At 39.6% G+C, this 144,179-nt stretch overlaps 1 protein-coding gene, 1 long non-coding RNA gene, 22 other non-coding genes and 1 pseudogene across 25 annotated transcripts; 6 read left to right on the forward strand and 19 right to left on the reverse strand.

Annotated features, from left to right (window-relative positions):
• Positions 1 to 45,022: 45,022 nt before the first annotated feature.
• Positions 45,023 to 52,891, reverse strand: LOC116259813 (phosphatidylinositol N-acetylglucosaminyltransferase subunit C-like; annotated as a pseudogene).
• Positions 46,980 to 47,055, reverse strand: LOC116261644 (small nucleolar RNA snoR118). The gene has a single exon (XR_004174350.1). It is a non-coding gene; the product is annotated as a small nucleolar RNA snoR118 (small nucleolar RNA).
• Positions 47,494 to 47,571, reverse strand: LOC116261637 (small nucleolar RNA snoR118). The gene has a single exon (XR_004174341.1). It is a non-coding gene; the product is annotated as a small nucleolar RNA snoR118 (small nucleolar RNA).
• On the reverse strand, positions 47,747 to 47,818 carry LOC116261618 (small nucleolar RNA R66). The gene has a single exon (XR_004174321.1). It is a non-coding gene; the product is annotated as a small nucleolar RNA R66 (small nucleolar RNA).
• LOC116261626 (small nucleolar RNA R66) lies at positions 48,439 to 48,509 on the reverse strand. The gene has a single exon (XR_004174330.1). It is a non-coding gene; the product is annotated as a small nucleolar RNA R66 (small nucleolar RNA).
• On the reverse strand, positions 48,830 to 48,908 carry LOC116261641 (small nucleolar RNA snoR118). Its single transcript, XR_004174346.1, has one exon. It is a non-coding gene; the product is annotated as a small nucleolar RNA snoR118 (small nucleolar RNA).
• Positions 49,108 to 49,178, reverse strand: LOC116261620 (small nucleolar RNA R66). The gene has a single exon (XR_004174323.1). It is a non-coding gene; the product is annotated as a small nucleolar RNA R66 (small nucleolar RNA).
• Positions 49,775 to 49,846, reverse strand: LOC116261623 (small nucleolar RNA R66). Its single transcript, XR_004174327.1, has one exon. It is a non-coding gene; the product is annotated as a small nucleolar RNA R66 (small nucleolar RNA).
• On the reverse strand, positions 50,095 to 50,172 carry LOC116261640 (small nucleolar RNA snoR118). The gene has a single exon (XR_004174345.1). It is a non-coding gene; the product is annotated as a small nucleolar RNA snoR118 (small nucleolar RNA).
• Positions 50,919 to 50,989, reverse strand: LOC116261622 (small nucleolar RNA R66). Its single transcript, XR_004174325.1, has one exon. It is a non-coding gene; the product is annotated as a small nucleolar RNA R66 (small nucleolar RNA).
• Positions 52,892 to 70,045: 17,154 nt separating the features above from the next.
• On the reverse strand, positions 70,046 to 70,116 carry LOC116261627 (small nucleolar RNA R66). Its single transcript, XR_004174331.1, has one exon. It is a non-coding gene; the product is annotated as a small nucleolar RNA R66 (small nucleolar RNA).
• Positions 70,117 to 70,217: 101 nt separating this feature from the next.
• LOC116261645 (small nucleolar RNA snoR118) lies at positions 70,218 to 70,293 on the reverse strand. Its single transcript, XR_004174351.1, has one exon. It is a non-coding gene; the product is annotated as a small nucleolar RNA snoR118 (small nucleolar RNA).
• Positions 70,294 to 70,715: 422 nt separating this feature from the next.
• Positions 70,716 to 70,793, reverse strand: LOC116261638 (small nucleolar RNA snoR118). The gene has a single exon (XR_004174343.1). It is a non-coding gene; the product is annotated as a small nucleolar RNA snoR118 (small nucleolar RNA).
• A 167-nt stretch (positions 70,794 to 70,960) lies between these two features.
• Positions 70,961 to 71,032, reverse strand: LOC116261619 (small nucleolar RNA R66). The gene has a single exon (XR_004174322.1). It is a non-coding gene; the product is annotated as a small nucleolar RNA R66 (small nucleolar RNA).
• Positions 71,033 to 71,652: 620 nt separating this feature from the next.
• Positions 71,653 to 71,723, reverse strand: LOC116261628 (small nucleolar RNA R66). The gene has a single exon (XR_004174332.1). It is a non-coding gene; the product is annotated as a small nucleolar RNA R66 (small nucleolar RNA).
• Positions 71,724 to 72,011: 288 nt separating this feature from the next.
• On the reverse strand, positions 72,012 to 72,090 carry LOC116261642 (small nucleolar RNA snoR118). The gene has a single exon (XR_004174347.1). It is a non-coding gene; the product is annotated as a small nucleolar RNA snoR118 (small nucleolar RNA).
• Positions 72,091 to 72,276: 186 nt separating this feature from the next.
• LOC116261621 (small nucleolar RNA R66) lies at positions 72,277 to 72,347 on the reverse strand. Its single transcript, XR_004174324.1, has one exon. It is a non-coding gene; the product is annotated as a small nucleolar RNA R66 (small nucleolar RNA).
• Positions 72,348 to 72,887: 540 nt separating this feature from the next.
• LOC116261624 (small nucleolar RNA R66) lies at positions 72,888 to 72,959 on the reverse strand. Its single transcript, XR_004174328.1, has one exon. It is a non-coding gene; the product is annotated as a small nucleolar RNA R66 (small nucleolar RNA).
• Positions 72,960 to 73,274: 315 nt separating this feature from the next.
• On the reverse strand, positions 73,275 to 73,352 carry LOC116261639 (small nucleolar RNA snoR118). The gene has a single exon (XR_004174344.1). It is a non-coding gene; the product is annotated as a small nucleolar RNA snoR118 (small nucleolar RNA).
• A 17,598-nt stretch (positions 73,353 to 90,950) lies between these two features.
• LOC116260827 (uncharacterized) lies at positions 90,951 to 104,312 on the forward strand. 2 transcript variants are annotated; one of them, XR_007574264.1, is made up of 5 exons: positions 90,951 to 91,149; positions 95,280 to 95,338; positions 95,487 to 95,566; positions 96,542 to 96,626; positions 104,024 to 104,312. It is a non-coding gene; the product is annotated as an uncharacterized LOC116260827 (long non-coding RNA). The 2 variants fall into 2 exon arrangements; XR_004174177.2 differs by having other exon boundaries at positions 95,280 to 95,325.
• On the forward strand, positions 94,707 to 94,777 carry LOC116261617 (small nucleolar RNA R66). The gene has a single exon (XR_004174319.1). It is a non-coding gene; the product is annotated as a small nucleolar RNA R66 (small nucleolar RNA).
• LOC116261643 (small nucleolar RNA snoR118) lies at positions 95,507 to 95,584 on the forward strand. The gene has a single exon (XR_004174349.1). It is a non-coding gene; the product is annotated as a small nucleolar RNA snoR118 (small nucleolar RNA).
• On the forward strand, positions 95,884 to 95,955 carry LOC116261625 (small nucleolar RNA R66). Its single transcript, XR_004174329.1, has one exon. It is a non-coding gene; the product is annotated as a small nucleolar RNA R66 (small nucleolar RNA).
• Positions 96,553 to 96,623, forward strand: LOC116261616 (small nucleolar RNA R66). Its single transcript, XR_004174318.1, has one exon. It is a non-coding gene; the product is annotated as a small nucleolar RNA R66 (small nucleolar RNA).
• A 19,279-nt stretch (positions 104,313 to 123,591) lies between the features above and the next one.
• Positions 123,592 to 128,635, forward strand: LOC116259780 (uncharacterized). Its single transcript, XM_050079479.1, has 5 exons — positions 123,592 to 123,754; positions 124,600 to 124,628; positions 128,081 to 128,149; positions 128,220 to 128,269; positions 128,351 to 128,635. Exons 1-5 carry the CDS (start codon positions 123,592 to 123,594, stop codon positions 128,460 to 128,462), a joined length of 423 nt encoding a protein of 140 aa, XP_049935436.1. The 3' UTR covers positions 128,463 to 128,635.
• The last annotated feature ends 15,544 nt before the right edge of the window (positions 128,636 to 144,179 follow it).

Here is a 144,179-nt window from a genome sequence, read left to right on the forward strand (position 1 = left end):
TTCAATACAAATCCTCTACCCAAATAGAGCTTTATTTTCTTTACCCCCACGTATATTTGGGTGCACATGCTTTGAACATAAACTTGGTCCCAATCGAGATAAACTAGCTGCTCAAGCAAGTAAATATGTGTTTGTGGGATACTCTAAAAATCAAAAGGGGTATCGATGCCCAGATCCTATATCTAATCGAGAGTTTGTCAGTGCCGATGTAACCTTTCTCGAGTTGTCTCCATTCTTTCCTGCAAGTCCTTCATATCCAAAGTCTGAGATGCCCTTTTCTGTTCCACTTCCAATTCCTCCAATTCCACTTGAGTCCCTTCTTTTTTCATCATCACCCACTTGTTCCATTCCACGGTTTAAAGATCCTTCTCTCACATATTCAAGAAGGAATCCATCATCTAATGACCCTACACCATCTTGCTCTCGGGAGGTAAGTAGTTTGGAATTACATGACATGCCTGAGTGTTCCCTTGATGCTCCTGTTCCTGATGAACTACCTATTGCACTGCATAAAGGGATTAGACAATGCACAATTCATCCTCTTTATAAGTTTGTTAGTACAGCTCATGTGGGAGATCATATGTGCAAATTTATTGATGCCTTGTCAGCTACATCTATTCCTATTTCACATGAACAAGATATGTTGGACTCTAAGTGGTACCAGGCTATGAAGGAGGAGATGGATTCTCTAATATCTCGTCACACTTGGGATCTTGTTGAACCTTCTTCTAGGACAAATATTGTTGGCTCGAAATAGGTTTTCACTATCAAGTACAACTCAGATGGTACAGTTGAGTGCTACAAGGCATAGTTGGTAGGAAAAGGGTACACATAGACATATAGTGTTGACTTCTTTAAAACTTTCTCTCCTATGGCACGTTTGGGCACGATACGACTCATTATATCTGTTGTAGTTCATTATGGTTGGAACATGTATCAACTCGATGTTAAAAATGTCTTTCTGTATGGGGATTTAATTGAAGTGGTTTATATGCAGCAACCACCCGGCTTTGAGAAACAGAGGGACTGTACCAAAGTTTGTTTGTTAAAGAAGGCTATATATGGTTTGAAACAGAGTCCTAGAGCATAGTTTCAGAAGTTGTGTGACATTGTGTCTAAGTTTGAGTTTCAAAGATCGCCTTTAAATCATTCATTGTTCATAAAAAGGACTTCAAGAGGTATAGTTGTTATGGTGATATATGCGGATGATATTATTTCAAATGGTGACAATGAACAAGAAATACAAGATACAAAGAAATATTTACAACAACATTTTGTTACTAAAGATCTTGGCTCTCTACGTTACTTCTTGGGGATAGAAGTGGCAAGAAGTAAAGAAGGTCTAGTCCTTTCTCAAAGAAAATATGTTCTTGATTTGCTACACGAAACAGGTATGACTGGAACTAAACCAGCACCTATTCCTATGAATTGTCGCACTCAATTATATGATGACAAATTTGAACCTGTTGATAGCAAATCATATCGGTCTCTCATTAGAAAACTACTATATGTAACAATTACTAGACCTGATATATCCTTTGCTGTGAAAAAAATTAAGCCAATTTACGGATAAGCCAAGAAAAGCCCATTGGGATGCAACTATGTTATTATTGAAATTTTTAAAAGGCTCTTCTGAAAAGGGTTTATTATTTAGAAGAAGCACCTCACTTTAGATAGAAGCTTATTCTGATGCAGATTATGCAGGCTCAATTGATGACAGAAAGTTCACTGCGGGATTTTGTATCTTTGTTGGTGGCAACTTAGTCTCTTGGAGAAGTAAAAAAACGAGTTGTTGTTGCTCGATCGAATGCAGAGTCAGAATATCAAGCCATGGCCCAAACAGCCACTGAAATCACGTGGGTGAGAGGCATGCTCGAAGGTCTTGGAATTCAGGTAGAATTGCCTATAAAAATGCAATGTGATAATAAAGCGGCTACTTATATAGCAAATAATCTGGTCTCCCACGAACGGACCAAGCATATTAAAGTTGATTGTCATTACAGTAGAGACATGGTCCAAGCAGGGATTATTTCTACTGAGTATGTTGCTTCCGAAGACCAACCTGCAGATATATTTATCAAAGCTCTTCTAATTTCCAATTTCGTGAAGTGTTGTAGCAAGCTGAGCATGATAGACATCTATGCTCCAGCTTGAGGGGGAGTGTTGAGGAAACGTGCTGCTTTGGTATTTAAAGTTTTATGTATTTTGGAATTTAATATTAGGTAGCTTTCTCAATTTTTAAAAGTTTATCGGACTCTTTATGTAAAGGGTTAAACATAACCCTAATCCTTATTTAGTCTAATACAAAAGGAGCAGTCGTGAGATTGATGACTGCTACCTATTCTCTCCTCCTTCCTCACGTTCTTCTCTTCTCCCTCTTCTCTACCTCTCTACACAACAGTTCGTTTAGCTATTTTTATCTAAATGGCTGTGGACAGGTCTGGAGTTGGAACTCTTGCAATTGTGGAGGCTATTGGGATTGGTGCAGCAATTGATTGTCTCTCCAGCATTGGCATGCAAAGAATCACAATGATGAGGTGGTCGGTGTGTCTTATTTATCTTGAAAGATGCTGCAAAAATATCTATGTATTCTTTTCTTTGCTGCATTTCTGTTAGACCTAGCCAATTATCATTATCCATCAGTCTATCCTGAACATTCACATCTATCTATCATGTTGGTTCAAAAACTATCGCGCTGATCTCTATTTTTTCAACATCACCAGCATACATCCAACTGATATTGCATCTTTGCTCAATCAGTAGGTATGTGAATGATCAATCTGAGATTTTCATATGTAAGACAAAATCTTTTGGTATCCACTCCTTGCATTGCTTGCTCATACGCATCATACATCATACATATCCTACCGGGTCTGGATACAAAACATTTGTAATCCGTGCTCAGTCTAGAATATGACACAAAGTTACTAATAAGGTGTTGAGTACATGACCTAACACCCTTTCTCAGGGCAATGGGAAGCTCCTCATTTTCAGTTTCTGTCTGAACAGTTTCTGTCTAAATGTCTTCCTCAACAGGTTTCTTTTGATCACGACTTGGGTCATCCAGGGAAGAAGTAGGATTGGGATTAGAAGTAGAATTTTCACCATCAGTCACCCTGTCTGTACGGACTCTTCACCTAGAGTAAACCTGCCCAAACAAACGATTACATTCCTCTTTCATCCCAGTGGAACACTCTTCATTCCTCTCATGTTCAAGCACCTCAATAGCCGGTGGACTATCTTCTCGCTCGTAATCCAAAAAATCTGTAAATTGAATTTCCTGACTCGGAGAATACTCTTCCCTTGACATAGACTTCTCCCCCTGAAGAGGATTCTCACAAAAGTAAGAGACATGTTCCAAGAAGGTGACATCCCTGGTAACATAAACTCGACCGATGGTAGGATCAAGATACTTATACCCCTTTTGAGTAGGAGAATATCCAACAAAAACACCTTTAATTGACCTCAGATCAAGTTTTTTAACATGAGGACTGTGATCATGAATAAAGCAAACACACCCAAAGACATGAGGTGGAAGGAGAAAGGGTGGACGACTCCCTGGAAGCATAGAGTGGGGAGTCTGCCCATTTAGCACATGACTATGCATACGATTGATCAGATATGCACTAGTGAGAACTACATCACCCCAATATTGTTTTGGAAGATTCCTTTGAAACAAGAAAGCCCTCGTGACATTGAGTAACTGATGATTTTTCCTCTCAGCTACTCCATTTTGTGGAGGGGTATAACTGCAGGACATCTCATGAACAATTCCCCTTTTTCGAAAGAAATCTTCAACAGCTTAACATACATACTCACGAGCATTATCAGACTGAAAGGTCTTAACAGAACTACCATACTGGGTCTCCACATGAAGAATGAAGGTCTCTATGACATGAAACACTTCACTACGATCTTTTAATAGATAAACAAAGGTACTCCTTGAGTAATCATCTATAAAGGTTATAAAATACTAAAAGCCACAATGAGTATTAATGCCCGAAGGCCCCCACACATCAGAATGAATCAAAGAAAAAACTTCATTAGCACGAGTATTCGAACAGGGTATGAAGCTTTAACATGTTTAGCAAGCTGACAAACATCACACGATAACATAATATTTCCAGACCAGAACATAAATCAGGAAATAACTGTTTCAAAATCCCAAAAGGAAGATGTCCAAGGCGTTCATGCCAATACAAAAATAACTGAAGACAATCTTTTGTCTTCTTATCTTTCCTGCTAATTGTTGTCATAAGGGTTGTGGCCATACGGATAGAAAGTCGATATAGGCCTTTAGACACTAAACCAATTTCAATATTCTTCCTTGTCACCAAGTCCTACAAAACACAACGATTTGCAGAAAATATAAGTTCACAATTCAACTCCTTTGTAATCTTGTTGACAGACAGAAGATTCAAGGGAAGATGAGGAACATGTAAGGCACCATGAACTAAAAAATTGTTTAACAAGGAAAGACTCCATTTTCCTGCCACAGAGGTAAAGGAACCATCAGCAATAGAAACACGTTCCTTTCCTGATAAGAGCTTATACTCATGGAAGAGCTTAGGATTGTCAGTCATGTGGTGGGTGGCACCATTGTCAACAATCCATTCTCCCATACAAGAATTACTTTTTTCTCTAGAAACCGCAAGAGCAAGGTTGACTTTTACATCACCTGCTGCTTCAACCTGACCAATATCAATCCGACTCAGATAAGCACGAAGATCACGAATTTGTTCAGCAGAGATATAAGCTTTCTCTCCACTAGAGTTGGCAACATTAGAAGTAGATTTTTTCCCACTGGATGGTTTCCCTCGACTATTCTTCTTTTTTGGATGGAGGTCCCAACAAAAATCCACAGTATGACCAGTCTTCTTGTAGTGAGTGCACTTGTGAGGAGTTCGGGCAGCTCCTACATGACCACGGCTAACAAGGGCAGACCTCTCATTGTACGAGATGTGATCTGCCTTTTTCCAGTAATAATAAGGCGTCGTTGCCCTTCAGCCTCTACCCGAGAGTAAACCTCTTCAATACTAGGTAGTCTGTCAGAATTAAGGATTTGACTCTGTATGCCTTCAAAGTCCTCATTCAACCCTACGAGAAATATAAATACCTTATTCTCCCATTCTTTAGTTAAATGACGCACCTGATCTTGGGGACAATCCCAAGTGTCATCAGAGTAGTAGTCAAGGTCCTCCCACTTAGATTTCAAGGCAGCATAGAAATCTGTGACAGAGTGTTCACCTTGCAATAGAGAATAGACATCCTTCATCACCTGATACACCGAAACAATTCTCTTCTTTTGGCCGTACATCTGCTCAAGTATAACCCACATATCCCTTGCAGTCCTCTTCCGAAGAATAAGGGGTTGAATCTCGGGTGACACATAGTTGACAATCCAAGTCTTAACTTGGTTGTCCTCAAGAAACCATGTGTCCCAAGCAACATTCGTCTCATTCGGTTCAATCTTCCTCCCGTTTATATATGCAATTCTGCCTCGACCTGCGATCCTCATGGTCATAGCAGTAGACCATTGCATGTAGTTTTCTTTGGTAAGACGAATAGTGGTGACCTGAACAGGTATATTTTCAGTTCTAACACCCCCAACCTCAGTCTGACCAGTGTTCACAGTGGAGGAGGATGATTCAGCCATGATCACGAATCAATATTGCAGAGAAAGAAACAATAGCCAAACAAGAACAACTGTGCGTCAAGCAGGGTAGTGGCAGGTGTCCCCCAGCACGGCCCAAAAGCACCAATAGTAGAAGAAAACAGGCTAGGCGATAACGGATGATGACACGGGCGGCGCTAGACGGGACGAGAGCAGCGGCAGAGCTGGCAGCGCTCAGACGACGACAGAAGCTTGACAATGACTGAGGACACGTGGACGATGGGCAATACAGGGTGGCAGCGGTGGAACAAGGACAGCGGTGGGATCTGGTCGACGGTAAATGTTGGGCGACGCTGGATATCGGAACAGTGTCGGACGATGAAGGACCAGCTCCGGATGATGAAGGGCGTCAAGCGATGGAAAGGTCAGGGCCGGAACTTCACGGCCGGCAAAAAATTTTACAAACTAGTCATGGACTCTGATAGCATGTAGAAATGGTAAAAGCAAATAGAAAGATGAACACACAGATGTAACGAGGAAAGCCCCTCAACTAGAGGAAAAAAAACCACGGGTGAGGAGGACTGGTGCCCACTAGCCGCCAGACACTCTCTCTCTTTAATTATCATTCACACACCAAAATTAGGGTTTACACAGCTTAAGTAGGGCCATAGTAGTAACACACTGGATCGGGTCTAGATACAGATCCGGATCCGGACCTGGATAGGTGACCCAAATACAACATATGTCAACAATGGCCACGCAAGTTATCCCTCCAAATGAGGTCATCCTTTCTCTAACAGTTGTTGGATTTTGTTTCCCAGTATGTTGTGGCCATTAGGTCTGGTCTCCAATGAGCCACTGCACATATTTCTGCATGAGAATGCAAGTGTCTGAGCAACCCTTTATTTTTACAATACCAAAGATGAGGTTGATGGGTTCTTGAAGAACGGTGGGATTCTTCACCTCTTTCCAATGAGAAAGCAACCATTCTGGTAAATTTCCAATCTTTCATCTTTTATGTTTTCATCCCTTCATTTTGCTGAAGCTGTAATGCATATTTTGAGCTACATGTCTGTCATTTTCATCAGTCAAGCATGATTCTCAGTTAAGAAATTTAGTAGGTGGAAAACAATGTGACTGGACGACACATTCTTTATGCGGAGTTTGGGATTTGCTTTTACCTGTATGGGATGCTTGTTCATTGTGCAGTGGACGGCGTCTCAGAGGAAAATGAGCTATTCATGTCCGACGCCTTATGGGTGTTGGAATTTAAGATCAGTGCTAGGGGCATATGGATGCCAGTTGGGATATGTCTTACAGAAGAATTCCATAGAATGTTTGATGATTATTTGATCTTTCGTGCTGTCTTGAAGCTGCATCAAGGAAATTGACAGGCCATGAATGTGGCTGTTTGGTTGAAAGATAGCAGCTTTGGTACCTTTCGTACACAATGGCATGCACATTTTCTCATCTATTGTTACAGTTGGTGATCAATTAATGTATTGAGCAGATGTTGTAGACATGACTTTTGGCCTTCTAATTGAACTTAGACAGGTATGGTTATAGTTGGGGAGTCGAATTCATATATAAAAATTTTTACAAACAAGTGTTTCTTGTATTATTGGTCATTGTAGACTAGTATTGGACACTCAACCTTGTGATTGGGAACTAACTCTTACATAAGTAAACATGTGAAATTAGAGTCGCACTTGAATTGGTTGCATGGGTTGGGTTTCATCTTGTTTTACAAATTATTTCACATCCCATGCCATTTGAATGGAATGCTGAAAAATATAAAGACCTCTTGGCTTTTGGTGCCTTGCAGTGGATTTTGTTTTTTACTTTTAGCATTGGAAAAGTAGAACACATTGGTGTTCCCAATTGAATTTGAAGTGACTTTTATCTTGAAAAATTTAAGGATTTTTTAAGGATTTCCTTATCTTCTGTTTTTATGTTTAGCCTCCAGTCCCAATGTTCTGAATTGAATGGTTAATTACAGAAGAATGTATACAGCGAGGAGGAAAATTCAGAAGGACAAGGGTGCTGATCCTTCTATGTTTGAGGAGACAGTTGCATGGGTTAAGAATTTGAGCTGTGTGGCTACTTTAAAGCATTAAGTTGAAGCAGTCTATTCATCAGCAGTAACAATTTCTCACCTTGCTGGCTTTTTTTGACCTTGAAAACACCAACCAGGAACTAAAAAGTGATCTGAAGGATCTGTTCGTCAACTCAGTTGTGTAAGGACTTCGTGTTCGTCTCTGCTTTATATGCTTGATGAAAGCCATTTTACAAAAGGGATTTAATGTTGCTTCCGCGTCTATGTGTGCTTTTTTTTTCTTTTTGGGTGGGGAAACGTCTAGCTGCACGATGAGAGATGTCCTTGTAATTATTGTTCCCAAGGAGTGGTGGACATCCGACAACTGTTATTTTCATTGTTATTGTTATTACTATTATTATTACTGTTTCATAGAGAAAGCTCAGGTTCAGCAGACAGAAGAGAGATGATGCGATAAAATTTGTTCTATATAACTGAGTTTAACGAGTTAACAAAATTTCTGTTCAAAACAAAGTTTTGTTCCACTTATTTGACCATATAACGAACAAAACCCACATTCTCTTTTTTATTCAAAAAGGGGAAGACAAAAACTGAAGATTTTGTGGATATTTAACAACTGTGTTTCCTTTCAGGCCCATTTAGAAAGAAACACAGTTGAAGATTTGACATGGTAGTGCCTATGTCAGACTACATCACTGTTCCCAGCTTCCCAATGAAATCTTTCAAGAACTTGGAAATTCTTCCAAATAACCTTTACTTGAGGCACTGGGGACATTACGGTTACTAGCAAAGGAAGACGATGAAAAGGTCTGATCTTACTAAGCTCTTTGTTGGAAACTTTTCATCTTCAATTGTTGAAAGTTGTAATGCTTGCTAATATTTTTGCTTGCTCACAATAACTTTCTTCGTGTTGCAGGAATTGATTTCTCAAACACATGCAATCCCATTAGCAGTAACACTCATGTCAAGTCCAGGGGAACAGCTTTCAGCAATGTCATTGTTGCTAGAGTTATCAAAGAACAATTTATCTTTATGTGAGAAAATTGACTTCAGGCCTGGTGCCATTCTGATTCAATGGTAGCTGAAAAAGAAAACCTGACCCTAAATAACTTGGTGAAGTGTCCAAAAAATATCAAGATCATGGCAAAAAATGGACTTTTGGAACCTCTTCTCAGCAACCTGATTGAAGGTATGCACTTGATATCTGCAGACTGCATTGCATCCTAATCACTTGACTGCACCTGTGTTTTCTCAACGACTCTACAGTATCATTTGCATATACACACAGGGATATGCAATCGCCAGAAGTGACTGAAACATGTATGTATGTATAATACACACACATATGTATATGTACTATATATAGGTATGCATGTATCATGTATCATGTACCATGTACTTCTGTGTCCTGTCAGCAGGAAGAAAAGTGTGAAGACCAAAAATTTGCCACATTTTCTGCCCAAAATTTTCTGCAGAACAGCCTACAAAAGTCAATCCTCTCCCTCAAAAGGTCACAACTACAGCACATCGCATCTGATTGAGTATGCTAGAAATAGGAGTTTTGGTTATCAAGAAAAGAACAGAAGTAGTAGGATACGTTCACAGTCATTACCAAGAATAGTGAAATAGATGGATCCTCTCTATGAAACATTCTTCTTCCCTTTGACAAAAAAGATCATGGAAGATCCAGTCACAAATGAGAGTAGCCAAACATATGAAAGAAAAGCCATTGAAGAGTGGTTCAGTAAATGTGATGAAAAAGGAGAAGGAGTTACATGTCCATCCATAGGGACAAAAATAACCAAGACAAGTCTAAGCACAAACCTAGCACTGACGACCACCACAGAACAATGGCAAGAAAAATCTGAACATCCATGTTTATTTTATATTCTTGGTCCAGAATAGGTTGGCCCATAAACACAGCATTCCATTTTATTTTTGCCAAGCATGATAACTTGACTATTGCTTTCATGTATCTCGTTCTTGCTGATTGAAGGAAGCACGCAGTAAGTTTGAAGTGGATGTGGAGCCTGAAGATGCCTTAGTGGTAGAACCAGTGGAAGGATTTCTCAACCAAGAAGGATATGCATCACTATCCTTCAAGAGAGCATTGGTGGTTTCACCAGCAAAAGCAAGGGTAATCTGCAAGGTGTGTTTTTATAGGGAAATTTCTGGAAGGAATACCAAGCATGCACTTTTGCCCTACTTCCATCGTAACCACTTCGTATATTTTAGTATTTTCAAGTTTCTAATGATTACGTGACTTTGACATCTATGAACTAATCTTTGCTTTTTGGATCACCCTTTAGAAGGCCTAGAAGCATACAGGTGGGATATAGCAGCTTGTTAGTGAAATCAATCAAATGGAATAAACTTGCCATTGTTAGGAATAGGTAAAATCTTGTGGACATTGAAGAAGCTGCTTTTCCTTGGGAAAACCTTGGAATGGCTTGAGACACGCACACACACACATTTCACACACATGCTCGCATATATATATATATATATATATATATATATATATATATATATATATATATATTCTGAGGTCTCTATTCATTAGGATCTACCAACCCTAGGGTGGGGGACTATCGTTGTGTAGACCGGAAAAAAGGGGATAGAAAAATTAAGCGAGAGAGAAAAAAAGGACTGAAAACCCAGGGCTGGTTGAACTTATTCTTTATACACACACACACCATATGTTGAACTTATTCTTCACACACACAATATACATGCATACAAATGTATGTATGTTCATGGGGATGGCTGGGGCAATTAGTGTTGCCTCCGACACATTTTGCTGGCCTGTTTGACAATAATCTGTGAAATAAATATGCCCTTACTGACAGTGCATGGGAAAGCGGTGCTTCCCGCACCGACACTGTGCCTGAAACCTTATGCCATGATACCAAATGTTTTGGCTTTCAAAATTCAGTTTGTAGCCCATGGCATTAAAAAAAGTACTTTTTTAATGACTGTTACTGTGTTTCATTAAATGAGAAGTGAAATATCTTCTTGCATCTGAAGATCTAGGCTTCAGACACTCGCCATGGATTTTCTCTTTGTTCATCACCTCTTTTATGGGATTCTATGCCATTTCAGTCCTGCTGTCCAGTAAATCTCTTATCCTGAATAATTTGCCTAAACTATAGATCTGGATGATCCATACATTGTTGTCAACTGTAAATGTAGGGAGCATTTTCTAGCAGTTTTTTTTCTTTTTTGGTGGTTCTAATTCACACAACACATGTGGCTAATGGTTAAAGATGGAAAGATAACAACTTGGATACATGATTTTTATTTAATGAAAAATTTCATGTGTTCTTTTAAAGATCATGAGCATAGATGCTTCTAAATAAACTTATCATCTAATTGAAATATCTGATCGTAGTTTCTAAATTGAAGGTGATGTTCTCAATCCTTTGGCACGTGAATACAAGTCAATTGGCACAGTGAAGAAAGAGGTTGCAGAGCTGCAGGAAGATCTTGCAGAAGCCCATAAGCAGGTTCAGTATACTTTATATCCACGTTTTAGTTTTTTGCTTTTATCTATCTTCAAATTTATTGAGCTTCAACCCAAACAGGTTCACATATCTGAAGCAAGAGTCTCAGCAGCTCTGGGCAAGCTAGCCTTCATGGAGGTGCTGATGAATGAGAGCGTAGTGCAAAAACAAAACATCCCAGAATCTGATAGGTTGTCACTCTCTCCAAGCACTTCATCTGCATCTAATGACATTGCCAGACCCCGGACTTGAAGAAGAAGTTTGAACATGTTAGGACCTGTACAAAAATATCATCCAAGATTAAAGAACTTCTGGTATCCTGTGGCTTTCTCAGATGACGTTAAAGATGACAATATGGTAAACAATGCATATATGTATGCATACACATATGTACATATGTACACATATAACATATATATACTATTTGTATTTGTAACATCTATATCCCATGTTACATATGTCGTATGTATATATATATATATATATATATATATATATATATATATATATATATAATATATATACTATACATACATTATTTGTTATATATATGTGTTATAGTATATAATATATTTTATGACATATAGTGTACACATACACATTGTACATATGCATATATATGTACATATATATATTTCTGCTAAAGGATATTGTGATATGATATGAAATCTTTATCAGGTGTCATACTCGCTATTTCTCTTTATCATCCAATGAAGCCAAGAGGTAGACCATGTTCTGCTTCTCTATTTAGTTAGTTGAATGTATAATTTGTTTGCTTTTCTTGCAGTCTGAAGCACAATCTTATCCTTATATAATAGAGTGCTTAAGGAGCTTGTTGAGCTTCGTGGTGGTGAGCTGGAAGTTACATACGCACTTTTTGGGTGGTTGAAGAATATACCACAAAGCTATTCTGTGATACTTTCTCAGAAAAATAAACTCTCTGGTAAGTTTGGCTGGTGTATAAATTACCATATATTCCAACTAAATGTGGAATGAGTTACCATCTTATATTGATGTTCTACTGTAAGAAGAGACTCTGTTTTAACTTTTAAGAAGTTTCCAGTATATAGGTTCACTTTTCGACTAGCATAGGCTCAATTTTGCATCTCTGCAGCATCCTTTCTCTTCTTCTTTTTTTTGCTTAATTATATAGTTGCCAAGACGACCTAGGCACACCATGTGCACCTGATTGCCTAGGCCCTGGGGTTTATAGGTGACCAATATATAATATCTCAATGTGCACAAACCTAAGGCTATGCATATAACATTCTTTCATCTCTTGAGAAGATCCTTCTCAAAGACCAAAAGGGGAGGGAAAATAAATTAGATAATTGGCACAATGTCGCTATCCTTATCTTGGAGCACTATAACATTGGGGCCTCTTTTAAAAATCGCATTTGGACTCAAGCCTTAATATTATCTTCAATGGCTGCAATTTCATTTTGGTGATCAGCCAATGGTGTTCGATGAAAAAATGTAAATGGGATGTTGTAGAAGGTAGGAGACAGGTATGAGGAATGACATGAAACAAAATACTACAGAAATTGATAGTGCTTAAGCGGTAAACAGGGAATTAATAATGGCTAAGTTGGTTCCATGGCAGGAAGCATGCACTCTTTTGCTTGTTGACTTAGCAATGGGATGGATGCAAGGAATACGGGCCCTTGTTGGAGGAGTGAGAGACGTGAGACTCATCAGTGAATAGATAGTTAATGTCACATTGTATATAACCCAAAGGGTTTCCGTATACTTGTTTCTGGCTTTCTTTTGAATAAAGGAAGTTCCCAACAACAGTTTCATTGTACGGTAGGCTAACTTTTGCCGAACATGATCAACGATCACAAATAAGTGTCCATGTGTTGTTCTTCGTGTATATATTTTTGTGGAATTGGTGAATTTTAGGTGGTCACTTAGTTTTGTTCCCTCAAAATGATGCAGGCGTACGGCTGGAATTTAAAGATGGTTCAGTTCAGGTGTATAGTGTGCAAGCTTTCATCCCATATGTACAAGCAGAAGAGCTTTTTGGTCAATCTTTGACGAATGAGAATTGTTTGTGGGACAACAGGTATGGCAAAATGGTTCTAGTCTTACTCATGATAAGTTTTGGTAGGTTTCAACAAGGAAACCCTTTCATGGTTGAATGCTCTTCACCTCTTGTGTGTGTGTGTGTGTATATATATGTATACATATATGTACATATACATTATATGTATGTACAATATATACATATATGACATACAATAATATAATGTTGTATGCATAACGTGCATATGTATATTTATACGTACAAATTTATGTAATATACATATATGATATATTATATATATGTATATATACATATGTATATATGTGCATACATATATCGTACATATCTGTACCATACACACACACACACACATATATATGCTCACAAACGCATATATATATACATAATATAGATCTGTATATATGCACATATATATGTTATATAGTTATACATATATACATAATGTAGGTATTATAAATGTTGTTACATTATAATATATATGTATACGTTATAATATATATTGTCGTAAATGATATTTGTATGAACAACTATTTTTTATATACATATGGACATAAATAACATATTACAATATATACATGTAACATTAATAACATATATATGTATATAACATATGTAACATATATGTATTTGTACATATATACATATTGTATACACATGCACACACAAACACACGTTTAACACACACACACACACACAAACACACATGTATAACATATGGTGCCGGTGCGGCACATCCCCAAAGATTTAGGTGTGGCAATGCGGTGAGAATATTTATTCGTTATTGTTAATTTATTATAATATATATATATATATATACGCGCACACACACACACACATATATAAGAATTAAGAAATTTAGAGTATACACTATAGTCTATACACTCTACACTACACAGTTTATGGATAAATTATATACAAATATTATATATTACATACTTATAGGTTATATTGTATTGTGTATATGAATGTAACATAATTAACATGCTTACAAAGTACAAACTTTAAACAAGTAAACAAAAAGCAATAAAACCATGATAGAACACAGAAATGAAAAAACATGTTAAACCATCCTTTTAATGTTAAAAATTTTTTAAATAAAAATATTGAAAAAGGACAAAAATAGGCTTGACGAGGTTTGACTGCTCCCAACTCGAGTCAAACGCGAGTCGGGTGCGTGTCCAAAATGGAAAAAAATGATCGGGTGTGGTCAGCCGCACTCGGCTCTTGTTGACTCAAGTCGGGTGCGAATCCGAGCCGCACCCACACCCGAGTCGTGTCAACACAGGTGTGATAGTCAAATTGTAGCGTCCAGATGACTTAGTTAAGGAGTAAAGTTCCTTCCTCCTGGTGATATACCATTTGATGTCAAGAACTCTGATAAAAGAGAAAATCATCAATTCTGTTTAAAATCATTTTAAAAGTGTTTTCTCACAAACGATATGCCTTCGCTTTATTCTTAGTACCTTCCCGAGTAGAAGGAGAGTTTCAAGTTTCTATTGCCAATCAATAGAAGAAGAAAACTAGAAAAAAAATCTTGGATATGCGTAGTAAGGAAAAATCCTATGAGGATCGGGGTTTGTGTAGTTGTTTCTCTGAGTCAGTAATCAAGAGTACTGGGTAAAAATATAGGTGATTTATGTCTTTTTGCGAAGGTGATGACTTATGAATCTTTGGTACATCGAAGACCCGTAAGGTGAAGTGGGTTGGAGATGTGACAAAGCTATACATAACCACCAAAACGGTGGAACTTCGTAGTAGCCTTTGGGGTGGCGAAAGTATTCCCTTAAATGTGAAGGTCAGCCTGAAAAAATCAAAGGTTAGTTGCGCATGGCATGGTTACACCGATTCATAGTTGAGAATGTATAAGAATATTGTAGCTGTTATGTTTTCTTCATTGAGCTTGCGATTTTGAACATGTATGTTAGATTGGCATGGCATGGTTACACCGATTTTTATTTTAGAATGCATATGAACGTTGTAGTTCTTAGGCCTTGGTATTTATTTTTTGTGTTCATTGGTCTACATTAGAATTGTTTGAAGATATTGCATATGCTTATTGACTATAGGTTTTAGAGGTAGTCAAGCGTTACTGAAAGGGTCGAACCTAGTTAGTTAGCTGTTTTTTTTTTTTTTGCAAACATATATTGTCATTGATTTGTTTATTCATTATTTGTCTTTGGTAGTTGACATTCCCTACATCATAAGCATTCAGTATTTTTGAAAGTCCTCTATTTCCGTTGAGTCAAACAACATTTAGTTTTGGTATCAACCCTTTACAGAGATTGGTTCTTTTAGCGATGATTAGCAAACCTGTAAAAACTGCAAAAAATCATTCTCTGTTTTAGAGTCAGAAGACTTCTAACTTTTAGAACTGGGATAAAATTGAGTTTGGGTTTGATTCTTGGTTTGAAGTTTCTTGTGTGAAAATGAGGCGACAAAATTTCATTTTTTTTTCAACTTTGAGTATTTTTTATAGATTATTGTTAAACATTTCCTGTTTCTATTTCTCACAAACCAAAATTTTGAAAGTGAGCTCAATTCTCATTTTGCTTTTTCAATTTTACTTTTTTTTGAATTTTTTAGTGAAATTTTCTAGTTATTATTATTATTTATTTACGGATCTGTATCCCTATCAATGCAAATACTCCAACCTACATAGTTTTAGACTTTTTTTTATTGGGGAGAAGGAAGCTATTTAGGACTTGACTTGTGATTTTGCACATATTTGTGTGTCATTCCTAGGAAAATTATCTTGTAAGGTTTTTGATTGCCTTACTTTTGTTCGAGCCCTTCCTCTCTTGGGTCTCCTCTAGAGTTGGAGCTGTTGGAGCTCAAACTTGTTCATGTCTACGAGAAGGAGTGGGCGGCCGAGCCACAAGGTCCTTGCTTGAGGAGCTCAAGGCGTCACTCTTCCTTGGAGTCCTTGGTGAGACCAAGGACAAGGATATGGCATGACCTCTAGGATGAGGATAAGGAGGGAGGCAGAACATGCATAGGTGCTTAGGGACTTGGCAGGGATTCAGCTTGGCTAGGTGGGCACTAAGGGAAAGGGGTGTGGAGGGTATGGGAGTGATTGAAGTCGGGGGTTATACTTGTGTGTGTGTGTGTGTGTGTGAGAGAGAGAGAGAGAGACAAGGGGCTTGAATCTCTCTTGTGCATGTCCATCGTCATTTTCTGTACAACCAATCGAGTTTCTCTAAGTCCAACATGGATCCATTTGGTTGTCCTTAAAAAGTTTCTGCTTTTTCTTGTGAAGAGCACATTTTAAATTTAATTTTCTTGATGTTTTGATTTGGTTTGAGATGCATGAAATTTTGGTTTTAAATTGAATTTTCTTCTTATTGCCTTCTTATCTGTAGTTTAGTATAGTGGGGACGTGGTTCAGAGTAGTGCTCATGGTTCAGAATGCCATGCTTGGTTTGAGTCTTAGTTAAAGTAGTTGCACATGTCATGGCTATACCCAGGTATATAAGGATGCATGTGAATATTGGAATTGTATAGTCATCTATAGTTTCTGCTACTCCTTCTACATCGGTATCTTCACTTTGTTTTGCTTCTCACTTCAAGCCTCTTCTTTATTGAAAAGGCTAGCCCCTTTCTCTCTTGAGTGCCTAGGAAACTTGAATATGCATTTTTGTTGGGGACACTCTACCTATCTTCATAATTGTTGACGGCAATGTTATTTGTATCATACGATACATATTGTATAGGTTAGGAAAACCTATACAGTACACTTATGGTGCATGATACGCTCGTGTATCATAAGCGTATCGCCCATATCATACGATACGGGCGCCGTATCGTACGAAATGGGTGATACACCCTCGTATCGTACGATACGTGGAAAAACACAAGATTCTTTAATTTTTAAAGTTTAAACATTCATCTCATGATCAATATACGTTTAATGGCTTGGACTTCTTGGTTTTTAATTGGGGATCCAGAACATATATTATGCAACTTGGAGTCCTTTAAATTTTTGAAAGGCGGTGACAATAAAGTTGTTCCTTTTAAGTCTTCCACAAAAAAGTTGTAATAACTACTTGAAGGAAGTTTTCTTCTACTGCAATACAATTTGGTTTTGTAGAAGGCTGTGGGGTGGTGACTATTTTATCTGAATTCTTTTTCAGCTTGATTTTCAACTTGGCTTTGTCATTCTATGTTTCCTTGAGATTGATTCTTTTTCCTTGCTTTGCATATTGTGCTGACAGTTGTTGAAATTCACGGGTGAAAAGGTCCCTTGGCAAATAATTGTGGAAAAAATTGGTTCAGTTCTGAAGTTTGTTGGTTTGACAAAAGTCTTTAACACCATTTTATGAAATTTGTAATTGTTATTTGCAAAAGTGGAAACAACTGTCCACATGGATCAAATGGATTTATGTAGAATGTTCTAAACTATTATAAAAAAGTAGTTATTGTGCCAACGAATGGACATCACCTGGGTTCCTTGATTTTGAGCAGCCTGAGATGACCCTTGTGAACCTTCCTTAATTTTACATTCATGACCAATAATAAATAAACTCCACTTGCAGAGGTTGTGCCTAAGTTTATGTAAAGCTTTATACATAATTAGCTTGTTAGTGGAATGACTAGTTTATATGGTGGTAATGGTTCAGAATAAACAGTGTCTAGGAAAAACAGTAAAAACTTCACCACAATTGCAATTACATTGAACATTCTAGTATTAGTGTATCTACCTCCCTCCTACAAAAATGATAAACAGAATAAAGGCAAACCATAAGTGGATTTCAGACTAAATCGTGAAATACCTTTCCGGAACGAAAATTATCAACAATACCATGACATTGACTTTAAGCCCGAGTGATAACCCACAAGAAAATCACACTTCCAAAAGGAAGTACACTCCAGTCTTCCAAATATTTGAGCCAACAATCTTGCTGTAATGATTCTATTAACAAATACTATACACTTTATATTGTCCTGCCTAATGAAAAGGAAACACAACCACATTAAATGAGAAACATAAAAACTACATAATCATATTATGATATGAAATTATCAACGAAATTTAAAAGACCAATTTAGCCATGACTTATAACCAACAAGAAAAATTTCACTTCCAAAAAGTACACATTAGTCTTCCCAGTATGTGAGCAAACAATCTCACTGTAATGATTTTATTAACAAATATTATACATTTGTTGCCTAATGAGGAGAAGACACAAACACGTCAAACGAAAAACATTAAAACTGCTAACCAATTATGATATGACATTAACAAAAAAATGTACCAGAATGGTCAGAGGAGAAAAATGAATTACTTTGTGCTTGCAAGAAGTTAACCAAAGCACTCTTAACATCATAATCATTATTGAATACATGAGGTGAATTACTCCTTACTAAACAGTGAATGACAGACATATAAGCACTTAAGAGGCTTGAAAGTTGAAAGTTTAAGAAACTAAATAAATTTCAATAACACATAATAATACAAGGAAGTGATTGATCTCAGGTCAGAATGCAAAATATCACAAATCAGTCTTGCAAGTACGAAGAAAAAAAAGATAATCCTTTTTGGAATTTGCTTAAATGCACACAATTACATGTTGAACAATAAGATACAGTAATGTCTATTAATGATATATTACTAGAACAATAATGTAAATGTATAATATACAATATATAATATTATGTATTATATGTTAAACGTATAATATATATGATACAGTTATTGCATGTATAATACTATAACATATATTGTCACACCCCAACCCTTTTGACCCTCAAAAGATTTTTTTTTTCTTAACATAAAACATTGAGGTGCGACGACACAACAATTCAAAATGAGATGAGCCAAGCAATTCAAAACAATGGGGCAAGCTTTCCATTATATAAGAATTTCAGTTCATGTGTACACATGACAAAAATGCCCCAAAATCACAACATTGATGCCTAACAAAAACAAGACATCAATAAAACCAAAACAAGTCGCACCGGCACTACAGTTGACCCAAAACCTCCCCAGTAGGATGTGAGTGAAACCATCTTATCAACCTGCTGCCCTGGGTCCGCCAAAACCTGAAAAATAAAAACAACTGAAGGCTTAGCCTTCGTAGTATGGTAACAAGCAAGAAAAATCCCTAAACCTCTAAGGTAAGGGCTCAGATATGAATTAATCATAAATAACATACAACTATGCATAACATATCATTCTCATTCTTATCATTTACATTAACTTTAGTGAATTGACAGTTCCTGTGGGTGCAAAACACAGGCACGTGCACACCGTGGGCGGCCTATAGCCGGGAGACAACCCCCGTGGTGGCCCGAATCGATATGGATCCATTCACGCTGCAACGGAAGAGCACTCTTCCCTGGATGTATGAATTCCAATGAGAGATACTCAGCCTTCCCTAGGACACCTAGTTTTGGGAAGGCGGGAGCCCAATGCTCCAAGCACAATACACAACAGTACCCTGTGGCCTTGCACCGCTTGTGCTTCAAACAGGCAAGACCAGTGGCGAAAGCGGGACATCCCCCAAACACATTGCCACAACCCACTGGCCTCTCATCTCTTATTCTTTCTTACTTAACATTATGAAAACACAATCACAAGATGACCAGTTAGCTCATGAGGTTGGTTCACTCCACGAGTGCACCCATACCTCCTAATGCCTCCACACGAGGGCTACACATATAATTAACATTCTCAGCTAGCCATCATAGCAATACGGGTACAACAACCCTTCAATTTCATTCATTTGTATCATGCCCAAGGCAATGCATACAAAACATTACAACATTCACATCACTTATCACATCAATCATATCTTTCAAAACTTAGCCAAACTACAAAGAGTAGTCTCAATCCGTGATTGACTCGTAGCTGTCCTATGCAGTTATCATTCTAGGATGCTTTCTAATGCACAGTTGAGGTCGAGGAGACACTCGACTCGATACCCCACCTCATCTATCCTAAGCAGTTATCAATTCTAGCATGCACATGCAATTGCGTAGTAATTTTCAAAACAAAAACTTATCACATAAACATTCAGTTCTCATGTATACAATCATTCAATCACATCATAGTCATAGGATCCAATGATCCTCAAAACACACATTCTAGTTGGCCCCAGGCCGGGATGTGCCTGGAATGCCACCATACCTGTCGCGCGTGGCCAAGATATCCAAAATGCCTCAAGCTTCAAACCTAGTCACTCAAGGTCTACTGGACGTGCCTGGTGTACCTGCAAACACAATCAAAAGGTAAGTTCTACACTCACTTCGCTTTACCATATATACAAATATGAAGCATAAGCATTGAGGCATGCCATCGCCTCAAGAGGGTGTCGACGGGTAGTATCGACCCGCAAGCCCCTCAAAAAGAGCTCTTCCCCAAATTACATCCTACTCACTAGCTCTTCCTCAACCAACAACGCAATATGCCCAACGACCAATGCAAGCGCCACGTGCCTACAAAAATGGCTCTAAATCTTCTTAACCCCTTCAAATCTCTACCATGTTTTCAAATAGCTTCGATGATCAACTAATCATGCTAAAAAGGTCATTATAAGCATGGATCATTGCCTCTTCAAAACAATTCTAGGCTTTCCCCGAAAAGCAAAGTCGCTAATATATTCTAAAATCATCAATTCTTAATTCTAGCATGCTCAATCAATAATTATACATGCTTCAATATAAAATATTCAACAATCTAGGCTCGATTAGACCTTGCTCACCCCAATCTTAGTGTCCAAACTGCTGCAATGTTCCCGGCAGCCACCTCAAATGTTCAAACAATCTCCAAATGGCAAAAATAGTGCAATGCCGCCACCACCAACACCGTCTAGTCGCTGTTATGAGGGGAAGAACATGTCCCCCAAGCTGAAATCCGATCAAACAGTGATAAAATCAGTGAGGAAGAGTGCTCGGTTAGGGAAAAGGGGAATAACAAATAGAAAATGGGGAGAGAGCTGGAGTAGAGAGCGTGTGGGCAAGGGGAGGCGCTGACAGAGGGAGGCGGACAGAAGAGAGAGAGCGAGAGAGATGAGAGGGACGAGAGTGTGCAGAGAGGGAGAGGTAGACAGAGAGGGCGAGAGAACATAGACAATGTTTGGTTGAGGGAGAGTGAGTGTGAGTGAGGGAGTGAGAGCTCGAGCAGAGGAGGGGAGGGAGAGAAACAACAAAAAAAAATGGAAGGGGAGAGGCTGCGCAGGAGGGAGGAGGAGAAGGAAGAGGAAGAAAGCAAAGAGGGTTCAAGAGGGCTTACCCGAGCCCCGCCGCCGCCGTCCTCCACCTCTGTCATTGCTGCCTGCTTCTCTGTCGCAAGGATCGATGAGAGAACGAAGAAGAGTGAGGTTCTGCGGAAGGCAAGGGAGAAGAGATGGAGAGGAGGAGAGAGCTAGCGTCGGGCTCCTCTTTCACGCCTGGAGTTCGGGTCCGGGTCTGGACCCACTCCAGCCCAACCTGACTTAACAAAAGACATATATACTATAATATATTATAGAATATACAGATACAACGTATAATGTACACATATTATACATGTAATATTATACCACATTTGGCAGAAAATGTGGCAAATTTTTTGGTCTTCATACTTTTCTTCTTGCTGGTAGGACACATAAGTACATGATACATGATACATGCATACCTACATATAGTACATATACATATGTGTGTGTATTATACATACATACATGTTTCAGTCACTTCTGGCAAATGCATATCCCTGTGTGTATATGCAAATGGCACTGTAGACTAGTTCAGAAAACGCAGGTGCAGTCAAGTGATTACGATGCAATGCAGTCTGTAGATATCAAGTGCATACCTTCAATGAGGTTGCTGAGAAGAGGTTCCAAAAGTCTATTTTCTGCCATGATCTTGCTATTTTTTGGACACTTCACCAAGTTGTTTAGGGTCATGTTTGCTTTTTCAGCTACCACTGAATCAGTAGTATTGCGTGTTATTGTAATCAAAAGTAGAATGGCACCAGGTCTGGAACCAGTTTTCTCACATAAAGATAAACAGTTCTTTGATAGCTCTAGCAACAATGACTGTGCTGCAAGCCATTCCCCCGGACTTGACATGAGTCTTGCTGCTAATCGGATTGCATGTGCTTGAGAAATCAATTCCAGCAACATGAAGAAAGTTATTGTGAGCAAGCAAAGATGTTAGCAAGCATTACAACTTTCAACAATTGAAGATGAAAAGTTACCAAAAGAGATGTTAGCAAGCATTCCAAATCTTATGGCATTATCTCTCTTCTCTCAGTTTGTTTTGGTCATATCTTGAGATTTTACTATGAGAAACAGAAGCATGGTTCAGATAATACATAACAACACTTTGAAAAAGTAATATAATGAGGAAGTTATTTTGTACAACAACCTTTTCAACTTCTACTTGAGCAGGAGTGCACGAACTGGTGGTGGAATCCATGTCTGCCCATTTTCAATGACGATTTTATTTCTCACCTGGCCTTGTGTCTCCTTAGAGAAGACTAGGGGTGAACACGAGCCGAGTCGAGCCCGAGTTCAGTCAGCTCGAACTCGGCTCGACTAAAGGAAACCTCGAGCTCGACTCGAGTAAGGCTCGACAAACTCATTTGATACTCACCATTACTTGTTGATCTTGAGCTCGACTCGATTAGGGCTCGACAAACTCTTTTGAGTAACTATATAGTCTATATTATGTCATCAGGGTAGGGATTCATTTTTTCCTTTCTTAATCTTCTACTTTTGCTAATCACGTTATGTTATGGACATGTTATATTCTTGAAGATGCTACTTTGTATCCTTTGCAAAGTGGAGCTCACCAGTCACCAGATAAAGTGGTGGGAAGAATAATGACATCATGCAGCCCCATATTTCTTTTCAAATTTCCAATGTAATTTCTATGTCAAGGAATACATAATCAAAATTGTTGAATATTGGAGGAAGAAAGGGACGTGAGAGAGAGAGAGGGAGAGAGAGATAGAGAGAAAACTTTCTTCTACCATTCACATAACCCTAATCTCTTTTAAAAGAGATTAGCCTGTTGACTACATATTTACAATTTCAGTCCACAAAAATATAAGAAAATAATAAGTAGACCCTTGTCTACTTTCTAATATTTCAGAAAGACTCAAATTGACTCTAGAAAACTTTAACACTCTCCCTCAAGCTGGAGCATAGATATCAATCATGCTTAGCTTGTTACATCCTCTCAAGAAATCTCCAATGGGAAGAGCCTTGGTAAACATATCAGCTGCTTGATCTTCAAAGGAAACGTGGATCGTGCTATTGACTCCTTCTTGGACCAAGTCTCGAAATAATGGCAATCCACTTCAATGTGTTTCATCCTCTCATGAAAGACATGGTTATTTGCAATGTAGGTAGTGACTATGTTATCACAATTCATCTTCATAGGAAGTTTCACTGAAATTCCTAATTCTATAAGCACTGATTTGACCCATGAGCCGTCGTTTGAGCCATAGCTCTATATTCAGACTCAGCACTTGATCTAGCAACCATATTCTGTTTCTTACTCCTCCAAGAAATAATATTCCCACCAATAAAGACACAAAAACCTGCAGTAGATCTTATATCATTTACTGACCCTGCATAATCAACGTCACTATATGCTTCTATGTCCACACATTCTCCCTTTTTTAACCATAACCCCTTTCCCGAGGCTGATTTCAAGTATTTTATCACCATTAAAGCAGCCTCCCAATGAACTTTTTGAGGTTTCTCCATGAATTGACTAAGCTTATTTACAGCAAAGCTGATGTTGGACGAGTGATGGTCAAATATAAAAGTTTTCCTATCAAAGGTCTATAAGAACGAGAGTCAAAAGTCTCTGATTCATCATCATGCATATGAATCCGAGGATTCATAGGAAGTGTAGCAGGTTTGGCTCCCAATAACCCTATTTCCTGCAGAAGATCAAGAAAATATTTCCTTTGACACATCACAACCTCTTTACTATTACGAGCCACTTCAATACCAAAGAAATATCGAAGTTGACCAAAATCTTTTGTGACAAAGTGTTTCTATAAGAACTCCTTTGTCTGAGCTATCTCTTGAGTATTTTCTCCAGTGAGGACAATATCATCAACATATACAATCAATATCACTATGCCAGAAGTCCCTCGCTTGATAAACAACAAGTAATCAAGCTGGCATCTTCGAAATCCACATTTAGAGACAACCTCACTTAGCTTATGGAACCATGCACGGGGACTTTGTTTAAGTCCATAAATACCCTTTTTGAGTTTCCATACCTTGGAACACTCCCCTGGTCATTCAAAACCAGGTGGTTATTGCATATAGATTGTTTCAGAGAGATCACCATATAAAAATGCATTTTTTACATCAAGCTGAAAGAGAGACCAATCCTGTTGAACTGTGAGAGATATAATTAAGAGAATAGTACTTAACCATGCCACAGGCGAGAACGTCTCAAAGAAGTCCACCCCATAAGTCTATGTATTGCCTTTAGCCAAAAGACAAGCTTCGAATCACTTTATAGACCCATCAGAATGATATTTAATGGTGAATACCCATTTGGAGCCAACAACATCACAATTCAACGGTAAGTCCACTAAGTCTCAAGTCTTTCCAGAAAGAAGAGCATCCATTTCTTCCTGCATAGCATGCTTCCATTGTGAATCTAATAAGGCTTGGTGGTGAGAGGTCGGAATAGTATGACTAGCCATAGCTCGATCAAACTGCACCAAACTTGTGCTCAAATGGTCCATAGAAACTAAGATAGAAATCGGATGCCTTGTGCACTGTCGCTGGCCCTTGCGAATAGCAATAGGTAGATCATCTGCAGAATAGTCATCATTTCTTTCTGAGACAGTCTTATCACTAGAACTTACCTCATGAGAAGACGTTGGTGGGCAGTTAGGAGGGGGACCTTGACGTCAGGTATAGAATATTGGAGGATCAAGAAAACGATCACCTGACAATAGTGGAGAGGAAGGGATCGACTCAAGTGATATTGAGGGAATAGGAAGAGGAACAGACATGGGAAGCTCAGACACAGTGGTACTTGGAGCGGAAAAATAAAGACGAGACTCAAAGAATGTAAAATTCGCACTCACAATGTCTTTCTTGATATAGGGATCAAAACATCGATAGTCTTTTTGATTGGCAGAATATTCAATGAACACACATTTGACAGCTTGGGCAGCAAGTTTGTTTTTGTTTGGGCCCAAGATGTGTGCAAAACAAGTGCATCCAAATACTTTAGGAGATATATGAAATAATGGTCGATCTGGATATAGTATTTGAATGGAGCTGCATTCTTGGATGGTAGACGAGGGCAATCTGTTGGTGAGATAACATCCGGTAAGAATAGCATCACCCCAAAAATAGGCAGGCATATGATTATGCAACATGAGGGTACAGGACACATTTAGAAGCTGTCGATGTTTGTGTTCAGCAACACCATTTTTTTGGGATGTGTGAGGACATGTACATTGTGGTTGGATCCCATGATTGACATAAAATTGAAGTAGAACTGAAGATTTAAATTCAAGAACATTATCAGTGCAAATATTTTTTTGACAACACCAAACTGAGTTTTTATTTCATTGACAAATTTCTAAAGAATATAGATGACTTCAAACCTGTCCTGTAACAAAAATACCCAACTAACTCTGGCAAAATCATCAACCAAAACAAAGTAATACCAGAAACGTGAACGACAAGAAACACGACTTGGACCCCCAAATATCAACATGTAGAAGATCAAAGGGACTTTGACTCGATGGACTTTGACTTGAAGGGAAACTACTACGTGTATGCTTGCCTAACTGGCATGCATCACATAAGAATGACTCTGACGCAGGAATATCTGGAAAAATACGACGAAGCTTGGACACAGACGGATGACCCAGTCTGAGATGCCACTGCAAAGGAGAAGGCTTTGACGTGAAAGAGGATGCAGCAACATCCATGTTGCAGCCGTGTCGTGAGATGTGGAGAGAGAGAGAGTAGCAGTCGTAAGGATTGGAGAAAGAAAACTTTATTGAATTACTAACCCTAATCCCCATTATAATGAGATTAGGGTAGAAAGGGGATTTACAGATTACATCAAACAGAAATAAAGGAAACGTTAAAGAGATCTTATAACTCTTTAATATTACAAAGAGCCACCTAGAAACATAAAATCTTCTAATTCAACACTCCCCCTCAAGCTGGAGCATACATATTAAACATGTTCGGCTTGTCACAACATCTAGAAAAATCACCAATAGGGAGAGCTTTGATGAAGATATCTGCAGCTTGGTCTTTTGAAGGAACATGAATAGTGGTATGGTTCCTCCTTGAACGAGATCCCAAATGTAATGGCAGTCCACTTCAATATGTTTAGTTCTGTCATAGAAAACTGGATTGTTTGCAATGTATGTGGCTGCTCGATTGTCATAGTACATCTTCATAGGAAGTGGAATCAATACACTTAGGCTAGATAGCATGGATCTAGCCCAAGTCAATTTTGCTGCAGTTTGAGCCATAGCTTTGTATTCAGATTCTGCACTAGACCTTGACACCACACCTTGTTTTTTGCTTCTCCACGATATAAGGTTGCCTCCCACAAATACACAGAATCTTGTGGTAGATTTCCTGTCTTCGACTGAGCCAGCATAGTCAACATCACTATAGGCTTCCACTTCCAAGGTCTTGCCTTTTGTGAACAAAAGGCCTTTGTCAGGAGACGATTTCAGATATTTGACCACCATCAAGACAACATCCCAATGAACTTTTTTAGGTTTTTCCATAAATTGACTTAGCTTCCCCACTGCAAAGCTAGTGCCTGGTCTTGTCATAGTAACATAGAGGAGTTTTCCAATAAGGGATCTATATGATCGAGAATCCACTAATTCTGCTTGGTCATCATGAAGATGTATGTGTGAATTCATCGGTAGATTAGCTGGTTTAGCTCCTAGCATCCCGGTGTCTTGCAATAAATCAAGAACATACTTCCGTTGAGAGAGAATGACACCATTTCTATTTTGAGCAACCCCGATTCCCAAGAAATACCATAGTGGACCAAGATCTTTCGTCACAAAGTGTTTTTGAAGAAACAACTTTGTATCAAAAATTTCTTGATCCGAGTCACCTATCAGTATAATATCATCAACATAAACCACTAGAACGATGATACCCTGGGAAGTTTTTTTGATAAACAGAGAATGATCAAGAGAAGATCTCGCAAAGCCACACTTTGAGACGACCTCAGAGAACTTATGAAACCACGCACGAGGACTCTACTTGAGTCTATAAATAGCTTTCTTCTGTTTGCACACTTTTCCACACTCCCCCTATCGTTCAAACCCTAGTGGTTGTTTCATACAGACAGTCTCATCGAGATCATCGTACAAAAAGGCGTTTTTGACATCAAGCTGATACATGTGCCAGTCATGGTGTACAACCACAGAAATAATAAGACGAATGGTTTCAATCGAGCAACCGGAGAGAATGTCTCAAAGAAATCCACTCTGTAGGTCTTTGTGTATCCCTTAGCAACCAACCAATCTTTGTATCATTTGACAAACCCACTAGAATTATATTTCACTATGAATACCCACTTAGAGCCAACAATGTCACAATCAGGAGAAGGATCAACAAGTTCCCAGGTGTCTCGCTGAACTAATGCATCCATCTTATCTTGCATAGCCTGTCTCCATTGGGTATCTAATAAAGCCTCCTGGTGACATGTAGGAACTGTATGAGCAGTAAGAGCTTGAATAGACTATTGCATACTTTTACCAACACTGTCAGTAGACACAAAATGAGATATATGGTGCAGAGTATATTGTTGCTTGCCTTTACGAAGAGTAATAAATAAGTCTTGAAAGGGATTAGACGGACTAAGGCTACTCACTTCATATGAACTTACTTACCTCCTGAGAAGCGCTTGGCGAAAGAACATGAGAGGGGTCCTGTCAACGGGTGTAGATCAACGAAGGATCACGAAACTTGGACACTATAGTTGAAGATTCTTTAGAAGGAGATTCAAAAGGAAATGACTCCAAAGGAATAGGAGGAATAGGTAGTGGGTCTGGCGACGGTGGCATCTCAGCAGAGATAGGAGAGGAGCTATAATAAGGTTTAAACTCAAAGAACGTGACATCTGCCCTGATATACTCCTTTTGAGTTAAGGGGTCAAAGCATTTGTAGCCTTTATGGTTTCTACAATAGTCTATAAAGATGCACTTAATGGCTTGGGCACCCAATTTATCACGTGTGGGTTCAAGTATGTGAACAAAGCATGTGCAACCAAATACTTTGGGAGTCATGGGAAACAAGGGTCGTTGCGGATGCACAAGTTTAATGGGAACCTTGTTGTCAATGGAAGAGGATGGTAAACGATTGGTCAAGTAACAGGTAGTGAGGATGGCATCTCCCCAAAAGTATGCAAGGTAAATTATTATGAAGCATTAGGGAATGAGCCACATTTAAAAGTTGGTGATGTTTGCGCTCAGCTACTCCATTTTCTTGGGAGGTATGGGGACAAGTAAACTGAGAAGAAATGCTATTATCAGAGTAAAACTTCATTAAGGTAGATGCCTTCAACTCAAGAGCGTCATCAGTGTGAATGCTTTTAACAAGAATACCAAATTGGGTCTTTATTTCAATAATAAGGTTTTTGAGAGTACGTACGACTTCAGACCTTTCTTTCAAAAGGATGACCCAAGTGACTCGAGAATAATCATCAACAATGACAAGGAAATAACGAAATCTTGACCTACTAACAACTTTGCTAGGACCCCACACATCAACATGAAGAAGATCAAATAGTCCACAACTAGACGGACTCAGACTCGAGGAATAACTGCTATGGGTGTGTTTGCCTAGTTGACAGGCTTCACACTGAAATGACTCTGGTACTGAAAGATGAGGAAGAAGGTGACAGAGCTTGGAGACAGATGGATGACCAAGTCTGAGATGCCACTAGGAGGAGGAGGACAATGAGGTGATCAATGATGCTGCAATACCCACTGGATTCGACAGAAAGTAGATGCCCTCTTTCTCATAGCCTCCACCAATCGTCTTCTCTGTTTGCAAGTCCTGAAATGAATATACACCAGAGTCAAATATAACACGACAATGTAAATCATTAATCCATTATTCAACCGATAACAGATTTGTAGGAAACTTATGAGCATATAACACATTAAGAATAGTCATAGACTGAGAGATCTTGATATCTCCATAACCCATAATAGGTGACCATCGACTATCTGCAAGTCTTACATGACATGTCTGAGATAATGAGTGCAGGACAGTAAATATAGAAGGTCTACTACAAAAGTGTCTCGATGCTCCTGAATTAATTGTCCAAGTAGTACTTGTATCATGTGGGATAGTATCAACAGACATAGCACTGTCTATCATGACTGTAGAGGCCGATGGCTGGATAGATCTGTGTGCCAAGAAGTCCTCATACTCTGACTCGTTGATGCTCACAGTCACTCTCTCAAGGTGAGAAGAAGATGAAGAAGACCCATCTACCACTGATGATGCTGCTTGGGCAGATCTAATAAGAGACTGTAAAGAGTTCTTTCGTAGCTTAGATGCAACATTTCTTCCTAGGAGCGGTGTTGCGGTAGGACGACCATGTTTATCCCAACATCTATCTTCTAAATGCCCTATTTTCACACAATAAGTGCACTGAAATCTCCCCCGACCTCCTCCTGACCCACGACCCATGCCTCTCCCCCTAAATGAACTACGTCCATGACCTCCTGAAGCTGCCAAGGCAGAGGCATGGATATCACTGGAGGGTGGAGAGAGGGTCACAGCAAGATGGCTGAGTCTGTTGTAGGCTTCAGCCAGGTCAGGGATCTCTACTCCAGTCAGTATCTGTGCCTTTGCTACTACATATTCAAAAGAGAGACCCTGTAGAAACTTCGCAACCATGGACTGTTCACCATGGGTCTTATGGCATGTCAGACAAGGAGGACGTAATGCTTTAAGTCATTCATAGATTGACTTGAGAGAAGTAAAATACTGAGCCAAACTTTGGTCGCCCTGTTGCAAATTAAGTAATTCTTGTTCAACCTGCAATATCTTGCTAACATTCTTGTCATTCGAGTAAGTTTGTTTCAGAAAATCCCACATGTATTTGGCAGAGGTATAGAATGCAATAGTAGAAGTAATATGTGATTGCACGCTATTCATGATCCAAGACATGACAATATTGTTATCTTCCTTTCATGAAATATATTTCCCACTCTTTTCCACAGACTCATTTTCTTCGATAACATGCTCCTTTCGATGTCCAATCACACACATCATAAACACACGAGACCAAATCTCGTAGTTGGATCCATCTATCTTTATAGTAGAATTATAGAAGAATAGATTTCCTCCGCTTTTAATCTCATGAGAAAAATCAATTTTATGATTTTTAGCCATCGCAATCAGACCACAAATGACCACCCACCACTAACAAGCGAGAATATGTATATATATCAATAAAGACTGCGACTGATCAGCAATAACATATGTCCAACACCACACAACAACGTTAGATGCAAAAACACTTTTCCCAAACAGCTTCTGAACACTCCATGATAACAGATTGTTGTCCAACTGTTGACAACAACCCTACAGCAGAAAACAACAACCTAACTGTAGAAACAGTAACAGGGAGAGAACGAGAAACGAACACAGATGTAACGTGAAAAACCCCTCAACTAGAGGAAAAAAACCACGGGTGAGGAGGACTGGTGCCCACTAGCAACCAGACACTCTCTCTCATAATCTTTCATTCATACCCAAAAAATTAGGGTTACAAAGATACAAGTAGAGTCTCAACAGGCCTAAACAGAAGCACACACTGGACCGGGTTCAGACCCAGACCCAAACATTGAAACACGTCAACACTCCCCCTCAAGTTGGGCATACAGATCAAACATGCCCAACTTGGATACATTTCTCTCAAATGAAGTTGAAGACAAGGCTTTGGTCAGGACATCAGCAGTTTGGTCTCTAGATCTCATATAAGAAAGTACAAGTTCTTTAGCATCAATTCTTTCTCGAATGAAATGCCGGTCAATCTCAACATGCTTTGTTCTGTCATGAAGCACAGGATTGTTGGCTAAGTTGATTGCTGACTTGTTATCACAATACATCTTCATTGGCTCTTCAACTTTTATACCAATATCAGTCAACAATACTTTCAGCCACAAAAGCTCAGAAATTCCCATAGCAACAGCTCTGTATTCTGCTTCAGTACTAGAACGAGAACAAACATCTTGCCTCTTACTGCTCCACACTATGAGATTCCCTCCCAAATAGATACAATAGCCAGAGGTGGACCTCCTAGTGTCAATACAGTCTGCCCAGTCTGCATATGAATAACCTTCAATCCCAAGAGCGTCTTGCTTAACATACAGAAGTCCTTTGCCTGGATTCCTCTTCAAGTATCATAAGATCCTGTCGACAGCCTTCAAGTGAGCATCCATGGGAGCATGCATGAACTGACTCATCACATTCACAGCGAAGGTAATATCAGGTCTAGTGAGAGTAAGATAAAGTAATTTTCCCACATGACATTGATATCTTCTCTTGGCCTCTTCGCACAAAGGCTCCCCATCTCTAAGACTTAGCTTATGGTCAGCATCTAGAAGAGTAGAAGCCGGTCTACACCCAAGTTTCCCGATCTCCTTTAACAAATCTAGGGTGTAGTTCCATTGATTTAGCACAAGGCTAGTACTAGACCTAGAAATTTCAATGCCAAAGAAATATGTTAGCTTACCAAGGTCCTTGAGATCAAACTCGATCGCCAATAGTTTCTTTAACTTACTTATTTCATCTTCATCATCACTTGTGACAATCATATCATCAAAATATACCAACAGAATAGTAACCTTTTGCTCATTCCTCTTCACAAAGAGTGTATGATCTCCATTCCCTTGATGATATCCATATTGTCTCATTACAAGTCTAAGTCGTTCAAACCATGCTCGAGGAGGTTGTTTGAGCCCATATAGAGCTTTCCTTAGCTTGCAACATTTTCCAGGTTCCTCATATCCTGGAGGCATACACATATATACTTCCTCTTTAAGGTCTCCAATGAGAAATGCGTTCTTGACATCAAGTCGGTACATCTTCCACTCCTTTATCACAGCTAAGGATATAATGACTCTGACAGTCTTCATCTTTGCAACGGGAGCAAAGGTCTCCAAGTAGTCGATTCCATATTTCTGACTGAACCCCTTGGCAACAAGTCGAGTTTTATATTTGTCTATATTCTCATCTGGCTTATACTTAATGGTATAAACCCACTTGGATCCTGCCAAATGAGCAACTTCAGGAATCTTTACCACAACCCATGTCTTGTTTTTGTTCAAGGCTTCCATCTCTTCTTAAATTGCATAAGTCCACTTTGGATCCCTCTGAGCCTCAGCAACATTCCTAGGAATCGCAGCCAAAGAAAGAAAAGATACAAAACATTTGTAGTCCTTGCTCAGTCTACAATATGAAACAAAGTTACCAACAGGATGTTGAGTACATAACCTGACACCCTTTCGCAGGGCGATGGGAAACTCTTCACTTGCAGCAACAGTCTGAATGTCTTCTTCAACTTGTTTCTCTTGAGCATGACTTGGATCATCCAGGGAAGGACTAACTGGATTGGGAGTAGAATTCTCATCACTTTTCACCTCATCTGTATAGACTCTTCGCCTAGAGTAAACTTGCTCAAAACGGTGACAATGTTCCTCCCCAGTCCCAGTAGAACCCCTTTCATCACTACATTCCTCCTCAGTCCCAGTAGAACCCTTTCATCAACTACTTGACTCTCCTCCCTCCTATAGTTCAGGAAATCTGTGAACTGAATATCTTGACTCAAAGAATACTCTTCCCTTGACAAAGACTTCTCCCCTTGAAGAGAATTCTCACCAAAATAGGAACCATGTTCAAGGAAAGTAACATCTTTGGTAACATAGGCACGACCAGTGAAAGGGTCTCGACACTTGTACCCTTTTTGAGTGGAAAAATAACCTAGAAATATGCCCTTAATAGACTTGGATCAAGCTTTTTAATATGGGGACTATGATTGTAAATAAAGCAGACACAACGAAAAACTCTAGGTGGAAGAGAGAGGTTCACGACTCCCCGGTAACATAGAATGAGGCGTCTGCCCATTCAACACCTGACTAGACAGACGGTTGATAAGATACGCACTGGTCAACACAACAACCCCCCAATACTTTTTTGGAACATGACGTTGAAAAAGAAGAGCCCGAGTCATATTCAATAACTGGCGATTCTTACGTTTAGCAACTCCATTTTAAGGAGGAGTATAACTACATGAAGTCTCATGAACAATTCCCTTTTTTCGAAAGAAGCTATCAACAGACTGACACGTATATTCATGAGCATTGTCAGACCGAAAGGTCTTAACAGATTCTCCATATTGAGTTTCCACATAAGTAATGAAAGTTTCTATGACAGTAGGAACTTCACTACGGTCTTTTAGCAAGTAAACAATGGTGTTTCGAGAACAATCATTTATAAAGGTGATAAAATACTGAAAACCATGACAAAAAGGAATTCCCGAAGGCCCCCACACATCAAAATGAATCATGGCAAACACCTCATTAGAACGATGGATAGATACAGGGTATGAAGCCCTAACATGTTTGGCCTGGTGACAGACATCACAAGACACCATAGTCATATCTAACCTGTAACGTAGATCAGGAAATAACGGTCTTAGAATTCCAAAAGGAAGGTTTCCAAGGCGCTCGTGTCAACATAGAATCGATTGAAGGGAGTCCTCTCTACTCTTCGTTGTTTTGCTGGCGGCTGTCATGAGGGCAGTGGTGGCACGCATAGGTAAATGATATAGCCCTTCAGAAAACAAACCAATCTCAATCTTCTTCCCTGTCACCAAGTCCTGCAGAACATAGTGATCAACAGAAAAAATAAGTTCACAATTCAATTCTTTTGTAATCTTGCTAACCGACAAGAGGTTCAAGGGAAGATGAGGAACATGTAGAGCATTGTGGACTAAGAACTTGTTCAAAAGTGAGAGACTCCCTTTTTCAGTCACAGAGATAGAGAAACCATCGGCAAGAGACACATGTTTCTTTCCTGGCGAAAGCTTATACCCATGAAAGACCTTAGGATCACCAGTCATTTGGTGAGTAGCACCACTATCAATCCACTCGCCCATACGAGAATCTACCATCATGAAAGCTCACTAAAATAACAATAAAGGCTGGAAGCGTGAAACAAATGGTGGCCAACTGCTAGAAGGAAGAAGACAGCCCCACACAGAGCAAAAAACGACTAACACGAGCGACGGCAGTAACAACAATCGCAACACGGAGGCGATGAAGGCAACACTAGACCACCACTGAAACTCATGACAGCAGAGGATGAGCAGCAACCGATGGCTAGAAATGCATAAACACGGGAGGGAGACCCGTCAAACGCAGAGCGAACAACACAGGGCGACGCAGACAATATCACCGGCGGCGCTGCGCAGATAGAACATGCAACTCTGGAGGAAACCGGTGACGCTGGTGGTGCAGAATGAGAGAGGCTACAAACGCTGGGGATGACAGCCAGATGACGCTGCTGATGATCCAAGGCGTGAGAGCACTGGGACCGTCGGGAGAAGTCCTCAAGCTCAACTCAGCTTCAGGCCTGTGGGAGAGGGCTTCACTTGAAAACTCATATAAAATCGTAGTCACCTCCAAAAATTCTGAAATTTGGACCACAGCAAGAGCACGAGCCAAGGAGTGGATGCTCCAAATTTGGGCTGAATCTGAGCAGTCTACACTCAGGTCGTTGAGCCTTGAAGTCGCAGGTTGCATGTCGCCTGCTTTAGGAAGACACCATCGATTTCTGCCAAATTTCATCTATCGCCTTCAGAAATGCCATTTGTGGTCTGATCGATGTCCAACTTGGTGGAGAGGACCTAGATGTTGGGAATCGAATGGCACTAGAATCATCAAAATCCAACTGTCCAATCGCCGGAAAAGTCACTAGAAACAGGGACTGGTCGGCGGTAAAGCAGAACAGTGTCTGATCAAACTTCTTTAGCTCGAATCTCACTCAATACTGCACTGATTGACACGATTCCACTTCCCTTCGATAGATCGGTTTGTTGGGAAGCGATAAGAATCAAAACCCCCAAAAGTTACAGCCGATTGAGCCCTCGATTGAAGCTTTGACAGAAACAGGCTTAGTGAGGCCTGTTAAAACTGAGTATACAGAATATGGCACGATCGTCTTCAAACGGCCCTCAACTTGGTTCTCCTTTGATCAAATCTGTTGGTAGGTCATCCACAAGTCAATAGTGAAGGTACTCGCACAACAAACTGGCAAGAGTCGACGGTGTCCACTAGAACTTCACGGCGGCTGACGATCACCACTCAAACGGTGATCCAATATGAGCACAAACAAGAAACTCAGAACCAGCCTGGCTCTGATACCATTAGAAACAGTAACAGCAAGATAACGAGAAACGAACATAGATGTAACATGGAAAACCCCTCAACTAGAGGGAAAAAACCACAGGTGAGGAGGACTCGTGCCCACTCGCAACGAGACACTCTCTCTCATAAACTTTCATTCATACCCAAAAAATTAGGGTTACAAAGATACAAGTAGAGTCTCAACAGGCCTAAACAGGAGCACACACTGGACCGGTCCAGACCCAGACCCGTACATTGAAAACGTCAACACTAACAATAGAGAGAAATCCCACGATAGACTGCTGTCCAACACTCCCACGGCAGATACAATCCAGCAACACAAATAGAAGACTGACAGCACCAACAATACAAATAGAAGACTGCTGTCCAACAACCCCACGACTGAGAAAACCCAGCAATCCAAGAGAAAATCCAGCAATCCAACACCAAAAAAAAATTCTCACTGCTTGCACTATCTTTAGCAACCAACAACTTATCTATTTATGCATCTAACGCTGTTGTACCATAGATTATTTGCCACTAATCGTGAATAGCGACAGAAAAAAAACATTCAACATGAACTGCCACAAACTCCCACCCAGCTGCGATAAAAAATATATATTTAGACACCCATAGCTGGAGTCTATTCACATAGATTTCATAGCGTGAATAGACTCCTCCACACAGTTCAGTTGCTGAAAGACAGTCAACTTGAACTAAACGTGTGTAGCAGGAGAAGGAGATGGAAGAGGTAGATGGAGAAGAAGACGGTGGAAGAGATAGCATGAGGAGGAGAAGCCGACGGCAGTTTCCTTCACGTCGCCACCCTGATTCATGCCCCAACCACTGTTTTCTTCACGTCGCCACCACTTTCTTCACGTCGCCAGTCACGATGGCTCTGATACCATGTTGCAGCCATGAGGTTTGGAGCCGTGTTGTGAGATGTGGAGAGAGAGAGTAGCAGTCGTAAGGATTGGAGAAAGAAAACTTTATTGAATCACTAGCCCTAATCTCCATTATAAAGAGATTAGGGTAGAAAGGAGATTTACATATTACATCAAACAGAAATAAAGGAAATATTAAAGAGATCCTATAACTCTTTAATATTACAAAGAGCCACCTAAAAACATAAAATCTTCTAATTCAACAATCTACAAGGACAGAGAGAAAATGGAGCCCCTCCCGTTTATGGCCGCCACCAATCATCTTCCCAGTTTGTAAGTCCTGAAAGAACATGAACCAGGACAAAAAATGACTCTACACTGTAAATCTCTAGCCAATTGCTTAACAGATAACAGGTTAACAAGAAATCAAGGAGCATATAGCACATGTATAATGGTCCCAAAAGGTGTGAGATAGATATCACCGCTGCCCAGAATAGGGGACAACTTGCCATCAGCCAACCTGACGTGTTGTGATGTAGTCAACCTGGTAAACGATAAAAACATCTGTGGTTGATTACAACAATGCCTAGATGCTCCTGAGTCAATCATCCATATCATACCTGGGTCACTGGTAGGGGCACCAACAGAGAGAACCGTGTCTATAGTAGCTATACTACTTGAGGCAGGAGTAGATCTCTTAGCAAGAACCAGATCATATTCTTCCTTGCTTAAGTTGAGATAATACGATGGAGGTATAGGAGAACAGGTTGGAGAATCGACCATAGCTGTACTGACTTTTGGGCTGGTCGGGTCGGATCAGGGTCCAAACCCGAACCCGAGCTCCATGCGAAGAGGAGCCCGACACCCCTTCTCTTGTCTTTCCCTTTTCTCCCTCGTTTGCTTCAACGTCTCCCTCTTTTTCACTGTCTCGTCCCGTTGGGTGCATGGGTTGCACTAAGCCCGAGAAGAAGAAGGTGAAGGATTGAGCAGCGGCAACAGAGGTTAACGGTGGTGGCGGCAGCATCGCACAGGTAAGAAACGCCGGTCCTTCCCTGTCTTTTCTTTCTCCTTCTTTTCCCTCACCCTTCATCGCACCGTTCCCTGTCTCTCCCGTGTTGTTCCCTTTTTTTGCCCCCTCTCTCTGCACGCCCTCTACCTCTGCATTCTCTATTGCCCTCTCGTCTCTCTTGCTCTCTCTCTTCTGTTTGTCTCTCTCTGTTAGTGCCTCCCTCTACGCAGGCTCTCCCTCTATCCGCCTCCACTTTTTCCCCTTTTGTCTACTCTCTCTCTCTACCCAACCTTTCTCTCTGTCTACGCTCTTCAGCTCCCTCTCTGCCGGAGGCCCTATTCCATGGCAGACCTTCCTCTTAAATTATTTCTCGTTGATTTTCACTCATGCGTCTGACTATTGGATTGGATTGCAGTTTGGGGACGCGTTCCTTCCCTCATAACAGCGACTAGATGGTGTTGGAGGGGGTGGCATTGCATGATTTCTGTCATTTGAGGATCGTTTGAATGCTTGAGGTGGTTGTCGGTAACGCTACAACAGTTTGGACTCTTTAATTGGGGTGAGCAAGGCCTAATTGAGCCTATATTGTTGTGTATTTTCTGTTGGAGCACGTATAAAAAATTGTTTAAGGGTCAAAAGGTTGGGGTGTGACAGCTTTGGTATCAAAGCTATAGCAAAACCCCACTATGGATGTGAATTAAAGACTATCTGTGAAGCCGTGTTGCCCAGATACACGCTACTTGATTGAATTGTTATTGTAGTTTTGATTTTACGGTAAACTATACGTACAGAATGTGATTGATGTTTAAAGATTTTGTGTTGATGCACTTCTGTGATTTGACTTGAGAGATCAGTCATGGACATTGTTTGAGAATGAGGGTTTTTGTTTGTAAAGATGGAGTACCAATGTAGGGTTAAGAAACAAGCTGGGTCGGCTACAGAGGCACAAAGAGAGTTAAGTTCAGCCCATTCTGATGGGCATACCCCATTGGATGATAGTACATCAGGGCAATAGTACGCCCAGACTAGTGTGGATGCCCAAATCCTATCAGGATAGAGGAATGGATTGAAGAGGGTGAACGCATCTTTGAACTCTTTAAGATGCCAGAATGTGACAGAGTTAACTACAGTTCGTATTTTTGTTGAAAGGTGATGCCAAATGGTGGACGTGGAGACCCACCCATTTCATTTACCTGCACAGTTGGTAATTCGTAAGTTTTAGTAGGTTTGATGTCATTTTGGGCATGGATTGGCTATGCACGCATTATGCCAACATGGATTGTAGGAATAAGATACCATTGTGAACTAATGAGATGAAATCAGTGGATTTCCAAGTATGAAGAGCCAATCGCACTGATAAGATATTGGTGTCTGTACTAAAGGCTAAACGATGGTTAGAAAATGAGAATGTTGCATTCTTGGTCAATGTGTTGACCAATAAGACTGAGCCGGTGAGGTTACAGGATGTTGCCATTGTGAGTGAGTATCCCGATGTGTTCCTGAAAGAGCTATCGAGTTTGCCTCCAACATGAGAAGTTGAATTCAAGATAGAGTTGTTACCAGGGACAACTCCTATTTCTAAGGCACCATACTGTATGGCACCGGCAGAGTTGGAAGAACTAAAGTAGCAATTGCAGGAGCTCTTAGATAAGGGCTTCATCCGACCTAGTGTGCCACCTTGGGGAGCGCCCGTGTTATTTGTTAAGAAGAATGATGGAACGATGCGTTTGTGTATAGATTACCGCATGTTGAATCAAGTCACTATCAAGAATAAGTATCCACTTCCAAGAATTGAAGACTTATTTGATCAACTTAAGAATGCAAAGGTATTCTCCAAGATCGATCTGAGGACAGGGTATCATCAACTCTTGATAAGGGAGGAAGATGTTTCTAAGACTGCTTTTCGAATTAGATAGGGGCACTATGAATTCATGGTCATGCCTTTTGGGTTGGCCAATGCTCCCGCAACATTTATGGACCTCATGAATCGGGTTTTCCAAGACTACTTGGATCGATTTGTTATTGTTTTTGTTGATGATATTCTAGTGTACTAAGATAGTGAGGCAGAGCACAGAGATCACTTGAGGAGTGTGTTGAGTATTTTACGCAAGCATAAGTTATATGTCAAATACTCGAAATGTGAATTTTGGCTATTAAGGGTAAACTTCCTTGGTCATGTGATCTCGAATGATGGAATTTCTGTTAATCCGGCTAAGGTGTCGGCTGTACAAGACTGGAATGCGCCATGCAATGTATCTGAGGTTAGAAGCTTTTTAGGATTGGTAGAATATTATCGCAGGTTTATACAAGACTTTTCAAAAATAGCTACACTCATGACTAAGCTATTAAGAAAATGAGTGAAGTTTGTTTGGAATGAAGAGTGTGAAAAGAATTTCCAAACTTTGAAGGACAAGTTTACCACTGTCCTTATTTTGACGCTTCCGTCAGGTCATTCTGGATTTGTGGTGTACACCGATGCATCGGGAATCGGTTATGGTTGTGTATTGATGCAACATGGCCAAGTAGTGGCTTATGCATGAAGACAGTTGAAGGCACATGAGAAACATTATCCCACTCATGATTTGGAGTTGAGAGCGGTTGTGTTCACATTGAAGATGTAGAGACACTATCTCTATGGTGCAATTTTTGATGTGTTTACAGACCACAAGTCATTGAAGTACATATTCTCCCAAAAGGATCTCAACTTGAGCAAAGAGGATGGATTGAATATTTAAAGGATTATGATTTCACAATATCATATCATCCAGGCAAGGCGAAGGTGGTGGTTGACGCTCTAAGCAGACAGGCTAAAGCAACGAGTGTAGTATATTGACTCGTTCTTGGACATTGTTGCAATATGTGATAGCATGGCAGCCTTACCTTTGTGGCGAGAGCAAAGCAACAATGATGGCCTTGATACGACATCTTTTTTTGGAAGATCTTATATTAAAGCAAAAGGAATATCCTGATTTGCTAAGAACATAGAAGAAAGCAAGAAGACAACTTCTACTTGGTATCAAGATGAAGATGGTTCATCGCTGTTTCAACCAAGATTGTGGGTCCCTAGAGATGAAGCGGTGAAGTATCAGTTGTTTGATAAAGCTCACAAATCCAAATTTGCTATATACCTTGGCAGTACAAAGAGGTTTCGGGATATGAAAAGAAATTTTTGGTGGCTTGGAATAAAGTGTGAAATTAGTAGAATTTTCATATAATAACAGTTACCACTCTAGTATTGGGATGACACCTTTTGAGACCTTGTATGGAAGGCCATGCAGATCGCCAGCTTGTTGGACCGAATTGGGTAATGGCAAGATCGAGAACCCTTTAGTATTGCAACACTACACCGACCAAGTGCAATTGATAAGAAAAAAGTTGTTGACTGCTCAGAGTAAACATAAAAGCTATCTCGACGTTCGATGTAGAGAATTGGCTTTTGAGGTTTGTGGTCATGTGTTTTTTAGGATTTTACCTACTAAAGGCGTTTTTCGATTTGGTATTAAGGGAAAGTTAAGCCCGAGGTCCATTGGACCTTTTGAAATATTAGAAAGGATCGGAGAGGTGGCTTACAAATTGGCACTACCACCTAACTTGAGTCATGTTCATGATGTTTTCCATGTTTCCATGCTTCAAAAGTATGTATCAGAACCTACGCATGTGATTGACTTTCAAGGTATTCAAGTGCAAGATGACTTGACAGTGGAAGTAAAAAAAAAAAAAACCTGTTAGAGTTGTGGATCAAAAAGAGCAAATGCTTCACACTAAGAGGATTCCTTTAGTGAGAGTGGAATGACACCACCATGGGTTGAAGGAGAGCACATGGGAACTCGAGGAAGATATGTGAAAAAAGTATCTACGCATGTTTTTGCATTGAGGTATGATCTAAATTTCGAGGACAAAATTTTATTTAAGGAGGGTAGGATGTAACGTTACTAACTTTTGGGCTGGTCGGGTCGGATCAGGGTCCAAACCCGGACCCGAGCTCCATGTGAAGAGGAGTCTGACGCCCCTTCTCTCGTCTTTCCCTTTTCTCCCTCAGCTGCTTCAACGTCTCTCTCTTTTTCACTGTCTCGTCCCGTTGGGTTGCATAGAGCACAGAGAAGAAGAAGGCGGAGGATTGAGCAGCAGCAACAGAGGTTAGCGGTGGCGGCGGCGGCGGCGCACAGGTAAGAAACGCCAATCATTCCTTGTCTTTTCTTTCTCCTTCTTCTCCCTCGCCCTTCATCGCACTGTTCCCTGTCTCTCCCATGTTGTTCCCCTTTTTCCACCCCCTCTCTCTGCACGCCCTCTACCTATGCATTCTCTCTTGCCCTCTCGTCTCTCTCGTTCTTTCTCTTCTGTCTGTCTCTCTCTATCAGTGCCTCCCTCTACACACGCTCTCCCTGCTAGAGCTCTCCCTCTATCCGCCTCCTCTTTTCCCCATTTTGTCTACTCTCTCTCTCTGTCCCTCTGCCCGACCTTTCTCTTTGTCTATGCTCTTCAGCTCCCTCTCTGCCGGAGGCCCTATTCTATGGCAGACTTTTCTCTTGCATTATTTCTCGCTGATTTTCACTCGTGCGTGTGACTGTTGGATTGGATTGCAGTTTGGGGACGCGTTCCTCCCCTCATAACAGCGACTAGATGGCGTTGGTGGGGGCGGCATTGCATGATTTCTGTCATTTAAGGATCGTTTGAACGCTTGAGGTGGCTGTCGGGAACACTATGACAGTTTGGACTCTTTACTTGGGGTTAGCAAGGCCTAATCTAGCCTATATTGTTGTGTATTTTCTGTTGGAGCACGTATAAATATTGTTTGAGCATGGTAGAATTAAGTATTGGTGATTTTAGGATGCATGTTAGCGACTTTGCTTTTTTGGAAAAAGTTTAGGATTATGTTGGAAAAGCGATGTCTATAATGATTTTTTAAGCTTGAGGTGTTGATTTTCAAAGCAATAGGGAAGCATGGTAGAGATTGTGATCTTGTGGAGAATATTTAGAACCATCTTAGTGAGCACGTGGTGCATGCTTTTGTGAACAGGTGTATTTTGGCGTTATTTGGGGAAATAATACATAAGTTGGATGTAACTATTGGGTTGACGTCTCGACTAAAGAAAGCAAATGAGAAATGTGTTAGTGATGGATTGATCGAAACATTGAGTTTTGATATTTGGTGGCAACGTCAAGAAGTTGGGAAGATGCCTATTGGAGGGCCTTGTGGTTCGACACTACCCGTCGACACCCTCTTGAGGCGATGACATGCCTCACCGGTTATATTTTCTACTTTTATACATTGTAAAACGAAACAAGTAGAGAACTTACCATTTGATTATGTTTGCAGGTACACTGGGCACGTCAAGTAGGCCTTGAGCAACGTGGGTTAGAGTTCGAGGTGTTTAATGGATGCACGATAGGTATGGCGGCATTCCAGGCAAATCCCTGCCTGGGGCCAATGTGTGAATATGTGTTCCTAGGATTGTAGGATCTTAGGATTGTGATGTGATTGAATGATTGTTTTGTGAGTGAATGTATGTATGCATGCAAATGATTTGATATATGATAAGATTTGTTTTGAAAAGCTATTAGAAGCTTGTTTTGAAAATGTTCCGCATTGCATGTGCATACTAGAAATTGATAACTGCTTAGGACAGATAAGGTGGGGTATCGAGTCGAGTGTTTCATCGACCCCAATCGTGCATTAAAAAGGAAAGATTTGATTGAGTAGAACCTGGTATATGGTAGATGAATCCAAACCAGTGTTAAATTATCTAAGTCAGATGATTGTACTACTCATGTTTCAACTTTGCTACCTTTTTATTATTGTTTACATTTCTACAATCATCACCACCTTTTGAGTGAGATGAATATTTCATCTCATTGTCCAAAGCAATGGCCGAAATCCACCCCTTGTCCTCACCTCCAGGGTCCAGAGGGTTGTGTTAATGACTGGTGTCGGATCCATATGCACCTCAACTAAAAGTGCATTGTTGCTTACCTTATTAGCATAAATATATAGCACCCAAAAAATTGAACTAAAAACCCAATGTTTCACTAGTGTTAGCTTGACCAGCTATACTACACCTCTTGGAGTGTTATTGCCATCAATTATTATCTTTATAATTGCTGCCATTGTAGACCCACTTCAAGATCATGTCTGTTTATCTCAAATCAGGGGCTAGCGAAGATTTTTTCATGAGAGGTGGCGAATTATACTTTCAAAATTTTAACCAGATCTGAAAAATATTTTTTCAAAATTTTTATGTAGGACAACTGAAATTCTTAAAAAATTTTAAGATGGGGTGCCACATCAAGGTGAAGATGCAATCTCTCAACAAATACCAAAGCAGTATAAGGCTGATGTGGTTTCAACGTTTCAAAATTGTGTACAGTAAAGTTTTAACTTTTTCAACACTATATACAGTAAAGTGTGTCCCATAAGACCACATAAGTCCAAAAAAAGTCTTGGATCTTGAAATTTTTTAGTGGACCCTAAAAGTGCGAAAAAAAGGTGGTTTGGCATCTATCAAACCACCACCCATAAGATCACTGAAGAACGTGCACGTTTGTTTACACTCATTCTTCACAGAAATGGTGTGAAGAAATGGTTGGACTATGAAGGATAAGCATGTTCATACTTTTATCTTCCTTTACTAAGGAGCAACAGTTCCAAACATGGGTTTGCCATCTTCTTACGACAGAACAAGGAAAACATCTTCCAGAATGAGTTGTTGCTGCAGCAGTGGTGCTTACCCCTTTGATTTAAGAAATGGTTGATTTAAGAAGGGATGAAACATCATTGTCGATTTAACCAGACCACCTTACGATTTTACATTTTATATTTTTTCTAATAGTTTTTTTCTTTATGATGTCGACTGCTTGCTATGACTGTAAAGATAAAAGACAAGAAAAAAAGAGATGTGAATTCCTGGAAATTGTCATTAAAATTGAGCTTATAAGACTTCTTTTTTTTTTTAAGAAATTACCTTTCACATTAAAACTAACTTCGATAGTTATAAACGAAGCGTGTTCTTTGAATTATAAGCTGTTGTTTATAATTTCACCAATGTCAGACTCCAATTGGAATTGAGTACAGGATTATCACCTCCAGCTTTAGCCTTTAGGCAAAATTGCAGACACGCTTTAAAGAAAATTGCTTGATGCGATTTTTTCAGATTATAGAAAGAGGAAACTGCATGACAATCAAACGAGGCTGTTTGAGGTCACCTTGCCTTAGGTTATTCGGCTCTGGGCAGACAGTATGAAACTGTTCGTTTTCTTTTGGGCGCCATACTACCAGCGAACTCTGCCTAAAAGCTTTTCGCCCACCTGTACCAGAATTTCTAAAATATGTTCAAGAAATATAAGAAAGCAATTTTTTAGTTATCATCTATTATTAAATATGGGTGTTTACATACGTCTTATATTGTTCTCCTTTAATATCTAATTCTCCACACAACTAAGAGCTGATAATTAAACTCACCATCTAGTAAATCAAGAAAGCCAGACTAAAGTATAGCAAACCGAGATAAGCTGGCATAATAGATAAAAAAACTCATTTCACTAGAGATTACTCGGTTATGTCAAAACAAAGTTTAGCTTCATCCCAAGGACCATTTATCTCAAATTTGTATTCCTGTATCCTGATAAGCCAGTAAGGACATACAACAGTAATGAACAATAATAGGGCTAGAAATAGAGCAAACAAGGAATGGTGAAGGGGAAAAAGAATGGCCAAAGTTGCACAGGTCAAGAGGAGAGAAAAACACAAGTGCACTTTGGTGGAGTACTTGATGCAGTACATCACTAGTGGAGAAAAAAAAAAAAGATCTGTAAAGAAAAAAGCATGATGGAGAACACATGATACCTTGAAGGAAGGCGGGAAGCAATAAGAACAGACGCCACAATGGACGCATTCAGGGAGATATTGCTGGTTAGTGTTGGATTCTTCAAGGCCCCAGGTGGTCTGATGGTTGAGCCAGAATAATCATGCAGAAAGAGATGAATAACAAGCAGGAAAACTGTTAGTGCCCAAATGGAGTCTGAACTGATGGATCTTGTGAGGGTGCAATAAAGTGGGGCTAGTACATACAAGCCACTAATGAAGTAAGCAATGTTAAGGAGGTAATGAAGAAGAAGGGAAATAGAAAGTTTCGTTTCCGTTAAGACAAGCACCAGGAAGCCCATCCCAAGGAGAACAGCATTAACCAGGTGGAGTGCCCTTCCATCTATTCTGGCCAGCAATGTGTATGTCCAGACACAGACCACGAGAACTACAACACAAAGATACTGAGAGATGGAAACTGAGTCCAGCATCACTTTAAGCAAGTCTCTCTTTACAACATTGGCATTCATAACCATATCTTCAAGAAAGGATTCGTCTGTATAATAGTCCGCATACCCAGGTTGCATGCCACCATATGCCACTTTCTTCCATTCAGCTCGAGCTTGTGTATTCAAAGTTTTGTTCTCCATCAATTAAGCTACCAACAATAGTTAAAGCAACCAAGGGTACACTGGATAGATACACTTTGGGCCAAGAAGTAACCCTGAAGACTGCATCTAGGTCTTATGAGCAGCAGCACACCATCAAGATTCCAGTTCTATAACGTAAAAATTGGCAGCCCCCATATAGTCCTTATCCACATGGCCTGCCATAAATGAACATTAGGGAACAAAATTAATAAAAAGAAGTGCACACACACACTCTCGCAGTCTGTAAGACTTAAAAGTATTCTTAAAGTAAACCTTAGTTTCTCCATGCACACATACCATAAACCATAAAAGACTACCATTTCCCAACCTAGTCGTACAAGTAAATATAACATCCAATAATTTGCTTATAGATGCAAGTGTGCTCATAGGCAGAGACTGATATAAGAAAAGGACAAGAGGTGCATATCTATTTGCAAAGACCATAGTATTTAACAATACTACAGACATCTAGGGCTCCATATGGGAAGTTCGAGCTCGAACTCGACGCATTCAAACCATTTTAACTCGTTGAAGTGTTAACTCATTTAACATGAATGAGTGTAAGCATGAACTCGTTAACTGTGTAAGTGTAAACTAGTTTAGAAAGTGTAACTTGTGAAAATTTGTTTTTACTCTAAAAGTTAAAACCAATAATTTGGTGAACCGGTTTTGGCAATATTATATAGATTACCAGTTTGCGAGTCGAGTCGAGTATAAATGAGTCGAAACATGAACTCGACTGGTTTATCATTTCGAATATCGTTGTAAGCTCGAATTTGACACGTTTAATAAGCCGAGTTGTTTCAAGCGAGTTCGAGTCGAGTCAAAGTTGGCTCGGCTAGTTGTGCAGCCCTACAAACATGTAATAACCCTTCAGGTTTCTATTATATTCCTTTTGCAGATAACAGATATCCAGAAACAACGCTCTTAACTTAAGAAAAAATTTCAAAAGATGGATTTACAAGTCAGCAAAACATGCACTCCATTCTTATAAATTAAGCAAAACAAGAAGGCATGGTAGATAGTTCAAGTCAGACAATGCTTTCCAGGCAGATGCACTTCCATCAAAACAGTTCTCAGAGCCCAGTGCATTTCATCATTCGACCATCCCAAGCTCCATATTTGTGAAAAAGTCAAAACAACTTGTTTTCCAAGGGACACAATATGCAGTTGCCAATATATATATATATATATATATATATATATATATATGTTAAGACTAAAAACCTTGACATAGGATGTCGCACCACTCAAATAAAGAAGCTACCTTACAATATTTTTTCTGGGAACTTCTCTCAGAAAAAGCATTGACTTAGAAAATCAATTTCCCAAATGACAAGAGTTGCTGACATTATGGCTTATTTAACGTTAAGCATGGGAGAGGTACAATGACACTTTGGGCAAGGAAAAAAAGGATTGCGTCAACAAAAGTATGCAGATATACATGACTTCATAGAACATATTCGCAGTTAAACCAATCTCCATCACATAGAAAGAAGGTCAGCAATCTCGTCTAACAAAGAGAAACGATATAGCTCATATAAGTCAGACAATGCTTTCTAGGCAAATGCATTTCCATCAACAAAAACTGCTCAGAGCCCAGTGCATTTCATCATCCAACCCCATGAGTCATGGTCTCAAGATTCACAAACAACATAAACACAGAGGCCACACAGGCATAAAGATAGAGTGATAGAGAGAAGAAACTGACAAAGGGTGTAAAGGAACTTTAAAAAAAAAAAAAAAAAAGGACAAAAACCACATATCTAAAAGCGAAGATTACTTGATCTACTAGGTCCTCAGTGAGACTGCTTATAATTTTCAACAATGATAAATCAGGTCTCAAAGATTACATGCCATCATCGAACCTTAAAATAATTGTGAAACGAAAAGAAGGAATAAAAGTATAAAACACAAATAAAATTAAGAAAAAGATAAGAGAGGTAGTTCATGATAGAAAAATATTTTCAGTTGAATGTCGCCATCATCGAACCTTAAAATAATTGTGAACGAAAAGAAGCAATAAAAGTATAAAACACAAATAAAATTAAGAAAAAGATAAGAGAGGTAGTTCATGATAGAAAAATATTTTCAGTTGAATGTCGCAGTACGTTATTCACTATACCTTTGGCAAAGAAGGCAGAGTGACTCAACAAATACCTGCCATTGGATATCAGCCCTTTCACCCAAAGCATGGGATGGATTACTCTAAAACCATCAAAATGTGGCACAAGAGACCCATTAAAGAGCTTATAAAAGAGAGAGAGAGAGAGACAGAGGGCACCAGCCAAAAAACCAACAAAAAATAGCCCAAAGGCCAGTGCATCAACTCAACCCCAAAGTCCATAGCTATTGACAACATAATAAGCAAATGAGGAATTGAAAAGAATGAAGCCAATGTACACAAGATTCACCTGATGGACATTAACATAGCTTAAAAATCTTCCAACCATATATCTTTTAGGAGATAAGTGCCAGTTCTAATTTGTCCTCAGAAAAATGCTTGGGATGTTCATAAAATGAAAATCAGGCCACAAAGATTACTTGCCATCAGCAGACCCTCAACACCCTCCAACCACCCAAAAAAACACACATTATCAAGAATTTTCTTTTGCATTGTATGCAGTAACTTATTCACTATACCCATGACAAACAAAGCAGAGTGACTCCACAATATCCAACATCTAGAACTGAGATTGGTAACCTGAAAAGCTAAACCACCAGAAAATGGTGGAACAGGTCACCGAATAGCTTAGAGAGAGAGAGAGATCAAGGGACCAACCGGTGGATAGGTACACCAATGGCTACAACACTCTACTAGCCACTGCCAATTACCGGTTAGACAGAGACAGGGAGATGGAGCAGGGTTAGCTCCTATAAGTCAGACAATGCTTTCAGGGCAAATGCATTTCCATCAACAAAAAAATGCTCAGAGCCCAGTGCATTTCATCATCCAACACCACAACAAACTAGATGCATTCACAATTAAAAAAAACACACACACACAGAGGACACATTGAGAGGACACATTGACAGACGTGCAGGCATGTAGATTCAGTGATAGAAAGAGAAGGCATGGAAAAGATGTTAACAAGTTTAAAAAAAATGAAAACAGTTCCATAAAAGTGAAGTCATGAAGATTATGTGGTTTACTCGGTCCTCAACGAGACTGCTTATAATTTTCATCAATGATAATCAGGTCTCAAAGATTAGATGCCATCATCGAACCTTGAAATAACTGTTAAGCGAAAGAAAGTATAAGGCCAACATAAAATTAAGCAAAGGAAAAGAGAGAGAGAGAGAGAGAGGGTTTTCAAAGACTTTGCTGGAAAAGAGAATGTTATGATTATTCTGTTGAATGTTGCAGCACGTTATTCACTATACCTTTGACAAACAAGGCAGAATGACTCAACAAATACCTGCCAATGGATCCCAGCCCTTGCACCCAAAGTTCAAGATGGGTTACTCGAAACCATCATAATGTGGCACAAGAGACCCATCGATTGTCTTATAAAAAAGAGAGAGAAGGATAGAGGGCCACCAGCCAAAAAACAAACAAAAAGTTACCCACAGCTCAATGGATCAACTTGACCCTAAACTCTTCTTAGTTCTCTCTAGCTCTACCAGTTCTCGAACCTTGGCCCAATCACTATACCATCATCAGGTTGTACCACAAGGCCAGGTAAGAAACATAACAAGTGAAGGAGGAACTCAAAACAAATGAAGCCTATTTACACAGGATCCTGAAGGGCACTAAAAGAGCTTAAAAGTTAAAAATCTTTGAAACATACATCTTGGAGGAAAGAAGTGCTGATTTTAATTGGTCCTCAGAATGATTGCTTGTAATATTCATCTAGAGAAAATCAGGTCTCAAAGATTATTAGCCATCATCGGACACTCAACACCCTCAGACCCCAAAAATATACACACATGATAAACAACGTAGAGTGACCCAATGAAATCCTGCATTTGTATCTATTCCCTTATAAGGGATATTGACATTAAAAACCACCAAAAAATGTGGAAGAAACCATTAAAGAGCTTTTAAAAAGAGGGTGCCTCTGGTACATCCACCGGACACCACCAATTGCTAGTAAGAGAAAAGGGGGGGAGAGACAGAGAGAGGATTGGGCTAGTTTCTGTAAGTCAGACAATGCTTTCTAGGCAAACACATTTCCATCAACAAAAACTGTTCAGCGCCCAGTGCATTTCATCATCCAACCCCATGACAAACTCAATGGCTGCAGAATTCACACACAAAGGCCACATGGGCAGACGTGATAGAGAAAGGGTATAAACAAAGGATATTATTAACGACTTTTCCAGAAAACAACTAAAACAAAAACTACATAGCAAAAAGCAAAGGTTACTTGATTCAGTCACTTGTCAGTGACAGCTTATAATTCTCACCAATGATAAATCAGGCCTCAAAGATTACATTCCATCATCGAACCTTAAAATAATTGTGAAACAAAAAGAAAGTATAAGGCCAAAAAATTAACAAAAATAAATGAGAGTGTGTGTATGTGTGTCTTCACAAGGCTTGGCTGGAAAATAGTAGCTCATGACAGAAAATACTTCTTCTGCTGAATGTCATAGTACGTTGTTCACTATATCTTTAACAAACAAGGCAGAGCAACTCAATATATACCTGCCATTGGACCTTGGACCTTGCACCCAAAGGTGGAGATGAGTTACCCAAAGACCATCATAATGTGTCATGAGAGACCCATCAAAGGGTTCATAAGAGAGACCGGGAACAAAACAAAAAAAAAAAAAAAGACCAAAGCCCAATCAACTCCACCCCAAACTGAACAGCTATCAAGAAGACAAGAACACAACAAGCAAAAGAAGAATTCAAAACAAATGAAGCCAATGTACAATAAGATATGCTTGAAGGGAGTTGAAAGAAATTAGAAATCTTCCAAGTGATACATCTTGGTGGAGAGAACGACTAATTCTAATTGGTCCTCACAAAGATTGCTGTAATTTTCATTAACAGAAAATCAGGTCTCAAAGATTACTTGCCATCATTGGACCCTCAACACCATCCAACCACCCCAAAAAACATAACTACATACATTTGGAAGATTTCTCTTTTGCGTTGAATTTAGCAACACATTATTCATTATGCCCATGGTAAACAAAGGACTCAACAAAATCCTGCATTTGTATCTAAGCCCTTATGAGAGATATTTAGATGGATAACTCTAAAACCATCAGAAATTGGTGTAAGAGACCATTCAAGAGCTTCTTAAGAGAGAGAGACTGCCAGAACGATAAATACATCTGACAACTCTGACTACCAGCTGCCACGAAGATATATACATACATATATATATATATATATATATATATATATATATATATAGAGAGAGAGAGAGAGAGAGAGAAAGAGACAAAATTCTCCTGTTGCAAAGGGAAAATTTTAAGGGGCTTTTGTTGGTGCCCCAAAGTTAGATCAAGATGATAACACCTGTTGAAAATAGAATAAAACAAAAATTCCAAGTTTCATTTTTCCAGAACAGCATGCACAAATTGAGCCAAATCAGTAGAAAATAAGCCAACACATGAAAAAAACGAAATAAACAAGATGTCAAGCATGAATACATTAGGAAGAAACAAAAAAACGAAAGATTTGTAAACTCACGTTGTTGTCGCCGATTCACAAGTTCATAAAATCAATTATGCTGTCACCGATTCGATGCTCACGGTAAGTCGCCAGAGGATGAAGGAGGGAGGGCAGCCGGAAAAATCAGATTCTCGCCTCAGGAGTCGTCGGAAGTCAGTTAAGGAGGTCGAGGGAGGTGCGCGGGGCTCCAAGCTCACACGTGAATGGGTTAAACCCTAAACCGCCTGCACTTCTGATCGATGGTTATTTGGTTTTTTTTTAACTAAATACAAAATTCAAAAGCATGGTATGCTACACTAGTGCAGCTTGCCTAGCATCATATATCGTAATACCACACTGGGTATGGCCTCGTGGATCTAAGAATATGCTGCCATGGAACCTTAAAAAGTGTTTAACTTTCTCCCACCGCAAACTTAAAAGTAAACATTCTACAAAATCGATGAGCTTGAGCCCTTAACCTACCATTTGGATCATAACTAACTACGCACCCTAGAGACCAGCATGCACGATCATCTGTCTCTCCAGGAAATTAATCATCAGTCTGCCGAACGTAGTCCATGTCACCTGCAGGGTGATCTCTCACCTTTTTTTACTTTATCAACATCCATTAAAATTCTACTGTATCTATCCCACCAAGTACTTCCAATCGGAAAGCATCGTCCTTATAGGAGATCCTACAAACAAATTGGAAGGATCCACACGCATGGAAACAAATAGTGTAGTAATTGTTCACCTTCAATTCTTGCTGCAACGGCTCCATCTAGAGACTATCCAAGAAAGGAATCTTCAACACATGATCTTAAATGATGGCAATGGACCAACTAAATCGTGAATGTGGTCAGGTTGCATTCTCGCAGTTGTCCACAATCTCTAGCACTTGGTTTTCCAATTCCAACTATCCCACGATATAAACGCCATAAACGAGCTCGGTGGTTCAGCCCAAAATAACATAAATACCACGACGTTCGATCGATTTAACATGGATAACTAAACAAACGAACGTCTCAGAAAGGTAGAGAGAGTTGAGGTATGAAAAGGGACGAACCATTCCGTCTTCGATGTTTTCGGGCGCTCCCGAGGTCGAACTCATCCTCGCCCTCTGCATCGCCTTGTACGCTTGATTCTTCCCCATCTCTACACACAGAGATAGAGAGAGAGAGATTGCTGCGAGGACACCACCTAAAAGGAACGACCCTCGGACGCAAACACAGAAGAGGGGAAACAAGGGAACGGAGGCACTCCTGCTGGGTTTCAAGACGGTCGATGAGCAGAAGACACGCCACGCGCGTGGCCGCGATCGGAAAAGGCGCCCCAGCATTATCATGTTTACAAAAATCCTCATAACATTTCAGGTATTTCAATCGATGGCATGCTTCTCATACACTTAGGACCCGCACTAGGATTAAGAAGGGGTTAGGCGAGACTAGTGAGGTTAGGACGAAACTCTTAAAAATTCTTGGGTCCAACGTCCCAACAAATGAGAACATGGGAAATTCAGAACCTAGAGCGTTAGCAGTGAGAGGTGAGGGTGGAATAGCAATGGCTCTAGGATAGGTTTTCGAGCAAGGAAGGCCGGACATGGAGAAACCAGGGGCTAGGAAACTAAATTCCTAGGATTTGGTCCAGTATAGGCCTAAGTTTAGTTCTTGAGTCGAGTCCAAAACCCAAGTCCTTAGAGTCGGGTTTGCGCGAGTCTAGGGAGGTCATCTAGTCGAGTTGAGCCTAGCTCGAGGAGGCAAGATGGGTGTGCTAAACAAGTGGTTTCCATCTTGAGCTCACATGGCTCAAGAGGAGTTTTTATTCTTGAGTTACACTTAGTGTTTGGTTTTCTCTATTCGATTTGATGACATATTCATTCATTCGCATAATTCCATTCATTACTTACCAAGTCGGGTTGTGACTTGGGATTATATCGTTTTTATTATGTTTATGCATTTCATTTTGAGTTTTGGGGCTGGATTCGTGTTTGGAATCCAGATTTGAATACACTTGTATAAATTGAATTGGATCAAGGGACTGAGTATGCAATTTTGGGAATTTGAGATCATTTGATTTTTGCCTTTCTCTCTCCTCACGTTTCTCCTCTCTTCACGTCAATCCCTCTCTCCCTTGTCTCTCTTCTCTCCTCAACTCTCCTAAGACCAGCGTGCTGGCCTCTCTCCCCCCTCTTGTCTCCCTCTCCTCTCTTCTTATTCCATCATCTCTCTCGTCATCCCCTCCTAGTCACATTTATCTCCAACGTTGAAGAAGAAGGAGCGGTGATTCCTCTAGGCGAGCCACGGCCCTATGGGGATTTTCAACACTTCGACTTCACCTCGGATCTGCACGCCTTGGGTGCAATTCCTCTGCCATATCAGAGGAGTTAGAGGCTCTAGATGCGCAAAGGAGGCTGCGGTTTCATCCCTAGTAGCGCAGCAACCCATCGTGAATCAAGAAAGAAAGGTTAGTTCGTTCCCGCTTTGGAATTGTCTAAGTAACGTGTTGGCTTAGTTTATGTTGGAATGTTGAGGGAGAAAAGAAGAAAGAAATTTAACGTGGTTCGGCCACTGGCCTACATCCACGAGAGAAGAAACTCTCACTCACTATTTTATTCTTTCATCAAATACATAAGCCTTATATAAGATATAAGGTATGGCCCTAACGTGTAAAGATAAACACGCTAACAGCTAATTTCCAGGATTGGATGACTCATCCATAACAGGGCAAGAAAAACGAGGAAGGAAAGTTAGATAAGGGAAATCAAGATAAGGCAAGATCGCCTTCAACAACTTGCTATAATTTTGGTAGACGTTGGTGAAGATATCCTTTCCTTTCAACACTCCCCCTCAAGTGGGGCGTAAAGAATCCAGCAGCCCCACTTGATTTTGATTTCATTAAACTGCTTGATCGTGAGTCCCTTGGTAAGACCATCAGCCAATTGATTGCAGCTCTTGACATAGGGGGTACATATATCTTTCTTTTGCACTTTTTCCCTTACATAATGGCAATCAATTTCCAAATGCTTTGTTCTTTCATGAAATACCGAATTTGCAGCAATGTGAATGGCAGCTTGATTGTCACAAAACATAGGAATAGGGTAATCAACCTTGAAGCCAAGTTCTTGAATGAAATTCTTTACCCAAATGAGTTCGCTAGCAGCAGTGGCCATAGATCTGTATTCAGCTTTTGCGCTTGACCTTGAAACAGTGTTTTGTTTCTTACTTTTCCATGAAACTAAACTGCCTCCAAGAAATACACAATAGCCTGTCATAGATTTTTTGTCCACTCCTCCTGCCCAGTCTGCGTCAGAATAGCCATTGATGTCAATGCTTCCATTTATTTTATACCACAATCCCTGACCGGCAGTTTTCTTTAGATATCTCAAAACTCGATCCACCATTTTAACGTGTCCGGGTTTCAGAGCATGCATATGTTGACTGATCAAACTTACAGCATATGTAATATCAGGTCTGGTCACTGTAAGATAAATAAGTTTTCCGACCAATCTTTGATACCTACTTACATCCTCAATGACTTCACTTTCAAGATCTTCTAGCTTGCAGTAAGGATCAATAGGAGTGTCAATAGGCTTGGACTCGAGTTTTCCAGTCTCCTTGAGCAGATCGAGGATATACTTGCGTTGAGACAGATAAATACCTTTCTTTGATCTAGAGATTTCAATGCCCAAGAAGTATTTAAGTCTTTCCAAATCTTTGATCTCAAAGGCTTTGTGAAGAAATTTTTTCGTTTTGAGCATGATATCTAAATCATTTCCAGTGATGATGATGTCATCAACATATATGAGAACAATTACCACACTTTCTCCAGTTCTCCTGACGAAGACAAAATTGTCTGTATGGCAGCGGGTAAAATGTTTAATTTCAAGAGCTTCACTCAATTTTTGATGCCATGCTCTGGGTGACTGTTTCAGCCCATAGATAGATTTTCTCAGTCGACAGACCAACCGAAAATTGTTTCTTTGAGGATGACCCGGAGGGAGTTGCATGAACACTTCTTCCCTTAGATCGCCTTGTAGGAAGGCATTTTTGACGTCGAGCTGAAATAAAGGCCAACCAAAGTTACAAGCCAAAGAAAGTAAAATTCGTATGGTATTCATTTTCGCTACTGGTGCGAAAGTTTCCTCATAGTCTAGCCCTTGAGTCTGTGTGTATCCCTTAGCGACTAGCCTGGCCTTGTGTCTCTCTATGGAACCATCACTGTCGTATTTGGTTTTGTATATCCACTTACAACCAACAACTCTCTTGTTCTCAGGTAAAATTGTAATATCCCAAGTGTGATTTTTCAGTAGAGCATTCAGTTCTTCATTCATCGCTTCAACCCAAATAGATTGTTGTTTTGCTTCTTGATAAGAGCTGGGGTCATGGTGGCTAGCGATAGAGCTTAAGAACGCAGCATGTCTCTTGGAAAGATGTTGGTAATGAAGATACTTATTCATAGGGTACTCACTTGCAGCAACCATTACATAATCATCAAGATACTTGGGGCGTTGTGTTGTTCTTCCAGATCTTCTAAACATGCTTTCTTCTTGATCTTGACTTAGTTCAGGTTGTGAGATGTCTTCCTCAAGGTGTTCAATAGGTTGAAGCTGCTGATCATCTGAATGACGAGTAGAAATCACAACATCAAATTCCTTGTAGTCATCTATACAAGGTTGAACGAGGTTGTGTGAAGCTTCCTCCCCCTGCCCAACATAACCAATAGGGTGAAAGAAGGGAGTTTGTTCATGAAACACCACATCACGAGAAATGGTCAGATGACTATTATTAACATCATAGCACTTGTACCCCTTTTTTGATGATGAGTAACCTAGAAAAACACACTTAGTTGCTCTAGGACTTAATTTGTCACCCTCCAAATTTTTTACTTATATTGTGCACCCAAAGACACGCATGTGAGAGATGTTTAATTTTCTTTGCACTAACACTTCAAGAGGTGCCTTACCATGTAGCCCCTTTGAGGGAGAGCGATTTATAATATAACACGCCGTAAGTACAACATCACTCCAAAAACGCTTTGGCATATTCATTTGAAACAGGAGAGATCTTGTTACCTCTAGAATGTGTCTGTTTTTCCGTTCGGAGACACCATTTTGCTGGGGCGTTTTAACACAAGAATACTGATGAATAATACCATGTTCCTTCTCAAAGATATCAAACTGGTGATTTTTAAATTATGTCCCATTGTCAGACCGAAAAACTTTAACATGTGCTCCAAACTGGGCTTCAATCATCTTGTAGAATTCCTTGAACTTGGAAAACACCCCATCTTTGGATTTTAATAAATAAATCCAAGTGAAACGGGAAAAATCATCAATGAATAACACATAATATTTGAAATTGGAATAAGAATCCACAGGCGCAGGGCCCCACACATCAGAGTGAATTAACTCAAAAGGAATACTAGACTTGCTTTCAGAGTGAGAAAAAGGTAATCTTGTCATTTTTGCCAGTTTGCATATCTCACAAAGATCGGAATCAAATTGCAGACTAGGAAATAAAATTTTTAAAGGTCTACTCGAAATATGTCCGAGGCGTTGGTGCCACATTGAGCCATCATCTTGCACCTTTGCCGAGAGAGCTTGCATTTTATCTTCTAAAATGTAGAGGCCACGGTCCATGTGACCTTCACCAATCTTCTTCTTCGTCACTATGTCCTGGAGTATCACATTAGAAGGTGAAAAAATGACTTCACAATTCAGGTCTCTAGTGATTTTGGAGACAGATAGTAAATTAGAGGACAGATCAGGTATGTATAGGACCTTGGAAGGGTCAGAGGAATCAAAGAACCGTAAATTTCCAATACTTTCAACATTTATGTGTGCCCCATTGGCTATAGTAACAGTAGTGCACTTTTGTGGAGGAGCAATATCATGTAAAACAGAGCTATTCATGGTCATATGTTCGCTGGCCCCTGAATCGACAATCCACCGGTTAGGGAGGAGCATACCTTTGTTTTCTGCTGCAGAGTTTAACTGGGCTGAAGCAGCAACAGCAGATTGAGTTCCTTTGACACTTTGAAGCAGTTCATTGATTTTTCCTAGAATTATAGGAAGATCCAGAGTGTCTGGTTTTTCATTTGTTGTGGCGACTTTGGCACTTGGCGTAGTGTCCTTATGTTTGTCACCCCACTTTCTGTCATTAGGTCTCCCATAAATATCCCAGCAACGGTCACAAGTGTGACCATCCTTTTTGCAGTAAGTACAAAATCGTTTGGTTCTGGTTCTGCCTTTAAGATCTTGAGTACTGAAGTTGTTTGCGATGAAGGTAGTCCTTTCGTTTTGTTCTGCTTCACTAGTTCCAGTCGAGGAATTCATCACAAGTTTTCTAGATTCATCACTTAAGAGAAGAGAACATACCGTAGATAGGGGCAAAGGAATAGGAGACATAAGAATCTGCTTCCTTGTCGATTCATACTCGGGTCCGAGACTGGCCAGAAGTTCAAATATTTTTTGCTGTTCACGGATCTTTTCTTTTGAGCTCAATCTTTCAGACATGGCCATAAGATAGTCCAACTCGTCCCATTTTCCCTGTAGTTCCCCCAAATGCTCGCTAAGAGATTGATTCTCCTTTTTTGTGTTGCGGATGCTTTGGGACAGGTGGAACATGCGAGGAAGTTGGTTTTTTTCGCCATATAGATCCTTGGCCTTCTTCCACATTTGAGACGCAGTTTCAGCAAAATAGAATCCTTGCACAATCTTGGGCTCCATGGAATTGAGGAGCCAAGACATGACAAGATGATTATTGGATCTCCATTCCTTGTAGGATGGGTCGTTCTCGTTGGGCTTGGGAAGATCATCGTTGACTTAGTCCAGCTTCGATTTGCCACTGAAGTAGAACATAGCCGACTTGGACCAAGCCAAGTAATTTGAGCCATTTAGCAAAACAGAGGTGATTCTGTTGCCCGGATTTGAGTGTTCCTGAACCACAATTTTCTCCATCATCTGGGCCATGGAGAAATGCCTGACAGCCAGGGAGAAGAAGAAACACACCTAATGCTCTGATACCATGTTGGAATGTTGAGGGAGAAAAGAAGAAAGAAATTTAACGTGGTTCGGCCACTGGCCTACATCCACGAGAGAAGAAACTCTCACTCACTATTTTATTCTTTCATCAAATACATAAGCCTTATATAAGATATCAGGTATGGCCCTAACGTGTAAAGATAAACACGCTAACAGCTAATTTCCAGGATTGGATGACTCATCCATAACAGGGCAAGAAAAACGAGGCAGGAAAGTTAGATAAGGGAAATCAAGATAAGGCAAGATCGCCTTCAACAACTTGCTATAATTTTGGTAGACGTTGGTGAAGATATCCTTTCCTTTCAACAGTTTAGTTTTGGATTTCTCGAGGGAGGGGTTGGAACTCTTGAGTCACAGCCAAGATTCCATCATCTTCCTTGTGTGGAAGTCACTTCTAAAATAGGTTTTACAAGTCTTAGAAGGATTCCAAAGGAGACGCGCTTGCCAACGTTGAAAGAAAGTTCAAATTTGGTCTGGTCAATCTTCTTCAAAGAAAAACACAGAAACTTGCTGGAGTTTTCACTGAAAAATCAGTGTTTCATCAATACGTTCCACGGTGAAATACCATCAAAGCCAACAAAGAAGCATAGGAGAAAAATCAGCGCGAGAAAAGAAGAAGAACGCTGGTCGTTTCGCGTAGAACGGCCAAGGCGTTTGCAAAATACAAGTCACCGAAAAATTCTGGTTTTCCGGCCACTTCTGCCATTTTTCCGGCTACATTTGGGTCTATTCCGACCACTACTCTCAAAGGTCAGACGTGTCCTCCGTTACAAGAAAAGGAGCTGAACATTTGGTGGGTAATTTTGTCAAAGAAAAAGAAGGAGGTGCACATGACGTGAAAAGAGAGAGATTCTAGGAGTGATCTACGGCCCTCCTACATTTTTGCCAAAAAGTGGTATGAGATCTATACCCCTTCCTTTCAATTAGTTCTCAACCATTCATCTTGATCACGAGGGGATTCACTTCACACGGGAACCAGTTCTTAGCCCTTAATAATCTCCTACATTTGCTCTAATTGATCCCAAGAAAGCCACCTAGTGTTGCGCCAACTTTTGATCCACATTTGGTGGAGATTGCTCAGAAAATTCAGGAACTATCAATCTTTCCTAACCCATAGATCCGTGCCATGTCCTATTCTTGAGCCTCACATGATTTAGGAACCACTCTTTTAGCTATTTCCCAGGCCATTAGTCAGTTTTTCCATCATTTGAGTCCCACGTCTCTAGTGTAAGCCCCTAGCTTCTCTCTATCTCATCGTTGGATGACCCAACCTGTCCTAAATCACCCAACCCCATATTCCTTGCATCTAATCATCTAAGCCTAACCATACCTCACGCCCTTGTCCTAAGCTCACGTGTTTCCAAACCTCACACACATAGAACTTAAACCCTCTTAACCCGTAGAAGCTGTCCAAGCCCACGCCTCTCCCCCAACTGTCCTTAACCAGCCACACATAGGGGAATACCATAGCTCGATGACCGAGCTCACATCTCTTGACCGTAGCTAGGGTCATTCCCCAGCTCTAGACCGAGCTGACCTTGACCAGTTCCAGCAACATCAAATCTTTTTGGCGTGCATCCTTGGGCTTCTTCACTTGTCGCCCAAGTGGATTGAGGTCTACACCACATTAGGCCTCCTTCGTGCGCTGCCACGCACTCAGCCAGGGGGGCTGAGCTAGGAGGCATCCCTTTGCCTCACTTGGAGCCGAGGACCCCTTCGGAAGCGGCTGAACCTTCCCTTGTTCCAGCTTGGTCTTCAGCATTGTTCGTGTGAAGGAAGGAGACGCTTGCAATTGAACCAACGTCGCCCTTGGCGTTGACATCGTCTTCCTTTGAGATGCTCCCATGGCAGCCGTCTTATTGATGTGACCATGGGCTAGCATTCTTCTAGAGCCACAGCATCCCTTTCATCTTCTGCACACATCAGAAAAGTGGTAGAATTCTGAAGTCTGAACGGCGAAGCGCAAGATCGCCTTGGAGAGGTACCGATTTTTCTATAAATCGGATTTGCTTAAGTTTGAATATTCTTATTTGCTTTCGTTAGATTTTCCAGATTTCTTGTAGTTTCCTAGAGGTCTTGTGCCTAAGATCCGGCTACAAGAGATCATTTGTGAGTGAGTCTAGTTTGCTTTACATCAATAATATTGGAGTCATTTTGCTTAGCATCACTTTGATTCTTCCTAGTGTCGTAAGTTCCCTCTACGAGGATCTTGGGGAGTAGGATTGACTCTAGGACTGGGCTGTCGCCTAAGCCGGAGTAAGATCCTACCAATTTGGTATCAGAGCCAACGTGGAGGTCTCCTATGCTTGCTTTCGTCGTTTGAAAACATATCATAGGGTCTAAGTTGTTAGATCTCTGAAATTTTCAGTTTTTGGGATAATCGGGTAGCTAGAGTAGTCGCTTGTTAGAGTTAGAATTTGCATGAGTTAAATTTCTGTTTTGCTTCAGTTTGAAGTATCTAGAATTAGATTTTAAGCTTGCTTTACATTTCTGTAATTTTCCAGAGCCTAGCATAATTAGGATTTCTTGTTTGTTGATTGATTGGTTTAGTCGAGTTGGGCATAACTTTGCTTATTGAAGCGTTCATTAGTGACTAGTCCAACTAGGTGATAGTTTGCCTTGATTTTCTTGCATCAAGTGAATTTTGGGATTACAACCTACGTCCCAATGACAAGGAAGGGCAAGCAACCCGCAGCCCAAGAGGTGGTCGAGCTAGAAGAAAGTGGCTCAAGTCATGAAGAGAAGTCCGTTCTAGAAACGGAGACCCACACTATTGGGCGCATGATTCAATTCGAAAGGGAGATGTATCAAATGCGCCAAGAGATGGGCGAATACAAGGCTAAATTGAACAAATTGGATGAGATCGATGAACTCAAGAACATGATCAAGTCCATCTCTCTTAACCTTGCATCCAATCAACGTGGATCGCAAGAGTCATCCCAAGAAGCCAGTAAAGGGAAGGGACTCCTAGCCGGAACCCCCAAGGTGGAATCTAGTGTACGTCCTCAATTCAGGGGAATGCCAGTCATGGATCCTAGATCCTATGAGGCCCAAGCTAGTAGGGTAGAGCCTGAAGAAGGGGAGCAACAACCTGCTCCCAGGGGATTCCCACAGGGATCATATTGAGGCCAACCACACTTTCAAGATGTGGCCCCTCGAACTAGAATGATCGATGAGGAATGGGAAGAATTCAGGGAGTTCCGCGAAAGGAGGAATCGTCAACCCGCGGTTCCTAGAGTGTCTTCAGTGAGGATAGAGTTTCCGAGATTCAATGGGAAAGAGGCTCAGGATTGGATCTTCCAAGTCGAGGAGTACTTCGCTTGTCAACTAATTCCAGAACCTGAGTGGATCCAGACGGCATCTCTACACTTTGAAGGAGAAGCGCGAAGATGGTGGAGATGGCAGAAGCATAACCAGCCCGTGTACGAGTGGGAACACTTCAAGGAAGTTCTGCAATACCGGTTTGGAGAGTCTATGTACATAGACTACGACATTGAATTGAAGAATCTGAAGCAGACTTCTACAATTCAAGATTATCAGGGCGAATTTGAGAACTTAGCTAGTATGGTGTCTTGGACTCCAAAGTCCCTCATTGCAGCCTTCATAGGTGGGTTAAAAGAAGAGATCCAAATCAGTATGAGGACTGAGAGGTACACTAGCTTAGGTGAGTGCTTTGCTAGGGCTAGGACCATCGAAGAGAAGAAGAAGAAGAAGAAGAAACTAGCTCTTAGGAGGATCACCAGATATCCTGAACCTGCTAGACCTCGTCCAATCCCACCTAGGACCCCTCAACAACAACCACCTTACAGAAGGGAAGAGACCAAACCCTTCAACCGTGATCATCTCCTGACTACATTCATCAGCAGAAAAGACCGTGAGGAGATGATTGCTAAGGGATTGTGCTTTTACTGCAAGGGAAAGTACGAGAGAGGACATAAGTGCAAGCAACTTCAACTTTTTGAAGTCAATGAGGATAGCTCAGATGAGGAAGAGGTACAACCAGAGGAGCATGAGGATCCATCCCCACAGGAACAAAGTGAAGACACAGAGGCAACAACCAATCTAGATAGTGTTTGTCATCTTCTAGCAAACCCAGATAAGCCTAATGCGATGAGAGTGTTAGGTAGGATAGGGAATAGGAGAGTCTTAGTTTTATTGGATTCAGGAGCCACACACAACTTTGTGAGTGATCAAGTGGCACAGGAAATCGAGTGTGAGAAGGAGATCCAACCTCCTCTCAAGGTCTTAGTAGCGAATGGGGCTAGTTTATCTTGCAACAGCAAGTGTAAGAATGTGGAACTTTTACTGCAGAGTCTCCCCTTCCAAGTAGATTTGTTAGTTGTTCCTTTAGGTAGCGTTGATGTAGTCTTAGGAGTTCAGTGGTTAGAAACATTGGGCGACATATCCTGGAACTTCGCTCACATGCTTATGAGCTTTCTTAAGGAGGGTGGTGAAGACAAGATCACCCTCAAGGCTGTCAATTCTACAATTGAACCTAAAGCAGCCATCAGAGCCCTGACTGTGCAACAACCCGCAATATAGCTAGTGTCAGTAGCCAAGGATATCACGCCCCAGGAGATAGAAGAAGAGATAGTTCCACCTCAAGTTCAGCTCGTGCTCGAAGGCTATGAGGACATATTCGAAGAGCCTAAAGGACTACCACCCCAGAGGTCTTATGACCATCGAATTGTCCTTACAAATGGAACGGAACCAGTCAACGTGAGGCCTTACAGGTATGGTTACACTCAGAAGGCCGAGATTGAGAAATTGGTAAAAGAAATGAAGGAATCAGGTATTATACGTTCCAGTTCGAGTCCTTTCTCTTCACCTGTACTACTCGTGAAGAAGAAAGACAACACTTGGAGGTTCTGTGTAGACTACGGAGCCTTAAACGAAGCGACTGTGAAGGACAGACATCCTATCCCAGTCATAGATGAGCTGCTGGATGAGTTGATAGGAGCTACAGTATTTTCAAAGCTGGATCTTAGAGCGGGTTATCACCAGATTAGGATGGCGGAAGATGACATCTCCAAGATGGCATTTCGGATGCATGATGGACATTACGAGTTTTTAGTTATGTCGTTTGGATTGACCAATGCACCTGCAACCTTCCAAAGGTGCATGAATGACATTTTTAGGCAGTATCTTTAGAGTTTTGTTTTAGTTTTCTTCGATGATATCTTAGTTTATAGCAAGACTGTTCTAGATCATGTAGAGCACCTTAGGATAGTCTTACAGGTTCTCAAGAAGCACACCTTGTTCGCAAATAGGTCGAAGTGCAGTTTTGGCCAGGCATCGATAGGCTATTTGGGGCATATCATGTTAGAAGATGGTGTGAGGGTGGATCTGGAGAAACTAATGGCGATGGAGCAGTGGCCTCAACCAAAAGACCCTCGAGGATTATGCGGATTTTTAGGGTTAACTGGTTATTATCGGAGGTTTATACAAGGATATGGCCTCATAGCTTCCCCACTCACACACATGTTGAAGAAAGGGGAGTTTAAACGGTCAGACAAGGCCAAGGAAGCCTTTGTAAAGCTTAAGGCCGCCATGATGAGCGCACCAGTCCTTACTTTACAAGACTTCTCCAAAGAATTTGTGGTGGAGACTGACGCCAGCGACATTGGCGTTGGTGCCGTACTGAGTCAGGAGGGACATCCTATAGCGTTCATGTCAAAAGCTCTAACGAGCAGAGCCAAACCGCTATCAACCTATGAGAAGGAGCTTTTGGCGATAGTCCTCGCAGTAGAAAAATGGAGACCCTACCTGATAGGAAGGAGATTCATCGTGAGGACTGATCATAGCAGCTTGAGGTACATGGTGAAGCAGCGTATCTCAACCCCAACACAGCAAAGATGGTTAGCCAAGTTGTTGGGATGCGACTTCACGATCGAGTATAAGAAATGAGTGAAAAATTCAGCTGCTGATTCGTTATCCAGGATGCCTGAGCATATTATGACCTTATCAGTGCTCGAGTCAGACATTTGGGGTCGAATTGTAGCGGAGCAGGACTCTGATGAAGAACTGAGCTCATTAAAGACCTCTCTCACACAGAACCCAGGGTCTATTCCTAGGTTTTCGTTGCTAAGCGACAAGTTATGTCGCAAAGGAAGAATCGTGGTGCCCAAGGAGTCGACATTAAAACGAGAACTTTTAAAGCACTTTCACGACTCCCCAAAAGCAGGCCATGAGGGAGTTGTGAAGACTCTTGGGCACATTAAAGTTCAATTTTGGTGGGAAGGGATGAAGGCAGATGTGAGACAATATGTAAAATCATGCAACATCTGTCAAAGGGAGAAGTACGAGGCGATGAAGCCTCCTGGGTTACTGAACCCCCTTCCAATTCCTGACAGACCATGGCATGATATATCGATGGATTTTATAGATGCAATGCCGAAAGCTGAAGGGAAGGAAGCAGTAATGGTGGTGGTGGATAGATTAACGAAGTATAGCCACTTTGTTCCCTTGCCAAAGCACTACCAAGGGCCACTGGTAGCCACTATGTTCCAGGACTACATCGGAAAGCTCCATGGGATGCCTCGATCAATTGTCTGTGATCGAGATTCAATCTTCATGAGCACCTTTTGGAAAGAGTATATGAGGATGGCAGGAACAAAGATCAACTCCAGTACAGCACACCATCCGCAAACAAATGGCCAAAGCGAGGTGGTCAACCGAACCTTAGAGACGTATCTAAGGTGTTATGCAGGGGAGAGACCCAACACTTGGGTCAGATATTTATCATGGGCTGAGTGGTCCTACAACACCAGCCTACACTCTGGGACTGGCATGACACCTTATGAAGCACTTTACGGGTGTCCACCTCCAGGAATTCCTTGCTATGAGGGCAACACAGCTAATGATGGCGAAGTGGACTGCAGTTTGTGCAACAGAGATGAAGTGCTGTCAGAATTGAAGCGTAATATCAAGAGAGCACAAGAGAGAATGAAGAAGGCGCATGACAAGGGCAGAAAAGACAGAGAATTTGAGGTGGAAGAATTAGTTTGGTTGAAGAGGTTGCCTATGAGGCAGAGGTCCTTACTGGGTCAACCATATTCGACGCTTCTACCAAGGTATTATTGCCCTTTTCGTGTGCTACAAAGGATGGGAAAGGCTGCGTATCGCTTGGCGTTACCACCAACTGCCAAGGTTCACCCAGTCTTCCACGTTTCAAGACTGAAGCCGCATCATGGACCAGCGCCAGAACAAGAATAACCTCTACCTGATTCGTCACCAAGACCTGTAAGAATTTTGAATCACAGGTGGGTCACTAGAGAGGGTAGTACTCGCCATGAAGTACTGGTTGAATGGGAAGGAAATGAGAGTGGCACTTCATGGGAAACATATGATCAGATCGTCTCTCAGTTTCCAGGAATACGAGCTTGGGGGCAAGCTCGATCTACGGAGGGTGGACTTGATACGAGCCCACTTAGGACCCGCACTAGGACTAAGCAGGGGTTAGGAGAGACTAGTGAGGTTAGGACGGAACTCTTAGAAATTCTTGGGTCCAACGTCCCAACAAATGAGAACATGGGAAATTTAGAACCTAGAGCGTTAGCAGTGAGAGGTGAGGGTGGAATAGCAACGGCTCTAGGATAGGTTTTCGAGCAAGGAAGGCCGGTACATGGAGAAACAAGGGCTAGGAAACTAAATTCCTAGGATTTGGTCCAGTATAGGCCTAAGTTTAGTTCTTGAGTCGAGTCCAAAACCTAAGTCCTTAGAGTCGGGTTTGCGCGAGTCTAGGGAGGTCATCTAGTCGAGTTGAGCCTAGCTCGAGGAGGCTAGATGGGTGTGCTAAGCAAGTGGTTTCCATCTTGAGCTCACATGGCTCAAGAGGAGTTTTTATTCATGAGTTACACTTAGTGTTTGGTTTTCTCTATTCGATTTGATGACATATTCATTCATTCGCATAATTCCATTCATTACTTACCTAGTCGGGTTGTGACTTGGGATTATATCGTTTTTATTATGTTTATGCATTTCATTTTGAGTTTTGGGGCTGGATTCATGTTTCGAATCCAGATTTGAATACACTTGTATAAATTGAATTGTATAAATTGAATTGGATCAAGGGATTGAGTATGCAATTTTGGGAATTTGAGATCATTTGATTTTTGCCTCTCTCTCTCCTCACGTTTCTCCTCTCTTCACGTCAATCCCTCTCTCCCTTGTCTCTCTTCTCTCCTCAACTCTCCTAAGACCAGCGTGCTGGCCTCTCTCCCCCCTCTTGTCTCCCTCTCCTCTCTTCTTCTTCCATCATCTCTCTCGTCATCCCCTCCTAGTCACATTTATCTCCAACGTTGAAGAAGAAGGAGCGGTGATTCCTCTAGGCGAGCCACGGCCCTAGGGGGATTTTCAACACTTCGACTTCACCTAGGATCTGCACGCCTTGGGTGCAATTCCTCTGCCATATCAGAGGAGTTAGAGGCTCTAGACGTGCAAAGGAGGCTGCGGTTTCATCCCTAGTAGCGCAGCAACCCATCGTGAATCAAGAAAGAAAGGTTAGTTCGTTCCCGTTTTGGAATTGTCTAAGTAACGTGTTGGCTTAGTTTAGTTTTGGATTTCTCGAGGGAGGGGTTGGAACTCTTGAGTCACAGCCAAGATGCCATCATCTTCCTTGCGTGGAAGTCACTTCTAAACTAGGTTTTACAAGTCTTAGAAGGATTCCAAAGGAGACGCGCTTGCCAACGTTGAAAGAAAGTTCAAATTTGGTCTGGTCGATTTTCTTCAAAGAAAAACACAGAAACTTGCTGGAGTTTTCACTGGAAAATCAGTATTTCATCAACACGTTCCACGGTGAAATACCATCAAAGCCAGCAAAGAAGCATAGGAGAAAAATCAGCGCGAGAAAAGAAGAAGAACGCCGGTGGTTTCGCGTAGAACGGCCAAGGCGTTTGCGAAATACAAGTCACCGAAAAATTCTGGTTTTCCAGCCACCTTTGCCATTTTTCCGACTACATTTGGGTCTATTCCGACCACTACTCTCAAAGGTCAGACGTGTCCTCCGTTGCAAGAAAAGGAGCTGAACATTTGGTGGGTAATTTCGTCAAAGAAAAAGAAGGAGGTGCACATGACGTGAAAAGAGAGATTCTAGGAGTGATCTACGGCCCTCCTACATTTTTTGCCAAAAAGTGGTATGAGATCTATACCCCTTCCTTTCAATTAGTTCTCAACCATTCATCTTGATCAAGAGGGGATTCACTTCACACGGGAACCAGTTCTTAGCCCTTAATAATCTCCTACACTTGCTCTAATTGATCCCAGGAAAGCCACCTAGTGTCGCGCCAACTTTTGATCCACATTTGGTGGAGATTGCTCAGAAAATTCAGGAACTATCAATCTTTCCTAACCCATAGATCCCTGCCACGTCCTATTCTTGAGCCTCACATGATTTAGGAACCACTCTTTTAGCTATTTCCCAGGCCATTAGTCAGTTTTTCCATCATTTGAGTCCCACGTCTCTAGTGTAAGCCCCTAGCTTCTCTCTATCTCATCGTTGGATGACCCAACCTGTCCTAAATCACCCAACCCCATATTCCTTGCATCTAATCATCTAAGCCTAACCATACCTCACGCCCTTGTCCTAAGCTCACGTGTTTCCAAACCTCACACACATAGAACTTAAACCCTCTTAACCCGTAGAAGCTGTCCAAGCCCACGCCTCTCCCCCAACAGTCCTTAACCAGCCACACATAGGGGAATACCATAGCTCGATGACCGAGCTCACATCTCTTGACCGTAGCTAGGGTCATTCCCCAGCTCTAGACCGAGCTGACCTTGACCAGTTCCAGCAACATCAAATCTTTTTGGCGTGCATCCTTGGGTTTCTTCACTTGTCGCCCAAGTGGATTGAGGTCTACACCACATTAGGCCTCCTTCGTGCGCTGCCACGCACTCAGCCAGGGGGGCTGAGCTAGGAGGCATCCCTTTGCCTCACTTGGAGCCGAGGACCCCTTCGGAAGTGGCTGAACCTTCCCTTGTTCCAGCTTGGTCTTCAGCATTGTTCGTGTGAAGGAAGGAGACGCTTGCAATTGAACCAACGTCGCCCTTGGCGTTGACGTCGTCTTCCTTTGAGATGCTCCCATGGCAGCCGTCTTATTGATGTGACCATGGGCTAGCATTCTTCTAGAGCCACAGCATCCCTTTCATCTTCTGCACACATCAGAAAAGTGGTAGAATTCTGAAGTCTGAACGGCGAAGCGCAAGATCGCCTTGGAGAGGTACCGATTTTTCTATAAATCGGATTTGCTTAAGTTTGAATATTCTTATTTGCTTTCGTTAGATTTTCCAGATTTCTTGTAGTTTCCTAGAGGTCTTGTGCCTAAGATCCGGCTACAAGAGATCATTTGTGAGTGAGTCTAGTTTGCTTTACATCAATAATATTGGAGTCATTTTGCTTAGCATCACTTTGATTCTTCCTAGTGTCGTAAGTTCCCTCTACGAGGATCTTGGGGAGTAGGATTGACTCTAGGACTGGGCTGTCGCCTAAGCCGGAGTAAGATCCTACCAGCTTCATACTTCAGATACGTCATTTCGAAGATTAATTGACAAAAAAAATGCTTTGACCACCCATAAGCTTTCAAAAGGACAACTTTTAAATATATATGTATATATATATAATATATATACATATATATTTTCAGTTGTATTGTTCATTTTGGAATCGCTTTCTTCATTAAAAAATAAATCCATCTTTGTCTATTTATATGTCGACTCTACACCTGACATATGTATCGGCCAACACTGACTTATGCTAGATATTATTTCAAAGAAGTAAAATATAAAATAAATTAACATCCTATTTGCCATAGAAATGGTCCTCCCAAATAAAAAAAATTGATATCTGATTGGGCTTAGATTGGATTCCGTATTAAATAATTATCTATTGAGGATCAGGTTCGTTCAAATTGCAGACACGCTTTACAGTTAAGAAAATTGCTTGATGCGAATTTTTCAGATTATAGAAAGAGGAAACTGCATGACAATCAAACGAGGCTGTTTGAGGTCACCTTGCCTTAGGTTATTCGGCTCTGCAGACAGTATTGTTGGTTTTCCCTTATTCACTATACCTTTGGCAAAGAAGGCAGAGTGACTCAACAAATACCTAATACCTGCTGCCATTGGATATCAGCCCTTTCACCCAAAGCATGGGATGGGTTACTCTAAAACCATCAAAATGTGGCACAAGAGACCCATTAAAGAGCTTATAAAAAAGAGAGAGAGAGAGACAGAGGGCACCAGCCAAAAAACCAACAAAAAATAGCCCAAAGGCCAGTGCATCAACTCAACCCCAAAGTCCATAGCTATTGACAACATAATAAGCAAATGAGGAATTGAAAAGAATGAAGCCAATGTACACAAGATTCACCTGATGGACATTAACATAGCTTAAAAATCTTCCAACCATATATCTTTTAGGAGATAAGTGCCAGTTCTAATTTGTCCTCAGAAAAATGCTTGGGATGTTCATAAAATGAAAATCAGGCCACAAAGATTACTTGCCATCAGCAGACCCTCAACACCCTCCAACCACCCAAAAAAACACACATTATCAAGAATTTTCTTTTGCATTGTATGCAGTAACTTATTCACTATACCCATGGTAGATAGTTCAAGTCAGACAATGCTTTCCAGGCAGATGCACTTCCATCAAAACAGTTCTCAGAGCCCAGTGCATTTCATCATTCGACCATCCCAAGCTCCATATTTGTGAAAAAGTCAAAACAACTTGTTTTCCAAGGGACACAATATGCAGTTGCCAATATATATATATATATATATGTTAAGACTAAAAACCTTGACATAGGATGTCGCACCACTCAAATAAAGAAGCTACCTTACAATATTTTTTCTGGGAACTTCTCTCAGAAAAAGCATTGACTTAGAAAATCAATTTCCCAAATGACAAGAGTTGCTGACATTATGGCTTATTTAACGTTAAGCATGGGAGAGGTACAATGACACTTTGGGCAAGGAAAAAAAGGATTGCGTCAACAAAAGTATGCAGATATACATGACTTCATAGAACATATTCGCAGTTAAACCAATCTCCATCACATAGAAAGAAGGTCAGCAATCTCGTCTAACAAAGAGAAACGATATAGCTCATATAAGTCAGACAATGCTTTCTAGGCAAATGCATTTCCATCAACAAAAACTGCTCAGAGCCCAGTGCATTTCATCATCCAACCCCATGAGTCATGGTCTCAAGATTCACAAACAACATAAACACAGAGGCCACACAGGCATAAAGATAGAGTGATAGAGAGAAGAAACTGACAAAGGGTGTAAAGGAACTTAAAAAAAAAAAGGACAAAAACCACATATCTAAAAGCGAAGATTACTTGATCTACTAGGTCCTCAGTGAGACTGCTTATAATTTTCAACAATGATAAATCAGGTCTCAAAGATTACATGCCATCATCGAACCTTAAAATAATTGTGAAACGAAAAGAAGGAATAAAAGTATAAAACACAAATAAAATTAAGAAAAAGATAAGAGAGGTAGTTCATGATAGAAAAATATTTTCAGTTGAATGTCGCCATCATCGAACCTTAAAATAATTGTGAACGAAAAGAAGCAATAAAAGTATAAAACACAAATAAAATTAAGAAAAAGATAAGAGAGGTAGTTCATGATAGAAAAATATTTTCAGTTGAATGTCGCAGTACGTTATTCACTATACCTTTGGCAAAGAAGGCAGAGTGACTCAACAAATACCTGCCATTGGATATCAGCCCTTTCACCCAAAGCATGGGATGGATTACTCTAAAACCATCAAAATGTGGCACAAGAGACCCATTAAAGAGCTTATAAAAGAGAGAGAGAGAGAGACAGAGGGCACCAGCCAAAAAACCAACAAAAAATAGCCCAAAGGCCAGTGCATCAACTCAACCCCAAAGTCCATAGCTATTGACAACATAATAAGCAAATGAGGAATTGAAAAGAATGAAGCCAATGTACACAAGATTCACCTGATGGACATTAACATAGCTTAAAAATCTTCCAACCATATATCTTTTAGGAGATAAGTGCCAGTTCTAATTTGTCCTCAGAAAAATGCTTGGGATGTTCATAAAATGAAAATCAGGCCACAAAGATTACTTGCCATCAGCAGACCCTCAACAACCTCCAACCACCCAAAAAAACACACATTAGCAAGAATTTTATTTTGCATTGTATGCAGTAACTTATTCACTATACCCTTGACAAACAAAGAAGAGTGACTCCACCTGAAAAGCTAAACCACCAGAAAATGGTGGAACAGGTCATCGAATAGCTTAGAGAGAGAGAGAGATCAAGGGACCAACCGGTGGATAGGTACACCAATGGCTACAACACTCTACTAGCCACTGCCAATTACCGGTTAGACAGAGACAGGGAGATGGAGCAGGGTTAGCTCCTATAAGTCAGACAATGCTTTCAGGGCAAATGCATTTCCATCAACAAAAAAATGCTCAGAGCCCAGTGCATTTCATCATCCAACACCACAACAAACTTGATGCATTCACAATTAAAAAAAACACACACACACAGAGGACACATTGACAGACGTGCAGGCATGTAGATTCAGTGATAGAAAGAGAAGGCATGGAAAAGATGTTAACAAGTTCAAAAAATATGAAAACAGTTCAATAAAAGTGAAGTTGTGAAGATTATGTGGTTTGCTCGGTCCTCAACGAGACTGCTTATAATTTTCATCAATGATAATCAGGTCTCAAAGATTAGATGCCATCATCGAACCTTGAAATAACTGTCGAGCGAAAGAAAGTATAAGGCCAACATAAAATTAAGCAAAGGAAAAGAGAGAGAGAGAGAGAGAGAGAGAGAGAGAGAGAGAGAGAGAGAGAGAGGGTTTTCAAAGACTTTGATGGAAAAGAGAATGTTATGATTATTCTGTTGAATGTTGCAGTACGTTATTCACTATACCTTTGACTAACAAGGCAGAGTGACTCAACAAATACCTGCCAATGGATCTCAGCCCTTGCACCCAAAGTTCAAGAGGGGTTACACGAAACCATCATAATGTGGCACAAGAGACCCATCGATTGGCTTATAAAAAAGAGAGAGAAGGATAGAGGGCCAGTTCTCGAACCTTGGACCTATCGTTATACCATCATCAGGTTGTACCACAAGGCCAGGTAAGAAACATAACAAGTGAAGGAGGAACTCAAAACAAATGAAGCCTATTTACACAGGATCCTGAAGGGCACTAAAAGAGCTTAAAAGTTAAAAATCTTTGAAACATATATCTTGGAGGAAAGAAGTGCTGGTTTTAATTGGTCCTCAGAATGATCGCTTGTATTATTCATCTAGAGAAAATCAGGTCTCAAAGATTATTAGCCATCATCGGACACTCAACAACCTCAGACTACCCAAAAATATACACACATACATTTGTAAGATTATTCACAATGCCCATGATAAACAACGTAGAGTGACCCAATGAAATCCTGAATTTGTATCTATTCCCTTATAAGGGATATTGACATTAAAAACCACCAAAAAATGTGGAAGAAACCATTAAAGAGCTTTTAAAAAGAGGGTGCCTCTGGTACATCCAACAGCTCCATCCACCGGACACCACCAAATGCCAGTAAGAGAAAAGGGGGGGGGGGGGGAGAGAGACATAGAGAGAGAGAGAGAGAGAGGATTGGGCTAGTTTCTGTAAGTCAGACAAAGCTTTCTAGGCAAACACATTTCCATCAACAAAAACTGTTCAGCGCCCAGTGCATTTCATCATCCAACCGCATGACAAACTCAATGGCTGCAGAATTCACACACAAAGGCCACATGGGCAGACGTGATAGAGAAAGGGTATAAACAAAGGATATTATTAACGACTTTTCCAGAAAACAACTAAAACAAAAACTACATAGCAAAAAGCAAAGGTTACTTGATTCAGTCACTTGTCAGTGACAGCTTATTATTCTCACCAATGATAAATCAGGCCTCAAAGATTACATGCCATCATCAAACCTTAAAATAATTGTGAAACAAAAAGAAAGTAAAATTAACAAAAATAAATGAGAGTGTGTGTATGTGTGTCTTCACAAGGCTTGGCTGGAAAATAGTAGCTCATGACAGAAAATACTTCTTCTGCTGAATGTCATAGTACGTTGCTCACTATATCTTTAACAAACAAGGCAGAGCAACTCAATATATACCTGCCATTGGACCTTGGACCTTGCACCCAAAGGTGGAGATGAGTTACCCAAAGACCATCATAATGTGTCATGAGGGACCCATCAAAGGGTTCATAAGAGAGAACGGGAACAAAAAAAAAAAAAAAAAAGACCAGCCCAATCAACTCCACCCCAAACTGAACAGCTATCAAGAAGACAAGAACACAACAAGCAAAAGAAGTGTTGACGGGTTTTGTTGTCCGGGTGTGGATCCTTACCCGATCCGGTTTGTCCTAATTAGGACTACTTATATCTCTGTAAACCCTAATCTTTGAGTTAATGAAGTTTCTAAGAGAGAGAGTGTCTGGCTGCTAGTGGGCGTCAGACCTCCTCACCCGTGGTTTTTCTTCCCTCGTGTTGAGGGTTTTTCACGTTACCTTGGTGTGCTTTCTACATGGTATCACAGCCGTGAAGTTCCGGCGTTATTGGTTGGTCATTCGTTTTGGTTCGTGTTGGAGGAGGACTCGGCCGACACTGTTCATCGCACGCACCAGGAGCCTCTCCCGTCACTGTTCATCATCGCCCGGCACTGTTCACCGCACGCACCAGGAGCCTCTCTCGTGCGTTGCACCTGACGCCTGTGCTGCGCTGTTGCACCTCACCCGACGCCTGCGTCCAATGACAACCCACCCAGCGTCGCTCTGCCTCTGCCTCCGTCAGGTTCCGTCCGACCTGGTTCCTTCCTTTTTTCTGGCGTTCCCCTCCTTGTTTTCTGGCGCCCGACGCACGAAGCCCCTGTTCCTGCCACTCTGTTTTTCGGCGACCTGCTCCCTCAGTTTCGTCCAGTGATCTGCTTCCACTGGATTCTCCCTGTCCGCTACTCCCTACCGCCGCCGTCGTTCTCTGCTACCGCCGTCAGTGATCTGTCTGTCGTTCTCTGCTGCCGCCATCAGTGCTCTTCCACCCGACGCTGCTGCTTCCGCTGCGTCCTGCCGCTCCTGTTGCTCACACTGCTTCTGCCGTTGATCCACCACACTCTACCCCGTGGCAGCCGCTTCGTGATCATGGCTGACTCGTCTTCCTCTTCAGTCAATACCAACCTACCTGATGTTGTGTCTGCGCGGACTGATCATGTACCAGTTCAAGTTACCACCATCCAACTTACCAAGGAGAACTATTCACGATGGTCTGCAGCAATTACTATGGGGATTGCAGGGCGAGGACGCATTGCCTATATGAATGGGAGAAAGGTTGAACCTGCCGCAGATAGTATGGCTTGGGATACATGGTTTCTTGAAGACAACCAGGTAAAAACCTGGATTGTTAATTTAGTGTCCCCTGATATCCAACCCCTCATTCTTCGCAAGAAGACTGCAAGGGATATGTGGATTATTTTGGAGCAGATGTATGGTCAAAAGAAACGAAAAGTTCGGGTGTATCAACTTATGAAGGATGTATATTCCCTGCGACAAGGTGCTCTCTCGGTTGCAGGCTTTTATGCAGCACTGAAATCAAAGTGGGAGGACCTTGACTATCATTCTGATATTACATGGAGGTGTCCTCATGACCAGATGCAGTATATGACCGATAAATGGGAGAACAGGGTATTCCTTTTCTTATCCGGACTGAATGATGAATTTGAAAATATAAGGAGTCAGATTCTTAACTCTAACGAATCATTTAGTATTGAAGATGTGTATTCCCGAGTTGAAGCTGAAGAACAGAGGAGGATGCTCTCTAGTGAATGAAAAGGGGGAGAACAGTCTGCCTATGTTAGTCGTGTCCCTGTGGGAACTCCTCGTTCTTCCCGAAAATGTACACATTGCAAAAAACTTGGTCATACTAGGGATTTTTGTTGGGACCTGTATTCAGAGAAAAATGATAGTAGGGGGAGGTCTTCTAGTGGGAAGAAGTCTGTATCGTCTGCAACAAGTCTGAGTGATGGAAAATGTTCTATTTCTACAGAACAGATTCGTGAGCTAAGAGCATATTTGAGCAAGATTGATGTTGGTCAGGCAGATGCACCAGATGAAGTGAAGATCAATCAGGCATTGGCTGTTTCAGGGGGAGAGGTACTTCTTCTATGGGTGAATGGATTGTTGACAGCGGTGCCACTCATCACATGACTGGCAACCCTAAGCTTTTCCATGACTACAAGCTATCCTCGGGAAGGGAACGTGTGTCCCTTGCCGATGGTTCCTTTACTTCTGTGGTAGGGAAAGGGAGTCTTTCCTTGTTAAATAATTTTTTAGTTCATGATGCCTTGCATGTTCCCCATCTTCCCTTAAATTTGTTATCTGTTAGTAAGATTACCAAGGAACTGAAGTGTGAGCTTATATTTTCTGAAAAACGTTGTGTTTTGTAGGACTTGGTGGCAGGGAAGAGGATTGGGATTGGTTTGGTGTCTGATGGGCTGTATCGGCTTCCTATACGCGTTGTCATAGCTCTTATGTCAGCAGTCAGCAGGACAGAGAAGAAGGAGGAAGAGTGTCGTCAGTTATTTTTGTTTTGGCATGAATGCCTTGGTCATCTCCCATTTGGGATTTTGAAACATTTGTTCCCTGAACTATGTTCTAGTTTATACATTTCCATGTTATCATGTGATGTGTGTCAGTTTGCGAAGCATGTTAGAGCTTCTTATCCAATTTCAAATAGTCGTTCTAATAAAGCTTTCTCCTTGGTTCATTCTGATGTGTGGGGGCCTTCGGGCATTCATTCTCGTGGTGGTTTTCAATACTTTATAACTTTTATAGATGATTATTCAAGGTGTACCTTTGTGTATTTGTTGAAAGATCGTAGTGAGGTGCCTCACATTATTGAAACCTTCATCCTCCTAGTGGAAAACCAGTATGGAAATTCTGTCAAGAGTTTTCGGTCTGATAATGCTCGTGAATATCTGTGTCTCACTGTTGAAGAATTCTTTCGAAAGAGGGGGATTGTTCATGAGACATCCTGTAGTTATACCCCCCCTCAAAATGGGGTTGCTGAAAGGAAAAATCGTCAGTTGCTCAATGTCACTCGAGCCATATTATTCCAAAGAAATCTCCCAAAATACTATTGGGGTGATGCAATCCTTACTAGTGTCTACTTGATTAATCGCATGCCTAATCATGTGCTAAAGGGTCGTACTCCCTACTCTATGCTTCCAGGGAGTAGTCAACCTTTTCACCTTGCTCCTCGAGTCTTTGGATGTGTGTGTTTCATACATAACCACAGCCCCAATGTGAAAAAACTTGATCCCAAATCTATTAAGGGCATCTTTCTTGGGTATTCTTCCACTCAAAAAGGTTATAAATGTCTAGATCCCACCACTGGTCGTCTTCACATTACCAAAGATGTCACATTCTTGGAACATGTCTCCTATTTTGGTGAGAATTCTCTTCAGGGGGAGAAGTTAATGTCTAAGGAAGAGTATTCTCCCACACAGGAAATTCAGTTTACAGACTTTATGGATTACAGGCATGAAGAGAATCCTGTTGCCAAGGTGCTTGGCAAAGATGAAGAGGTGACGACTACTGATGTACATGAACAGGAGAAGGAGGGAGAGCATCCTATGGTGACAGAACAAGAGGGTAATCGTATGTTTGGACAGGTGTATTCCAGGAGAAGAGCTTGTACTGACAAGGTGTTTGATGATGAGGAGGTTACACCGAATCCCAATCCTACTTCTTCCTTGGATGATCCAAGTCGTGTTCAGAAGCAAGATGTTGGAAGAGAAATTCAGACTGGAAAAAAAAAGGAGGATCTTCCTATTGCCTTGAGAAAGGGTGTCAGGTCATGTACCCAGCACCCTATTGGTAACTTCGTATCTTACTCTAGATTGAGCACTGACTATAAATGTTTTGTATCCTCCTTGGCTGTGGTTGTGATTCCCAGGAATGCTACAGAGGCTCAGGGTGACACTAGGAGGTCTCATGCAATGAAAGAAGAGATGGAAGCTTTAGACAGAAATCAGACATGAGAGGTGGTTGATATTCCTGAAGCAGCCCACTTGGTTGGGTCGAAGTGGGTCTATACTGTTAAGTATAAACCAGATGGGAACATTGAGAGGTACAAAGCACGATTGGTGGCCAAGGGGTTCAGTCAAAAATATGGGATCGACTACTTAGAGACGTTTGCTCCAGTTGCAAAGATGAAGACTGTTAGAGTTATTATTTCATTGGCGGTGTTGAAAGGTTGGGAGATGTGCCAACTTGATGTGAAAAATGCCTTTCTCAATGGATATCTCGAAGAGGAGGTGTACATGTGCATGCCACCAGGTTTTGAGAAGCCTGGGCTGAAACAGTCTCCCCGAGCATGGTTTGAACGGCTCAGACTTGTTATGAAGAAACATAGCTACAAACAAGGAAATGGAGATCATACCCTGTTTGTAAATAGAAGAGAGAGTAAAGTTACTCTACTATTGGTTTATGTTGATGATGTGATTGTTACAGATGATGATAAGGAAGAGATAGCAAGATTAAAGGGTTTACTATCTACTGAATTTGATCTAAAAGATCTTGGTAAGCTGAAGTATTTCTTGGGTATTGAAATTGCTAGATCAGGTACAACTCTTGTACTTAGTCAAAGGAAGTATACCCTGGATCTATTGAAGGAGACAGGAAAACTGGGGTGCAGACCAGCCTCTACTCCTATAGATGCAGGGCATAAACTTGGTAGCAAAGATGGAGAACTGTTGTGTGAAGAAGCTAAAGGGAGATATCAACGTTTAGTTGGCAAACTGATTTATCTCACTCTAACTAGACCTGATATCACATTTGCTGTAAATGTGATGAGCCAGTTCATGCATGCACCTATACAAATATGCACTTGAAGGCTGTAGATAGAATTCTGTGCTACTTGAAGAAGAATCCCGGAAAGGGACTTCTATATGTGCAACAAAGATCTCTTGAAGTTGAAGGGTATTCTGATGCAGACTGGGCAGGCTGTGTTGACACCAGAAAATCCACTTCAGGGTACTGCATCTACTTGAGAGGAAATTTAGTTGTTTGGAGAAGCAAGAGACAAGATGTGTGTTCCCGCTCGAGTGCAGAGGCTGAATATAGGGCTGTGGCTACTGGGGTATCAGAATTGTTATGGCTGAAGATCTTACTGGCAGATATTGGAATAGAGATTGAAGGGCCTATGAGGATGTATTGTGATAACAAGTCTGCAATTAACTTGGGTAACAACCCGGTTCTTCATGATCGAACAAAGCATGTGGAGATTGATCGTCACTTCATCAGAGAAAGAATTGATGCTGAGGAATTAACGCTACCATACATGAAGTCTGAAGAGCAAACTGCTGATATCCTAACCAAGGCCTTAAGTGTAACTCCATTTGAGAGAAATGTATCCAAGTTGGGCATGTTTGATATGTATGCCCAACTTGAGGAGGAGTGTTGACGGGTTTTGTTGTTTGGGTCTGGATCCTTACCCGATCCGGTTTGTCCTAATTAGGACTACTTATATCTTTGTAAACCCTAATCTTTGAGTTAATGAAGTTTCTAAGAGAGAGAGTGTCTGGCTGCTAGTGGGCGTCAGACATCCTCACCCGTGGTTTTTCTTCCCTCGTGTTGAGGGTTTTCCACGTTACCTTGGTGTGCTTTCTTCTACTCTCGTGCATGCTTTATTTCTACAAGAAGAAAAAACAAATGAAGCCAATGTACAATAAGAAGCCAATGCCATCATTGGACCCTCAAAACAAATGAAGCCAATGCCATCATTGGACCCTCAACACCATCCAACCACCCCAAAAAACATAACCACATACATTTGAAAGATTTCTCTTTTGCGTTGAATTTAGCAACACATTATTCATTATGCCCATGGTAAACAAAGGACTCAACAAAATCCTGCATTTGTATCTAAGCCCTTATGAGAGATATTTAGATGGATCACTCTAAAACCATCAGAAGTTGGTGTAAGAGACTATTCAAGAGCTTCTTAAGAGAGAGAGACTGCCAGAACGATAAATACATCTGACAACTCTGACTACCAGCTGCCACCAAGATATATACATACATAAATATATATATATATATATACATATATAAAGAAAGAGAGAGAGAGAGAGAGAAAGAGTCAAAATTCTCCTGTTGCAATGGGAAAATTTTAAGAGGCTTTTGTTGGTGCCCCAAAGTTATGAACAAGATGATAACACCAGTTGAAAATAGAATAAAACAAAAATTCCACGTTCCATTTTTCCAGAACAGCATGCACAAATTGAGGCAAATCAGTAGAAAATAAGCCAACACATGAAAAAAACGAAATAAACAAGATGTCGAGCATGAATACATTAGGAAGAACCAAAAAAACGGAAGATTTGTAAACTCACGTTGTTGTCACCAATTCACAAGTTCATAAAATCAATTATGCTGTCACCGATTTGATGCTCACGGTAAGTCGCCAGAGGATGAAGGAGGGAGGGCAGCCAGAAAAATCAGATTCTTGCCTCAGGAGTCGTCGGAAGTCAGTTAAGGAGGTCAGTTAAGGAGGTCGAGGGAGGTGCGCGGCGCTCCAAGCTCACAAGTTAATGGGTTAAACCCTAAACGTGTGAGCTTCAAACTTAAACGTTCAAGTTAAAAAAAAAAGGACAAAGTTGTCACCGGCGCACGCACGGACAAAACTCACCCGAGTCGGTGCCCGTAAAAACAGAACAAATCAAATCTAAACCAATTATTTATCAATACTCTAATAGTTCTTTATGATTTTTTTTTTATGCATGAAAATCATAGCAAAATGTAGGTACAAAAAAAAACATCAGTATCTTCAAAAGCATTCTTCAAGACATGATTTTTTTGAACTACAATTACGCACCCAACAACTGTATAACAAAAAGTATAAAATCACATGAATGAAGAGGAAACAGAGACCATGAAGAGAATGGATATAAATCAAGATAGAAAGATGGGGGAAAAGAAGAATAAGAATAAGACATTATAGCAGCAGATAGGATACATACATAAAATTCAACATCCAAAAGTGTATCATTTTTAAAAAAAAAACAAAGACAGGAAAATGCAGCCCTCCTATTCATCGAACAGCGTGCTACAATTGCTTGTAGGATGAAGAACGGTGATGAAAGCCATCCACTCCCCTCCTCCCCTATTTCCTCTGTGCAGGATGCCCGAGAGAAAAGGCAGATGGAGGCGATGGGGCAGAGAGAAAAGAGAAACGGAGGTTCTCGCCGTGTAACCGATAGGAGGAAAGAAAAAAAACGAAGGAGCAATGGCGTCGCTATAGGGGAGAGCGGAGGAAGCCGCAGTGGACAATTGAAGACGTCACGATGGAGGAGAGTGAAGCTTCCAGCATAAGAGAAGGAAGCAACTGAGGGATTTCAGAAGAGGAACGTCACACCAGCGGGCAAGAAGAGAAAGGTAGAAGCTTCAGAGATCTTATTCTGCGCGCATTATGCACTCGCGGACGAGGTTGGCAAACGGGCCAGACTCGGGCTGCAGGCCCGACCCAACTGTTCGGCCAGGCCTCGTAGGCCCCGTTTCTAAATATATGTTTTCAGTCGGTGGGAGGGCGTGTTATATGCACGTAATTGTACAACCAGCTGAATTCTATTACCCATACGTATATGTATTTTAATACTAAACATTATACATCAATAAATTATCATATATCTGTCATTACTTCATACTTTTGTCATATCACATCTTGTCATTATCTCATATTGTTATCATTATCATCTCTTGGCCGGTAAGAGGCGTGACACTATGCCAACAAAAAATCTCAAAAAAAAAAAAAGACAACATAAAACCAAAGAAGTGAAAAACAACAACAAATTGAAATCATACACTATGAGCCAAACCTTGGAATCATAGGTTCTGTTCCCGCCAAATTGTAACCATTTGACTGATTACTTTACAGAGATCTGTAAAAGAATATCACAAGTAAGCTTCAGAAAATACAAGCATTTCATAGTAAAAACACACAACAAACCTTGCCTTTCAAGTTCGATGTGAGACGAGGGAGCAGAGAAAAAATTTGAGGAACTCATGACCAAAATGCTAAGAGTTATCACCAGACTTAATCAATGAGTGGTACATTAAGCACCCAATCACGAACATCTCTAAAGTTCTAGTTTCAATTAGATCAGTCGTTTCTTAGGAACAAGGAACTCAAGCGTGGATTGGTCTTCTGCTAACAAGAACATGTACTAAGAAACGTGATCCTCTTTGCAAGGATTTTCGTCCTTCAATCCACATTTCAAGGTAGCAACTACTGCCTTTCACCGTACAAGAACATCCAAAGTTTAATTTCAATTATATAAAAAACCAAGGAACTCAACCGCGGACTGAATGAACTTCTAGACTCTTTTCTATTCAAAGGTTGAAAGCCTCAACGTAGTCCCACCTGAAGAAGGTAACCTTGTTATTTTGATAGGAGAGCGGTGACTCTACTTGTTTGCGCTAGATTGCCCGTGTCATCTCCGCATCGGGGAAGTTCAAGGCCGTAAGAATCGGATCCTAGCGGATTAGATCAGACCCGGAAAAAAAAGATCTGTAATTTTGTCCAACCGAAATGGAAATTTCAGCTTATCCCACAAATGACCTCACATTTAATCATATTTCCACATGTTCCTTAGATGGAGTTTACTTTCACAGTAGCTTGAGTCTCCACAACGTTGTTCCTTACAAGGATCACATACACTGAGATAAAGAGAGCAAATGAAAAAGACCATACTTGATTCAGGGTCTTCGACAGTTTGTAAATTTACCTCTTCCTACAACTCACCAAGTGGTTGGCATCTACAATCCAAGTTATTGCACGTATCAACAGAAAAGTTTACAAGTGAACATAAGGGAACGAGGCAAGATATCATCTCCAGCTTTTAGGTTGGCAAGGCCCCAAGAATATGCTACCAGATTGATGGTCTCCGTGGCATTTCTTGTGAATACAATTTCTTTAGGTTTTGAACCATTAATAGAAACTGATATTTTCTTCCTTGCAAACTCAAAAGCATCGGTGGCTTTTGCACTGAATTCATAGGAACTGACAAAGCACAAATTTATCAGCATAACATTGCTCAAAAGGAAACTTCTATTAGTGAACAATGATAGACAAACAAAACACAAAAGTAATAAATGGGGCTAATCCATAACCCTCCAGTCGTAATAAATGGGGCTAATCCATAACCCTCCAGTCGTAATAAATGGGCTAATCCATAACCCTCCAGCCAACCAATCAACGACTTGAGCATTGAACGAAGCATTGTGTCAAGTACATGAAAAAAAAGAATATCGGCAGAAATAAGTAGCAATAGTCTACTGTCCACTATGCAGAACTACATGCATCAATATGAATGAACTTAAAAGCAGAAAGCTGCTTCAGTTTGAGGAATACCATCAGAAATAAGTAGCAATAGTCTACTGTCCACTATGCAGAACTACATGCATCAATATGAATGAACTTAAAAGCCACAAAGCTGCTTAAGTTTGAGGGTCACAAATTTGTCCATAACGCACATAAAATATATCTGAATATAATTGAAAACAATAGAAAAATCGAAGAGCTTTGCAAGAAGTACAAACTCATGCATCTATTCCTGAGGATGCATGCAGTCACACTGATAATCATTTTGAAAAATCCAGAAAATTGACAACAGAGCTAGCATTGTAGGGCATGCAAAATCATATTGGGTTTCAAAGAGAGATCTACTAACTGCTCCATTGCGTCAGATGTTGTATTGCAGATTCTAGATTGCCAGAGTGGTGGTTGACCTGTCATGGTTGTCAGAGGGTAAAGGGATGACTCCTAGTGACCTGATCCACAAACACCACAAAATTATTGAACTCAATCCAAATCTCTTTCCATGGAAAGAGATGAAGACTCCACTTTAATTTCATGCTTCAATCAATGGTTTTCTGTCAACATATGCAGAACTTCAATAAATAATGATCCAATATGCTTATATAGATGCTTTATCAGCCTGATTATAAAAGGCACAGTTAGGGATGCGGCAGATATTCCAGGTTGTCGAGATCAGATGGAGACCCTGATTATATTATCGACATGGTCCACTATACCTGACATAGACAAGATAGCTCAACAGCATTAGCCAATGATTTCACTTGTAACATATTAATTATAGAAAATTATTAACATGAATGAGAGTACATGACATTAAGCACTTACATGGGTCGGACTGCTGCTGCCAGAAAGAATGAAAGAAGATAGGTGACACTGAGGTTCCAGGGTCTTTTCAAATACACAAATAATAAAACAATGAAATAATGCACAATACAAAATTATTGAAAAAAGATTAAATCAAACGATTTATCATGCACCCAATGAACTACCTTTTTTTTTCCCTTTCTTGATATACAGAAACATAGAATTATAGAACAAGGAATTTTCTATTCTTGCTTCCTTTGCAAACAGGGCAATAAAACTAATTAATTGAAGAGTGGATCATTGTGGATGTCCAACTGTGAACATGAATGTGAGTGAGCAAGCAATCAAGACAATGGAGGGAGGGAGAGAGAGAGAGAAGGGTAGGTATGGGGCGTTATGTTGGGATACCTTAAGTAATGAATATCGTGGTGAACATTTGAGTTGTAGCCCTCACATAATCACAGAGAACATCCGAAACAGCATATGGCTTTTGAGATGTAGCTGCGTTGTCTAAATACACCAAGTTGGAACCATTCACCTCATACAAAATTTATGTAGTCACTCTCCAATGCAAAACGAGAAACCAAGCCTCCACCAAGTAGAGGCCTCTTGGAAATAAAAGACAACCAGCAGACAATTTAGAATCATGTCCAGTAACATGTAAATTAAAATAAAGGGACCACCCAAGTGCTAGAGGAATAAAAAAAAAATTCAAGCCCTAGATTGATGACATAAAAATGCATGGATACAGACATGGGTGGAGCCATAAATTAGTAAGGTGGGGAAAAAGGGAAGGGGCATAAACCATTTCTAAATAAGTATTGAAACATTTAAGAATTCAAAGGGCTGAAGGCCTCGGCTGATCCTTTTATTACAGAACTCTAATACATAAAAGATATTAACTACAACTAGAATGAATCTAAAAATAAAGATGAAATAGATGACATTTATACAACTCACAAAAACAAGATTAGGTGAAGCCAAGGACATACAAACATGCAACTTCCATAGAACTTTTCAAAAATATCACCTGGTGCTTTTGAAAAGAAATACCTTAAGTTTGGGTTATGCAATTAAGATGGAATAATGAGTGAGCTTTAATTACTTGTCCCAAATGGTCTACCTCTTCGAAGACAAAAGGAAATGATGGATAATTCATCACGCTCAACATGGTTGGACTTAGGCCTGGGCGCCGGGCCGGGCCGCCGCTGGCTACCCGGTACCCGGCCCGGTTCGGGCCCGGGTCCGGGCCCTTGTTTTATCTTATCGGTCTTTCGCCTACTGTGCCCGGCCCGGCCCGACATCATAACGGGCCGGGTCCGGGTTAAGCTAACGGGCCCGTTGGGACCCGTTAGGCCCGTTAATTCGAGAATGGATTCAAGAGTTTCGATTTAAAATTTTTAGGAAATGCATTTAGGGATTTAGGGTTTTCGACAGGAGATTGCGCGTGCATTGAGTAAGCCTTGGCGCCACCACCGTCCTTCACCATCCACCTCTAGTCCACCACCGGCGCACCTCATGGCAGTCTTCACCTCCCGTTGCAGAAGGTAAGATCAACCCCAAATCCCATCCACTGCTTCAAATCGATTCAACTGATTCATTACAAATCTTTTATTTTTTTGTTGATTGACTCACCGTCGCTCTCCCCATCTTTCTCTGTTGTAAGATTAATGATGTTGGGTCATGGGAATGATGCATTTGCGGGTTGCAGGTTGGAAGGAAACTGGCGATCATAAGCGGAACTCGTGATCGTGACGGGAGGAGTGAGAGGGATCGGGCAGACCAGAACGGAGCTCATACACCATCCACGGCTTCCTCTATTCCCATTGCGACGTCACCGCGGCCATCGACCTCGCCCTCGCCCGCTTCGGCCGCCTCAACATCAAGGTCAACAACGAGGGCGTGAGCGGCACCGAGGATCGCCACGACATTCGGAAGGTCGACCTCGGCGGATTTCAGAGGGATTTCACCGTCAATGTGGACGGTGTCTTCTTGGGACAGTCGGCCCGGCCCGGTTAACAAAACGGGCCGGGTCGGGCTTCGGACGTAGTTGACGAGGCTCGGTACCCAGCCCGGCCCGGCCCGATAATAGTCGGGCCGGGTAGCGGGTCGACCTGATTCAAATCCGGACCCTTAACGACATTGACTAAACGGGTCGGGCCGGCCCGGCCCGGCCCGATGCCCAGGCCTAGTTGGACTAGGTTTGAGGGGTTTCATCTATTTCATGGAAGGACTAGCAATTTTGTAATGAAATGGGCAAACATTTTCAAGACCAAAGGGGGAGTGGTTAGTTCCTCCTATCCCTAGTTTGTAAGAAAAACAAGTTAAACTAGTTTCATCATAGGACTACCTTATGATCTTCCAAAGTGAGAACAAAAAGGTTTTTTTGGGAAGGGGGGGGGGATGAAAAAAACACTTTGAAAATGAGACTGGTTGAATCCATTGCTTACACATATAGATATAGTGTATGGAATATGTGGACTTTTCATAGACCATCTGATGAATGTGATTGATGGTTCATCAGGTGCCATGAGAAATTGCTTTGTCAAAATATAAGTTGTCATTCACTTTCTTGCAAAACTAACTTAACACCTTATGAATTATCAATCAAGTCTTTTAGGTGGCTCATAGACAACCTCTGTGCTCTTTGTAATTACTCTGTCCCCATATTTTGTGAACTGTACATAGCCATGTATATGGTGCACATTTTTGCATGGCCATGAATCCATGTAATGCATTCATTTACAGTTTTAACAACAACATGAAGACCTGATAAACACAAATGAACGTAGTTATCTTACTTGTAACTGTGCATTTCTTTGGAAAAAAAAAATCAGTTTGTCCTTTTTGGTTTTCCTTTTTCCTTTAATCTGAGTAGGTGACTTACCTAGGTTTCCCCTATGCCTTTTGCCTCCATTGGTAGAAATAGAATGATGCTACTGATGAGTATTGCATAGTGTTGATCAGTGATCACAATGTTATTCTTGACATGACACGTATTATGAGTTAATGTAGATCAGTCTTGTTCAATATTAGTAACTGACATAACTAGAAAGTTATTTTTGTTTCTTCGTGGTCAGATTAAATTTTATCTGTTGAATTACTTTCAGAAAAAAATGTCAAAGAAAGAAGGAAAATTGGTAAATACTGTTTATCTAGTTGGTCTTATGAACCTGAAATTTTCACTTTCTCGGTCTGTGGTATAGCTTTGAATGGTCATCTCTCCTGCCCCTTTTTTTTGTTATTCATGGGTAAATTGATTTTCTATTGTGGATCAAAATTGCAGCAATCTTAAGTAGGGTTGCACACGAGCCGAGTCGAGCTCGAGCTTGCCCAACTCGAGCTCGACTCGACTCAACGAGCTCGAGCTCGAACTTGAGTCGAGCTGCCTAACACAAGCTCGATTTTGACTCGATTAACAAAGTCGAGCTCGAGCTGGACTCGCTTAACTCGAGTGCACAACAGAAAAGCAAAACAACAACGAGCATCAGCGGCAAGAGAAGGCAAATGAAAAACATCTAGTGCAACTTAAATGAAGTAAAGGAATCAAAACGTACTGGATATGAAATGCAAAATGATCTCAAGAGTTATCCCTTTCTAAGATATCTGCCAAAATAAAAAGCAGAAAAATGATTAATAAGAGGATGAAGTCAAGGATTTGTTTTAAAGCACATGAGCATTAGCATACCATCGGGCATTAGGCAAAGGGCGGTGGTGGGCCGGTGGCGGTGGCAGAGAAGGAAAAGGAGGAGGAAATGCAGACGGTGAGGGCCGTGGGGCTGTCGTTCCCGTGCTTGTGCAGGCCATGTGAAGGTGAGCCTGTGAGGATGAGGTCAAGAGAGTTTAAGAGAGAGAGAGGCAAAGAAAGAGCACATGAAAAAGAGGGGAACATACCTGGTGCTCACACTGTCACACACCAAGAGTTGCCCATCTTTTGGGTCGTCTATGGACTGTCATGGGGAGCCTAAATGACAACGCAGGCGGCAGGCCGGACGGTGGAGCTGGTGGTTAGATGCCGAATGCCGAATGGTGGAGATGGTGTGCGGCAGACAGGCGGACTCGCGGAGAGGAGAGGACTGAGGTGTGAGGATAGTCGACGGAAGAGAGAGACTCTAAAGGGGAAAAGAAAAATAAGTATAACCGACCAATTTTTACCCTAAACCGGTGAACCGGTTTTGGTAAGTTGGTGTATCGGTTTTCAAGTTTTAACTGGTTTTATAAAGACGAGTCGAGTTCTTAAAACTCGAACTCGACTCATTTACTCATTCGAGTATCATTGTAAGCTCGAACTTGACTCGTTTATAAGCTTGTTGAGCTCGAGCCGAGTTTAATCGAACAAGTTCGAGTCGAGCCCGAGTTGGCTCGACTAGTTGTGCAGTCCTAATCTTAAGCCATTTTGAGATACACAAATGTGATTTTTCTAACCCTTTAGAATGATATACTTGTAAGAAAAATTACTGCAGTTAGGAGAGCTTGATAATTTGATTGTTTACCTAGTACAAGATCTGATTGTCCAACTGAAGTGCACACCTAAGAAGCAAACACAAAGAAACATATAGAGTTACCTGTTCACTTCTTGAGAACCATGGAAGCGAGATTCAATGTACTGGGAGAAGCTTAGCTTATCTAGCAATCACATGCAACTCTCTTTTTTCCACTGATTTCATGTCTACCTCTGTAGACAAAAGTTTTAACTTCAACTTAGTTTGTAGTTCTAGGGTGATTTAGCTGCGAGTTATGATTTGTCCAATCTAGTGATGTGACTCAATACCGTGTTAAGAATAATTTCATTATCAGTGGCTGAGGGACTGTTATAAAAAAAAATTGAGCCTTTTGTTGCTTGTCTATGCATGGGTGTTATGAATCATTATGCTCTCAGTGACTAAGGGGTGTTATCAAGAAATTGAGCTTTACCTTGCTTGTCTATGCATGGGAAATTTAAACAAATGATGTCCTTGCTTCTTCTTGCATGATTCTTATGACTTCTTCATAAAAGTCCTCATTTTGGTAGGGCCATTAAGCAACAACCTTTTGACTACATTGTGTTTACTTTTCAATTTGTAGGACCAATTTTCTTGTTCTTCATTTAGTTAAATTTCACATTTAACATACAATATGTCTTATTGGATTGCATTTGTCCATTGCGTTCTAGTGCCAACCGTTCGAGGTCACACGATTTTGTGGACCCCGTCTTAATGATAATGTGGAATCTTTTAGAGGCACTTCCAACTCCACAAATGTTTGTCCAATTCAGGCATGTCTAATTCAAAATTTCTATGAATATGTTCCGTCATCACTTGTTCCATGTTTCTATGCTACTCCCTTTAAAGTTGTACATCATTTTAAAAGCCCTAGCATCTCTATGTTTCTGCTTTCATGCTTTATAATTATCTCATGTCTGGCCTTGATTTGGATCTTGATGTCATGCTGGCATCAATACTTTTATAAAAGAGAAACTTTTCAGTTTTGCTTAAAAACATTTTGAAAGTGTTTTTTCATTGAGCATGAGATAATGATGAAGGTATGAGATAACAACGAAGGTATGATAATGATAAAAATATGAGATAATGACAAGATGTGATATGACGAAAGTATGAAATAATTACAGATATATGATAATTTATTAATTTATAATGTTTAGTATTAAAGTAAATATACATATTGGTAATGGAATTCTGCTGGTTGTATAATTACGTGCGTATAACACGCCCTCCCACCAACCGAAAACATATATCTAGAAACGGGGCCTACGAGGCCCGGCCGGGCAGTTGGGTCGGGCCTACAGCCTGAGTCCGGCCCGTTTGCCACCCTCGTCCGCGAGGGCATAATGCGCGCAAAATAAGATCTCTGAAGCTTCTACCTTTCTCTTGTTGCTCGCGGTGTGATGTTCCTCTTTTGAAATCCCTCAGTTGCTTCCTTTTCTTATGCTGGAAGCTTCACTCTCCTCCATCGTGACGTCTTCAGTTGTCCACCACGGCTTCCTCCGCTCTCCCCTACAGTGACGCCATTGCTCCTTCGTTTTTTTTTTCTTTCCCCCTATCGGTTACACGGCGAGAACCTCCATTTCTCTTTTCTCTCTGCCCCATCGCCTCCATCTGCCTTTTCTCTCGGGCATCCTGCACAGAGGAAAAAGGGGAGGAGGGGAGTGGATGGCCTTCATCACCGTTCTTCATCCTACAGGAAGCTGTAGCGCGCTGTTCGATGAATAGGAGGGCTGACTCTTGCTCCCTTAGCATTCTCACAACATTCTTTCTCGCGTCGATCAGCCATTTCAGGTGTGGATTTCTATCTTCATATTTCCTTTTTGTTTTGCCTTTTATTTATTTTTCTGCTGCATTTTCCTGTCTTTGTTTTTTTTTTAAAATGATATGATTTTGGATGTTGAATTTTATGTATGTATCATATCTGCTGATATAATGTCTTATTCTTATTCTTCTTTTCCCCCATCTTTCTATCTCGATTTATATCCATATTCTTCAAGTATTTGGTTTGATTTGGATGTAGTTTTATGAAGAAAATTTGCTTTGTCGGGATCGCTGTTGTAGTCTCTGTTTTTTCTCTTCATGGTCTATGTTTCCTCTTCATTCATGTGATTTTATACTTTTTGTTATACAGTTGTTGGGTGCGTAATTGTAGTTCAAAGAAACCATGTCTTGAAGAATGCTTTTGAAGATACTGATGTTTTTTTTTTGTACCAGCATTTTGCTATGATTGTCATGCATAAAAAAAAAATCATAAAGAACTATTAGAGTATTGATAAATAATTGGTTTAGATTTGATTTGTTTTGCTTTTACGGGCACTGACTCGGGTGAGTTTTGTCCGTGCTGCGCCGGTGACAACTTTGTCTTTTGAAGGGGCGTTTGTTAGGCTGGAAATCTACTATTCATCCAAAAAAATATTTCAAATTTTCAAAATTTTCGTGTGTAACAAACACGGAAAGAAATTTTCGACCCTTGAGGTTGATTCCAAAAATATTTTTTCGTATTTCACCTAGGCCCGTTTGATGGGGTGGAATTTATAACAAACAGGTTTTGAAAAAACGGAAATTTTTTTTTGTTTGATCAATTTCAGAAATTTATTTTTGAATTTTTTTTTCTAAAAATAAATTTCTCGCCATGAAAGGGCCCCTAGTGAAAATATATTTCCGGCCCGTTAGGGCACGCTCTTCTTCACTCGCCTCACGCAGGCCTCTTCACCTTGAGGGCTTCATCGTTTTGAAAGCTTCCTCGACCCTGTTCATCCGCATCTGTCGGTGGTGGAACCGCATCACAGCAGCAGCGTTGTCTTTCTCAACTGCAGCAGCGTTACCTCCAGGTACTGCTCTCTCTCTCTCTCTCTCTTTATATATATATATATCTATATATATATAAACAATGAGGTAAGACGCAGGAGGTGCTTCCTGCAAAAGCAAGGGAGGGGGTAAAGGAAAAGAGGGGAAGAAGATTACCAGAGAAGCTTATGGTTTGGGATAGAGAAGCGGAGTGATGGCCGAATCCTTTCCGTTCCATGCGTTTGAATGTGACGGTAGTTTGGTGAAACGAAAATGCCCACAGGGCAGGCGAGGGGATTTTTGTGCGTTGGCGTGTGGTGGAACGAAAATGCGCACAGTGAGCAGGGTGAGGGGAACTTTCGAGTGGCGGAGTGAGGCCATCTTCTGATTGCTTTTGAATTTGATTGGTTACTGTTTTTCTGTTTTGAATGATTGGCTTACAGACATCGGATATTATGCATCATTTTGCATGAAGGTGCTAACAGAAGCGAGTGTTTTTATTTTATTTTTTCTCTCTTTGAATGCTTCGATATCCAATACTTGGTTCGCAACTTAAAACCTGGAATTTGCATTTTTCTGGCTAAACCGAATGCAATTAAACTTCTGCTAGCAGGCTTGAAATCCAATTTCGTACTTTGTTTTTTAAAGTTCAGCCATCATTAACTTGCCCAAATTGCATTTTTTGGTAAAAAAAACCCTTCTTTAACCCGTTGCTGTGTCTCTGTTCTTACAGACCCTAGATTGGTGGTTAGGGTTGCAAAAAGATCCATCTTAACCAGGTCCATGTAGATGTGGACGAATCACAGTGTTCTTACAGCTTATGATATTGCTGTTATGAGCTAGTCAAAATTCCTCTTATGCAGTGTAATTTTGTACTTATGCATGTTTGATGCTTAAGCTTGTGATTGTGGAAGTTCTTTTTCCTTTTCAAACTATGCATGAATTATGCCACTGGGTTTATTCAGCTCCTACTTGTTTTATGTTAAAAAATAAAAAATTTATTAAGCTGTTGAAAACTTGAATAAAGTAGGAGCAAGAACTTCAAATTCTGACAATAATGCGGGTGTCATATTCTGTATCTTGCTGTTATAGCTACTCCTAACATTATGCATTAGAACACAGATGGCAAACAGAAAAAGCCTCACTTTTAATTCTTGGAGCTTTATAGCATCGCATTCTGGAAGCGAAAATCTTTATTACTTGGATCCACAACTTTTCTTGTTTACGCGGGGGTGTGGAAAAGGCATTTCAGCTCTTGAGACTCTAGAACACAGAAGGTTTTTAGAAGAAATTTTTTATAAGCAAATCCAATTCAGAGGATGCATTTGGCTGGTTAAGTATAGAGGCAGATGTTTGGTGTCAGGTGTATGTTCATGAATCAGAAAGGGAAAAGAAATGAATCTTTATAAGCAATAGTTATATCTGTCTTCCCTGCACAAGTTTCAGCCTAGTGCTGCTACTGTGAGCTGGCAATCTGGCATTAGAAGAGTTACTTATCTAGTGTTTCTATTTGATGTTTGTTTCTGGAAGGCAAGAATGATTTTGTGCATGGGTTTCATGATTTGATAACTCATAATTGAACTTGCACCTCATTTAGATTTCTTGTGCTGTGTATGGGATGTTTGTGGGAAACGAGAATAGCTTTATTCACGGTTTGATGACCTTGAATCATTTTTCTTTGGATATCTTCCTCTTGTACCAATTGAAAAGATCTCCAAGACATTCGAGGGGAAGAAGAAAAAGAAAGAATCAGGTGAAATGGAGGGCATCACCGAGATATCTGATTGATGATCATCGCTGGGTCTTGTCGGTGTTAAGAAGTGCTTTGGAGGGTTTAGGCTATCTTATGCCCAAGGTGCATGTGTATTTCTTAATCAGCGTGCTCTGTATAGTTTTTCTTGTTAGATCATGTTGAACTTGGTTCAAATGCTTGTGTACGTGGTTTCATGTTCCTCTATTGTAAATCTGGAAAAATGTTTCCTTATTATCAAACTAAGAAGAAATATATTTCTTTATCATCAAACTCAAAAATATATTTTTGGAAATTTATTTCTCAGTCATCACACACACATCAAAATGCGAATCGGAAAGATTTTTCCCATTCATTTTTTCCAGGAAATATATTTCCAGAAATATATTTTCAATTCCAGATTTCCAGGCCATTTAACTTGAACGTCTAAGTTTGAAGCTCACACATTTAGGGTTTAACTCGTTCACGTGTGAGCTTCGAGTGCCGCCCACCTCCCTCGACCTCCTTAACTGACGACTCCTCGGGCGAGAATCTGATTTTTTCCGACTGCCCTCCCTCCTTCATCCTCTGGCGACTTACCGTGAGCATCGAATCGGTGACAGCATAATTGATTTTATGAACTTGTGAATCGGCGACAACATCGTGAGTTTACAAATCTTTTGTTTTTTTGTTTCTTCCTAATGTATTCATGCTTGACATCTTGTTTATTTCGTTTTTTTCATGTGTTGGCTTATTTTCTATTGATTTGCCTCAATTTGTGCATGCTGTTCTGCTATTTTTCACTTTTTCATTATTGTTATTTTTTTGTTAAGAAATTTTATCTTATTTTACCTTTTTATGTCGTTAAGTTGTTATAATGTTATTTGTTAACTTATTTTAGTATTTTTGTGTAATCTGTTCTGTCCAAACCATGCCTTTCTGTTCTTAGTTATATATTAGTTCTTACTTATGTCTTACTTATATATTAGTTATCAGCTTTTTTGTTTGTGCTTGTACGAGTTTTATCTGGCAACCGTGCAGCTAAGAAAGTCATGTAAGATGTTTTTGAATTATATATTAGTTTCCTACATGTGCAGCTGTATCCTTTCCCCCAAAAGTTCCATAGCTAGATCCGCCTCTGATGCCTGATACCATTTGAAGAGCCCTAGTCATATTACTTATTACTGGATAATGTTTTTGAGTATTATCTATAGAGTATTATAGCTGCACCCATGCCGAAAATTTTTTGGGATTTGCCGCATCCCACACCCGCACTTGCAACCACACCGTTCCCTCAGGTGACATAGTTGTGGGATCAAGCAGTAACAAAAAATTCTAGAATTTCAATGCTTGTTTCATCAAACAGCTGAATTTTAATTCTTGGATGAAAATTCCAGGCTACCAAACACAACAGAAAAATGGAACATGGAATTTTTGTTTTATTCTATTTTCACTTGGTGTTATCATCTCGATCATAACTTTGGGGCACCAACAAAAGCCCCTTAAAATTTTCCCATTGCAACAGGAGAATTTTGACTCTCTCTCTCTCTCTCTATATATATATATATATATATATATATATATCTTGGTGGAAGCTGGTAATTAGAGTTGTCAGATGTATTTATCGTTCTGGCAGTCTCTCTCTCTCTCTCTTAAGAAGCTCTTGGATGATCTCTTACACCAATTTCTCATGGTTTTAGAGTTATCCATCTAAATATCTCTCATAAGGTTTTAGATACAAATGCATGATTTTGTTGAGTCCTTTGTTTACCATGGGCATAATGAATAATGTGTTGCTAAATTCAACGCAAAAGAGAAATCTTCCAAATGTATGTGGTTATGTTTCTTGGGGTGGTTGTATGGTGTTGAGTGTCCAATGATGGCAAGTAATCTTTGAGACCTGATTTTCTGTTGATGAAAATTACAACAATCTTTCTGAGGACCAATTAGAATTAGTCGTTCTCTCCACCAAGATGTATCACTTGGAAGATTTCTAATTTCTTTCAACTCCCTTCAAGCATATCTTATTGTACATTGGCTTCATTTGTTTTGAATTTTTCTTTTGCTTGTTGTGTTCTTGATAGCTATTCAGTTTGGGGTGGAGTTGATTGGGCTTTGGGCATTTTTTTTTTGTTTTGTTCGGAGTCTCTCTTATGAACCCTTTGATGGGTCTCTCATGACACATAATGATGGTCTTTGGGTAACTCATCTCCACCTTTGGGTGCAAGGTCCAAGGTCCAATGGCAGGTATATATTGAGTTGCTCTGCCTTGTTTGTTAAAGATATAGTGAAAAACGTACTATGACATTCAACAGAAGAAGTATTTTCTGTCATGAACTACTATTTTCCAGCCAAGCCTTGTGAAGACACACATACACACACTCTCATTTCTATTTGTTAATTTTATGGCCTTATACTTTCTTTTTGTTTCACCAATATTTTAAGGTTCGATGATGGCATGTAATCTTTGAGGCCTGATTTACATTGACAAGTGAGTGAATCAAGTAAGCTTTGCTTTTTGCTATGTAGTTTTTGTTTTAGTTGTTTTCTGGAAAAGTCGTTGATAATATCCTTTGTTTATACCCTTTCTCTATCCTCTGTATATATGCCTATCACGTCTGTCCATGTGGCCTTTGTGTGTGAATTCTGCAGCCATTGAGTTCGTCATGGGGTGGGATGATGAAATGCACTGGGCGCTGAACAATTTTTGTTGATGGAAATGTGTTTGCCTAGTAAGCATTGTCTGACTTACAAAAACTAGCCCAATCCTCTCTCTCTCTCTCTCTTTGTCTCCCTCCCCTCCCTTTCTCTTACCAGCAGTGTCCGATGGATGGAGCTGTTGGATGTACCAGGGCCACCCTCTTTTTAAAAGCTCTTTAATGGTTTCTTCCACATTTTCTGATGTGTGTTAATGTCAATATCCCTTATAAGGGAATAGATACAAATGCAGGATTTCATTGGGTCACTCTACGTTGTTTATCATGGGCATTGTGAATAATCTTGCAAATGTATGTGTGTATATTTTTCGGTGGTCTGAGGGTGTTGAGTGTCCGATGATGGCTAATAATCTTTGAGACCTGATTTTCTCTAGATGAATATTTCAAGCGATCATTCTGAGGACCAATTAAAACCAGCACTTCTTTCCTCCAAGATATATGTTTCAAAGATTTTTAACTTTTAAGCTCTTTTAGTGCCCTTTAGGATCCAGTGTAAATAGGCTTCATTTGTTTTGAGTTCCTCCTTCACTTGTTATGTTTCTTACCTGGCCTTGTGGTACAACCTGATGATGGTATAATGATGGGTCGAAGGTTCGAGAACTGGTAGAGCTAGCGAGAACTAAGAAGAGTTTAGGGTCAAGTTGATCCATTGAGCTGTGGGTAACTTTTTGTTTGTTTTTGGGTGGTGGCCCTCTATCCTTCTCTCTCTTTTTATAAGCCAATTGATGGGTCTCTGTGCCACATTATGATGGTTTCGAGTAACCCATCTTGAACTTTGGGTTCAAGGGCTGAGATCCATTGGCAGGTATTTGTTGAGTCACTCTGCCTTGTTTGTCAAAGGTATAGTGAATAACGTACTGCAACATTCAAGAGAATAATGATAACATTCTTTTTTCCATCAAAATCTTTGAAAACCCTCTCTCTCTCTCTCTCTTTTCCTTTGCTTAATTTTATGTTGTCCTTATACTTTCTTTTTCTTTTGCTTAACAGTTATTTCAAGGTTCGATGATGGCATGTAATCTTTGAGACCTGATTATCATTGATGAAAATTATAAGCAGTCTCACTGAGGACCGAGTAAACCACATAATCTTCACAACTTCACTTTTATGGAACTGTTTTCATTTTTTTTAAAGTTGTTAACATCTTTTCCATGCCTTCTCTTTCTATCATTGCATCTACATGCCTGCACGTCTGTCAATGTGAACTCTATGTGTGTGTTGAAATCACAAGTTCCTATCAGTACGAGTGAGATTTAAGTGATTCTTTTGATCACACATATTTAATTGAATGTGCTTAACTTGTTGTTACGTCGATATTGAACGATTTAGTGGACTGACATCACAAGTTTGTATGAAAATGAATGAGATTAAATCATTCATTTGATCCCTTGTAGTTAACCTAATGTGTTTCACATGTTATTGCATTCGTAATGAATGATTTAAATGATTCAAAACTCAAGTTCATATGAATACAAACGGGATCTATGCTTTAGTTTGATCCCTTGTAGTTAATGCAATGAGTTGAACTTGTTGTTACATATATAGTGAACAATTTAAGGGATTGAAATCACAGACTTGTATCCATACGAGTGTATTTTAAGTGATTTTGTCATTTAATAATGCATATTTAATTTATTGTGTTCAACTTGTTGTTACATTCATATCGAATGATTTAGTGAATTGAATTCATAAGTTTGTATAAAAATGAATGAGATTCAAGTCATTCATGTGATCTCTTATAGTTAATCTAATGTGTTTCACTTGTTATAATGTGCCACACCCCGACCTTTTGACACTCAAACATTTTTTTTTCTAACATCAAACATTGAGGTGTGACTACACAACAATTCAAAAAGAAATGAGCCAAGTAATTCAAAACAATGGGGCAAGCTTTCCATTATATAGTATTTCAGTTCAACTGTACATTTGACAAAAATGCTCCAAACTGTATAATTGATGCCTAACAAAAACAAGACATCAATAAAACCAAAATAAGACGTGCCGGCACTACAAAAACAAAACCCAAAACCTCTCCAGTAGGACGTGAGTGTAGCCATCCGCTTAGCCTGCTGCCCCGGGTCCGTCAAAACCTGAAAATGGAAACAATGGAAGGCTTAGCCTTCGCAGTATAGCAACAAGCCAGGGAAAAGTCCAAACCCTCTTAAGTAGGGCTCAATTATACAAGCAACATCAGAACAATCTATCATTATGTCGTGTCAGGACACGACATGCAGAAGCCACTCAATGGCTACAATAACATAATTTTAATCACATGCAAGGCATGCTCAAACATGTCACTTGCATTCATAAGCACAACAGTCACATGCACATCAATCCTGTACATTTCAATCACATACATTTCAGTTTCATTACTATCAGTGAATTTACAGTTCCTGTGGGTGCAAACACAGGCACGTGCACACCGCGGGCGGCCTACAGTCGAGAGACAATCCCCGTGGTGGCCCAGAACAGTATGGATCCATCTATCCGCTGCAGCGGTAGAGCACTCATCCATGGATGTGTGAATTCCAAGGAGAGATACTCAGCCTTCCCTATGACGCCTAGGTTGGGAAGACGGGAACCTACACTCCAAGCGCATCACACAACATTACCCTGGGGCCTTGCACCGCTTGCGCTCCGAACAGGCCAGACCAGTGGCGAAAGCGGGACAACTCCCAAACACATAGCCACATCTCACTGGCCTCTCATCTCTTATTCTTTCATTCTTATACTTATACTTGCACAAACACCATTAACTGGCTAGCTCATGGGGTTGGTTCACTTCACGAGTGAACCCACACCTCCAATTGCCTTCACACGAGTATTACACATACAACAATAGTTTTGGCTAGCCGTCATAACAAAATGGGTACAACTACCCTCTGTGCAATCATTTGCATCATTGCCCGCGGCAATGTGTATTTAATAAACACAACATTCACATTCATCATCATAACAATCACATCTTTGAAAACTTAGCCAAACCACAGAGAGTAGTCTCGATCTGTGGTGGGCTCGTAGTTGTCCTATGCAGTTATCATTGTAGGATGCTTTCTTATGCAAAATTGGGGTCGAGGAGACACTCGACTCGATACCTCGCCTCATTTGTCCTAAACAGTTATCAATTCTAGCATGCACATGCAAATGCGTAACATTTTCAAAACAATTACTATAAGCCTTTCAAAACAATTCATATCATGTCTCAATTCATGTACATGCATACACACATTCATTCACGGAACAATCAATCAATTCACATCACAAATCCGAGGATCTCATGATCCTAGGAACACACATTCACACACTTGGCCAGGTAGGGATTTGCCTGAAATGTCGCCATACCTGTGGCGCGTTCACAAGACTCTTCAAAATGCCTCGAGCTTTGAATCCGGTAGCTCAAGGTCGATGGGACGTGCCCGGTGTACCTGCAAACATACACAAGTGGTAAATGACTAAATTCTACATTAGTTTAGATTCACAATCAAAACAAATATAAAACAAAATCATTGAGGCACGCCATTGCCCAAAGAGGGTATCGACGGGTAGTGTCGACCCACAAAGCCCTCAAGAGGGTCTCTCCTCAGTCCTAGAGGTCACCACTAGAGGTTTAAGCTTCGCACCATCGATTTGAATCGATCACTAATCCATTTTTCTCTTGCTTCCTTAGTGAAGGTGTCTTCCCAACATGTACCCCTCTTCCTTCCCATACATACTACCTATGTCGACAAAGACGCTCCCAAGCGTTCACAAAGACGGCCCTACACTTCTCCACAACATCACAATCTTAACCATGCTTCTCTATTGCTTCACAAATTAACTCATCATGCTTAAATGATCATTATAGGCATGAATGAACAATTCTTCATCATAATCCTAAACTTTCCCCAAAAACAAAATCTCTAACATGCGTTCCAAATCATCAATTCTAAACTCTAACATGCTCAAACAATAATTATACATGCTCTACTATATAATATCCAATAATCTAAGCTCAAATAGGCCTTGCTCATCCCAATCTAAGCGTCCAAACTGCTGTGACGCCTCCAACAACCACCTCAAGCGTACAGTCGTCCCCAAATGACAGAAATCGTGCCAAGCCGCCACCACCAACACCACTTAAACGCTGATACGAGGGGGAGAACACGTTCCCCAACTGGAATCCTAACAAACAGTGATGAAATCCATGAGAAAGAGTGCTCGGTTGGGGAAAAATGGAGAAACAATTAGAAAATGGGGAGAAAGACCCAATTTGGGGACGTGAGGCAAGGGGAAGGTGCTGACCAAAGGGGCAGACAGAAGAAAGAACGAGGGGAGGAGGGTTCAGACATAAATGGGGAAGAAGGGCAATGAGAGGAGAGGACGGGAGAGAAGAGAGAGTCGGTGGGAGAGTGAGGAGAGGGACCGTGCGGGTGAGGGCTATCAAGAAGGGGAAAAGAGAGGGGCGAGGGAGAGGAAGAGAGAGCGTTCGGTGGAGAGGGCAAGAGAGCATGAGAGTGGCGGAGAAGGGAAACAAAGCATGAGAAAGAGAGAGAGTTTTACCCAAGCGACGCCGCCTCAGCCGCCGTCGTCGCCGCTCGCCGCCGGCACCACCTCCGTCTTCTTCTTCTTCTCTGCGGGGAGCACCCTAGCAGCCAGAGGGCAACGAAGGGGAAGAGCGAGAGGAGGAAGAGGGAGAACAGCCCTCGTCGGGCTCTTACGCGGGTAAGCTGCGGGTCCGGGTCTGGGTCCCGATCCAACCCGACTTGCTCAAACATAACGGGCGTTACATCCTACCCTCCAAAAAAAAAATTTCGTCCTCGAAATTTAAATCATACCTCAATGTGAGAATAAATGTGGGTATTTCTTCCGCATGTCCTCCTCAGGTTCTCATGTGCTCTCCTTCAATCCATGGTACTGTCATTCCACCTTTACCAAAGGAATTCTTTTCGTGCGAAACACTTGCTCTCTTTGATCCACAATTCTAATAGGCTTCTCTTCCATTGTCAAATCATCTTGCACATGAATACCTTGAAAATCAATCACATGTGTAGGATCTGGTACATACCTTTCGAAGCATGGAAACATGGAAAACGTCATGAACATGACTCAAGTCAGGTGGTAGTGCCAATCTGTATGCCACCTCTCCAATCTTCTCTAGTATCTCAAAAGGTCCTACGAACCTCAGGCTCAACTTTCCCTTCACACCAAAACGAAAAACACCTTTAGTAGGAGAGATCTTAAAAAACACATGATCACCAATATCAAAAGTCAATTCTCTACGACGAAAGTCGGCATAGCTTTTTTGTCTACTCTGAGCAGTCAACAACTTTTTCTTTATCAATTGCACTTGGTCGGTGTAGTGTTGCAAACACTAAAGGGTTCTCAATCTTACCATCACCCAATTCGGTCCAACAAGCTGGCGATCCACACGGCCTTCCATACAAAGCCTCAAAAGGTGCCATCCCAATACTAGAGTGGTAACTGTTATTATATGCAAATTTTGCCAGTTTCACATGTTTGTCCCATTTTCCTTTCCATTCTAAGACACAAACATAATGGGCGTTACATAATGTCTATAATGAATTATTTAAATGATTGAAATCACAAGTTTATATTGATACAAGTAGGACCAATGCATTTGTTTGATCCTTTGTATTTAATCCAATGAGTTTAACTTCTTCTTACATTTATGCATTAATCCAATCAGTTGAACTTCTTGTTACATCAATAATGAATGATCTAGGGTATTGAAATCACATGTTTGTATCAATAAAAGTGGAATTTAATTGACTCATTTGATCACACACACTTAATTGAATGTGCTCAATTTGTTGTTACATGCATATTGAACGATTTAGTGTTTTGAAATCACAAGTTTGTATGAAAATGAATAAGCAAGTCATTCATTTGATCCATTTAGTTAGTTAATATCATGTGTTTCACTTGTTATTACATTTATAATATAATGAATGATTTAAATGTTTGAAATCATAAGTTTATATGGATACAAATGGGATGCATTTGTTTGATCCCTTGTATTTAATACAATGAGTTTAACTTGTTGTCACATCTATAGTGAACGATCTAGGGTATTGAAATCACAAGTTCATATCAATTGGAGTATGATTTAAGAGATTCATTTGATCTCACATAGTTAATTGAATGTACTTAACTTATTGTTACATCCATATTGAATGATCTAGTGAATTGAAATCACAAGTTCGTATGAAAATGAGCGGGATCGAAGTCATTCTGTTGTTCCCTTGTAGTTAATCTATTGTGTTTCACTTGTTATTACATTTGTAATGAATGATTTAAATGATTGAAATCACAAGTTCATATGCATGCAAACGGGATCTACGCAGTAGTTAGATCTCTTATAGCTAATCCAATGATTTGAACTTGTGGTTACATCTATAGTGAACAATTTAAAGGATTGAAATCACACACTTGTATCTATACGAGTGGGATTTCAGTGATTCTTTGCTTTGATCATTTATTTGATCGTGCACATTTAATTGAATGTGTTTAACTTGTTGTTACATCCATATCGAATGATTTAGTAGATTCATATCACAAGTTTGTATGAAAATGAATGAGATTGAAGTCATTCATATGATCTCTTATAGTTAATCTAATGTGTTTCACTTGTTATAATGCCTATAATTTATTATTTAAATGATTAAAATCACAAGTTTATATGAATACAAATGGGATCAATGCATTTGTTTGATACCTTGTATTTAATCCAATGAGTTTAACTTCTTGCTACGTCTATAGTGAACGATTTAAGGGATGAAATCATAAGTTCCTATTAGTACGAGTGGGATTTAAGCGATTTTTTTGATCACACATATTTAATTAAATGTGCTTAACTTGTTGTTACATCGATATTGAACAATTTAGTGGATTGACGTCACAAGTTTGTATGAAAATGAATGAGATTGAGTCATTCATTTGATCCCTTGTAGTTAATCTAATGTGTTTCACATGTTATTGCATCGTAATGAATGATTTAAATGATTCAAAACCCAAGTTCATATGGATACAAACGAGATCTATGTTTTAGTTTGATCCTTTGTAGTTAATGTAATGAGTTGAACTTTTATGTTACATATATGATGAACAATTTAAGGGATTGAAATCACACACTTGTATCTATAGGAGTGTGTTTTAAGTGATTATGTCATTTAATCATGCATATTTAATTGATTGTGTTCAACTTGTTGTTACATTCATATCGAATGATTTAGTGAATTGAACTTACAAGTTTGTATAAAAATGAATGAGATTCAAGTCATTCATGTGATCGTTTATAGTTAATCTAATGTGTTTCACTTGTTATCATGTCTATAATGAATTATTTAAATGATTGAAATCACAAGTTTATATTGATACAAGTAGGACCAATGCATTTGTTTAATCCCTTGTATTTAATCCAATGAGTTTAACTTCTTCTTACATCTATGCATTAATCCAATCAGTTGAACTTCGTGTTACATCTATAATGAATGATCTAGGGTATTGAACTCCGAGGTTTGTATCAATAAAAGTGTGATTTAATTGACTTATTTGATCACACACACTTAATTGAATGTGCTTAATTTGTTGTTACATGCATATTGAACGATTTAGTGTTTTGAAATCACAAGTTTGTATGAAAATGAATGAGATTCAAGTCATTCATTTGATCCCTTTAGTTAGTTAATATCATGTGTTTCACTTGTTATTACATTTATAATGAATGATTTAACAAATTGCTTAAACTAGCTCAGATCATTCAAAAACCTAACCACGAGTCAGTAGTTGGGTGATCCAGCACCAGAATAAGAGGGAATCAGCCTTGAATCATTTGACTTGCTGGGTCCATTGACTCGGATCATACTCATCCGAGTCGCGCACAACATGATTTATGTGATGTTTTTTCAAAACCTTTTGGTTTATCATGGTAGATTTTTAGTGAACCAGTTCTTTCAAACAACCTATAGTAAAATGGAATAGTTTCTTTCTCTCACTCGTTGAAAGCTCAAGGCTTTAGTTTTTTTTCTCTCTCTAAGGGTTTCACCAAATGTGGAAGGCAGATGATGATAATTCGCTAACACTGACTGTCCTTTGGCGATTTGATTTGCCACCTTGAACTCTCATGTATCTCCCTCTCTCTCTGCCTCCTCTCTTCGGCCAGAACTCTCACTTCTCTTGTGTCTCCAGCAACCCCCATAATGGTGGCGATTGTTGGAACTTTCTCTCTCACTCTCTATTCCTGACCTAGTGTCGCATGGGATTTGGTCATTGGCATTAGGAATTGGGGTCTCTACCAACCCCCAACCTTTTCTTTCTTGTTCATGTTGGTATTAGCAATTGGAAGAAGCCTGCAAAGATAAACAATGAATTAAAAAACATGAATTGGTCCTACATAGATTGTTTGTGCCTCGTTTTGTTTTTGCAATGCATAGCCGATATATGCAACTAACCAATGGTTGTCCATTCGCAAAGGTTGCAGATTCATCACTGTGCTTCCTCAACTTCGACTAGAAAAGAGTGGAGTAAGGGAGGAGGCGGCATATGCATATTATTAGGATTTTGGATCTTTGTTACGATTTACTTTTCATCTTTGCATTTCAGGTGGTGCAAAAATGAAAACAAGGATATCTAGGCTTGATTAAATTTTCATATCGGAGATCTGTGTTGTATTTGTTAGTTGTTGGCAGAATTGGAGCTATGGATCAGGCTGTTGGATATCCAAATATATATATGTTATGTTGTTCTCATGGCTCTTTGTGAATGTGTTGTGTTATTAGCTAATAAAATACAAGCAAAATTAATTTCTTGATGCAATTACTTCAATTAGGATTCTTGGAGTTCCATTTCATTAAGATGTAGTAAAATGATTTTGTGGACAAAACTTTTTAGGAAAATAAATTTTATATATTTGAGAGAGATGAATGTAGGAAAAATGCTATAAAAATTGTCTACCTAACCCGACCGAGTTGTCAAGCCAACTCGTTGACTCATTGGCCTGGTCGCTTGATGTTGCGAGTCCGAGTCCCAGGTTGCCAGCTATGGCTAACCCGATAAGCAACACCATCACTAAAATTATGTCACGACCAACATCAAGACATACGTTAGAAGCTATATCGACGTGCATGAAAACCCCACCAGTAAAAATGTGCCTTATATGAAGGACTGACATTACTGATATGAATATCTCATATCAGTGAATTAAAACATAACCTAACGAGCAAGATACAATGTTAGTTAAAATCAAATGAATACGGATGACCATTCCAAGCCGTCAATAGAAGTTGTATTCATACTGACATACCCAAAATGCATTAATAAAACTATGTCCTATGCCATCGAAGGGAATGACCTACATTAATGACCTAAGCTTTCCATATTAGTGGATTAAACATATACTGACGGGCCGGCTGCAATGTCATTGATAATCAAATTAATACTGATGATGTTTCTAGCCATCAGTAAATGTGTACTGTTTACTGATGTCTCTATAAAGCAATTCATAAACACGAAGCATTTCTAACAACTTTATTCTACCGTCTGTAAAAATGGTCTTTATTGTCATCATCATACGATCTACGGTGATTTACTGATACATTTTCTTCTACCCATCAATCAAAGATGTAATTTTTGTAGTGAACTATCATGAATGTTGTCAACTTTATTGTTGAAGAAAATAACAGTGAGATTGAAGAGCGTCAATGATCTTCTTGATGGTGTGCCATAACCATTGATGCTAGACTTTTGAATGATGCTTCTTCCTATCCCTTGTCCACCAGATTCACCTCTTTCACTTGGTCTTAAGTTGATATAGATCTGCCCAAGTCCTCACTCCTTGCAGCATAACTCTTCCTATTTGAAGATTCTTGACAAGAAAACTGGTTGGAGTATATTCAAATGCACAATTGTTGTCTATAGTAAATTGTCCTACAAAAAGGGACAGAGCCATGTGGGGGCATGGGCCCTGGCCCCACCTCAAAAAAAATTAAAAAAATTTACATGTAAGTTTTAGAAAATTTCACTTATTCTACATAAAAAAATATTTGAAAATGATATGTAGACCCCAGTCAAAATTTTAAAACTTTAATTTGCGCCCCCCCTCTCATGAAATTTTATTGGCTCTGCCCCTGCTTGCTAAGAGCATTTTTTTTTTTTTTTGGGTGATGCTTGGGGCATGAAGAACTCAATTCAACTTTGTTCAAAACTGCCGGAATCAATGGCAATATTACCAACTTGAGAAATGGATATATTATTTCCATTACCGACTAGAATACCTTCACTTCCTTGATATGGTTGTTTGTCGGCTAGCTGGTTTCCATCCATAGTCATGTAGAGTCAGGATGCAAACCTCATTTTTTGGTTCTTCAAGAGTCACAGCAAAGAATGCTTGGGGAATATCCCAATATGATACTATGACCTTCGGGACCGCAGTATTGGCAAGTGATGGTTTCTTTTCCTTTCAATTGACCTTCATTATTTTGATTTTGGTCACCACTAGAGTTCTGTGACCAGCGGTTGTGTTATGTTGTCTCCCATGATTATAAGATCGACCACGTCGTCCTCACAATCCTCCTTTGGCACGGCCTCGATATGCAATGAAGGCTACTTAATTTGAGGGATTGGCAATTTTAGGCTTTAGGATTTGCACTCTTTTCTCTTGATTAATCAAGAGATCGTGCAAGGTGGTTAAAATGAGTTTTTCAATAGAATATGAGTCCAGATCTCTTGATATGGTCAACATACGGGAACGTATATCTTAACATGGTGACGCTACTTGAGGCAGGCCATTCAAGGTAATTTGAATGAGATCGGCATTTGACACCTTCTGATCTATGGCAACAGGAGTATTAGCCAAAGTCGTGATATGGTCAAAATGCGAGCGCATATCTGCAGATTCCTTCTTTATTATGAAGTTTAACTCTCAGCGCATATCTGCAGTTTCAGCAAAATCATTCTTATGGGAGGGTGAGAACCATACGATCTTTCAAGATCCATCCAGGCTTCTGATGCCATTTGAACACTGAAGAATTTGCCCAAGAACTTGCTTGGTTACGTTTGCCATGATCCAACTCAACGCTAACTGGTCAGATCGTCTCAGTCAAGATAAGCTGTGTTCTCTTCATTGGCCATTTTCTTTCTCCAAATTTGTGGTGGAGCAGAAACTAATCCATTGACATACTTCATCAGATTTTGTGAGACCATCACATATCGAATCTGTCTTCTCCAAAGGAGGTAACTATTTTTGCCAAGGTTAACAGAGACTAGGCTAGCCGCTGCATTCCACTGGTAACATAGGGTTAATTGGTATAATAGTATTTTTCTTAGTAGTGAAAATTTTAGTTGTTTATAACAATATCAAAAAGTTAGTTCTGTTTTTCATTATTTCCAATGTTTGTGTGTGTTTTTTGAAAATTTGCTGTCGTTGAAGTTCTTAATTAACTTCCCCCTAGACCTTTCCCGTTCATTGTTTAATAAAAGGAACTGTCCCTCAAGATACTTTTGTATATACGCCAGGTAAACAATGAACCTTCACAAAATCACATATTTAAGAGGTCTTGGTTATTAGTAATTCTTTTGGTAATTCATTTCATTCACTGCAATAATGTGTTATTTATTTTTTGAAAGGTCCATTTCAGTTCCATCAACCTCTCATTATCATGTTTTAGTCAATAAATCTTTATTTGTCATTATTTCGATGAATTTAATACTTATGATAGCCCTGTCTTTTTATTTATTTATTTTTGATATATTTGCTATTTCTCTGAACTACAAATGGTAGCGACATTGTAGTTGATGAGTATACAACTCTCCACCAAATCCAAAGTAATCCTAGACACTGAGTGCATAAGAAAAGGAGGAAAGGCTTTGGTATCTTTGAGATATCTTTTCATATTTTCATATTTACTACTCCTTGTAAAACTGCAACTCCTTTGCCTTTCCCCATGAAAAGGAACCCACCCAAAAAAACCAGCCAAATAAATAATTTGTTTAGATTATATAAATGTGTCCACACTTAGGAGATCATATTCATATACAATTTTCTCTTAGCTCGTTCTATTTATTAACATAATGCTTTTATATTAATGGCAAAACATCTCTCAATTTCAGCATGGCATACGATATCTTCCTCACACGTGTTATCTCACTACAATAAAACACCCAATCATCGACGCCACCATGACAGTGCCATCAATGATGGTCGAACACTGCTGACAGCAACCGTCGGTGGTTGACAAAGGAGACCAGCCTTGGTTTTTCCCCTTGATGTTGCTGCCATTTGTTGCTGATCAAAGGCCTGAAGAATGGTGGCGAAGCAAGCTCCAACGGTGAGATCCACCAGCGCAAGTGAAAGAAAAGGAGGCTACGACGGGCTCTGTATGACCAATTTTCGGTGGCGTATGGCTGGGCATCGGGCGGAGCTCACCCAGCCAGATAAAGATGTCCGAATCCAAGTTCACCAACTTTATCGACCCGAAGCTCAGCCCATTACACAGGCCTAACCCGGCTGATAAAATATCGGGCCTCAGGCCAGAGTTTATGCCCGGGGCCTGGCCTAGTCCAATTAGTAACAAGTCGGGCCCGGTGGTCCTGGCTTTTTTGGGTGGGGTCGGGCCTACATATAGGAGTATGAATTTTCAAAATGGTTGACCCAGTCTGCATATATAGGAGAGTGAGTTCCAGACCTGTTCATGTTTCTTGGTCTTTCTGTCTAAATATTTAAAACATGGAACTGAAATAAGCAGGTTTGTCATTTTCTCACATATCCGTAAAATTAACAAATTACAGGATCTTCAACCCTAACGAGTTGACAGAATAATCCAAGCGAGCCTACATGAGCATAGATTCAACAGTACGCATTTGCCTTTCACGTTGGTTAGCCAAAACATCCTTAACACTAACTAAAATACATAATGCTACTAAAATGTTACTGTTTGACCGGCCAATACACATCATATTGCTAGTAAATTGAGCAAAATGATATGGGAGGCCAACATGCTGATAACGCACGCAAGTTGGATTCAACTCTTTCCATTTCTCAGGCATTGCAACAACTGACGCCAGCTCTCAATCTTTCCATTATTGAGGCACCAGCTCATGCATAAGAGAAATTGCAGCAACCTACGCAAGCTCTCAATCTTTCCTTTGTTGAAGCACCAGCTCACACACAAGAGAAATTGCAGACGTCAGCTCTCAGTTTTTCCTTTGTTGAGGCACCAGCTCACGGACAAGAGAAATTGACAATGAAAAGAAGATCTGTCGGTTTCAACAAGAGAGAGATTTAGGGAATAAAAAATGTAAATGGAAAGGAGCACAGAAAATGGCATGTGCATTGAATTCAAATTCCTTTGTAAAGTCTATATAAACCCCATATGAAAAGGAACCAGTCCATTGAGAAAAAATTCAAGGACTGAGATCGTGAAGTAGGATTATTTCGAACCACGTTAAAAATTTTCTTCATCCTTTTTCTTTCTCATGGTATCACAGCCGTAAAAGGTTTTACCAGAAAATTGCGAGAAGCCGGCATTTTGCAAGTGCCTCATCTCCTTAAGGGGTCGCCCCATGCAAGCTCACCAGAGAGGGTCTTCCAGGCGTGACTTTCTCTAGGGTACGTTTTTTACTGGAGGCGACTCACAGGTCGAGCTAGGCGGCGTTGGATTCGGGAAAGTGTCTAGTATTTTTGGAATAATTTGCAGATTTTTTGGACAATTTTGTGAAGAGACACAGAATTTACAAGTGCCGCAGGTCTTCAACATGTCGACATCCGCAATCAATTCTGCAGCTAAGTACCCCTATCCCTCCACCATGAATTTGGCTAATTTTGTTTCTATCAAGCTGTCACACAAGAATTTCTTGTTGTGGAAAACACAAATTCTTCAACTCATAGAGAGTCAAGATTTGTTTGGATTCATCGATGGGTCCTATTCCCATACCAGCTTCTACCATAGAAACTACTGAAAATGGTGAAGTCGTGAGACGACCGAATCCTGATTTTTCTGCTTGGAAAAAATCAGATTGTCTTTTAAGGAGATGGATAACTAGTTCCCTCACGGAAGAAGTCCTAGGACTAGTCGTGGGAAATGATACCGCTGCACAGGTGTGGAAAACACTAATAGGAGCCTTTGCTCGAGAATCAAAAGATAGAGAAATTATGTTGACAAGGAAATTACAACTTTTTCGCAAACAAGACAAATCTGTCACTGAATATGTCACATGGTTTAAGGCCATATGTGATGAACTTGCAGCAATAGGAAAGCCCCTGACAGATGAAGACAAGGTTTTCTAGCTGGTCAATGGACTCGGACCAGGATATGAGTCATTTATGACTTCCATCCTCATGCCACCGGTACCATCCTACCTCAACGCTGTATCCTCCATCCTACCTCAATGCTGTATCCTTACTCCAATGACATGAAACAATGAAAGATCTACATGCAGGAGAGACTAGACTAAATAGTCAAATGGTCTTTTTCACACGACAATCTAACAGCTAGAACAATAGAAACGCTACAACAACAACTGGTGGAACAACAATACCAATACTCGATTTAATTCTAAGGGACGTGGGTTCAATCCAGCAACTCAGACTCGAAATATGCAAGGGCCGACTAATGGCGAGTCCACCGAATCAAAGGTACCATGTCAGATTTGTGGATTAAATAATCACAGTGCCTTCAAATGTTAACACAGATTTGATCATGCATATCAGCCTCGTGGTACGTCCCAAGCCTTCGCTACTATGAAAGTCTCTAATCCAACCGATCAAGACTGGTTTCCTGATACCGAAGCAAGTTCTCATGTGACTAATGATCCAGGTAAACTTAAAAGTTGCATTCCCTATGATGGAACTGAAAAAATTATGGTAAGAAATGGTCAACATCTTGATATTACACATATTGGTACTACTGATATTTATGTGGACAATCGATACCTCTAGACAATGTTCTTGTTGTGCCTGATATTAAGAAGAATCTTATTTCTATGAGCCAACTTACATCTTCTATGCCCTATGTGTTTGAATTCTCTTCAAACTGCTTTTCTATTAAGGACAAGGAGACCAAGGAGGTGATTGCAACGGGATCTAGAGAAGGCGACTTATATGCATTCAAGACAAAACCAAAGAATGTATTCTTCTCAACAAGGTTCCGATCAGCTCCATTTGAGGTTTGGCATGGACGACTTGGCCATCCACATCATAAAATATTAGATTTTATGGCTACGAATAAGTTGGTTACTATGACTAATAATCCGTCTGAATCTTTTATTTGTGCTAGTTGTCAGATGGGGAAGGCATGCAGACTTCCATTTATTTTTCTTGATGATGATTGTGACTCTTTATTTGCTAAAGCTCATTGTGATTTATGGGGACTTGCTCCCGTTCCTTTGTGTCAGAATATCAAATTTTATGCCTTATTTGTGGATCAATTTTCTAGATACTCTTGGATATATCCTCTAAAACAGAAATCTAATTTTTTTGCCAAATTCCTTGAGCTTCACAAAATGATCCAAACATAGTTAGGTGCCAAGCTAAAAGTTTTTCAAAGTGACGAAGGAGGAGAGTTTAATAGTACGACCCTCCTAGACTACTTAAAAGAAAATGGTGTCAAACATCAAGGAATGGAGTGGTGGAGCGCAAGCATAGGTCGGTCACAGAATTGGGTCTTATTATGTTATTTCATAGCAACATTCCAGCTCAGTATTGGGTTGAAGCATTTTCTACTATTGTATGGCTCATAAATCGGCTTCCTTCACAGGTTTTACATATGCAAAGTCCATACGAGGTTTTGTTTAAAAAACAACCAGTTTATTCGTGTCTTCATGTCTTTGGATCTAGATGTTATCCTTATCTTCGGGGTTATGCAGATCACAAGCTTCAACCTAAGTTTCTGCCATGTGTGTTTGTTGGATATAGCAACCATCATAAGGGATATAGATGTCTTTATCCTCCCACTGGATGGGTATATATATATCGACATGTTGTCTTTGATGAAGCAGTTTTTCCGTACAAAACCCCCACGTCAACCCTTAGGGTCATCACTACTAATGCCAACTTTGTCTCCTTTTCTGACTCCTCCAAGGACCATCATCTAGAGTCCCAATGCCTAGCACAAATGCATAATATTGAAGATCCATCAACTATAGAAAACCCAATACCCATAGTCATACCAAACACTCCCTTACTTGACCAACCGAGCCCATCACCATCACCATCCTCTTTGTCATCCACTCATCCTATGATCACTCGTTCCAAAGCTGGTGTCATCAAACCTAATCCCAAGTATGCCCTCACTACCACATCCGTTCTTAAAGAACCATCCCACTATTCCCTTGCTCTCAAACACTCAGGTTGGCATCAAGCTATGAAAGATGAAATAACTGCTTTACAGGCTAATCACACTTGGGATCTTGTGCCTCATACTTTAGACATACATGTGATTGGTAGCCGTTGGGTCTTCAAAACTAAACTCAAAAGAGATGGGCAGCTTGAAAGACTCAAGGCGTGTCTTGTAGCGCAAGGATACACTCAAATTCAAGGTCTGGATTTCTTGAAAACTTTCTCACCAGTGGTAAAGTTTGCTACTATATGGTTAGTACTCAGTCTAGCGCTTGCATTTGACTGGGCTCTTGAACAATTAGACGTCAAAAATGCCTTTCTTAATGGTTATCTACGAGAGCTAGCATATATTGAGCAACCTCCCGGGTTTATAGATCCTTCCAAGCCACATCGTGTATGTCACCTAAATCGAGCTCTCTATGGGTTGAAACAAGCTCCAGGGCATGGTATGACAGATTTGCTCAATTCTTATCATCTACGGAATTTGTTGCTAGCATCACTGATCCATCTCTCTTTGTTCGACGGCAAGACAAAATAGTCACTCTTTTACTATGTATGTTGATGACATCATTCTTACAGGAAATTCTTTCTCAATTATGACATCCTTCCTTCTTACAAAAAATTATTTCTCATTTATGACATCCTTCCTTGCAACCATCAGCCAACAGTTTGCTATGACAGATCTTGGGGATTCGAGTTGATCGGACTTCATCAAGCTTATTTATGCATCAGTCCAACTATGCTCTCGACATTCTCTCTCGAGCATAGATGCAAACGTGTAACACTACAAGCACGCCCATTTCAGCTCATCCTAAATCTGACAATGCTCAAGTTCAACCCTACTCAGACCCGAAAGAATATCGAAGTCTTGCAGGTGCTCTTCAGTATCTCATCCTCACTAGGCTGGATCTCACTTATGCCGTCAACTATACATGTCAATTCATGCATGCACCAACAATGAAACACTTTCAGCTTTTAAAGCGTATTCTTCGATATGTTAGAGGCACTTTGACATATGGAATTCAATTTTCGAAATCCAAAGATTTGACCTTAAGAGCCTTTTCTGACGCCGACTGGGCTTGCTGTCCTACTACTAGACGCTCCACATCTGGATACTGTACATTCCTTGGTCCAAATTGTATCTCTTGGAGTTCTAAGAAGCAACCCACAGTGGCTCGCTCATCGTGTGAGGCAGAATATCATGCACTAGCTAGAGCTGTTGTAGAGATTAAATGGATTACATTTATTCTTCAAGACATTGGTGTATATCTCTCCAAAGCTCTGATTCTTCTTTGCGATAATATTTCTGCTCTATATACTACCATCAAACCTGCCTTTCATTCTCGCATGAAACATTTAGAGCTTGATTATCATTTTGTTCGTGAGCAAGTAGCGTTGGGCAACATGGAAACTCAATTTGTTACAAGCGAAGGCCAGCTCGCTGATCTCTTCACTGAGCCGTTGCCACAACACCGTCTCCACTTTCTCATTCGGCATCTAGGAGTTCGTCAGCCACCTTCCCTTCGGTTGAGGGGGAATGATAACGCACGCAAGTTGGATTCAACTCTTTCCATTTCTCAGGCATTGCAGCAACCGACGCCAGCTCTCAATCTTTCCATTACTGAGGCACCAGCTCACGCACAAGAGAAATTGCAGCAACTGATGCCAGCTCTCAATCTTTCCTTTGTTGAAGCACCAGCTCACGGACAAGAGAAATTGTAAACACCAGCTCTCAATCTTTCCTTTGTTGAGACACCAGCTCACGCACAAGAGAAATTGACAATGGATAAAGATGATGACAATGGAAAGAAGATCTGTCGGTTTCAATAAGAGAAAGATTTAGGGAATAAAAAATGTAAATGGAAAGGAGCACAAAAAATGGCATGTGCATTGAATTCAAATTCCTTTGTAAAGTTTATATAAACCCCATATGAAAGGGAACCAGTCCATTGAGAAAAAATTCAAGGACTCAGATCGTGTAGTAGGATTATTCCAAACCACGTTAAAAATTTTCTTCATCCTCTTTCTTTCTCACATGCCCCATCTAGAATACGGGCCAATATAAGGCTCCCAATTACACATATTGTCTAAGTATGCATTTTTGTGTGATATGATCCTTATCGATACACCATTAGCACAAAAAAGAAAGAAACAAACAAACTTTTAATCAAGATCCCCAACGTAAAAATATCAGGCAAAGTGCAATCCACTTATGGTCTTACATGTAAGAAATTAAAGTATATCTAAGTCGAACAATGACATATTAGGAATGTTTTGCTCTTGAACCATCAACATAATTACATTATAGTTTAATAAAATACTTTCAGACTTCGATTTTCACCAAAACATCTATTATATGACTTCATTTATCTATTTAACTTGCAAACACTTTTAATGGTTAGTCTACAAATTACATAAAAATAACATGTAACAAATATTAAATAAGAAACTAAAAAACACAAAATGTAAAAGGTTTACCACAGTGAAATATCAATCATACATTGAATCATAATTCGTCACCAGAAGATTCATATCTATTTTCAAAACTACAAAAAACACATCATCACAAGCATACTACAATGTTAGTATAGCATGAAAAACAAAATGAACAATTAAATCTAACATTAAACAATGAACGTCTTATGTTTCGCATGAATTGTCTTTATCACAAATCCAACTCTATGTGCAAGCTAGTACTTCAACAATTTCAAGAGTAGTTGAATATGGATAATCATTAACAATTCTTCTAGTTGTACTGAATGTAGATTCTAAAACAACTATAGATATAGGAATTGTCAATATATCTTGACACACTTTGGATTAAACTCTATATTTACTTTCATTTGCCTTCCACCATGATAATATATTGAAGATTTCATTAATTGAAGTCTCCATTAGGTCAAGGTCATTCTATTGGACCAGTTAAATATGTTTTCAGATGTGCGTCACTTGAGAAGATAGATAATTCATGTAATATGTGAAGAAGACATCTCTCGAAAAATCTTTATCTTCTTCAGTTTCCGCTATGGCGTTAGTCAGTATTTTTTTTTTCTTCAATGTTTGTACCATACACTTTTTGTACTCCGCATACAATTCATGAAGGTTGCTTTCTATTTTTTCTCATACTCACTACAAAAATGACACTTATTACTAATGGTAGAAAAACATATCGTTAGTAATAGATGGATTTTACCAATGGTATGTATACTTTGTTAGTAAAATGAACTCTTTATCAACGAAAAACTTTGTCGCTGAAAATATTTAAAGTTTACTGATAACATAGCCATCAGTGTGAAATTATGTTTTACTGACGGCAATGAAAAACATGTCAGTATGTGTTAAGCATCATAGACGTTTTAAGAGTTCATCAGTACTTATCTCGCAAATAGTGATTGGTAGAGGTGGGCGCCGGGCTGGCCGCTGGCGTTCTATATACTTTATCAGTAAAACAAACTCTTTATCGATGGAAAACTTTGTCGTTGAAAATATTTAAAGTTTACTAACAACATAGCCATTAGTGTGAAATTATGTTTTACTCACGACAACGAAACACCTCTCAGTATGTGTTAAGCATCACAGACATTTTAAAAGTCCATCAGTACTTATCTCGCAAATAGTGACTAGTAGGGGTGGGCGCCATGCCAGGCCACCGGCGGGGGCCCGGTACCCAACCCGTAACGGGCCCAATGGGCCGGCCCGGGCCTGTAATATTAAAAAAATATTTTTAAATTTAATAATATATATTTTATTATTTCCAATAAAATTTATATTTAAAATATTTTTAAAATTTTAAAAATATTTTTTTTATTATAACCAGGCAGGGCCCTGGCCTGATACCTGAATATCAGGCCTGGGCCCGAGTTTCGGGCCCGTTAGGCCGACCCAAGCCCTCTTTTACCTATCCAGGCTGGGCCCGGCCCGATGCCCACCCCTGGTGACTGGTGAGCCGTTCTGTCAGTGTTCCTTCATGATACACCAATGAATTTCCATAAAGTCAGTATATTTTCTATTTTTATTAATGGTTTTTGTCCCCATCAATAAATGTGAACCCTTATTTCCCACAACCACCCTATTCATCCCCCTTTCCCCTTTCTCATTGATCCTTTGTGTCTTCTTCTTCTTCTTTCCCCTTTCTTGTTTACAATGGCTGACCACCGATTGCAATGCAGCTGCCGATCGGCAGCTTCCCACCTTCCCACCTGCCGTGACCTAGCTTTACACTGGTGGCTCAGCTTCACACTGGTGACCTAGTTCTTTGTGATTTTGTCATTCATAGTGGGTGACCACCAGCTGCGACATGGCTACTAACCGGCATTTTCCCACCATCACACCTGCAGTTACCCAGCTTCACACCGGCAACCCAGCTTCACACCCATGACCCAGTTCACACAGGTGACCTAGTCCTTTATAATTTTCTGGCATTCTAGACGCCTTCATACCACTCTAATCTCAAGCTCACCAATTGTAATACCAGTAAGTTGCTATCTGATAATGGCGCTATACATATGTGCTAAATTGTGCTATGTTGATGAATTGCATCATATCTAGCCATGAGAAACAGAGAGTAAGAGAAGAATATGCATTCTTTCCTTTCTTTCTTCAATAAATGGAAAACAGTTTGACCTGATGTTTTATTCCTTTACCTATTGATACCTTCACATACTGTAGACCAGCTAATTCACCAAATGGTTACATGAACCTAAGCCCTCACCAGCATCCTCACAACCGATGGACACAGACTCTCTTCATAACTCAAGCCACACCTCTCTAAGCTGACTTAGCTTGGAGGCTGCATTTGCTTGTCCATCACAGAACTTAAACATAAGTGCACAAAATCTGTAAATGCTAGTGTTCAATTACAAATGATAGACAACCACAAGCCTACTTGTTTTCCTATTGTGAGGCAAGAGGCTATGAAGAATCATGTGGTTGGAACTGGGAGGTCATGATGCTGGTGCTATTAATCCCCTTGTAAGAACCCACTCTGGTCGAAACTTTGCTCCATTTTCTGTAGAATTTTAGAATAACAATAACAAAGAGAATATTGCTATCATTTGCTTCAATATAACAAGGACTCAAGTTTTAGGTAGACTTTAAAGATTATGCACCAAAAAGTGCATTCTTGTAATCTAAGATTATACATTTTCTCTTGAAGTTATGAGTTCAAATACTTAGTTCAAGTACCCCGAGTAATGTCTCGCTGTGGAATTATCTCTTTCTATTCCAAGATGGAAGTTTTTGGGCATTTGGTGTTGTTACAAAGGAAGTAAGTTCCCTGTTTGTGTTTTCAGCTCCTACAATTGAACTTATCTCTTCCGTTTAGGGAAAAAGTTACATCAATGTGATATTTCTGAATTGTAGTATGTGATTTGCCTATATGGGAATTTTAGCTTGTAAATCGCTTGAAAAACAGTCGACCTAATTAATACAGTCTATATTGACAAATTAAGTATATAACTTTGCATAAATAATGAGAGATGATTGAGAATTTAATGAACTTTCTATTCAAGTCATTTATTAAAAAATTATATATTTAGTTGTGTTATTATAGATATATATAGATATCCATACAATTGGTTAATCAATTAAGTTCTATTAATTTTTGTGATATGTATGATCCATGATAACTGCTAGTTGCATATGTTACATCAACCCTGATCTTCTCCTGATGCTTTGTCTTTGATTACTTAGATTGATGTTTTGATAATATGGAAAAACAAAGTTGGATCACAAAGAAAAGGGATAGTGTAGAATATTTGAATCGCATAGACAATTTCTTTGATTTTGCGAGTGCTAATAATGTAATTGTCAATGGAAGAATTAGATATCCACGTGCCAAATTTAATAACTTTAGGTCTCAAAAGGTGCTCATTATATCATATTTTTTGTCAAGGATTCATTCAGTCATGTTGAGTGGCATTGTCACGGAGAATCAGTTTTACCACCTACGTAACCAACCCTCTAACACACACTTTGAAGATATGCTGGAAATGATTGACAATGTTTTTGACATGCATAAAGATAAAATGACTTCAAGACAACCTGTCAACCATGTTATTGAAGAAAGAGAAGACAATGGCATGTACCAAGACTGAGTAGAGATGCATAAGAGAAACTTTATCCATGCTACAATAGATATACAAAATTGAGTTTCCTAGTTTGCTTGTTTTATATTAAGATTGGGATATGCGTGAAATGCTTGATGATGTTTTTGACATGCATGAAGATGAAACAACTTCACGACAGCCTATCAACTATGTTCTAGAAAAATTGCATTGCGATAAAAGGTTTTTATATCTAATAGGTTTAGATTTCATACGAGGGACAAACAAATGAACATGAAGTATCAAAATAGTGGATTGCTCATACTTGCACAGACTTCTAGTTTTTTAAGTTCAAGCAATGGGAATCCCGTGATTGGTGAAGTTATATGTTATGGATTTGTCACTAACATTGTAGAGGTCATTTATACGGAGACCCTAAAGTTTGTTCTAATCAAATGTGAATGGTACAATGTGCTTAGCTTACATAGTTGTGGCATTAAACAAGGTGTATTTTGATTCACATGCATCAACATTGACTTTTGATGTATAAAAGATGAACCTTTTATTTTATCGTTGCAAGTGCAACAAGTTTTTTACGTAGATGACCCAATTGAAAGTGATTGGCATATTGTTATTAAAACCATACCTAGAGACATGCATGACATTTTACAAAAAAGTAGTGGCCAGTAATAATGATTGCAATATTGATATAGACTTGCATAACATGGTAGCTGTCGATGCTCATAATGTGAATGATATTTCAACTTGGGTTTGAGAAGATGTACATGGCATCAACATTAATCAATCTCCCACAGGTGGTTGGTATGCATCGACATGATAGATATCCTTTTTAAATTAGTTGTATAATTTTTGTCATTTTACATTGATAAATGATGTCCAATATTATGTGATATTCTGTTCTTTTGTCAAATAACTTATCGGCGGCAACATATATCATCAACGTATGAGAGCATGGACCATGACACATGGGATAAAGCGTCTTCAAGTAAAACTGTTCGTCAATATTTTTCAATGTACTTACTTTATATTCACTGACTTAATTTTTGTAATTATTTCACTTTTTTTTAACATATATTCACTTGTTTGCAGTACCTCTACCAAGACACACCCAATGATTGACTCGAGCTCTTCCACTGCAACTTTGAGACATGGTCAAAAACATAATCTACGCGTGAACACATTCAGATAGCCAATCAGTATAAAAGCACAATTTTTTACAACATATATTGGAACGTTAGCATGAGACCCAAAAAGCATACTATTGATATTTCACAAGTGGTTGGAATTACCCAATTTATTTAAAGTAGATTTTTGGAAACGTGTGCAGGTTATTAATATTTTTTGTCTTAAATTTTAAACATTTAATGTTATATGTCATTTGTTGACAAACCTTCTTTGATCTATATGTTGAATTGATAGGGAAAAATTGAGGTTCCTAACGAGCAAAAGTCTGTCGTACACAAGTGGCATTATAGGAATATGCACACCTTTATAGATCATGGAGGTATGAACTGAGGAAAGTACACAAGATATTTGAATGACAATGGGCAAAAGGTATATATATTCTATAAATTAGAATGTATTAGAATTTATATCATTCATGATATTATAGGTTGATGTGACAACTTATTTGATGTAATGATTTACAAGAAGTTTGTGAAAGAAATACACAAAACCGTGCACAGCGAAAGTACCAACACACTACAGGTACATAGAGCTTTGCATGATTTAAGGCAAAGAAGGTAAACTATAAATTTACATTGATATGAGTTTAAATTTCTAGTTGCATATTAATATTGAACTATACGTCAATGCACCAGTCAAATTGATATATTAGCATATGTAGTTCGGAGAAGATAAACCTGAACCTTCACGGGATGAAGTTCTTATTGCTACGTGAAGCAGCACTAATGCAAACTAATCTAACCCCGAAGAGTACATATATTATTGTGTACCAATCTTGTATGTATATAAATGCATTAGGAAAAGCTAAAGGAAAAGATAGATACTTTGTTCGAGGGAGCATCCAATTCACCTGGCAGCAGTGATGCGCTATCCCAAGTGGTGGGAGACGATAGCCATGGTCGAATACACACAATGGGAATATTAGGAATGAAACCTTCATAGTTTTCTACTAGAAGCACAAGCAAGATTCTGCTTGAAGTGCAAAATGCAATATTAAAAGAACAAGTCAATACATTACAAGGAAAATTTGTTGTGTTAGAGGGCAAACGTATGATGAGCTCAAAGAAACATGTGCTAAAGTAACTAAGCTCGAGGCAACATGTAATAGGGTCCTGAGTTAGAGGCAAAATGTGGTGGATATGCTAGAAGATCATATCAATCGAATCATGGCTTCTTTTGCGGGATCATTCAGTTAAGCTTCAAAAATATTATATACTTAATTGTCTTCTTTATTTTCTATAACGAATTTTACTTTTCCTATGCGGGTTTGCCCGTGTCTCTTCATTTCTCCCATTGATGCCTGTAAATCTGAAGTTTTCATTGACTTACAAAATGTGATGCATTAAATGTCATATACTTGCACTATCTTACATCTTTAATATGTAAGATGGACGGTAATTAAGAATGAATACGATAGAACTTTTCTTGTATGTTACTACAGATATCGTATCATATATTTTTGTACTCCTATTATTTTGGTTCAATGAAATATAATATAATATTAAAAAATAATACAAATTTAATTGATTGGAAAACAAAAACCGTCAATAACATGATCATTAGCGACAATAATTACATGTTGTACTAAATTAATGACGGTTAAATACATTGTTAGTCAGCGGTCTATTATGTCAATAAATAATAGAATTTCACTGACGGTTGACAACACTGTTTGTGAAGGAGTTCTTTTTACTAATGGTCCTACCACTTGTCAGGGAATGTATCATATTTTACTAACAGTTTATTCCGTTAATGAATAATGAAATTTCACTAATGATTGATGATATTATCATTGAAAGTACATCTTTTACTAACGCTCCTACTCACCCATCTTTGAATGTTTTAGTGACGTTGTCTACTTTGATAGGTTGTGTATGCCAGCAATGAAAGTTTCATTGGCGGTATTCAACATTTTACTGATGGTTGTTTACCGTCAGTAATAAGTATAGATTTTTGTAATGATTGTACCATTGCATTTACTTCATTCAAAGTCCCAAACACATACTTCAAATACCCCAATTTGGACATAAAGTCTAAAACAAATGCAATTGCAAAGAGGACATTGTTGTCCTTTTTCTAATATTTGTCAATTTTTTTTATACATTCTACATGTCAATGACCTTATAATCATTATCTATCACATAATGCAATGCTTTACAAATATTTGTGTACTACTTATATTTCTTCAAAACATAGTTGTTGCATGTCTACTGGTAAAGAAGATATTTTGGAGCATTATAGGATAACTTAAAAAACTGACACAAAGAAGATGCATATGACCATTCATCACTAGAAGGTAAATTTATAATTAGAATCATCATAAGCTAAATGTTAAAATGCATCTTTGTAGAACAATACATCTCTCAACATGACATATGTGAAATTCCATCGAGTATGAACATCATAGGTTAATTTCTTTGAACCATTCAAGCTCACTATTCTTATACAATCCTTAAAAGTATGTAACCATTTTGGTGATTCATTTACATATTTAACACTTTCATGAATTTTTAAAATTATATCATGCAGATCCTGCATACTATCTTAAACCATAGAATTTAGAATATGTACAACCACAATGAATATGCAAACACTGCCCTTTCATTGGAATAAGGTTTTTTCTTCTTAAGTTCATTTTGAGTGTAGCTATTGTACTATCACTAATCGAGTAATTTGTCGACAGTAATAGAAAACAATTTTGGCTGAATGTTTCATTTAGAAATACATTTTGATAAAACCTCACACAAACTATATGTATTATGTAGTAGAAGTACATACATAAAATTTAACATATGATCATGCAACTTCCACTCTCTATCAATATATTTTTCTATGCATAAATAACCCAATATTTGTTGTGAAATCCACATATCGAAAGTCAATGAAACTTGCTGCATAAAATTATTTATAAATCCTTCAAATTACATTTTCTTAGTCTTGTATATTGACATAATATTTTTTTTTCAACGACTTCTAGAAAATGGAACAAACCTTGGATGGCAAGCCTGAAGAAGTTTGTTATGAAATTCATATTATGCTAAATTAAACAAAAGCTTATGTGCTATTACACACTTTGACATCAACTTCTTTATAGACTTCCATATCAATTTTTTCTATACATAAAGAAATTGTATAGAGTTACTAACTGCAAGTGATAAAGTTCTTTGTTTTTCTTCACAGGTTTACTTATTTAAATATAATTTTAGATGTTGATTTAAATGACCAGTTAGCACTGCATCCTTTCAGTGATTCTCCCAAAATGTTTTTATTTAGCAAGCTCTTCTCTCTTATACCTAACCATTGTAAAATCAGTCCATACTTTTGAAGTCCTTTTCTCTTGGAGATAGCTTTTCTTTCAGGAGATAAGTATGATTCATTTTCTTTGATAATAGGAGTTAGACAATATTTTTTATCAATAGAACTAGAAAACATAACTAACTATATAGCCAATATAATAAAAGACAACTTGAATTCCAAAAGTTGAGATGACACGAAGAAAATAAAAAAGAATAATAAAATGCACAATAAATATGGGCCCATTGTGAAAATGAACATGAAAAAAGTTGTCATTTAATTAAGCTATGCAAGCCATGTATGCACTTAAGATAGTAGAGATTTCATATGATTATAATACATAAGTTATAGAGGGTAAGAGACTATCCAAACCTGAAACTAGTTTCAAGTGTGTAAAGTGTCAAGTTATCCTATAACTATTCCGTGCATCCTAAAGAGTATGGCATGGCACATTGGACAAATCCACTCCCATCTTTGTGCCCCAAATTGCCTCCTCAACCGGGGCCTTAAATGGTGTAACGATCTTTATCAACCATTGTTTCTAAAATTGAAAGATTAAAATATCCAACTGAACAACCACTCGAGCAAAGACAAACTCAAACATAGAATGTTTCCTATAACTGCGGTAATGAGATGGCAAGATATATCGAGCTGCAGCTTGTATGCGCATACAATAGATCAAAACAAGGTCGATCCGACTTCCTTCAGGTCAATCGACTTTGGATCACCAGTTTTTTCATAGGTGTGATGCCTGGGCATCGGATGTCAACAAAAAACAGTTAGAACCATCACGAAAAAGTTATCTTTCTAGGAACCTAACACAATATTATCTTTCACCGAAGATGAGAGAGAGCACCCGCGGCCACGACGAGGTGGAGATTAGATTATTTCACCGACTGTTTCACCACACAATATTATAAAAAATTGGGACGTACCAGCGGTCAGGGTCCAGCTGATTCACAACATAGAAGAAGAAGAAGAAAAGGAAAAAGAAGAAGAAACTGCGGGGGCCCTACCGCTGGTTGGGATCCAACCTTGGGCAGCAGAGCACTCAGTAGGTGCCGTTGGCGGCCAGGCAGGCTGGTGACGGTGATGGCAAGGCAGCAACGGGGAGGAGAAGGCGGTGACGGCAAGGCAACGACGACGACTCAGCGAGGCAGAGACCGATGGCAAGGGGCAAGAGCTTCATTCTAAAGTGGAAGAAGAAGAAGAAGAAGAAGAAGACGGGGACCTACCGGCCGTCGGGGTCCGGCTACCATCTATCCGGCAACGACGAGGCGGTCTGCTGCGTTTTGGGCGATTTTTGCAATGACATGGGTTCGGCAGTAGGTGATCCGGCGACAGTGATGGCGAGGCGGCGGCGATGAAGGCAAGGCAAAGATTGAAGGTCCGACGGGTGACGGCGACCCCGTCTGGGGTGGGCACTGATCCCCTTATAATAAAAAAATTTATTTTTAATATAAAATATATTTTTAATAATAAAAAATATATATTATTAGTAATAAAAATATTGTTTAAAAGTTATCAGGATCGAACCTTCATGGGCTAATTTCAGTCGGGGCTCGAGCCCGACCTTGAGCCAGGTTTTTTGGACCCAGACTCAGTTGGGTACCGGGTACCCGCCGCCGACTAGAAGAACGACCCTTAGCCAAGAGGCAGACGAGGTTCATTCGTTTGTTCAAATGAAAGAAAATGAAAGCAATCGGGCTTCCCGTTCTCAAGTCCTAATTAAAAAAAGTATTTTTTTTTTAATGGTAATACTAAAGCGACGGGCCCAACGGGCAGAATACTGAGCCCAAGCCCGTTAGGCGATCTCGGGTTAAAGTCAGGCTGGGTATAGTGTACCCGCTAACAGACCGTTTCGGCGTTTTGGTGTCCTGCGTATGATGATTGGATTTTAGGTCGATTATCAACGATTGGGGGCATGCGTAGATGGGGGAGAAAAATTTGGCAGCTTAGATTTCATACGTTGTAAAAGTAACTATCATATCCCGTGCATACCGGTAAGGGAAGCTCCATCGACTGTTTCTCTTTCCCCCTTTCTATCTATTTTCACTTTCTCTCTCTCCCTCTATTCTTTTTCCAATTAGTAACGCAGAGACTACACTTTGCATGACACAGATTTGGTTGTTAATAACTGATTTAAGCCCTTTGCTTTTTACTATTTTCTGTAGGTAAGAATGGTAATACAACTTTGAGGAAGGTTTGTCCGGCTTCCCATTTTGTATGGTTAGGGACACCACTTATTTTTTTGATAATACAAATAATATTATTGATTAGTGTTCTCTCTCTCTCTCCATATTGAAATGGCTGGTAATTGTTTCTAGCAATGGACATACATGTTGACAACTATTACTGATACACTACCAATCAGCGACATTATTATTAGCGACATGACATGATGTGTCATTGGAAATGGCTCCGACGATGTATATGACTGTCGCTACTTGCAACTGCGTCTATTTTCAAGAGCATTGCTGCTTGTGACAATGACATGACTCGATTTGTTAGTGCAAAGAGGTACGACAATGTACAAGTGCATCGCCAATTGCAACTGACGACGTGCAAGAGCATTTTTACTTGCAATTAGGGGTAAACAACGAGCTCGAGTTCATGAGTCGGCTCGTTCAATTAATCGAGTTGAGTTCAAGCTCAATACGTAACTGACGAGTCGAACTCGAGCCTCAATCGAGTTTGTCGAGCCTTAATCAAGTTGATATATTCAAACGAGTTTACGAGTTTGTTGAGCCTTAATCAAGTCGAGCTCGAGCTCATCACATAACGATGAATATCAATTCTATTCAAACGAGTTTGTCGAGCCTTAATCAAGTCTAGCTCAAGTTCAACACGTAACGATGAATATCAATTCTATTCAAACGAGTTTGTTGAGCCTTAATCGAGTTCGAGCTCGAGCTCAACACATAACTGCTGAATTGAGCTCGAGTTGCTTCCGTCGACCTATTCTCGAGCTAAGTCGAGCTCAAGGTTTCAGTAATCAAGCCGAGCTCGAGCTGACTAGACTCAGGCTCGACTGGGCTCGTGTTCACTCCTACTTGCAATTGCTACAATGTACAGTAGCATCACTGGTTGAATCTACGACGATGTACAAGAATGTCACTACGTAAAGCAGCGATCATGTACATCAATGCTTTTTTTGGCAACACAGATCAATATTTGAGACGCAAAAGCAGGGTCGCTGATTTGTAAATCTCTTGTAGTGCCTATTGCTTTCTCATGTTATGTTTCGTTGGCCTTTTTTACATATATAAAATTTGTTGCTGTTATATATTTAAGTTTTTTGTGACGCTTTCCTTTTTTAAAAAGTTTTTCATTATGGAGACGTTATGTCAAAGGATCTGATTCGGATTGAGTATCCATCCAAACAGTTTCAAGTTGGATGCAGAAAAAAAATAAGATTTGATTGAAGGATTGAATTAAATTTGGATTTAAGAAATAACACCCAATTTGGATTCAGTTTAAATAAATGTTTATTTAGATTTAGTTGCAAACTTTCATTCAGTTTTAAATAAATATCAGATACCTAATATTTATACCTTTTGAAAGTCAGTTCTTGACATATCATAATGTGTTGTAAATTGTTGGTTATATATCTAAAAGTTGGATTTGGATTTGAATGTGAATTTAAAAATTCGATTTAGATTGTGAATTTAGAACAAAATTCAGATATAATATAAATTTTTTTCATCATACTCGAATCTGAATTCAAATTTCAATATATGAACATCTGATAAATTTAATATCATAAACGTTACATCCACTTTTAGTCATGCACAACGATTTTTAGTGGAAGAATCTTGTCATAAATTTTTATTCCACCAACTTTTTTCAAAGTTCCTATTACTATTAGGAAGTATACCACATACACTACAAAAAATATTCTAGATGCTCTTAGATTAAATATATTTATATTTGAAGATTAATCTTTTCAAAATACTTAGGCTAATATTTTTTCAGGTGCTTTTCTTTCACCGGTTTGTTTCCACGCATTGCCTAGGCTTTCTACGATGCATGCTTGTTTATGTGTGCATATACATAAAATCTCAGACAGCGTTTTAATGGGAAAAACCAATATGAATTGTTTGTACATTCACCAGTGCAGGCATCATCTCTCTTTAAGGTAAAAGAGCCAAACCCAAAAGCTCGTCCCGTTTCACTTGTTGATGCTTGGTCACAGGCTCATTCTGTTTGAGTAGGAAGAGTATTCAATTCCACTACTCGGTTTGATATCCGAAACATGTTATCACCCAAAGGCGGAACCAAGAATTTTTCATTGCAGAAGCCAAACTATACTTTTAAAAATTTAACAGGAATGGAAATATAATTTTCTTTGGTCCAACTCTATGCTAACTTTTATCTGAAGCCATATGTGCATGGTGCATCTTCTCGCTCCTCAATCTCTCTTCTTACTCAACACACTTGGACACCAAATCATTGAATGTCCGTTCATCATTATGTGTATTGTAAGAGATCTTAAACGAACTAATCTCAACAGATAGAGATGATATAATTAAGTGGACCAGAAAGTAGTCAGGAATGGTAACTTTCATATCATTCTGCTGAGATGCCATGTTTCTCATTTCTAGCATATGCTAACGGATGCTACCCCCACCCATATATTTCATAGATGTGAGCTTTGGCATCAAGGTGCTAGTCCTAGCCTTGTTTGAACTAACAAACTGATCCTCTACAACATTGAAAAATTCATTCACAGTTTGATAAGGGGGTATAGTTCCCCAAATATTCTTAGCAACTCTAGACTGCAGCAAGTTAAGATTGCTCCCACTTATCAAAGACGACTTTCTCATCTATTGTACTTTTATCAGTTAAAGGGGCAGGTTCATTCACACGAAATGCTAGAACTAGATCGATACACCCCAATATTAACAATATAGTTCCAATCAGTAAAATTAGATCCATCTAGAATAGGAATATTACTTGAGCCATAAAAAAGTAACAAACTAGGCACTGCAATGACAAAAGATAAATATTCATGCTCTATCAAGACGATGGAAAAACAAATATGATAATAAGCTCCCTTATTATTTGCTTTTTCTTATTCAAGTGTGGGGTTATTACAGCCTCATTTTGGTAAAAAACCATAACACGTCAATACACTTCGCCTTCCAATATTTGATAAAACTAAAGGAACATGTAACCAAGGACAGTCGACATGACACCTTTGAATGCTGCATGTCTCATGTATTGAATTACATTTCCTTCACCTTATCCTATTAAACTACAAACATAAAGACAACCACCTTTGAGCAGTGCAACATTTCTATGTATATACATATATATATATATATATATATATATATATATATATTCCCGTATCTCTGTACCCGTATTTTCTCAAGTTACGGTGCCCGTGTCTGCATCTTTCTACCGATACCCAAATGGTACCGATACCCATGTGACTTAGAAGCTTGCCTTAAGCCAAGAGGTAACCAGATGAGTTGAATCAGAACATGAAAGACTAAATTGTGTTACTGTCTTCCCCAAATTATGTTTCTACCTTCTTCCCCAACTTATGTTTCTACCTTGGAAGATAATAAAACCTTGTTTTAAATAGTCTTAGTTCTCTAGTTGTTAATGAGATTTTTTCTGATTGCAGAATGTTGTTTTTTTCTGCAGGATGTCAATATCACAAATGCAGAGAAAAATACTCCACTGCACTGGGCCTGTCTCAATGGACATTCTGAGGTAATAAGAGATATTGCATGAAACTGGGTATTATGAGTTGAGAGCGATGTACATTTAGTGTTTCTAATAGGTTGTCAGAAATTTGATTTTGGCTGGAGCGGATGTGGCTGCCCTGAATAGGTATAGCCTTTCTATCATGGAAGCAATACTTTTTCTGTACAATGTACATTAATACAGCTTCTTTGGTATAAACATTTGTAGTCATGAACGCACTCCACTGGACGAAGCTGTGAACATGGGGAAGATGGACATTGTTGATGTAATCAGTTCTGCATCTGCACTGGCGGAACTGGTGGGAGTTAATATTTCCTAGAGAGATTAATATATCTTGACTCTAATGTTCCTTTGACATCATGGCACAGGCATGTTAGCACAGTCGCATTGGAGTCTCTCTTTTTCCCTTTCATAGCTGTGGATTACATTCCCATTATCATTATGGTGCCTCTAGAATAATGCAACTCTTTTAAACTTAAATCTCTTCGGCCATTTTTGCTGTGGCTGCAAAACATGTAATTGCCTTTTTTTTAAAAAAAATTATAATACATACATACATATATATATATATATATATATATATATATATATATATATATATATATATATATATATATAGGAATACATATATTCTAACATGAACCGTCTAGCTAAGTTGAGGTAAGCGTGTCAAGTTTGTAGAGACGAAGTTTGTGCAATTGTTGATCGGTATATTTATGAGCTTTGGCATGAGAATAGCTATGTTTTGAGAAACAATCATGCATCAGATGGAACCTATGCACATGTACAGCTTTATTGTTCAATAAATGATGAAACTGTTGATCCATGTGACCCAAAAACAAAGGGGAAGAGTACAATGTAAGAATGGACATGAATCAGGATTCCCACGACCGATAAATCTTTGGAATCAGGATCCCTAATGGGTTGAACAATAAACCAAAGAAATGGGAGCTTAAAGATATGTTGTATGGCCTCATTTCAGAACCCTTAGTACTTCAAAGTTTCAAACTCCATTTTCATTCAAAAAATTGAATTTTTCAGATGTATTATTTCCAATGTGCCCTTTCTGTGTTAAAAACTTTATTCCTCATTGTAGACCACTTTCTGATTAGTTATAAGTTTTCAAGGCACTCGTTTTCTAACACTTCATATGTTAACATTCACGTCCCTGAAAGACATGGTATCCACCCATGGATGTTAGTTTTTCTGCTGTTGATCTAAAGATTAATGTGTTAGATCATGAGTTTATGTTTAATGTGATTTTCATATACTAAAGGTTAATGGTCCATAATTGTGAACCACTGGCTATTCATGTAACTGTAGAGATGAAACCCAAAAGGTCTGCTCAACGAAGCATTTAAATGCTGTGGTAGTCACTGGATCATAATTTATTGTAGACTGTGGACCTTACCTCTCTCCCTCCCTCTCTCTCTCTATATATATATATATATATATATATATATATATATATATATATATATATATATAGGCTTTTAGCAAATGATGATAGGGCGTAAACAACCTAAAGATAGGTATAAACCTATATTCTTGAGACTTTCCTTATATATATATATATATATATATATATATATATATATATATGTATGTATGTATATTTCACAGGAGAAAAATGTGTGCACCAACCAAGGAAGTATACCAACCAACACTAAAACTGCTTTAAAGATGCATGCCAAAGTGAGGGGCCAAGAGGCCCATTATATAAGCCAAGAGATTTCTTGCCATTGGGAGCCCAACGGCCCTCCAACAGCTGAATTAACTTATATGTAAAAAGTACACAAAATGGAAATAGAAAGGAAAAAAATACAAAAGGAATTACAAAAAGAAGAGAAGATTACAACAAAAGAAATACAAAAGATCCTTAATTTTTCTAACATAGAGTGCGATTTAGTTTTTCTGGCCACCTGAAGTTGTTTTTGGTGACCTGACTGTCAATGTGCTCGGAATGTCCTAAACCATAAGATTGTAAGCATTGCAAAAGATCTGATGCATACTTTTTTTCAGTTCTGAGTTTTTGACATTTTGAGCGCATCAGTATGGTTAGATTTACAGGAGATGGAAACAACTTCAGTTGTCTGGGAAACTTGGACAACGTCTTAGATGTCATAATTCTGAGCGACATGGTCAATGGTCTCTCTCTCTCTTTTGATATATATATATATATATATATATATATTGAACTTGATATATATACATGTCTGTGTGTGTGTGTGTGCGCATGTGTATGTGTGTCTGTTTGTTATAGCCGGTACAAGTGTGGGGTGGCTCGAAATTTGAAAGTAATGGAAGTACTTAGTGATTGCTAATGATGTTTTGCCAATTAAAATTTTTTTAAAGTGAAACAGAGAACAGGTCTACTCATTAGCATGAAGATCAAACTGGTACACCTGTTTAATTTGCTACTTGTACGTAACTGCTTGCTACAGTGCTAGGTGGATTGGAAACCACGGTTTCACAAGAGGGATTGATGATGTCCAACCAGAGGGGAGGCTTGCAAAGAAAATTAGTCGTGTTATACAACTGGCACAGAACCACTGCAATTCTTATATAGATGAATACAATAAAGGAGTACTTCAACCACAGCCTGTCTCTACTGCTGCCGAAACTTTGGAAGCTATGATAACTAGTGAGCTGAGTGGCAGCCGAGAGAAAGTTGGAGAGGTAACAAGAACTTTTTGCTTTTGAGCTTCTGAACGTGGTTGTAGGAAATTTCCATAGAACTGTGAAAAGGAGGACATTTCAAAAGCGAAGTCATTTTAAAAACAAAACTAAGTTCATATCTGCATGTACATGTGTGCTATGTTGTATATTTATTTATTTATTCTATCCATAAAACACATGTAAGCATGCTTATTGGTGTAAGCTGAGTTAGCAACGTTTGTGCATCTATGCATGTGTACGCATGCATGTAGCAATAAAGCACAGTTGAACACTTTTTTTTTTCATGTACCTTGACAAACCTTTTCACCGGGTCGTTGGTCTAGAGATCTGGTTTTGGGCCTCACGTTTTACTAAATTTTTCAATTGAATTCTTCCTTTTAAATTCCAACATTGGTCTGCGTAGTACATTGATGAATTATATCAGAGATGACCTGAAGGGCCTTCTGCTGTAGGCATGGTTCGTTGGTATGTTTTGTGCCTGTCTTGTGGTCAAACTAGTTATAAGATTTTTTTCGTCCAGCTACATGGCTGCATCTCTGATGCTATAGAATATTGGGCTGACATAATTGATATATACTTTTATCTATCAATTTACAATGTGCATGGTTGACCTTCTGGAACCAATTTTTTCTCCTTTTTTTCTGTTATATGTGCATCCAGCTGATGAGGATTTGGGAAGCATTCGGCCGTGGAATTGGAGATGGAAATGATGATGGGAATAAAAATGAGATTAGAGAACAAAGATAAGCAGGAAGAAGACAAAATGTATTCCCATTCTCGACTTCTACTCCAGCTCCAAAACAGAGCATAAAAGAGCCTGCTAACCAGAAAAAAACCAAAAAAGGGAGAAAATGTTCCTCCTGAATCCCTAACCCAACTGGCTTCCTCAAGCAAGAAAGCACCAAAACTTTCAGGTTCGCCGGAGGCAGGCCTTCCATTCAGCAATTACCAAGTGTCAACAAAAGGCTGCCTACTGGCATCTCTTGATTGTGATTTAGGTCACAGTGAGTTGTTCATAGCACCATCTGCACCGATCTTAGCAGGATGGAACAAAAGGTCATTAAACCCATTGCACACCGACAACCAAAGAATATTTTATTTTAAAAACCAATTTTTCTGCCCACAATATGCGTGCTTCTAGTGGTAGGAACCAGATCCCATGTGTTATTGGCCTGAGTAGCTTTGACTTCTTCATCCCTGGCATAAACTCATCCAAGCTTCTCAAAGGCTTGGAGCAAGCCAGATAATACTTCAGATCGGTTTAATGATGTGAACGTTGGATTGGACCATCATGCTATGAATGTTTCCAGCAGCATTTTCTCTATACGAGGATGATTCATGCAATATTGTAAGAGTGGTTCGGAATTCCCTATTGGAACAAAACTGAGAAGGCGTCATGTAATTGAGTTCCATGTCTACGACTGATACACACCCACTTGGAACGCAGACAAAAGCACAAGGACTATCACAGAGTAGGGATATTATGCGAACGTATAGGCGACGACACCGAGGGATAAGCACACAATGAGTTAGTAGTCAGCAGGTCAGGGACGAAGGTCAGAGGTGGATGGGTCGGGCAGACGAAGACGGCACAGCTGGGTTAGTTCGAGGCAGATCGGGTGCAGCCAAGAGTGCATCCGGGTCAGGTTCAACATGTATGAGCTCAGGCTAACCTGAGTGCGTCATGGCTGGGTTCAAGCCCAGGCCGAGTCATTGTATTCGTTTTTGTTTTGATTTTTGAGTCTGGTCTTGTACTCGTCTCAGTCCGAGACAACGGGTTAAACCTGAGAAAGTCCAGCAGTATATAAGTTGGAGACTGCCCAAATTTATATCTTTTGACAATTTGAATTAATAAAGTTGGATTTTTCTCCCGAGTAAAGGCCAGGCCACTGGATTGTGGTGCCAAAGTCTTGGCCGACAAAGAATTCTCGCTGGAGAAGAAGAACCGTGTGCAAAACCAGAGAGGAGGAGCCGGGAACTCCATTGGAACTACAGGCGACGTCATTTCCCAGCAGCTAAGCTAATTCCGACCTAGGCATAGGCGTTCTTCATCACAGGAGCATCAAGAGGCCTGGATGGGAAAGGATAGATCTGATCGTGAGCCAAGTCGCTGATCGGTTTGATTATTTTCAGACTGCTGCACGACAACCGAAGATCAGTTCCTTTCGGTATGAATCCAGACTCCGTAGGATCTTTACCGAGAATTGGATCTGTGATCCGATCGAAGAAGGAGCTGAAGCTGACACTCAGCACAATTTGAGAATTCTCTCATCTAACGTGAGGAGCAGATCGATCAGATCCATCCTAGATCGAAGAATTGAGCTAAGAGGATAGGTGCTGATGAGTTCAGGCGAGATCGATTACTGATCACAGCAGATCGCCTAACGTCTGACATAGATCGATAATTTCTTTTGTTGAATCGATCTTAATTCGACATATTTTAATCATGACTATTGTATTAACACCTGCATCGTGATGCAGAGGAGTTTGATCCAGCAGATTGAGCTGCCGTGTGAAGAGAACCAGCATAGAGACTCTGTTCTGGAGCAGTGACAGAATTCTCTGATAATCAGCAAATTCCTGGCAATTAGAGGTACATTTAAAGAGGAAAATGGTACAATAATCTCAGTAATCTTCAGAGATCACACTGGAAAAATTTGAGCAGAATCGGAGTTGAAGGAGCCAGTTAACCGGGGCAGATCGAAATCACGGTGGTAATTGGTGAAAATCGGCGGTGCTGTTCCTACAACAACCAAAATTGGGGTTGGATTTCATCCTCAACGAGTGGCTGATTGGAAGCGAATTTGGATCTAAAACTTTGGGCGATTAATCCTCAATATTTTGTCTATCACTGGCTCAAATTTCAGCTCAATCTGACTTACGATCGAATTTTGGTGAATTTTTTAAGGAGACTGACTCCTTACCTGGACCAGACTCGTCACTCTCCTGAGTCTAGTTCCTCACCTCAGGTTCCACCTTCAGGCATCAGTACAGTTCATGAACCTTCAACCGTGAGATCCCCTGTGGACTCAGACCATATACGAGAGGAGGTGCCTCTGCATAGATACTCGAGGCGGACCAAGGGTTGAATTGTAATTTTGATTTACATATGTTATTTGTGATTCATTTTGTACGTATGTTCATGTGATATCTATGTGGGTCTGTTTGGATTCGGTCACTTGTCCAAGACCCGACCCGTTGCTACTCTCGCCCATATAAATGGGCGACAATGTTATTTTTGTACACACATTGAAGTCTGAATGAAGAAAGTTATGCTTTGTTTTTATGTTGTTTCATCCTTCCCTTCGCGTAACAGTTTAGTTTTCTGTAGTTTGTTCTTCTGCAAGGCTTGCCTTGCATCAGGAATTCAACAAGAAATCAAATTCTTTGTATGTTGTACTGCGAAGTAGCAAGATTGCAGGTAGCCAGAGGGCTCCGTTTCTTCGGCAATTCCTACTTCGTTTGAATTTCAATTCTTTCTTCAAGGTAATTTCCTTTGCATTATAGTGGTGTGATTAGAACCAAAAAGTGTGTTCATTTTTTTTCTCATTCTGAAGGAACTGTTGCATAAAGGAATAGGACAAGCAGAGGAAGGATCTTGTCAAGATTTTGACATCATTTAAGGAGTCTTTTCCAAGCAGAAACTTCTTTTTTTTTAGGTGCAAAAATTACCAAGAGGTTATTTATCACCATTTCATGTGGCTTTCCAAGTTAGTTTTAGAAACAAAGACATCCAGTACCTCTAAAATCATACTAACATGTCCTCCAAAGAATTTATTGTGTACTTGTCTGATTTGTTGCTTGCATTGCCTTAAGCTACGTCAATTGTCATCTAGGATATTTTAAGCCTATGTTTCTGAAGTTACTTGCCATTTCAGTGCTGGAAAGAGTTTTGTTGCAGAAATCCTAATGCTTTGTCAAGTATTATCCACTGAAAAGATTGCACTGCTTGTCCTACGTTATGTATCAATTTGTGCTGAAAAGATATTCTATCTCTATAGAGTTAGACTATTCAGGTCTGTGACAAGGCAGTGAATAGTTTCTTACCTCTTCTTCCTCCAGGTTGAATATTTGGAATCACTCCTTTGGCCAATGAACAATCATGTTTGCAGTTTCTATGGGAGACAAGGTGGTGGAACACTGTTAACACCCCAAATTTTTCCACATCAAAATTGAAGCAATGTGAAAATTTCACAAAAGAATTGTGAAAATTTGCAATTTCAAAGCCAATTTCGAATCTAAAGAACAATTAGATTCAAATCGTGAATTTAACCCGATACACGAATCCCAATGCAGGATTACGAGTCCAAATTCAATTACAAATGTCATTTGAAATCCAAATCCAATTGCAAAATGCAAATTTTGACTTAGATCCAAGAATTGGATCTAATTCAGTCTAAAATGCTACGTGGGACCCACGTGTGGGCCCCACCTAGCCCGTGTGGTCAAGAGCCCTCCCCAGGGGCCATGCCCCCCTCCATGTCAAAAAAAAATAATAAATAAATATTTTCTCTCAAATTAATTGAAGAAAAGTCATTTTCAAAAAGAAATAAAGGAGAAACCTAGGAAAAGAGAGACATTTATGTCTCTCTCTCTTCTTTAACCAGATCCTCCTTAAAGAAAAAAATCATTTCCAAGGAAGCAATTACTAGACTGGTCAAACTCACCTAACCTACTTAATCCAAGTAGGTTTGACCCGGGTGCACTCAAATGTGGTGCCAATTCCAGCTAGGTTCGGTCACAATGGGCTCAACATAGTCAAAACGTAAGTCTGTCTCATGATCCAATTAATGGACGAAAATAGACTTTGACCGAACCAAACCCACTTTGACTAAACTCAGTCAAAGTACAATTTAGCTCAATTAAGAGCTTTCTTGACCCAAATTTATCAAATTACCTCAAATAAAGTCAAACTACTTGCAAATGAGCTTTGACTTTGGTCAATTGGTCGAAATTGATCAATTTGGACAATTTTGCCCTTCTGCGGTCAACTTAAGATTAAAAAGCCTAAAATGGTTTATGAAAGGCAAATAAACATTTGAATTTGTCAAATGCTTGAATCAAATACCAAATTTAAATTGAATTTCTCAAGTGAAAGTTTGATTCAGTTGAAATCCATTTTCAATCAAGTTTTGGACGAAAATACCCTTTTCGAACCAAATTTGATAAAATTTTTAAATTTTATTAAAATTTAAATTTAATTATCATAATTCAATGGCATTTGGAGCTTAGTAACTAGGTTTTAACCTTATAAGCTCGATTTCAAACAAAAAAAAAATAAATAGTATAAAATAAGGGCAAAACCCTGTGTAAGGGCATTTTCGTCCAAAATTTTGGTCAAAATGGTCACCTAGGTCTGAACCCAAGTTGACCAAACCTAGCCCAGCCCACCTAGCTCGTGGAAATGGGCTGAGAAATGGTCAATTAGAGCCTTTAAAGTCTATTTAACTCATTTTACAAGTCCCCAAGGTCTTAAGTAAGTTCCCAAGGTGAGTTAAGAAGGTGGTTGAACCCACCTCCTCCTCTATATAAACCTCCCCTTGGCCACTAAGGGGGAGGACGAAATTTTGGAGCATTCTATCAAATTGCTGCAGCCAAGGAGCTAGGAGGGAGAAGCCAAGGAAGAGAGAAGAGGTTCGTCCAAGCCCCCTTCCCCTTTTTCTCCCATTCTCTTCTTCACTTTCTTCTATTCTCCCCATTGATTTTGCTAAGTTAGGGTGCTTAAGTGAACCCTTACTTAGGATTTTCGTGGTGAGAAGCCCTCTTTACCACTCCAAATTCCAGCAAGCAAGCTATTTCTTATTCTAGCTTTGCTAAGCTTGAATCCACGGTTGGATTCTTGCTTAGGATTGCTTGGGTTAGAAAACAAGTGAAGACGAAAGACAAACATCAAGACCGACCGCAAGGTAGGTGATCTTAACTCACTTCTCTTCTACTTTAGCTTATTGTTGATTTATTTTAATTCCAACAATTCGTGGGAGGGTTTATTTTCATTTGCTTACGGCTGGGAATGATGTCCAGCTAAGGGAAACCTACGCTTCAATGTACATGTTAATGCATAATGCATGCATATGTCGGTTTTTCTTAAATATGAACCCAAGTATCAAATTTCGAAATGGGCCCCAAGGCCACGTCCCTTTCAAAGGAACCAACTTAATACCATTTTGAACTCCCTACCATGAGAGAATCCCACGGTGAGAAAGTGATTTTGCTACATCACGTATGATGAAAATGCCTATAAGGGATGGATACGTTTTTTATGAATGTGATCCACCCTTGCGTGGCGAAATGATGGACGAATAAGCTTGAGTATTGTTTTATTTTCTTTCTTATTCACAGTCATTTTGATTCATGTCTTTCAATTTAATTAATCAAGGGTAGTAGGGAAGATTTGAAACAAGTTCTCAATCTTCCTACATAAAAGAACCCAGCCATGAATCATCATGATTCATGAGTCATGCGGTCCCTTGATAAAATTTCATTTTGAAAAGTAAGGTACGTATATGTATACATTGTTATATATGTACATATATGCATCTGATTTCTTGTCAAAAATTACATTCCTCCCTTAAAATCAGGTTGGAACATGTTTCCAAACCGGTCTTTAAGGAAATTGGCCATTTTTATTGATTTTTCTAGTGCAAGATTATAAATTACTTTCATTTCATTTTTACTTAATTTCAGCAAACCCATACGTAAGATGTATGTATGTTGTTGAAATCAGACCATGTTTTATAGGAATTGGTTTAAGAATATCAAAATTTACGTATTTGAAATACCAACCATCCTAGAATCATCCAAAGGAGTTGATGATTTCATTACTACGAAATCTGGAATTTGAATAGATTTGAAAAACTCATTGTTTCTATCTAAGAAACAAGTCCTTATTGGAATCAATGTCCACAATTTTCAGCTATTTAAATCAACACAAGGTCTGATTTTTAGCTATTTTGAGACAAAAGTGGACGTCATCCATGTCTCCCATCCGTTTCAAAGATTGAACTTGACATCATTTATATATTTTCATCATTTTGATAATTTTATGTCAAGCCTCAAGCTTATGGACTACATCTCTAATTCATGTGCTTAATCATATAATGAGCACATATAGAGAAAGTCCTACATTTTAATCAATCTTCATGTATAGATTGTATGACGTGCAATACGGACTTTGAGAGATTATGAGGGAGTGAAGAATGTATGTTTCATATGAATGAATCTTGATGGATTATGAGAGAGAGAAGAATGAATGTTCCATATAGTTTCCATTCTCGTTTCATGCATTCACTTTCACTCAAAATCAATGGCACCACATGCACATTCTCAAGAAATTAAGTGATTCAAATTTAAGTTGCAAAAAGTGACCAAGTCATATTGCAATGAGAATTTGTAAACTTCACTTAACTTCAAAAGAAAACACAAGCAATGCATTCATAATCTTTTGGCCAAAGTGCATTTGAAAAACAACATGTTTTCTAACAATTTGGAACCTATGTTCTTTCAAAAGAATGAATTCTACAAATCACATGATTTGACAAAAGAAGAGTTCAAAATCAATTTTTATCATAAGATGATCATCATCATCTAGAGTTCACAACAAAGAACTCAATTCCAAATCTTCAAAAATCCTCAAGAATTATGTGTTTCAAATAACACCAAAACAAAGGATTTTAAACCAACTTGAAAACCCCCAATATTCAAATTCATTTATTCAAAAAAATGAATTTCGGTTCTTGAATCCAAAACCTCAATGCATAAGCATATAGGACTTACATCAATAACTCGTATATGATCCAAATGATCTTTAGTCCTTGGTCTAATTACCCCTGTTAAAGGCGGCAGGAACGGTTGGACCTCGTACCGACGAGCGGATCCCTTTCTCTTGAAAATTTTCTCAAAACCCCAATTTTAAAAGAATTTTGCTGACTCGCATTTCGACCTTCTTGAAAAAGGAGTGGGGTGCGAACAGATGGCACACCCGGTGGGACCCGTCATTGTTTGTCTAAAGACTTATTTGGATCATATATGAGTTATTTTCACCAATGTCGGACATCAATTGCACAAAAAAAAAAAAAAAAAAATTAAACTCACAAAAATGCATACCGACATCATGTAGTGTACATTGAGGAGATTTCATGAACCTCATTCATTTCAATTTATCCTACCCCTCCTCAATTTAAGGATTGTATGCAGCCCATGTATGCTCTCAAAATTTCAAATCTATCTCTTAGGAATGTATGCAATAGAGCCATCTATTTTGCATCTTCTCATGAATTTTGAAAAACAAATCCTTACCTATATCATATCCCGGTCATCATGTTGCCGGGCTATTTCTAGGACATTAGTCCAAGATATAGCCTTACAACTGGACCACCCAATTGGACTGAGAAGTCCCCCCATTAGTACCGAAACGGACAATAGTCCCGGTATATCGATGGGTGAACAAGGAGAAATGGAGAGCCCAAATCTAGAAAACCCTTGGAGGAGTCAATGCTAGTACTATAAATTAGAATCATTTACCCATTTATTTTCCATAGGTTCCAAGACCAATTTTCAAAATAATGCATATAGGCAAGAGTCCTAGGAATTGCATTATCAATTTTTCATTAACTGCTTGTTTGGACGCATGTGATGTTTTACTTTGCCCCTAAGTCCATGTCCAAACCCAATGTCAAAACTCTTCTCGAGTCTCTATTGGGTCAATTCATGTCAAAGTCTAATACCTTCTCTTGTCTAGATGGACTCAGAAAGTATCTTCCCATATGACCACATCCTATTCGGGTCATGTCAAGGCCGATCCGGACTTCGCATCATCCCAAGTGGAGTCTACCTACCTCAGTGGTATCTTTCATGGTACCCAACTTTTCGGTGTATGTTCCCGGATCACTTAGAGGATTGCGGTCTTGAAGAAGCAGTCAGTCTTGCCATACAGCCTATCAATGGCAATCTAATCCATGCAATTGCTGAAAGATGGAACCCAAGGACCAACACATTCTGGTTTCCATGGGGTGAAATGACAATCACTCTTGATGAGTTCTCCAACATTATGGGTTTGCCAGAACCAAAAGGTGACCCAAGAGGTCCAATTGAAGACCAGTTCCTTGTAAACCAAGGTCAAGTCAAAACTCTAGAAGTGATTCGTAAACTCACAGGGAAAAGGAGTTGGCATTTTCTAGAGAAAGATGGACATCAATATCTTCAACTACAAGAGCTTGGTGAAACATACTCCTAATTTGTCAACCCTGCGTCACTATCTAGAACTGTTGCAGACAAGTACAAAAACTCCATAGTGACTTGTACCGTGGGTCTTATCTTCTTCAATAATGAAGAACACATAACGGATTTCCACATAGCTCGCCTCTTCAGAAAATGGGGGCATGTCCAAGTCCGTCACATTTCCATAGCAATGGCAGCCTTGGCATTCCTTTACAGAGGGTTGGCCAAATTTTCAATTGGAGATGCAGACTCGATAGAAGGATGTGTCTTTGCACTGCAAGCATGGTTCTACAAACATGTGGGGCCACAATCATGTCATTTTCAAAACACAGACGGTCAGTTATCTAGTATGGAGCACTACCGCAGAAAGATGGAGGAAGTTGATGACTCCACCATCATTTGGGACTTCTTTGATCGAGAGGTCATCAAGTCAAGATACACTTACAACCCAGTCAGAGGAAGTCTTCTATTGGGACCGTTTTTCATAATTGAATATCATCCGGAGCATTGCCTCAGGCAATTCTCACTGCGTCAGAGGAAGGCATATCCAATTGAGTCGGAAGGAGCCATTGTAGAGTGTGAACTAGACACTGAAGAGTGGTCCGGGATATACACCTATGCCCAGCAACGTTGGGAATCATTTGCTCACTTGTATCTTGTCCTTGGTCCAGGAATGGGTCCCGAATATGTAAAATGGTGGGATGAAGTTCGCCCATCTATCCTTCTGTCCTAGATTGTCATGTCTAATTCATTGTCATTAAGCCAAAATTTGTCAAGTTTTGTCAAGTTATGTTAAACTTTGTCAAGTTTTGTCATTCTCATCTTTCTTTTAATATGTAATCAAAATTTGTCACCTCTCATCAATTCACATCCTAACATTTTCAATTTTTCTTCTTGCAAGGTGAACATCCGCTTTATGGTTGAAACCAGAAGCCAAAGCAGGAGAAGGAGTGAAATGGAGCTTGATCAACCTTTTATAGGAGACAGGGGAGAAGAATCCTCCTCAGAAACACCTCCCAAGCTGGAAATAAATGACCCAGAATTTGAGGAATACAGAAGATTTCGGAAATACATGATCATGTTCAATGAAGAACAAGCGCAGGCAGAAAAAGCCAAAAAGAAAGGGAAGAAAACAAGAAAGTACTCATCAAGCAGTTCAGACTCTTCTGAAGACGCTACAACAGAATCTAGTAGTGAGGAAGAACCGAAAACTCCCAAGAAAAAGAAGAAGGGAGAATCCTGGAAAACAAAAATCCAGGAAGTTGAAAAAAAGTTAAATGCAGTACAACTTAAAGGCAAGAACAAGAGGAATTTCACTTGCGAAGATTTCTACGAAAGCTTCGAAAATGACAAACACATAAAAAACTTGCCCAACAAATTTATCAAATTTGATGGCCATGGAGACCCAAAGGCACATTTGGCCATGTTCTTTGCTGAATGCTACAAATTCCGCCACAATCATAGGGCCCTCTTTCGATGTTTCCCTAGAAGCCTAGAAGGAATTGCAGCACAATGGTATCGGGAACACATCAACCCAGTGGAATTGAAAAATTTTGACATGTTAATCAACCTTTTCATCGAAAGGTTCATTCAAAACGTTGAAACTGCACCAACGATCACCACATTATGCTATCTAAAACAGAGGCCAGGTGAAAAGGTGAGAGATTTTATTCAGAGGTGGAGGTCTTCTTGCAACAAGATGAGAGACCCAATCTCTCAATCCCATGCACTGGGATTGATCGTAAACAATTTGACACAACCATTAAGGAGCCTCATTTCCAATGCTCCAATCAAGTCTTTCATCGATCTCACTGAGAGGGCAGAATGCATTGAAGCAGGAATTGAGAATGGAGCTTTTGATGCTGTCATCCCGGTAAAAGTAAGGGAAGATACAAAAAAGAATAGCAGAAGTCAGAATGCTCCAGCCAACATCGTGGCCAACGCTGCAGCCTTCAAGAAAGAAAAGTCCGAATATCCTAAGAATAAAGGGGTAATGGACAAAGCTAGTGGCAGTAGTAGTGGCACCAAAAACAAACATCCTGGATGGGGGTACGATAGAAAATTTACCCCATTACAACAAAGTTATGAAGAGGTCATGCATATGCTAATCGAAAGAGGTACTCTGTTTCTCCCAAAAGTCTCCAACCCCCCACCAATGATGGGGAAAAACAAAGAGCAATTCTGCAAATTTCATCGCGCTCCAGGACATGATACAGAAGACTGCCTTGTACTTAAAAATATTGTGCAAGATGCAGTTGACAAAGAAATAATCAAAGAGGTCAGTGAACAGCCGGACATTCTCAAGAATCCTTTTCCTAAACATGGCAAAGGAATAGTTTCGATGGTCAGATTTTCAACAGGTCGTCAAATTATGGTGACAAACAAAAGGGATACAGCGTCCCTGGATTTCTTTGGATTGCTTTTCAAACATGATAAAGGATCCATCAATGCACAAACCGGACTGGTTAAACAAGACCATCTGACAGAGATTGATCAGAAGTCACAAGTGTGCGACCCTGAACCATTGGAATCCATTTTCAATGAATTGGACCCCTTACCTGAAGTCAAGAAGGGAGGGTTTAGCCCTAACAGGGGGAATGAATGGGCTTTTGAATTATGTGAAAATAGTCCGATCATATTCTCTGATAAAGATCTACCAACTGGAGGTGCATCGCACAATGACGCCTTGCACATAGTGATAGAGACAAGGGGCACCAGAGTCTCCCACGTTTTAATTGATGGTGGAGCAAGCCTGAACATCTGTCCACAACAAACAGCTCGTGAGTTGGGCATAAGACAGGCTGACTATACTCCATCCAAAATTTTCATCCATGGATATGACGGGACAGGACAACCATGCCTAGGATGCATATGTCTGGATTTGAATATTTCTGAGACGTATCATCGGGTTTTATTTCATGTGGTGGATATAGAACCCTCCTTCAACTTGTTGCTTGGCAGGCCATGGATCCATGCTACCAATGCAGTTCCCTCCACTCTACATCAGTGTGTCAAATGGACTTACAACGGGAATTCTATAACCATCTATGCAGAGGATAGGGAAAGTCGGCTTGTACACCCAATGATTCCGGTACCAACATATACAATTGAGGTACCCAGTATTCGAGTCTGCAAAGAAGAAGAAATATCTCAAAGTCTTAGCAGGTTGGCCATTCAGAAACCAAAGAAACAGGTATGGGTGAAAAGGGGTACCAAACTTGAAACAAGTTACAAAAGTCATCCGTTGTTCAAGAAATTCTGCCAGAATGAGAAAGGATTGGATTTACTCATACGCCATGACTACCAGCCATTTACTGGCCTTGGCAAACATGAAAATGGAATCTTGGAACCAGTTACCTTGACAGGACAACGAGGCACTCAAGCCTTGGGGTGCCAAAGCTATGAAAAAGTGGATGTTGAGGAAGAATTCAAGCCAGTACCTTTCGTCAAGAGCAATACCATAGGCGGATGTTCACCATCAATTTGAATCAACAAATCCGCCATCATTTTGTCATTTTGTCGTCATTGTACTCAAATAGACCAAGTGTCTTCATTTTGTAATACCTTCAAAAATACAATGACAAATGCAAATTACTTCCATATACAATGTCTCAAATTTCATCTAACTTCTTTACAATCTTTAGGATGGCATTTGAGGATCAAACATCAAAAGCTTTTAAGGAGATAAATCCAGAACTCACAGAGGCCGAATGTCCAGAGTTCATCCAAATGAGAAAGCAAGATCAACCGTCACCTCTGATTAATGATCCGATTGAGGAAATTAACATTGGCACGGAAGAGAGTCCAAAGATTTTGCAAATTGGAACAAGTCTCTCAGCAGAAGAAAGAAAAGAGTTGATAGATTTCCTCAAAAAGCATCAAGAAGCCTTTGCGTGGACTTATGAGGACATGCCAGGACTTGATACAAAATTAGTCGAGCATCGACTACCATTGAAACCAGAATGCAAGCCAATCAAACAAAAGTTGAGGAAACAGGAAGGCCTGGAAGACCTACTAAAGGCAGGGTTCATCCGAACAATCGACTATCCTGAATGGTTAGCAAACATTGTGGTAGTCCCAAAGAAAAATGGCAAAATTCGGCTCTGCATCGATTTCAGAGATTTGAATAAGGCTACACCAA

Source organism: Nymphaea colorata, chromosome 9 (genome assembly GCF_008831285.2).
Source record: "Nymphaea colorata isolate Beijing-Zhang1983 chromosome 9, ASM883128v2, whole genome shotgun sequence".
NCBI lineage: Eukaryota > Viridiplantae > Streptophyta > Magnoliopsida > Nymphaeales > Nymphaeaceae > Nymphaea > Nymphaea colorata.

Excerpts from the sequence above, each read along its gene's own strand:
- LOC116259780 (XM_050079479.1), top strand. The coding sequence starts at position 123,592 with ATGGCAAGGGGCAAGAGCTTCATTCTAAAGTGGAAGAAGAAGAAGAAG. Across the intron at positions 123,755-124,599 it reads TGACATGGGTTCGGCAGTAG|GTAAGAATGGTAATACAACT; the intron begins GTGATCCGGCGA and ends TATTTTCTGTAG. Across the intron at positions 128,270-128,350 it reads GATGTGGCTGCCCTGAATAG|TCATGAACGCACTCCACTGG; the intron begins GTATAGCCTTTC and ends AAACATTTGTAG.